The sequence below is a fragment of the Mercenaria mercenaria genome, chromosome 14 (assembly GCF_021730395.1).
Source record: "Mercenaria mercenaria strain notata chromosome 14, MADL_Memer_1, whole genome shotgun sequence".
Taxonomy (NCBI): Eukaryota; Metazoa; Mollusca; class Bivalvia; order Venerida; family Veneridae; genus Mercenaria; species Mercenaria mercenaria.
The window spans coordinates 3,468,764-3,612,942 of NC_069374.1; the positions used below are offsets into that span (position 1 = coordinate 3,468,764).

Consider the following 144,179-nt stretch of genomic DNA (forward strand, 5'->3'; position numbering starts at 1 on the left):
CCATCTATCACATATTTTACTTGTATTTTACACTCCCTATATGATATCAGTTTATATGGGTATCTTTGAAACGTGTCAAATCACAAAAAAGAAAATATCGATTTGATAATCAATCATGACAGAACAATAGCATAGGCTAACGAAAGAACATCAAACTGAATATTCTTAGGCAATTAATATCATAGGAGTCCATGATACACAACATTCAAATTTGTTTTCATGTATAAATTTAGGAAATTCAAAATAATGGTTAGTGTTTTGATGCTTGAACGCCTTCAATGAATATGACAATACCTGGATAAAATGTAGTAAATGATAAAAGATTTGATTTGTATGTTTACTGTTACAAGTGAATCTGTATTTTTCATGATAGGTTGTATTTTTATTTTCTATTGTAGCTAATGTGAGTAACTGTTGTTTTATGCTGTTACTGATAAATGATGTTTAACTTGTTTATTGCATTTCTGATTATTTTATCAATGGACCGTGTATAACAGGGAATGAAAGCAGCCATAAGCCAGACGCAAAATCATCAGCCATTATTTAGAAAAAAAAAACCCACAACACTCATGTTATGAAATGATTGATAATATCATCATTTCATAACATGAGTTAATGCCGACCATATATGTCTGCCATACCCACTACAACTAATTTATTAGAATATTTGAAAATTACAACACTGTTTAGTGGAAAAAGGCCTCGACTTTATTGAAAGATTTCTCATGGCAACTGGCAGGATGAGATAATTTTTAAATGAAATGCACATAATATACAAACAGCTAAACACGTATATTTAAAATAGCCTAATTTCATTTGCCCCAGCGAAAACTGCAAAGGAACAAACAAAATACATTAAATATATAAGATAAAATTTGAACCCAGCGAAAGAACAATTATCCCCAGCGATGGCTGCAAATGAGAAAAATTGCTAGCAATAAACATTATTATAGAACCAATTCGATTTGAGTAATTATTTTCCGTCTTTTATTATTAATCACCTTGCTTAGTCCCATACCTGAAATGCACTTAGGTGAGTTGATGGGTCGCTAAAATTATTAAATTATATACGTACATATAAATTATAAATAACTGAAACTGTTTTAATAAAATGTGTCCCAAAGTTAAAAGCCAGCGTTACTTTTATCATTTCGAAGTAGAAAGGTGTTTAAAATGTAAATAATATGACATATGAATGATGCGACATTCGAACACAATATTCAAATTCCACCTGTTGAATAAATGTAAACGTATATTTTAAAGTGTCATGCTGTCTTGTCCTCTAGGCTTTTTTTCAACATAAGAATGTACTTTCAATATTAAGTGATCTAAAAGAAAGTTACATTAAACTGGTTCAAAACGTTCAGTGAAGCATCTGTAGAACATTTGATAAGCGTTTAATTGGGGAAGAAAATCCCCGAGACGGTAACGTCCATATATAATTATTCGTCTTTGTTGTTTGCATATACTAAGGCAATTTTTTCGATGTTTTCCGGTTCCGGTTTATGTACACACCGCAGACTGGTTGTCTGCATGAACATCCGAGCACCCCGAATCAGTCACAGAAATTCGTAAACCGTGCCAACATATTCTTTTACTTCTTTTTCGTAACGAAAACTGTACATGCAACTGAAAAACACTTTTAAAACAGTAAAGAAGTGTAAAGGCCGTCAAATTTCTGCGTGGAGTGCAAACAAATAAAACAAAAAATCTTAGAGCCAGTGCGAGAACGCGGTGAATGATGTCATCGTCACGGCTTCCCGTAAATTTTGCAAAGTATGATATTCGCTGTAAGAGGTATAATGACACTAAAATTATGTAAACTTCACTGTTTAGAGCGAAGTTTCACTTTCTTTTGAGTGTTGAATATTTCTTTGTAAGTGGATATACAAAAGATAAATCCCCATTTTAGGCGGTGCCTTAATTCATATTACATACAGAGAAACACATCGAAACGTTAGTCGTGCAATATAAATGTGATGTAAAACAGGAGGAATTTCATTTCATTTCTTTAATATACTCTTAGCATTTCAAAAGGGATATCAAACATACGTTTATGTTTCTGATAAATGTATTTTCCAATGTGCAAAATTAACGTTTTTGTGTCCACATGGAAGCAAGCCCCTTTAAATGTGATCGAAAATGTACAAAAGTCTAAACACAAAAAGAAAAAAGACAATATTATCAATGTCTCCAGAAAAATTAAAACTTTTAGAGTAAAGCAGTGTTACTTTATCGCCAGCGGTCATGGATGTCAAATTCGGTTTTGTCAAAGCGGCCAGGTCCACGATGTGAACGTAATAGCTGCACGCGTTAACCAAGCAGGAAATGTTAACCACATAGGCCCTTTGCCTGATGAAGCCCATGATTCATACTTCTCTCTTGACCAAAACTATGTCGTAATGTTTCAAATGTCAAACTGATGCTAAAATATTAAGAATGTAGGTCAGAAGGCTATTTTGCCTATTACATTGAAAAATTTAGATAAGACTTGGTTATAACTTTACCTCTTACAATACTATGAAAAATATAATTTGTTGCGTTTTAGTTTTAGAAATTAAGAGTCACATTGATATGATTTAGGTCATATATTGACTTTTCAAGATTTTGATAGATAAGGATGACACCAGGTGCCCCACCGGGTATTGTTTCAGGTATGGGCGGCACCTGGGTAGAACCATCGACCTTCCGTAAGCCAGCCCGCTTCTTTACGTGAATAATTTTACACCTTAAGGTTTCGATACTACATCGCTAAGGGACAAGTGGTTCGAAGTCAGCGACCTTATCACTGAGCAACGGAGGCCGCGTTAAAAAAATATACAGACCAATAGAAACTAAATGTTCTTTAAAAACCAAATGGAGTAATAAAGATAATACTGTAATTATGTATAGCTTGTAATGTGAAAGTCAGTTGTTTTCATTTATATTTGTAACATAATTTTCTAAAACCTATATAAAAGGAAAGTGTCATTTGTTTCGAATCTCTTTTATGCTTTTAATAGTTAAAGAATACAATTTAGCTTTTCAGCATGAAATAATGCGTTAATGCATAAGCATCTTCTCTTTTACAGCCTACTGAAAACATGGGAAGGCCAAGATTGCCGAAACTAAAGTTTGACAACTGCATGAAACTTGGACTTGCACTTCAAACAACTAAAGATGGACTGATAGGCTTTGTCAATGAAGGAATAGCTCAGTTCCGCGTGAACATTGTACAAAAATTACAAACGAAATCATGTAACGAATGTCAAACTGAAAATGTATTAAATTGTCCAACGTTTGGTATCTGTAAACGAAAACATTGCCAGTTCCATAACTCTGTTGGGAAACAACCGCGTAAATGTCCGAGAAGTACATGCAACAAATTCAGAGATCGTATACAGGAATCACATCGGTTCGGGGATCCCTCGTGGCAGAATACCGATGCAACACAATGGGTATCTGATTCATTTCAAATTGCAAAGTGTTTCGTATCATCCGATGAGTGTTGTTCAGGCATTAATTCGATAAAGGAACTGGATTTTGAAGGTATCCTAAGTATCATAATAAACAACCTTCACTTCCAGAACAAAGTTGCTGCAAACCTTTCGGAAGAGGGTAGTGTTTTTTTCAAGGTATACGTCATTTTATTCTTATCGTTTAAAGTGCTATGTGCACATGATAAAAACATTGATTATGCAAACCTTGATCGCTGTAAAATCCGTTCATTATTTACATGTAAATTTATTTTAAGTAACATGCATTGACTCACTGTATTATGAAATCACAAATCATTCACTGCGTAACGCAAATGTTAATTAAAAGTAAGTAGTAAGTTAATTATCTACATATTTCGCATAACGGTAATAGTTTTTAAATAAACTGTTCAAAACAACGACAAACAATCGATTTGTCAGTTTTTCATATGTTCGAGGACACGAATACACAACAAGTAAAGGACGTTCACACAACGTTTTATACACGCCGTCACGAAAAGGTATCAGTGCAATAATTGATGTGTTCACCTAGCATCTAGTGAATTCGCCTCTAACTTTTAATCTTTGTTGGAAAAGGCTCATACGTAACCTAAAGAATTCTCCATTTAAGGCCAGGGACATTGGAAGGATGTATCACCAACATAGTGGTCTTTTTGTATCGGATAGAGATCTTGCTGGTTATTTCCATGTGTTAGAAGATGTGCTGAAAGATTCAAAATGTTTGTTATTTGACAGAAAAGCTCAAAATGCGGTACATGAGCTTGAACAGGTATTTATGTTGTCATAATTTGGTATTTTAGAGTAGATAATAGCTTTATAAAAGATATCTTTCTTGTTGGAGGTTTAACGTCACACCGACACAACGTAGGTTATATGACAATGTTCCCGCTTTTCAAGGTTGAGGAAGACCACAGGCTCCTCTTCAGGTATTATTTCATCACACGACTTTGCAGGTTGCAATTATAGTAAAAATGCTCTCCGTCCGTCCGTTTTGTAAGGCTTAGGAGAAAAGCGTCATGAAGTTTCACACTTGAGTAGTCATCGCACTGTACTTTACGTATTTTGCAGTGTATTCTCTCTTACTCAATTTATTAACATTAAGGATTTTGCGATATTGCAAGTTCTTTTCTTTTCAAGAGTACTCAAGACACTACTAAAATACATGTCGATGTATTATTTTATAACATAAATGATGTGAAATGTACAAGAATTACTTCAGGAGTCAGGATGACATACCGGATTTTGAGTTCTTAAGATTTATAAAATACATTACGCATGTGCTAACTTTGACAGTTTTCAATTAAGATTTATGAAATATATCATACATAATGTTTCATATGATGTACTACAAAGATTTTCACAGAGATGGTTGTCTACCAACAGATCATATATTTTGTTTACCAACTATCTTTTTTCAGTTGGAAGCAGGCTCCTTGACGATAAGTACTGGTAGGCTAATTGCAGTCATAAATGATGCTCTTGCAGTCAATGAAAGAAAAGCTCCAAAACGCCAGTGCGGCCAAGGTATGGAAACACTAGAACAAAATGTACAAAAAGCAAAGTTAGAATTACTAATGGAGCTTACTGATTTCTTTACGTTTCCAGCAAAGAAGTTTAAATGTTCCCAGATTGAAACAGTGTTGTCGGAAAGACGACTCTTTATAGATGACCTTAAAGATGCAGTTAAACAGTTTCAGACAGCTTTAGATAAAGAAAGGTGTACAACGTCAACACATTTGCCGGGAAAGTCACTGTCTCTTGGAAAGCGGGATCAAAACACTCGTGAAGAAGCGCCAGGAAGTGAATCTTCGAAAAGGCCGAGACGGTTTGAGGAAGATAAAACAGGTTTGCGAAGCTATTAACAGTTTTTATTTAGCTCACCTGAGCAATGTTCTTATTTGCACCCAAACGTCTGTGGGACAGATTTTTGTGATCGCTCGATGTCCGGCGTCCGTCGTCTGTCTGTCTGTCGTCTGTCAACATTTAGCTTGTGTATGCGATAGAGGTTGTATTTTTCAACTGATCTTCATGAAATTTAGTCGGAATGATTACCTTGAAGAAATCAAGGCCGAGTTTGAAAAGAGGTCATCTGGGGTCAAAAACTAGGTCACTAGGTCAAATAAAAAAAACCCCTTGTGTATGCGATAGAGGCTGTATTTTTCAATTAGTCTTCATGAATTTTGGTCAGAATGATTATCTTGATGAAATCTAGGCCGAATTTGAAAATGGGTTATCTGGGGTCAAAAATTAGGTCACTAGGACAAATCAAAGAAAAACCTTGTGTAGGTGATAGAGGGTGTATTTTTCAACTAATCTTCATGAATTTTAGTCAGAATGAATACCTTGATGAAATTTAGGTAAGGTTTTAATATGAGACATCTGGGATTAAAAAGTAGGTCACTAGGTCAAATCAAAGGAAAACCTTGTGTATGCGATAGAGGATGTATTTTTCAATTGATCTTGCTGAAATGAAGTCAGAATGATTGCCTTGATGACATCTAGTTAGAATTGAAATATGGGTCATCTAGGTTCAAAAAGTAGGTTACTAGGTTAAATCAAAGAAAACCTCGTGTTTGCGATAGAGGCTGTATTTTTCAACTGATCTTCATGAAATTTTGTCAAAATGGTACCCTTGATGAAATCTAGGTCAAGTTCGAATATGGGTCATTTGGGTTTAAAAACTAGGTCACTTGGTCAAATCAAGTAAAAAACTAGGTCACTTGGTCAAATCAAGTAAAAAACTTGTGTATGCGATAGGGGCTGCATTTTACACTGGATTCTCATAAATTTGTGTCAGATTGGTTGCCTTGATCAAATCTAGGTCAAGTTCGAATATGGGTAGTCTGGGGTCAAAAACTAGGTCACTAGGTCAACTCAAAGAAAAACCTTGTGTATGCAATAGAGGCTGGATTTTTAATAGATCTTCATGAAGTTTGGTCAGAATAATAGCCTTGATAAATTCTAGGTCAAGTTCGTAAAGTTGCTCCAATTTTAATGATAATTGGTCAGAATATTTTTTTTGCATGAAATCACAAGGTCAAACATGTTTAAACTGTTATGGTGTGTTATGGCGTGTTTCTCAGGTGAGCGACTTAGGGCCATCTTGGCCCTCTTGTTTTAAAATCAGTTGTCTTGTGTTGCAGATGCATTAAAATCGGTGATGAATATCCACTTGCAACAAACTTAACTTCGTTCCTTGTGATATTCGTTTGTTAACATGTGAATTACCGCAAGTCTACTTTAATTTAAGCAGATTTATTGAACGACGAAACAGTGTAGCTTGTCCTGTATTTGCACCAGATCTTTCAGATAATGCTATAGTAATTTACACTTAAATGTTTCGTTTATAAATAAGAAATTATCGCCATATTTCGAAGGTATTGGCAGTTTTGGCATTGACACAGCGTTCAAATGTGTGCATAAATGATTACTATAGGGGTCAACGATATATGAACGTCTTGGCTAAACATCATGTTGCTTAAAAAGTCTTATTACACAGCAAAGTCGCCACAATCTCTGAGTGGTAAGACTCTCTGTCTTTCTTTTGGTTAGTTATTTCTTTTTAATGTTAAATGAATCATTTAATTCATTATCTTGATTTTCCAGTAAATGCTTCATATATTTTCGGTATAATAAGTAGTGCATTCCTGACAGGGTGATATTAAAAATGTTTACCCTTTTTAAATATTAATATAGACCTCGGCTGGCGCCTCGGTCGAAATTCATATATATCGCTGTCAACATTATTTTCATATCACCCTATCAGAAATGCATTTTTTTGTATTTTGTTATATTTATTTTCAGATGATAAAGCATGGATTCGATGTGCCAGCCAAACACCACAAGAGGCACTGAAACTTGCAGACATCTTGTTGAAGAACAATTCAGTACCGAAGGAAGAGACACTGAATAGGCTATGTGTACACTTTGGAAAGAAAAGTAAATTCTTCTTGCATCTTTGCAATCGTATTTGTGCGTATATTAGAAGTATGAGTAGAAAAATAGTGCACGTTTACCCTTCATACCAGATGTTACATAAGAACGAAATAGTCTTTGTCGTGTTTGTTGAGGAGAGTTTGTCAATTAAAAATGAAACCAAACTTAGACAAAATTGTAAGGTCGAAATAAGAATGATAGATAAATACAGTTCGGAAGGCAAATTAGTTATGAATAGTAAAGAAAACTATGACACGGAATTGTCTGCCCCAGAAATAGACACAGTAAAACGCTGTCTTGACAAATTTGCAGCAGATTTAATGGAGAAACATAAATATCTTTCACTGATTAGAGCAAGTCCTGTCCGTTCGAAAGATTTTGAAACAGGCGAAGGTAAGATTGTAAAAGAAACTTGTATTGTTCTGTACGTCCAAACAAAGAACTACATACCAATTGACGAAGAACCATTTCAGTCAAGTTATGATGGTATACCAGTCGACGTAAGGGAAGGTGGTTTCGTTTTATATACGTCTCCTAGAGCTTATGAGCGACATGAACATATCAAAATGGGATGCAAGATATCACGGGACAAACTAATAGGCGCTGAGTTTTGTTTTATGTCTGGCACATTGGGTGGATTTGTTCAACATCCGAAATATGGCTTATGTGGGTTTACTTGTGCCCATGCTTTGCTGCATTACTCAGAATTAGAAGAACTGAAAGACAACGGGGGAATTCTGCATTGGCCGCACTTTGGAGAGTTTGAAGCCATAAGTCAGCCGGAAAATGCACTTAACATATTTGGGCGACTTGTGCAAGCTGTGTATAAAGAAGGTGCCAACGGTAGTACTGGAGTAGAAGTTGCTCTCTTTCAAATAGAAAAAAGATACCCAACTGACGGAGATTTTCCCTCTTCGCAAACACAAGGTATAAGATTATCATATAAACATACAGTGATTATTCTTTTTAAGCAGTGTAGAAAAAAAAACACATTTAGATTACAGTTTTGTTGTTTAAACGTGCACGAACGGTTACGCCTGATAATGTTGTTTTTTCTTATTTATGGTGCATTTCTTACACTAATTATGTGCCAAGTCCTTACGTTTTGAAAAATGCAACAAATTTCCGACAACTGTATTCATGCTCATTTCATTAAAAACAATTCACACACTTCACCTCTTGGATTACAGGAAAAATCACACTGAGTCTTTTGAAAGTGTCCGTGTGCTAGTGATGTTCCGATTGTCGCCGACAATCGATTGTCGATCATTTAATGGGCCAAAGTCGCCGACATTTTAACATTTAGGCTTTAAAGTTTAAAGCATATTCGGGAGTTACGCATCTTTTTGGTGGTATTTCCTCTTTAGGTTCATTTCTTTTCCACTCTTCAAAACGGAGGCAAAGCATACTGCGTTCGATAAAAATAATAATGCAATCAATGGTATCCAGGGAATACTATGCCACCAGTGTGGAAGTAGTTTGGATTCTACAAGATATGTAAAGGTGCAGCAGCAAAAGAATATTAAACAAGGCAGTCTGAAAGACAGCTAAATCCCCCGCCACTGCTATGGATAGTGAAAGGGTAAACCTTTGATTTTAGCTGTGACCTTGACCTTGAACTGACATGGCTGACTCATAAATTCTGCACAACGTCTTGATGAGGTGATCATTTGACCAAAGTTTCATGAAAATCCTTCAAGGGGTTTAGGAGATACAGAGCTGAAACCTTTGACCTTCAGTTGTGACCTTGACCTTGAGTTGACATGGCTGACTCATGAGTTCTTGATGAGGTGATCATTTGACCCAAGTTTGATGAAAATCCTTCAAGGGGTTAAGGAGATACAGAGTGGACACCAAATGGAAGGATCAAACCATCGACCCTTCGACCCTTAGTTGTGACCTTGCCCTTGAGCTGGCATGGTTGACTCATAATTTCTGCACATCGTTCTGATGAGGTAATCATTTGACCCAAGTTTTATAAAATTCCTTCGAGGGGTTTAGGAGATAGAGCGGACACGAAATGGAACGCTCAAACCTTTGACCTTCAGTTGTGACCTTGACCTTGAGCCGACATGGCTGACTCATAAGTTCTGCACTTCGCCTTGATGAGATGATCGTTTGACCCAAGTTTGATGAAAATCCTTCAAGGGGTTTAGGAGATATAGAGCGGACACAAAATGGAAGGCTCAAACCTTTGACCCTAAGTTGTGACCTTGACCTTGAGCCGGCATGACTGACTCAGGGTTCTGCATATCGTCTTGATGAGGTGATCATTTGACCCAAGTTTTATAAAATTCCTTCCAGGGGTTTAAGAGATATAGAGCGGACACAAAATGGAAGTCTCAAACCTTTGACCTTGAGTTGTGACCTTGACCTTGAGCCGGCATGGCTGACTTATGGGTTCTGCACATCGTCTTAATGAGATGATTATTTGACCCAAGTTTTATAAAATTCCTTCAAACGGTTTAGGAGATATAGAGCGGACACAAAATGGCAGTCTCAAGCCTTTGACCTTGAGTTGTGATCTTCATCTTGAACCGACAAGGCTGACTCATGGGTTCTGCACATCGTCTTGATGAGGTGATCATTTGACCCAAGTTTCATGAAAATCCTTCAAGGGGTTTAGGAGATATGGACCGGACACGATTTTGTTACGGACGGAAGGACGGACGGACGGACGGAAGGAAGGACGGACGCAGACCATTCCTATAATCCCTCCGCCACGGCGGGGGATTAAAAATGGGGAGTGTTGTTTGCCGATTATGCAGTAAAGACCGCAAGTAATGGTACCCCGCCCACTTTCGTAATGTAAATTGATATACTTTATAATTTCAATCAGCATTGTGCTTCTACATATTTTTTAATATACAGCTGTAGATGTGTAATTTAATAAACATGAAATAGTTATTAATAGAAAATTAGAAATAAAAAATTGGAGGGCATGAAGTTTGACCCAATAATAAAATGTACAAATAGGTGTTTTAGGTCTGACAGCATGGTCAGTTTTTCATGGACTCCTGATAGTCCCACAGACGTTTGGGTGCAAATAGTACAAATATGCTACATAATGCACATTATACCTCAATAAATTAAAGATACTTTTTAATTAGCCACATTGTTATCTGCATACAAGGGCTAAAACTTCACGCACAAGTTACATTACTCCTGCTAATTATATGCTAATACAGTTAGTCAAGTGAGCTAATGGTTAATAAGGTTCAGTGTGAAAGTCCGATTATTTTCCGATTAATCGCTCGGAAGGCCTTCCGATTATATCAGATTAATCGATTATCATTATGCTGTCCGATTATCATCACTAGCATGTGCTTTAATTATGTCTCCCCCAACTTGGGGAAACATATCGTTTTTGCTCTGTCCGTCCATCAAAGCCCACATTTACAGACTTAGATGGCTATAAGAACAATAGGTAAATGTACTTTTTCTTTTTCTTTGATGTCATTCATTCCGTAAGGTTTTTTTTTTGAGGCAATATTTTACGTGGCTAAAAGAACAAGAGAGAGGACAAAAGAGTAGCTACATAAATACCCAAATGTAGGAACGTCTGCCCATCCGTCCGTGTGTCACACTTCATTTCCGATCAATAACTGGAGAAACGTTTAATCTAGAACCTTTAAACTTTATAGGGTGGTAGGGCCTATGAAGTTGGGGTCACTGCATCAAAGGTCAAGGTCACAGGGACCTGAACATGAAAAACCATTTCCTTTCAATAACTTAAGAACCGCTTAACCCAGAATGTTGAAACTTCAAATGATGATTGGATATGTAAAGTAGATGACCCCTATTGATTGTGGATCACTCTATTAAAGGTCGAGGTCAAAGGGGCCTGTAAATGGAAAACAATTTCCGATCAATAACTTGAGAATCACTTGACCCAGAATGTTGAAACTTCAAATGATGATTGGACATGCTAAGTAGATGAAACTTGTGATTTTTGGGTCACGCACACAATGGTAGAGTGGACGATCCCTATTGTTTTGGGGTCACTCCGTCAAAGGTCAAGGTAACAGGGGCCTGAACATGGAAAACCATTTCCGATAAATATCTCGAATACCACTTGACCAAGAATGTTGAAACTTCATAGGAAGATTGGAAATGTAGATTAGATGACTCCTATTGATTTTGGAGTCAGTCTTTTAAAAGTCAATGTCACAGGGACAAGAACATGGAAAACTCTTTCCAATCAATTATTCCAGAACCACTTGACCAAGTATGTTGAAACTTTAGTTTGGATGATTGGACATGCAGAGTAGACGATCTCTATTTATTCAATCAAATGTTAAGGTCACAGGGGCCAGAAGATGGAAACTGTTTACAATCCACAATTTAAGAATCACTAGACACAGAATATTGAAACTTCATGGAATGACTGGACATGCTGAGTAGTTGTGGTGTAACAGTAACTAAAGTTCACTCTACTAGCTATCAGCAACAACAACAACAACTGTGTTCTGTATGATAACTGCTATTTAATATTGTACTAAGTTCTAAGGTAATATATACATCAATGCCTTTCTTCATAATTGTCTAACATAGTTCACTAACATTTCCACAGTTATTAAAAGAACTTCTATTCTTCGACATAATTACTTCAACGTTAATTGCCTCGGTCTTTATCTAACTAATTCATTTTGCTTGTATCGAACATACGCATCTAACCTAACTGAGTACCAGAATGATTCTAAAGCTCTGCCTCAAAGTATGCTGTATTTAAGGAAAACTGTCTATCGGATGACTAAAATGTTTTTCTCGGAGCACACACGCAAAATGACCATTAGAAAATAAACATGTCATAATTCCTATTTAGTCAGCTTGTCAAAACAATTAGTAACTGAACAAAAACAACAATCATGACGTGGACAGAGGGTAGTTAACCTGGGCGAGATATCATGACCTGTCACTTTCTCATATGACCAAGTGCTGAAATTATTTTAAGTAGCATTCCGAAATTCTTTTGTGTGTGACTTATAACTGACCATAATGCTTATCTAATAAGTATAATGAATTCTTAAAGTCATTATACAACATAGTTAATCTCGTTTGCAGCCAACCATCAGTGTCTATTTGGGTTTCGCTTTTGTCTACTTTTGACTTCTTGCATATTTCTACTATGCTGTGGGGGAGACATGCACGTTTCACAAAAGCATCTTTTAGTTATCCCCTTTGCGAAGTTATGGTGCTTCAAATGCTCATTCGTCAAGAGCATAAATACGAAACTTTAAAACGGTGAAAAGAATTTTGCTCAACTTTATACAGTTACAAATTGTTCTGTAAAAGCTTTACTCAATCACAATCACATAGGGCATTCAGAAAAGGTACTTTAAAAGTACTTTAACTTGATTACTTTTTTTGATATCCTCTTTAGTTTATTTACTCATAAACATTTTGTCTCCATCATAACACTAAAACTATAAAAATAATCTTTTGTTAAAGTTTCACACAATAGAGAAAGTGCAATATGGAGACACTACACATTGCTTTTTTTTTAATTCTGTCCTATTATTTGATTTACTCACATATCCGTAGCATACTGTCCACACTTTTAGATGCATTTTGTTAAAACTTCAAACAAAGTCCAGAAAAAAACAATAAAATGCTGTGTCTTCCTATGTTTTCTAATCATCTTTTGCTAGATTAATTTTCCGGGATATTTCACTTTATGTTCTGAAGAGATTTTATGCAAACTGCATACAAACATGGAAGACATTCAGATAATGTTTAATGTACACACACTATAACTCTATCTTGCTTACTTTTTGAATTATCTACTTTTATCTAATTAACTCCTTACACGTTGACCGCAGCATATTCCAAAACTATGAAAAGAATTTTGTGTAAACTTTATATAGCCATTGCATATTTAGAGGAACTGCATTGTACTGGAACCATTACTCTACATTCCTCTAACCGAATGTGATTTATCTAAACATTAAAGGCGTGGTGAAAAGGACTTGTTTAGAAACTGCCGTGTGTATTAATCATAAGGCATGCACTTATATTGAAATAGTAGTTCTTGATAACACTCGTTCATCTATAACTAATATGCTTACTGTTAACTGTTACAAAATAATCCTCTTTTCAGGCGGCTTTTACACGGTACGTTTTTTCGGCGTGGGTATGGGGGTTGATGAGGGTGCGGCATGCCCAACATGGCTCTTGACTTAATTAGTACCCGTAATTAATTAATTACATAATCATTAAATTTGTTAGCCACTATTAAAACACTATAGTTAATAAAGCGGTCCAGTCTGATGAATATTACATTTTATAGTTTATACAAGACTACTGTCATTCCTTAAATGAAGACTACGCCACTTCTCTTGCTCGAGAAAAAAAGACAAAATAGGATCCAAAATTTTAAAATCAAGCGCTTTCTAGTTTAATTATTTAGCAGCACTTTTTTCATATGAAAACATTCAAATAAACTTGACTGTCGTTAACCTGAATCATTTGTAACTATTTACTAAACTATTTACTTAATGACATAATATTATGCGATGGAAGTTCAAATTTTGCCACAAAGACGATACATCTTATTCTCTTTTGCAGGAATTTTACTAATCATGTTCTCAAACGGTAGGATTTTTGTAAGAACTTAAACCGCAGATACATATGAATCTAAAGATTAGTTCCATTGTGTCTTATATATAGATACTGTTGGAACTGTTCAATTTAGTTCAATTGTCTGTTCTAATTGTCTTCTTTTATTTCCCAATTTTAGCAAGCCAAGACTTGCGCTTTGACTCTGGGAAAACGTACGGATGTTCACGTCTAAACTCCGATGATGTTGTCAAATTTGGATGTAGAACAAACAAGACCGTTGGAAAATTTTTAATGAAACAAGGGGCAACATGTGTAAGAACTCAAAAGCATCATATAAATATACAAAATAATTTCAAAGTTACACTATACAATCAGCTAGAAGTAAGGTCAGTATCAGATACCAGTGGCTTTGCGGACTTTGGGGATTCTGGATCGCTAGTTTTTATGAAAGGGGAACACGACGAGTATGTTTGTGTGGGCATGCTAGAAGGTGGAACTTCAGATGGAACTGCAGTTGTCACACCCATTTCTCCTATCTTGGAACAGTTAGATGTATCCAAACTCAAAAGCTTCAAGAAAGAAAACCAAGCCCGTGAGTTGCAAGGCATTCAGCGTGACGTGCGGACGATTTTACAAGATATACATGCTTTAAAGTCGAACATGCCTCAGGCAAGCCAAAACATTCCGAACGAGAACCAAAGAAACAATAGCAGTAGCTAACAAATCTGTATGACCAATTTTTTACGGAAAGCATCACTTGTTTACTCTGAAGCAATCTGTAAAACGCACAGATCAACCGTGTACAATTTGATGTTACAGCCAACAGACGAATCGAAACACACCTGAAAGAAGAAATTGGATATATCGTGGAGTAAAAGAAGTTAAACACATTTCCGAGATTTGATATTGCGCAATCTTAAGCGCATTTGTCAGTCTGATGTTTACTGAGTCTCCTTTGAGATAAATTATTGCTAGGGAAATCTTTAATCGAACAAACTAGGTGTGGAAATGTTAAGAAACGAGAAGGCCAGTTTCCATCTACAGAAAAGGCAAATGCAAAGAAAACACAAATGCCCATTTACAATTAAGCGGTCGGAATGTACAGAAAATTCAAAAACATCGTTCTTTATTTTCATGCTTATAATCATGTATTATACTGTTGTTATATGTGAAGGAAATCATATTTAACACTATAGGCTGCCATAGAAAAGCAAAAGAAAAGTATGTTATATTATTTGATCTATAAATTAGATGTTTATCGTAAAAATGAGTCGAAACCCGAGTTTAACCTAAATATCTTAGAAAGATAACTTAAATGACAGTACTTTTTTATTGTGTCCTTCTCTTGTATGTGATATAAGCCACATATAGAGTAAATGAGAAAAATAGACAAAAGTTGCCCATTGAAAATAAGACACAATTGTGCAATTTTTATTACAGTTTTAGTATATCCGAGAATTTTTCTCAGAAACGAAAGTAAAAAATCATATGAATTATGGAATTTATATAACTATTTGCTATACTTAAGTAATACACTATGTACTGATGGGAAAATTTAACAAAGGTTTTCATGAAAATTAAGTCAAAGGTTAATTCAGTTTCTCTTTCTCATAATTGAATACACGTTTCAAAGCGGACATTCAAGTTTCAAGATATACGACATATGATAGCTTAAATTGAAAAGGTATGTAAGGAAATAGAAAACGATTTCGGTTAGACTGGGGATAAGTGCACACAATAGAATTTATCATAGTTTGAAGATCGTACTTTTCTCCCCCGTATTTTCTATCAATTCTGTCTCATTTTGTATATGATATATGTGACTATGATTTTTGTCTTAATGTCTTTTGACTCGCTCAATTATACGAAACAAGTTTTACAACTGTCCTCTTAAATTTATCATTGTATGTATTTCAATATTTTGCGCTATATACATTACTTTTAATATGCGATATGGTATATATCATTTCATGCTCAGATGATGGATCTCGACACAGTACTCATAATGATATAAATAATGATTATGCAGAGATAATACCTAGCTTTTCAAACTTAGAGAGAAAAAAAAAGAAAAAAAGTAGTTTAATTCTTCCAAGTCAACAAAGAATATTTTACAAAACGTGCATCCTACTGCTGCTTTATCATATCAATAAATGATATTTTTTTAAACAAACCATGTGTCTTCAATAACAACAAAAGTTTCCACTGGGGGTATCAAGCATGTATAAATAATTCATTTATTTTTGGTACCAGTCAAAGGGCGAACAAATATGATATATTCTTAAGATGACGGATTATTTTGCATCATTGACAAAGATCTGTTTGTAAACTTTTCAAAGATAAAGTGAAGTATCACAATACATTTTGCAATGCATATAGTACATATTAGTTTGAACAAAATGTCAAATTTATGAACAGGTGTTACATTGCATCTCATGATGAATTAGTGAAGAAGGTGTAACTATTGTGATCTCTAGTAGGCATCATTTACTATAACTTCCGTGAAACTGATAATCAAATCTTCATCAAGATTCCTTTGGAAATTTATATCGAAACTGAGAAAAAATAGTAAACGCAGTTTAATTGAGACTGTTAAGGAGAAGTAATGAAAATTGCACCATATCCCCCCCCCCCCCCCCCCCACCACCACACACACACTGCCCCCTTTAGCACCGACATAAGCATTTTAAGCAGAACTCATTGAATATGAACATTGGAAGGCAGCACAATAAGACCTCTGTTGTGAAGCTTAATTAAAACTTGATACAGATTTATTGATGACAATCCTGGAGTATATAATCGTACCTCACTACGCCAGGGTGACTAAGACATTGCTTATTGTCTAATGGTGCATTCAAACCCCACCAAATACCATTATGTTATTTTTCTTCTGTTTTACTCTTTTTTCTCGTTTTAAATATCACTTTGACTAGTTTGTTGCATAAAATAGACAAACATTGCCCTTCTATGCAGATCTATAAGGATAATAGACATGTTAAATAAAGACATTGACTTGAATATCTCGTAATTTTAAGTCTATTTGAATTATGATTTTTTGAAGATCTACACAAGAAACTTCTGATTTGTTTACCTCAACGTGTTACATGTAGCCAATACATGTTTTGCAATACATGTTTAAAGATGCTTTTGTGATGGTACTTCTGTTAGAGGTTGATTTATTTTTTATATTCAGTTTAAAACACACCAAAAACAAAAAAATAAATGGCTTATGTGTTTTATTACTACAAAAATGAACATCATTTTTTTTATTGTTTTCAATCAGTGTACGAAGCAGACATTTATAAATTTCATCTGGTGATTAATATCATATTTCTGTACTATGTGGTCTAGATAACAGATGGATTATATGGTGAACATTATTTTTATTTATCATTCATTTATACATATGCACTTTATACACATATATTTTAAGTATTTTTATACCATAAATATTAAGTGAACTTGTATTTACTGAAACTTTTAATGTTTTTGTGGTAATGAATTAATGCTTATTAGCTTTAACTGTATGCTACGTGATTGCATAAGTCTTTCATAAATATATCATATGTATTCAAACGCATATTATATATTCATAGCTCAAAATGTTTGTCTGTATACAATTTTATTATATTTGCCAACTTAAGTTTTATTTTATTTATCAACTTACAGTTTAATTATATTTTTGTTTGTGATTTCTACTTTTATAATGACTTTACATGTTATATACTCGGTAAAAAAGTCCTGCACACACGGATGTTTTGGGTGACTATATTTTTATTATATAACACACAACAAACATGAATATACCAGATTAAACTTTAATCAAAGCTTAACACAGAACTGAAAACGAAAATAAAATCCAAGTATCCGTTCTTGAGTAATCCATAAAAGAAGTCGCCTAGGGTCCTCTGTCAAAAATGGTTAAATCACTGTTTTACTACCAAACACTAATAATGCGTATATCCTCCTCGCTGAATGTGACACACTGCTTGATACTGCTGATTAAGACGAACAACAGTACTCTGGTGAATTCCCAATATCGCTGCAACATCCTGGGGTCTCATACCAGCTTGTAAATGTCCCAGGGCACGAGCCCGGTCTTCATTAGTTAGTCGTCTTAACGGACGCCTTGGCAGTACATTAGCCATTACTGTGACACTGGCCAAACTTTGAATAAGGATCGCAAGTTTATTTTCTTTTATAAAATTCATTTTACAAACAAAGTAATTAAGTAATTAAGTGCATAAAAAATGTTATAACTTGATCATTTATGTATCAATTTTTATTCTGTTTCGACCAGTGTCCTTGTAACAGATATCTGTTGACTATGGTAAATCCAAAAATGCATGTACTTTTTTTAATTTGCGCTATAATGAAGAAAACATTACCGAGTATATTTTCTATGGTTGAACATTAGTGCCAGCTGTATGCTATTTATTAATTCAAAATTTCTAGGTTATTACTAGAAATTTCGAGCTATTAAGTCAATATTTTGAGTAACATATTCGACATTTTGAGATATTAACTCGACATTTCAAGTTCTTAAGTCGAAATTTCGAGTCATTAACACAAACGTTTCTGAAATGCTACACTTCTTAGTTACAAGAAACTTCGAGTAGTATACTTTTAGGTTATTAGCTTTGTATCGGACATTATGCGCGAGTTCTGCAGCGGAAATATTGAGCGGCTTTAGAAGCACAATATTTTTCCGCTAAAGAACGAGTGCTCATTTCAGTTTTAACCATGTTTAATGTGGAAGGTTTGCGACCTAGTTTGAGTCTGTTTGTCTAGGGAATATAGGCATATTCTACATAAACGTATAGTTATGTGTCTGATCAAGATCCGATACCAGTGCAGCTCAAGAAGTTGAGCACAGATCAAAGAAGTTAACTGGGCAGTGTTCGAACTTATAATATTTCACTTCTTTGACCATATCTGGATATATGTAATTTCTGGAAGGTTTTTGCCGTAGTTCGAGGCCCTACCACTAGAACATACTGTTTATGTAAATATATGTATATATCCTAGATAGAGTTTGAAATCTGGAGTAGCTCTAGAGACCAGGAGTCGTGCATTGATGTATGGTAGTATCTGTTCAATTCGCCACATGCTGGGTAAAATAAAAGGATGTGTAGTTATCCCATTAATATCTCTGGCTTTTGACAGACGGACAGGTATATAAATGTAGCCAATGAAAATGCAAGAAAATAAGTAAAAATTTGAAGTTTTAAGTTAATAAATGAATGGCACCTGACACCAATGCTATTCTGTAAGGTTTTAAATTACGAAATGTACAGAATAGTTTTATTTGAAATGCAATAATTGCAAATAAATAAAAGATTCTAAAAACGTTTATATTCATCATTGTTATCCTTTTATGATCAGAGCAAACAAATACATACTGGTTGTTTATTCGAAAATAACTGTTTTAAAAAAGATACCGGTATGTTTATTATAGAAAACTAATAGGAATATATAATTTGATCATAAAGGAATACAGCAAAACACTAACTCCTCAACTAGTATCTATTGCCTTGAAGATAATCGGATTATTTGTATGAAAAGACTGCCACAACTACTAGTGTCGAAGACACTACAACCTTTAAGTAGTTAACACCTTCAATATTTCGGCAATATCTTTTACATTTCTGATGGCACATTTCTTACACATGCAGAAAACCATGTCCTCAACATTATACTTAACCTTTAACATCGAGTTATGCGCACTAATTGAAATTGAAAGACCTCAACGCAAATTTTGATTTAAAAAATACACCAGGAGATCACGAGCTGTTAACACACTGTAGATTGAGTACTTTTCACACAAGGAAAGTATTTTAGATACATTCTGTGAAAAGGGAACATATAAAGCAATTAAGCAACATGATGTCAAACTCAGTTTGTCTCACATAATTGTTGTGATTGTGAGTCCAGCACTCTGCAAGATGATGATATATAACTCGTACATTTTAATCTGAGGTAATGGAAGTCAAAGAGTGGGACTACTAAAAAATGTTGCTACTCTGCTACCGTGAGGCCATGTTGTTAAGAATAAAGGATATCACTTTTACGTATAAATTTAGTACGTTTGAATAACAAAAGCGGATGTCATATGAGCACAATTTTTATTATTTAAAGTGGCATTATGCATACCTTACTGCATGTGGTGTGTTTTTAATGAAAAATCGATGGGTCTATTTTTCCCATATCATATGTATTTAACCAGGTGACCTAGTTTTTATTCCAGTTAACCCATATTCAAATTTATCCTAGATTTTATCCAGACAAACATTCTCAGACAGAGAAACAGACAGACGACTAACGACGGACATCGGGCGATCACAATAACTCACCTAAGCAAAAAGGTTAACAGAATGTGCAACTATTAAAAATTTACAATTATAACCTCATGAAAAAACCTTTATAAAACAATACGCTGAAAATTCATACACATGCGAGTATATCAAATGGAACAGTAACTTTATATTATTTTAAATGAAGACAACCCAAAGTAAATATTAAAACGTTTAAGTTAAGAAGCCAGAGCTCTATTCATACATCACAGAGCTATCTCCTTAGCGACATGACTATCTCCTTCACGACAGAGCTATCTCTCACAATAAAAAGTGAATAAGTTTACTCCCGAACCTTTTTCAGTACATATTTTATTTCCAAATGAATTGTATATTTTACAACTATCTCATGCCTACTCGGTTTGTTTCTTAATATTAGTTAAAATATAATTATTTTATCATTCGAAAGTAAATAAAACAAAATACTTCACGATTTATCATTATTATTCAATAAGAATCATGTAAAACATTACATCATATGAAATTTATCACAAGGGGTAACAAGTAACGTATAATAACATTATTATGGTAAGTTTGGAGGTTTAAGGCCACTTAATATTTGGACAGGGAGTGCCGGAGCAACTGTCCAAACACAGTTGGTCGAGAAGAACCAGCGAGCCTGAATGAGTAAAAACGAAGTGCGGATCGAAGCAAATTTTTGTCCATAAAAACGAGTAACGAGACTGCAATATTATGACAGTGAGTGCCGAAGCAACTGTCTAAGACAGCAATATTATGACAGGGAGTGCCGAAGCAACTGTCCGACATGAATAGCAAAATAAGCAAATGGCAAAACCTGTTGCGAATAAGGCAAGCTATCATTGGAATCCACGGGCAAAGACGCAAATTTACTTGAAACCAATCAAGTAAAAAAACTTGGCAAGTGCAACAATAAACTACGCAAACTAGGCAAATATGGCAAGCGCAACAGTAAACTAAGCAAGCTAGGATTGCCAGATCACTTGGGCAAAACCTAGAAACGCAAACAGAATTGCAGGCTTACAATCAAAATTTATCTTACCTCGATTCAAATTACGCTGTGTATTATTACTATAAATACGTCAGTCGAATAGGCCCCCAAACCGACGGGAATGAGGCCAAGGACCCAACATCGATTTAGGAGAAAATTCGACAGACAGATACCATACAATATCAAATAATAAAATAATTTTGTGTATAAGCAGTGAATTTTGCTGGCTCGCGTGTTCAACCCTCGACCGACAGAATTTTTACGATAAGTGACAGTGTTATATGACAACAGAGTAATTTACTGAAAAGAACTGACAATCATCTTTTATATTCAGTTTCTCAAAGACTATTATGAACAGTTATTACACATCAGTTATAAAATCCTTATGCAAACGTTCACCACAAAGAATACAATAACAAAAAGTGTTCACATCCATAGATATACATATCTACAGACTGTATAAGTTATAGCAAACAACTTCCCACAAATACTGTCCTGAATGTCCTTTCTAATAACAATTATAATAACGATTCAACAAACACAATATAAAGTTCACTAATGTGCAAAGCACTATAAACGTTTATTATGTAGTATTATACATTTATCACTTAGTTTCTGACAGTGATGAGAATGTCTGAATGTCTACAATTTCACGAGTGACAGATCGTTCACTTGATACCCCTTGTCTGGTAAACGATGTTGCAATTGCCGCATATTAGCAAGAAGACTCTGAAAAATACATTAAAACACAGCAGAGCAGAGCAAAGAAAGAATCATTATACAATTTATGTATTAATATGATGTCTAAATGAAAAATCGTAGCCAAACAACGATTTGTAAACAATTTTGGGTGGGTGGGAAGGGAAATTGAGCTTTTAGCAGCGTAGTTTATCTTCGGTGTTGAATCGAGAAAGAGAAATTTACACGGACTTTTGGTGCTTATATATCGTTGGTAGAACTGATACCCGGCTTAATGATAGCATGCTGGCTAGAAACCATGCGTAACGGACGATAATATCCGAAGATCACCAATTGCCTAGTGATCGTGACGTAACTGCATAGCAACGGTGTTGACAGCTTTTTCTTGCAAAATAAAGTAAATTATTTGCAGAAGAAACTAATTTCTAATATTTGACAATGAAAGTGCTTTCATGACGAAATGGCCAAATTTACTGCTAAATCAGCTTGTTGGTAAACAGCACCACGACCACAAATTAAGAATGAATTAGCAAACTTAAAGTTAAAGTTAAATCATATCTACATCGCCTACCATTCCCCGATTTTTGATATTCGATACACTGCTTGTAAAAATGCAAAAAGTATGATGACACTCCCCTTTGTTGATGTTCTTTTATCGCGACGTGCACTACCTCGGAAGTTGCGACAGAGCAGTTTACCGTATACCTCTTAAAGAGGTAGCTTTGTAGTTTACCAGGCGTGTCAGTGCAAGAACTATTCTGATAAGACTTAAATGCTTTCGTTGCTATCCATTGCTGCACGCGCATTCCTCAATATAGTGAGAGACAAAATGAACAATTGACGCATTGTGTATACATATCTTTAGTCGTCACGGGTTTTCTGTATCGACGACTTCTACAGAAGAGTTATCTGTTGTAAAATATTCTCTTGAAATTCAAACTCTGAACACTAATAAAACGTCATTTCAAAAGACTTCGAACGAGGAGAGATGATTCAAAACTGCAATCCCTGGTTTGGTTTGTCTGGTGTTATTAATGTATCTATCAATTTCTTGAATTCTAATACCAGTACCCTTTACCAGTTACTTATATGAATTTTATTTATGACTACTTAAATGTTTTACAACAATCTCACCCGCCTGGAAAAACAGTACTCGGCGTTTGTATTCTTACTTGGCAGTGATGGATTACACGTCGAGGTATACGGGCGACTCCCGCTCAATACAACAGACCTGTCAAATGATGTTTATGCTGTTACGATAATTAAGTTTGTTACTGTCAGGTTTTACAATCCCCTATCTCAAAAGGAAACAAATGTAAGAGTTTATCTAAGAATGGCATTTTTCACTAGCCATTGGGACTCCGGAATTCAAAAAAATGCGTAGCAAATGTCAGCAATTGTGCGTTAACCAGACAGGGAAGTTATTAGCTAAAAAAATCGAAAGAACTGCATATTTCATAAAAAAGGCTTGTATTTAGAGGTTTTTGTCGTCTACTTTTTCCGTCGCCTTTAATTGTGATGGACATAGAATCATAAAGGGGCATCTACATTGTAGGCCTACTTGCGGGAACAATTGTTTAAACTTTAGCTTCTTAGCAAAACTACAATTAGCAATATGTCTTATTCTTCATTCGAGACTTTGATAATCTGAAGTAAATTGAGAAAAAAAAACAACAACATATTTTGAATATTAAAACAGTTCTAAGCCATTTTATTGCAAAACTTATTCAGAATAAAAATGCCATTTCCCGCAAAAGGTGTACGTGTATTCGTACTGAAAAGCCCGAAATCATTTTGTTTATAAATATGATGTATTTTAGTTTATGCTTGATTCAACATTCAGTTATTTAAATGGTAGGCAACTAACCTACCTACACTATCCATGGGCAGGCTAAGCCAACGTAAGTGGATAACCATGTTGCAATATTCAAGTAACTAGCAGGCAGAAATTATGGGAGAAAACTGTAGAAAAAAAGTAAGACCTATACCAGTATCTAGTTATATGCCAGGCGGCGTGGGGTTCGAATTTGCACTACCCTTCTAAAACTTACTTTTTTTAGCCGGGGCCTTTAAAATATAGTGTAGCTGTTCAAATTTAACTGCAATAATGGATCAGCCTGGTTAGCCCCCTCCACCCCACCCTGCCCCCAAACCCCAAAAAACCTGTTTCTGGTGGCATGGCCAAAAACAGTAGGGTCGGTAGGTCGGTATTTTTTTTTAAGCATTATTATCAAGTAAATGTAGCCTATTATCACAGTCCGGGGCGACGTGGACACAATAATCATCATCAACTCACCAGTGTTTAAAGCGAAAAAAAAAACATTAACAATTATCGGTAATTATTTTGTTGATAAACTAAGTAATTGACCTTGTTTTCATCATCAATTAAAAAACCCTCAAAGAGCTAAAAGAAGTGTGTCGGTATCATGGCATCTGTAGTGGAGATCAAAGCGGTTTAGTTGCCCGAGATTGTCATGGCATTACGTCATGTTTTTGCGCCATGTGGCACATCACTGTCATTATTAAATTATTAACATGGACACGGAATCAAATGTCTACCAATCGGCGTGATTCCAGTTCAAAGGTTGAACTGCCCCGTCTCGTCCTCAAAAGTGTATGTCAACTTACGATCTAGTACGAAATTTAATTTATTATAACTTAAAAAGTCGTATATACGGAACATTTTCAGACAATGCACGTACCATTTACGATTTGATATTGACCAGCGATACATATAGTAATCTCATAATTAATTAATATAATTAATCATTGATTACATCATGCTATTTTTATGAAATGCATCCATAATAAATTGAACCATTACTAACTTGGTGCTTGCATTTTGTTTCAGTAATTATATACGTTTGACGAATTGACTGTGACTGCATGACCTAAAGAAATGACAGCGAGATTGGCATTGCAAAAAAATTAATACTACAGCGGCAAAAAGCATCGTTTTCACAATCTCTTTTTTATTTTGAAAAAAGAAAATACTGATAATACCTAGCCAAACCATAAAACACATGTGATGGTAATTAATATGCAAGATAAATATATCTGGCTGACCACTAACTGAGTATCCAATTTGCAGATGACTATTAATTATTGACATGCTGAAGTGCTAATATGTTTCCCTGGGAAATGAACATCCCCCTTTAAAGCTATTTCCCGACAAACATATGTAAAAAATAATATAACTATTAAAAAAGGCTGTAAAAGAAAAGTACATGGTTAAAGCATAGCATAAAAAAAAAAGATAAGCATATTATATTGGTACATGCAAGTAAAAATACAAGTCTATGGGCATAAATAAGGAATTAGTAGTTGACAGTCGGGTATGTGACAAGTGTGAGACAGAAAAACCTAATTCCCCAAGTCAAGTACTTATCCCAACCTACCGAAAGAAAGATGTAGAGAGGGAAAAGGGGCTTGAGAGGGTCATACACAAAGCTGGAAAGTCGCCATATGACCTATAATTGTGTCGGTGCGACGTTAAACCAAACAAAATGAATAAAATAATATTTATCTTAATTAGGGCGAATTTATCCAGCATGCACCCCCTATAAATCTCTACGTGATTGTGATTACTATTTATATTGTATCTGGAACAACTGATACTAGACCTTCCTGATTGTATGTAGACAATACGATGATGTACTTATATGTAAGTCCTTAATTAAAAAAAATCCTTAAAATCCTGCGAGCGTACATTTTTATAGCCTAAGGATATCAGTCATTTTACTCACAATTTTCGGCTCTCGGACTCCCGTAAAAATTCCGCCTTAGATCCGCCCTGAGATCTACCGTATCACAGAAATTTTATGTAACCAATTAAATGAAAATAGGAATAACAGATCTATCTATATAGATATATAAAAATAAGCAACTGCTGAATCTGCAGAAATGTGTATATATTATTTCAATCTTCTAGAAATCATTTCTCTGAGAAAATGAATTTTAATTGCGCCAGTGAACTTATATTGAAACCAGTAAGTCTAATTTCATCTATGCCAATCCTGCCTCTTTTATAATTCAATCGATTTAAATAAAATATTTTAAATCAAAACTTTTATCCATTATTCAAACAAAATCAGAAAACGTGCATGTACACGAAAACGCCTACACGCTCTACTTTCGATTTACCTGTAAAAACGCGAATGTATATCTAGGACACTTTCCGTTGCTTAGTTACTCTGCTGGGGGCAATGAAGCCTAAAGTGTGTTATTTGGTTTTTACACATACGCTAAAAAATAATCCCACAATTTTCCTGCCGCTTTCGAATAAATGTTAAAGTATGGTAATTAAATATTATCTAGTCATTAAAGTAGAATATTTCTACTTGAAAAATATTCAATGTTGACAGATCTTTTTTATTTTCATTTTATGCTAATTGGCAATTTTCAGCGCACCTGACGTCACACATCATGCGGAATTTGTAAACGAACAAAATGGCCGACTTGGAGAGTTCGCTTACTGCTATGGATTGGCTCCCCCGTTTAACGGTCGGGGGAGCCATGTCGGGACATATTGGAAAGGAAGGTGGAATAAATGCAAAGACTCAGGGTGGAAATCTCGCTATGAGAAAATCTCCCCACTCTCCGTTAGATACAAACGCCACATTGGACGAAAATGACACTACTAGTCAGAGAGAAGGAAAACCACCATATTCTTACGCCAATCTAATTACTTTTGCCATTAACAGTTCTAATAAAAAGAAAATGACGCTGAGTGAAATTTATCAGTGGATTTGTGACAATTTTCCATATTACAAAGACGCTGGGAACGGCTGGAAGGTAGGTGTGACACTGATACAGGTGTGATAATTGCTTCACACCTTTGGGCAAATCTAGGTCAGCTCATCTGATTTGCTGCATTTGTAAACAAAACTTAAGATATGTCATTTAACCTTTATCATGCTTGACACAACTGATTCTGCCTGTGCGACCAGTGTAGATCATGATCAGCCTGCACATCTGTGCAGTCTGGTCAAGAACTGCACTGTTTGTCATAATTCTGTCGGTATCTTTTTGATAAGCACCCCTTATAACTGTTATAACTTATAACAGCCTGAAAGCCGAAATAAACAGGTTATCATCTATCCATATACCCAGTAGGTTATGCAAGTCACGTGCTGACCTCCCTTGGATATCACAGGACATTGTCAGGAACATTAGGAAAAGGGATAAACTTTATTCCAAACTTAAAAGGTCACCCTCCAAAGACCCCACTAAAGTCCAAAAGTTTAAAGCCCTCAGGTCTAGCATCCAAAAACAAACCAGAAGTGCTTATTGGTCATACCTCGAATCCGTAATTTTTACAGACAACTCTGGTGAAGGTCAAAAGAAAAAAAATCTACTCTTTTATTAAGCATAGCAAAAACTGAAAACTTTGGTATAGCTCCACTTAGTAGCAATGGTCAGATACATCCAGACCCAGTCACCAAGGCCAATATACTCAACAGTCAGTTTGAATCTGTTTTTTCCCGTCCACAACCACTCAGCCTTAAGCAACTATCGAAAAGTGCAGCCTCCACTCCTACCCACCCGCCTATGTCTCCAATAAGTATAAGTGTCGAAGGTGTAGACAAACTACTTCTAGGTTTAAACCCGCATAAGGCATCAGGGCCAGATGAAATCTCACCCAGGTTACTTAAAGAACTACATAATGAAATTGCCCCTCTTCTAACAGTCATCTTCCAGCGGTCACTTGAAACTGGCATTATTCCGAACGACTGGAAACATGCGGTCATAGCACCAGTTTTCAAAAAAGGTCAGAAATCTAAACCCAGTAATTATAGGCCCATCTCCCTGACTTGTATAGCATCCAAATTATTAGAGCATATACTAGTCTCCAACATAATGTCATACTTCGACAAGAACAACGTCCTTAGCCCACAACAACATGGTTTCAGGTCAAAACATAGTTGTGAGACCCAACTCATAGGTTTTACCCAAGAAATAGCAGATAATCTTGAAAAAGGTCAACAAACTGATGTAATTATTATGGATTTTAGTAAAGCCTTCGACAAAGTAGATCATCATAAACTGATTCACAAACTCAAATACCTAGGTATTAATAATAAGGTCACCGCATGGGTTAAGTCATTTCTCAGTAACAGATCTCAGAAAGTCCTTGTTGAGGGTAAAGTCTCTGAAAGGTTACCTGTCCTATCAGGGGTCCCCCAAGGCTCAGTCCTTGGCCCCTGCCTATTTCTCGCCTACATAAATGACTTGCCCAATAGTATCAAAAGTCGAGCCCGTCTCTTTGCTGATGACACCATTGTCTACCTTACCATCAAATCTAAATCCTCTGCAGAAAGCTTACAGCAAGACCTCTACTGTTTAGAAAAATGGGAAAAAGAATGGTCAATGGAATTTAATCCCGATAAATGTGAAGTTCTTAGAATATATCGTAAAAGAAATCCTGTTATATATCCTTACACCCTACATAATGTCCAACTTCAGTCCACTGACCATGCAAAATATCTTGGTGTTACCCTAAATAATAACTTGACCTGGTCAAATCACATAAATAACATAACATCCAAGGCCAGTAATACCCTTCGCTTCATCAAAAGGAATGTAAAGACTACCAACAGACAGGTTAAAGAAATGGCCTACAAAACCTATGTCCGCCCCCAGGTCGAGTACTGTTCCACGGTCTGGCACCCCTGGCAAAAATATCTAACTCATAAAGTAGAAAGGGTACAAAGATCTGCAGCCCGCTATGTTTTTAATGACTACCAGTATACCAGTAGCGTCTCAGATATGTTATCTGAACTAAATTGGAAGACCCTAGAACAAAGAAGAAATCATTCCTCCCTGGTTATTTTCTATAAGATAAGAAATGAATTAGTGGCTGTGGACCATCATCATCTCACACAGACACGAAATTTAAATTACTTAATTCCCCAGTCCAAAACGTCGTACCATGCAAATTCCTTTTTCCCCAGGACTATCAGACTATGGAACAGTTTACCAACATATATCCAGTCCAGTCCCAATTTGCAGACATTTGTCAGCGGGCTGGACTCGCAGTCTCTCTAAATACTATAATCCGCTGATTTTAAACTGTATACCTTGGGTCTTTTATCTTTTTAATTTTGCACATAACATTTTTACTAAAACACTGTTTCCTGACAGCGCCTGCCAGTCATAATCGCTAGACGATTGTTCGGCAGTAGATAGTTGAAGTTGAAGTTGAAGTTGAAGTTAATTGTTTTTGTGCAAATTAAAAGATTTACAAGTTCATTATAAAAATTTAACAGGGCAAACTTGAGGCTATTAACAGCATCCAGCATTCGTATGTTGAACTACTAGCTAGGTCAGATTTTACTTCAAAAGCAACCCTGAAATTCAGTATCTCAATCTGTCAACTTCTCACATGCTCAATTATTGCTGGATTAGAAAATAAAAGTAAACTTTAATCATCTGGTTTATACGGATCCATGGCTTATTTTGTACCTGTGCATGTTTGACAGTCTTTAAGTTAGAGCTGATTAATGTTAATTGTAAATATAATGCCTTAATTGCCAACACAAAATATATCTTGAAGTGACTGTATGTCCTTTCTGGCGTTGGATTTGAACCAACAACCACCTTTTTAAAAGACACTAACTCTCTACCCTTACCGACTCAGGAGTAGTTGACGAATTACTTGCTTAAAACAGTATATTATTTTGATTCTATATTTTTCCTTTTCAGAATTCGATACGACATAATTTATCACTAAATAAATGCTTTTTAAAAGTTCCACGTTCAAAAGAGGACCCTGGAAAGGTAAATTAAATAAGCTTATTAATAGACTGAATAATATTCACAGTTGTGTTTTTCTTTTGCTGTGGTTTTTCTTTTTTTAATTATGTATCATGCCTTACTGTTGAATTGATTACTTATTACCTTAAAAATAAAACATGGGAGGGGAGAACAACACGTCAAACACCAGGGTGGTTGTAGACTATTTTTTATATGATCTTACTTATTACTTTGAATACTTTCTCAATATTTTTTTTCAAAGTTGGCTCATTATTTTCTAAAACTATTCATATTGAAAGAATATAGCAATACATTAAATAGATAGTAAATAGTTATAATTTATTTTCTCATTATCTCAGAAAAAAATACTACAAAATCTTGACTCTTTATCTTTTTCATTTTGGGTACGGTAAATTTTTGGTTTGGGTATATAATTATATTTTGACAATAATCCTAGCCAATACAGTCATGTTATTTGAGTGAATTTTCTTTTAAACAAAAGTTAAATAATTATGATGTATTATTTATGCTGTTCATTTTAGAACTTCATCTGTATGCCTCTTCGGTATCTTGCCTACATGTATAGGGAATACAAGTGGCTTTTATGGCTACAATCTTCCATTATTGATGGAACAGTTCACATGTCAGAGACCCATGCTGTTGAGGATATTTTTTTTCAACACTTAATCCAAATAGAGCAAGTAACACTGTAAGGGAGGCAGAACATGATAATATTGGGCCAAACGTTTTTCCATTAAGCATCGAATGTTGGGTTAATATTATCATTCAAGTGATCAGTCATTTGACCCATGTTGGCATTCAACAGAAGCTGGGACTGAATTCATGTGTTAAACCAACATTGGCCCAATAACACTAGTAAAATGAAAGCATTTAGCCAGTATTGCCCTAATGGTTGGGTCAGTGTGGCACAGATTAACACCCCAATTTCCCAAATGTGGTGCCGATCTTAGAATCTGCTGTCTTGGATATATTGCTTTTTATAAGGAAAAATAGCAATTAATTTAGGGAATAAACTGTGTTATGTAATATGACATTGTGTGTGTTATGTTAATTGCTAATTTAGTCTTGAATTCTAGACATTTGATTTGGTTTTTCGCTTACAGTTTACCTATACAAACATTTGAATAAGGTCCATATAGGACCCCTGTGTTTCCATTACGTATCAGGAATACTTGAAACCTGGAGGTACCAGATTCTTATCCAGATGAAACATTGTCTTTCACACTTCAAAATGGTGCTTAGTAGTGGTTTGAAATGCATCCATGAAATCAAAAGATCTTGTAAGAACTTTCTCTACAATTGAAGTGATATCAAGTTAATATATCTTAGCAAGCATATACATAATATTTCCAATGGTTGATTTCAGGGATCATATTGGGCAATTAAACAAAAGTAACGAAACTGAAAGATGCACGTTTCGAGCTTTAATGCGCTTTGCAGTAGGTCAGAGACCACAATTTAAAAAAAAAGTACAGGAAACGTACTGGAAATAAGGAAATGTTTGTCCGTGCTGATTGGTCGTGTATACCCATTCATGAAGTGATTTTTTTTTTCAAAATTGAATATTTTAACTGCATTTTCAGTATTTTATTTTACATTTTGACAAAATCTGCTACATATGTATTGACAAAAACGTTTTATCAATTGAATTTCTCCCGCAGTATCAATAATGTAAACAGGGAGTCAAGTCATTCACGCAAAAATTAGTTAAATGAAATATCATTATTCATATGGTTTTTTCCTCCGATATTTTGGTGGAACTAAAATAGTTTTGAAAAACAAAGTGATATAATATAAATGTTTCGATTTATGGAAGGTTGTACCCGCCATATTGTTGTCGTTGTGGAATCTTCACCACCTTAATTAGTAGACGAACCTCCTCTTGGAGTTTAGTTTAAACATATTTTATTGCTCATTCAATATTTACTAGAATATATAACAATTTTACAAACAAATAAGCAAATGGGCCGGGCCACAAGTTCTTGAAACATCAGATGAAGGCGGTCTTGGAGTTGAACTTATGTACAATGTACGACACAGAGTAAGTCTATTAAAATTGGCTATAGTAGTAGAATCACTGAAATCAGTATTTTATGTTCAACATTTTACTGTCTATAAGTCTCTGTAGCTCAATGATAGGGTTTGTTAGCACCAGTAGCTGAATATTAGACTCGCTAATGCCCTTTTCTTGATTTTAGGCACTTGATCATTTTGTATCTAGCACTATGAAGGGCATAGAAAAGCCTTCTATTATGGATTTCAATTTTGTCGTCCATGTTTCTAGCGCTGGTGTTGGAAATATTTGAGCAGTCAATTAGCACAATTGTTTTTCTAGGGTGTAAGGTGATCAAATCGAATACCAGTTTCTTCATACAGCGCAGCACTAATATCTCCCAATATACTGTTTCTTACATTTTGCAATATGTCACACTCTCAGACATAGTATTCAAGTTTTTCAGGACATGCATTGCTCATTTGACAGGTAGGGTCATGATCATTCTGGTTGAAAGCTGCTCTTGTAGACAGGAGAATGTACGTCCCTGTCATTATTTTCATTTCCATAGGAATTCTTCTTCTACTTCTACTCATTTACTGATTGTAACTGGGAGATCGGGGACAATCTGTCAAAATAACTTATGTTACATTACGAAGACGTAAAAATGTAAGACTACTACATGCAATGTTAAAAATAAGAAAAACGACATGATTAGTGCATGAAAGTATTTAGACTGACATTGAAGTTTGCTAGGCTTTCACTGGCCTTAATGTTGTAAGGCAAGTTGTTCCGGTAACGAATAGTCCTGGGAAAGAAAGAGTTCAAGTGGTATTGTATTCGTGAAAAGGAAAAAGGTAGTTGAGATTTCTTTACTGAATAAAATGATTATATATAGTCTACAAATGTTGGGTTATTACTGATTTTATACAACATGATTAATGAAGCTTGTTTTCTTCTTTGTTCTAGTGTTTGCCATTTGAGAGCTTCTTGCATAGATGTGACACTACTAAATTGGGAATAATCGTTTAAAACATATCTAGCTGCAGCCCTTTGCACCCGTCCAAGACCAGATTACGTGTTGAACACATCATCTATGCCTGATGGTCAAAGGTCAACGTCACAATTCAAGATCAAAGGTTAGATATTTGGTTTTTGCTCCATAACTTCTATGTGACTGGAAGGGTTTTATAACTAAATGGATTTGATTCAAACTCAAAATAGTTGATTAACATCATCACCCATATCATATGACACAAGGGCCATAACTCTTGCACCAATATTTCATAGATTTTGCCCCCTTTTTACTTTGAATTTCAGGTTAAAGTTTTGAAACACTTTCACTCTATCTCAGTTATTACTAAAAGAATTTGATTCAAACTTAAAATAGATGTCCCACCTTATCACCCACATCATCTGACACAAGGTGCATAACTCTGACACCAATTCATGAATTTTGTCCCTTTTTACTTAGAATTTAAGGTTAATTTTGATGCATTTTCACTATATCTCAGTTATTACGAAATGCATTTGATTCAAACTTGAAGTAGTTGTTCCACATCATCACCCACAAGGTGCATAAATCTTGCATCAATATTTCCTGAAGTATGCCCCCTTTTTGCTTAGACTTATACTTATATAGTGTTTTGATACACTTTATAGATCTGTACTTTTCTTATTATTTGATATTTTTAACATAGACTCAAGCTATTGTGCAATGTTCATTCACCATTGGAGTCATTAAACACTTCAGTGACAGTTCTTGACAGATATAAATGTTTCTTTTTTGTTTTTTTTCCAGTTAAAGTCTTCACTGATGGTAACCCCAAGATATTTAGCATTTTTTGTTTCTTTAAGTTCTGTATAATGAAGTTTATTAGGACATTTGACGATGTTTTTCTTTTTTGATATTCTAATCTCACATTTGTCAGGATTGAATTCCACAGACCATTGGTTTTCCCAGTCTTCTAATTTGTTAAGATCTGTTTGCAGTTTTTGTGAGTCAGATGAGGAATCATTAGTTAAACAAGTGAATGAAGTATTGACATGCAATACAAAGTTCCCTACTGGAAGGCACCTAATTTTCTCTAATGCAGTATTACATAATGAACTGATATCTGTCAATGATGTATAAACAATATTGTACTATATATACAATATGTTATAACAACACACTTGGATTAAAATATGCATATATAAAAACCCACAGTTGTTTTCATATTGAATTGTTTTGGCCGATTATAAAAAAGTTATCATATAAGTTATTTATAGTAACAACAAAGGGAAATTAATCCTAAAAAATCTATATAATAAAAATCCGCAAGAAAGTGTAACCTTGACATTAGACCTTGGGCCTGGGTTTTGCGCATGACATGCTGTCTCATCCAGGGGAATATTTGTGCCAACTGATATCTAAATCCTGTTTTGCATAACAAAGTTATAGACCGGACAGGAAAAAAATCCTATTGACCTTTGATCTCAAAGTGTGACCTTGACCTTTAAGCTAGGGTACTGGGTGTTGCGCATGACACGTCGTCTCATCATGGTGAACATTTATGCCAAGTAATATTGTAATCCCTTGATGGAAGACAGAGTTCTGGATCGGACTGGGAAAAAAAACTTATTGACTTTTGACCTCCAACTGTGACCTTGACCTTTGAGCTAAGGGTCCGAGTTTTGCGCATGACATGTTTTCTCATCATGGGGAACATTTGTGCCAAGTAATATTAAAATCCCTTCATGGATGGCATAGTTATGGACGGAATAGGAAAAAAACTCTGTTGACTTTTGACCCCTAATTGTGACCTTGACCTTTGAGCTAGGGGTCCGGGATTTGCACGTCATCTCATCATGGGAAACACCTGTGCCAAGTAATATTAAAATCCCTTAATGAATGTCAGAGTTATGGACCGGACACGAAACAGACCCTGTTCATGCTAAATTAACGTTTGACTGCTAAGTGTGACCTTGACATTTGAGCTAGGGGTCTGAAAGTTGTGCAAGACACATCCTCTTATTATGAGGTACATTTGTGCCAAGTAATATTAAAATCCCTTCATGGATGGGACAGTTATGGGCCGGACAGGAAAAGAGCCCTGTTGACTTTTGACCTCCAATTGTGACCTTGACCTTTGAGCTAGGAATCCAGGTTTTGCGCATGACACGTTGTCTTATCATGGGGAACATTTTTGCCAAGTAATATTAAAATCCTTTTATGGATGGGAGAGTTATGTTGACCTTTGACCTCCAATTGTGACTTCAACTTTTGAGCTAGGGGTTCGGGTTTTGTGCACGACACGTCGTCTCAACATGGGGAACATTTGTGCCAAGTAATATTAAAATCCCTTTATGGATGGGAGAGTTATGGACCGGACAGGAAAAAAGCCCTGTTGACCTTTGACTTCCAATTGTAACCTTGTCCTTTGAGTCAGGGGTCCGGGTTTTGCGCATGACACGTCATCTCATCATGGGGAACGTTTGTGCCAAGTAATATTAAAATCCCTTCATGGATGACAGAGTTATGGATCGGGCACGAAATTGCGGACGAACGGACGGACGGACGGACGGAATGACGGAAAAGCGCATTCCTATAGTCCCCGAAACTGGTTTTCATTCAGTAGGGACTAATAAACAACTATTTAGTGGCATCTGCGAAAAGTCTGACTCTACTCTTAACTGAGTTGGGCAGGTCACATATATAGCACAGGAAAAGAGAAGGGCCCAGCACAGAACCTTGGGGGACTCCTGACATCAATGGCACTGAATCTGAATTGCTCCCCTCTACTGCTACTGTTTGGGTTCTATTTTTAAGAAATGATCTTATCCATAAAATTGCTTTTTGTTTATTCCAAGTTTCATAAGTTTGTATAAAAGAAGTCCATGATCAACTTTATCGAATGCCTTTGAAAAATCCATTACAATTAAATCAGTTTTTTTTCCAAATTGTCAAACATTTCCTGGAAGAATGAAAGAAGTTGAGTCTCACAGCTGTGCTTTGAACGGAATCCATGTTGGAATGGAAAAAGTAGACTTTAAGAGTCATGCTGAGTCAAGATATTTAAAAACCAGGATGTGCTCCATTAATTTTGAGGCTATGCATGTTAAAGAGATAGGTTGTTAATTACTAGCTTTGGGTTAAGGACCTTTTTTTTGTATGCTGGTACAACAACTGCTGTTCTCCAGTCATCAGAAACAACGCCAGTCTGTTAAGAAGCCTGAAAACTTTAGTGAGGGATGGACTTTAATAGGGGTGCTACACCATTATTATCTGTCTTTTTGTTTTTAATGAAAGAATAGAATTTCTTGTTTTTACTACCTTGAGAATCACCAGAGAAGATAACTGAATTTAGGTATTCCCAATGTATGTATTACAGGTAATTCCCGCCTCTTGGATATGCGCACCCTCCGGAGAGGTATTTTTTTTTATATGAACTGTGTTCAGTAAGTGTTTTATTTATAGGTGCACTCTACATGTATATATACATGTGTCTGACAGGTGCAGACTAATTGAAGAGACAGATATTCAGATACAAGGGAATCTGGGTACCAGACCCTAGCTCTTTTTTAATAGCCACCCCGATACGCAAGGATTGCCTGGGTTTCTGACAGTATACTTCAGTTGGGTTGTAAACACTGAAAAGCGTTTCTGAAAATTCCTGAGACATCTGTCGGGGATCAAATCACAGACCTCTGGATTGGAAAGCCAGTGTGCAAACCACTAAGCTAATCCAACTTCCTGATTTTCTTTTGTATGTTTGCTCTTAGAATGGTGAATTTCTGTCTCAAATTTGCTATAACTGTTACTTCCCTTTGATAGTTTACATTTGTGATGTAATTTGTCCCTTTTCTTGGGCATTTTGTTGATGACACAGCCCCCGATTGAATTAGAGGATGTAGTTTACTAGGGTTATACTGAATGTCGTGACGTCTAATATGGGAAAACAATTGGTGGTCTCTAACCAGTACTCCTTTCCTTTACTCTTCAAAAGAAGTCAAAATATGTAACCCGGAAGTTGGTAGCAAACGTGTTAGCCGGCTTCCAGAATTTTGCAATATTTTTATTCATTTATGTAGAGAGTTTACAACATTTCAGTTTTATAATAATGCCAACAGTGTCTGTGAACAAGGAGGAGCTTTTCCAGGTGTTAGGCAGGAGCTATAGTACGTTAGTTTTACATAGATTTATATTTCAAATTTTGACAGCTCTTTCACAGAAATTTATTGTTTAGGTGTTGCATCAGCATTTAAAAAAATTCATCTTCATCTACTGTATTGTAGTTTGATTCTCTTGCACAATAAATATAGACTGTAGATGCAACGTTATTGACTCGATATTTAAGTAATCCAAACATTGACATATTTTCAATAATAACGTTTAATTTTTCATAGACTGGTAATTGTTTTATAGTTTCGAAGTCCATGGCTGGCTGAAAAGGTTGAAATGACAATCCAGTTCAACTGATGCCCTACACGTTGAATGACATGCACGTTTTTTATATCAAGGGGCTCCCAATCATCTTAGTCCAAATAATTGTACTCGAGAGTTGAATATCGTTATATTTTTTTGACTTGTCGATATCCGCCTCCGAGTACAAACCAGAAAAGGTAAAGAATGTGATAGCACTGTCCTTTTCTTTGCGTAAATAACACCCAATGGAATCCGTTGGGCGGGAATTATGTTACAATAATGCAACGGATAAAAAAAAAGAAATACATACATAGAAAGCCTGTAATTTTTCCTTTTCAATGATGTATATATTACCGAGATTTCTTGAGAAAAATTCAAACTATGACAGTTAAAAAAATGCCAAGGTTTAACACGAGTGTACTACATATTGGAAAATGGCCGATCACTGGTAAGCACGTTACTACACGAAGCGTTTTCATTGGTCACACCTCCGACTGCCATTACATGAAGACGATTGAAACGTTAGAGGTTTAAATTTTTTACAACAGAAATTCTTGATAAATATGTCCTGTTCTTATGTTTTTTATTTACTATATATGATTTAAAACAACAGGTAAGCTGTTAGGGCTAAAGAAAAATCGTGACTACTGATAAATCGTAATTTCAATCGACCACAGTTTCCACCACAGTTTTGATTGTTTCTGGTTGAGACCTCTAGGTAGACAACGTAAAATATCAAAATATAAAATCGGTCTACCCGAGGTCTCATTATTTAGACTACCAATCATCTCTCAGTGGTTCAGACCTGTTTAACCAGCTTCCCACTACACCCAGTCTTGATGCCTTCAAGCAGGGACTCGCAAGCGTGTAATACCACCACTGCGCAAGATGTACATAGTCTTAACAGATTTTAATCTTTTCCATGTTTTAAAATGGCGCCACGCCATGGCTTTTACCTACTTTCCTTGTGCGAAAATGCTCCAGAGAGGATATGCACAGTATTGGCAAAAGAAGAAGAACACTATATCAGTATATTGTCCAAACACATTGGCACGAAACTGTTCACTATTGCTATCCATTTTTGAGATAGTTTATTTCACACTATCAAAACCACAAGTTTCAAAAACACGTACGCCATTTTAGAATACCCACAATACCTCCCCCAATATATTTGTGTCAAGATACTACAAAAAAATACACAATTAACTTTTATTTCTTTAACAGCATTTCGATGTATTTAATTTACCATCAACAGTAGATTAATATTGTACATAGCTACAAGATAGATAGATGTTTATTTAGGTTAAAACACACATATACAGGCTAACCTTTTTTAATTATCAGTTAGAAGTGTGACAAACACTTTCTACTTGATCAAATCAACTATAACTTGAATAATCAATAATTATTATAAATTGCCTACACATACACAATAGATATGTACAGTAAATAAATAAGGGAGGTGTAAAGTCCTAGGGTGTAAAGACCTGGAGGAGTGAAGTCCAAGGGTGTATTGTCCCAGAGATGAGTCCAAGGGTGTATTGTCCCAGAGATGTAATGTCATGATACCATTCTTACCAAAACATAGATATAGATTAGAAGGTTACAGTTGTCAGCCTCTCAATGAATAGAATCAAACTGGGGCTGGGCTTATGTGTAGGGGAAGTTCATTCCATGAACATACTGTTCCTGGAAAAAGGGATTTTTTTGCAAATTTTTAACATAAACTGCCATAGCGTAAACGAGAATAAAAATGAATTTAAATTTATTATTTTAAGTGAAGTGAACTACATCATACCAGACATTATCTGTGGGACTGGATCGTGGCTTTGTGGAAAGAAACCTGGTAAACCGTATAGAAAAAAGGCAGTTTCGAACTCTGAAATATACCCAGATTCTTACAATGTTTTCCGAATTGACCATAGTACTTGCAGCCTGGGCGGGGTATTTGTAGCTGTACAAAGTAACATTACCGCTGTTGAATGTGTTGATCTTATTACAGATTTGCAAACTTAAACTAGTGAAAATTTCTTTGCTTGGTAGAAAAGACTTATAATCCCAAATGGAATTTAAACGATCTAAACAAATTATAAGAATCAATTAAACGTTTAAATGCAGAAAAACTAAAGAACTTGGTACTGTGTGGGGATTTTAACTGTCCAGATATTGATTGGGACCTCCTTACACTATAAAACTGTAAAAACGCCCAGTACTCAAATGTGCAACAACACCTTATAGACTTATCCAATGATCTTGGTCCAGTTCAAATTCATAACGAACCAACTCATGATGAAAATTTACTCAACCTAGTGTTCACTTCAAACCCAACACTCATGAAATGATTCAAATCTAGTGTAAATGCCCCTGGCATTTCAGACCACGCCATGGTGATAACGACATGGATATTAAACCCTACTATACTTTCTGCAAACCTAAGACAATCTATAAAATCCAAAAAGCAAACTGGGAAAGTATTAAAAGTGACTGTTGTGAGATATCATGTGAAATAACTGGACAGTTGAAGTCTGAGCCGTATTGAAAACATTTGGAATATCTTTAAGTCAAGAATACTTGCATCAGTAGATAAGAATGACACGTTAAAAAAAGTCAGTACCTTGGATAGATAGAAACATTAAGAAACAACTTAAAAGGAAATGTAGACTCTATGCTAAAGCCAAAAACTCAGGCAAATGGGATAGATTCAGACAATTCTTAAAACATTTGAAAAAGAAAAAGGTCATTCAGTGTGGAACTATATAAACAATGTTATTAAAGATGGGTTTGATAAAAACAACTCTAAACCTTTCTGGAGTTGCATCAAGTCGAAGAAACAAGACAATGCAGGAGTCGTGCCACTAAAAGGACAAGGGAACTTGTTTACCATTGTTTACAGACTCAAAATCAAAAGCAGACATATTGATAGATCAGTTCAAACCAATTTTTGCTGTGGAATAAGAAAAGAATACACTCACCCAAGGAAAAGATAAGAAAATCCCTGACATCTCTCAGTTGAAAATAGAACAAACAGGGGTTCAAAAATTATTAAAGTAAAATTTACCCAAAGAAAGCCATTGGACCAGATGGTGACCAAACATTGTACTAAAAAACTGTGCAAAAGAACTAGCACCAGCTTTTAGCGGATTTTTTCAGTTATCAGTGGATACAGGAACACTACCACAGGATTGGCGAAATGCAAATATATCGGCAGTGACCGTCATCAGGCAGAAAACAACTGCCACAGTGCCTGATTAGCTTAACATCAGTGTCATGTAAATTACTCAAACATATGATTTGTATATTCATCCATAGTCATCCAGAAAGGAATAACATCTTGACAAATCTAAATCATGGGTTTCGTTCTGGATATTCCACAGAAACACAACTCTAAATCACCATGCAGGACCTAATGAAAAGTTTTGAGCCTTTCATACAAATGGACATAGCCAATAAGCCATATTAGATTTCTCGAAGGCAAGGTTTGCAAAGTTTTTCCCAGGGTAGTATTTCCCGCTGGTTTTTCTCGTCCCGGGTGTACCTCCAAAACACCCAAAGTGGGAAATACTTGGAAATACTGGCTAAAATATAGAATAACACTTAGTCTACATTTTGTATAATAAAATGATATTTATAGACAAATTGTTAATGAAAACGATAGGACATGACGCTTGATACCTATCCATAGCAAAGGGGTGCACAATAGTAATACTTCAAAAACATGATATGAAATGCACCTCATTATTACAGTAACTACCCATATCGGACAGATCTCAGAACCATACTCGGTCAAAATATCTACTGATTCATGACTAGTAAATTTAAGAGTTTTGATAAAAAAAGGCTGTAATAATTATTGTACAATTGCAGACTTCAGGAAAGCTGGAAAAAACAACCGGACATTTGGTCCAGCAATGCCTAAAAATCTGCCGGACTGAAAAAAAATATGCCGGACCGAAGAAAATGTCAATGTACTGCTTATGTTGATTTTCTCCACCATAATTCATGTTCAAGCCAGGTGTGATCATTTTTAGTCCATTTCTCGTTAAATGTTCAGTCAACCTTTTTATTTTCATACATTTGTTTCCTTTCACTACGATTGTTGGGCGTTAATTTACGTTTCTTTCCCGGTTCTGCCCTGGCATAATATGTAAGTGACGCTATTTTGATATGTTGTCCGAGATGTTGCAGTTCTCGGGGTACAATAAATGCCGGTCAGTCGGACCGCATCCGGATTAAGAAACCGTGGACCGGATCAAAATTTTCAGGTCATGTCCGTTGGACTGACGACTTTCCGGAAGTCTGCAATTGTACAGCATGGTCAAATCCCTAAACAAGGCTAAATTAGTTTTAACAGCTACGTGTAGCTAGAAAACAGCTGAGATATTAATTTGATAACAATTGATTTTTGGTTGCAAACTTAAACACATTGAATCTGTCTGATCATTGTGACATCCTTTGATATATTTTAGTGCCTTGTTATTTATCATTGTTACAACAACAGTACATTGTATAATCATTGTAAACCACTACTAGTATGTGGCTAGGCTTAATTATACACTTAACACTTATACACTTAACATGTTAAAGTACAGAAATGCAGTGGGCTGAGTGCTGCAATTTAGTATTTTCTCGTAATTTCATCTTCAAAATACTCAATGAAAAATTTTTTTTTACTTTATAACTTCTGTCAGTGTATCAATTACTGTTTAAAATGTAACAGGTTCAATGAACAAAGATAAAAAATGATTTAATTATGTTTATAAAACCTTTTTCTTGCAGGGTACTAAATATCACTGAGTATTTCTCAGTAAAAGGCAGTATTTGCCAGCTTTTCCCAGTAAAAGGCAGTATTTCTTGGGAATTCCCAGTATTTCCCACTGTCCTATCTTTTATGAGTATTTCCGCTTTTTTGCCAACCTTGCTCGAAAGCGTTCAACACAGTCACACATAACAAAAATTTACACAAAATTAAATCATGGAATCACTGGAAACATCCACAGATGGTTGGGATCATCCTTGAAGGAAAGAAAAATGATGGTACTTGTTGAGGGAGAACATTCCAAAGCAGTAGATGTCTTATCAGGTGTTCCTCAAGGCACTGTGCTGGGACCATCAATGTTCTTAGTCACATAAATGACCTACGAGATGTAGTAAAATCACAAGTTTGTTTATTCACAGACGATTGCTTACTGTATAGACCAGTAAGAAACCAAAGTGATCATCAAATCCTACAGAACGATCTATCCAACCTTGAGAACTGGGCAAAAGATTCGGGAATGCGTTTTAATGCTAAAAATTGCTATATACCAAGTGTAAAGTAACGCTTTTCATTCTTCCATCAACTTGACAATACAATCCTGAAAGAGGTTGAAACAAACCCATGTAATGGAAGCTCCTATCGCTGTAATGGAAGCTTTTTATCAAGTTCATGTTTTTCTAGTTTCTAAAGGATTAAATGATAAACTTACACATTTCTATAATATTTTAACCTTTGATTGTATATAATGAATAACAGAATTATGTCTCCCCAGGAGACATATTGTTTTTGCCCTGTCCGTCCGTCCGTACGTCATACTTCATTTCCGAGCAATAACTGGAGAACCGTTTGACCTAGAACCTTCAAACTTCATAGGGTTGTAGGGCTGCTGGAGTAGACGACCCCTATTGTTTTTGGGGTCACTCCGTCAAAGGTCAAGGTCACAGGGGCCTGAACATTGAAAACCATTTCCGATCAATAACTAGAGAACCACTTGACCCAGAATGTTGAAACTTCATAGGATGATTGGTCATGAAGAGTAGATGACCCCTTTTGATTTTGGGGTCACTCCGTCAAAGGTCAAGGTCACAGGGGCCTGAACATTGCAAACCATTTCCGATCAATAACTAGAGAACCACTTGACCCAGAATGTTGAAACTTCATAGGATTATTGGTCATGAAGAGTAGATGACCCCTATTGATTTTGGGGTCACTCCATCAAAGGTCAAGGTCACAGGGGCCTGAACATGGAAAACCATTTCCGATCAATAACTAGAGAACCACTTGACCCAGAATGTTGAAACTTCATAGGATGATTGGTCATAAAGAGTAGATAACCCCTATTGATTTTGGGGTCACTCCATCAAAGGTCAAGGTCACAGGGGCCTGAACATGGAAAACCATTTCCGATCAATAACTAGAGAACCACTTGACCCAGAATGTTGAAACTTCATAGGATGATTGTACATGCAAAGTAAATGACCCCTATCGATTTTGGGGTCACTCCATTAAAGGTCAAGGTCACAGGGGCCTGAACATTGAAAACCATTTCCGGTCAGTAACTTGAGAACCACTTGACCCAGAATGTTGAAACTTCATAGGATGATTGGTCATGCAGAGTAAACGACCCCTATCGATTTTGGGGTCACTCCATTAAAGGTCAAGGTCACAGGGGCCTGAACATTGAAAACCATTTCCAGTCAGTAACTTGAGAACCACTTGACCCAGAATGTTGAAACTTCATAGGATGATTGAACATGCAGAGTAGATGACCCCTATTGATTTTGGAGTCAGTCTATTAAAGGTCAAGGTCACAGTGGCCTGTTCATGTAAAATCATTTTTTGGAAATAACTTGAGAACCACTTGACCTACAATGTTGAAACTTAACAGGATGATTGGACATGCAGAGTAGATGACCCCTATTTATTTCGAGGTCACTTGATCAAAGGTCAAGGTCACAGGAGCCTGAACAGTGACTTGAGAACCACTAGGCCAAGAGTGTTGAAATTTAGCGGGATGACTGGACATGCCAAGTAGATGATCCCTATTGCAGCCAACCATCAGTGTCTCTTTGACTTTCGCTCCTGACCCCTATTGACTTCTTGCCTATAGGACTTTGCATTGGGGGAGACATGCGCTTTTTTACAAAAGCATTTTCTAGTTGTTATTGTTTTACTTCAGAATCTTCAGTAAATAATGACGACTAATGAAAATCCTTGTTAAAGTTTCATATTCAGTATGTGTCTAACCTAAGTGGGAGCTGTGTGTAAGATATGCAAACAAAATAATGTAGTAATGACAATTTTATAATAGCTAATCCATGCATGTTTCACCTGGTCAATTTGTAATACCATATTAAAAGACAGTGGTAAAGTTAACATAAAACTATTAATGTTTTGTGTATTTCAGCATTTGAAGAATTTGACGAGTTGTGTTTTGAGTTTGGACTGGAAGCTGAAACAGCTGTAAGTGAATTTACATGTATATGTTACCAGGATGTTCAGTTTAACCAGTCAGCTAGTGGGGGAGGGGAGGATGCTGTTTCAAGATGTGTGTGAGGAAAACTGCTCATGCTGTATACTTGCACCAGAATTTACTGTCTATGAAAACAAAATGTACAGTAAATGTAATTCTCTTGACAGTTTGAACAAAGTCATGTATCTTTTGTTCTGAGGGAAAGATGAGAGTAAATTTTGGAATGGAAGCAAGTTCTTTCCAATTTGTAAAACAGAATTCCAGTGTTTTTATTTTTTTAACCCATTTTGGGGAATGACTTGCAACTGGTCAGATTTAAAACGTTCCAGCCACAAATATGTAAATACATGTAGGTAAAAATGAGTTGCAAAAATGTTGCAGTTGTGGAAAGTTGTCACTATGATATATGAATTTGGAATTTTGGTTGTTTTCTATATTTGCTTGGGAAGAGTTTATTGTACTTGATTTGTCCAGAGATTGTAAAAAATGTTGTTTTTGATTCAAAAAAGAAACTGCCTTTTTTGAATTATGAGAATATTGAAATCTATGGTGTCATTAAAGTATAGAACATCTACTCCTATGTTCTGAGCAAGCCGTTGCAACAGATAATGAAGTTAAATAAAATTTTCACACTTTATATTGAATTTCATTTATATATCACATTTTGTGCAATACATTCAGTGTATTCAGAAAAGTATAATGAGCCTTAACAGCATATATGTGTATATTTTAGGAGGATGAAGAAGGGCAGGGGGACAGCAATGAGGAAATCTACAAAATAGAGGTACCAGCCAATAGGTAAGACAGGGTGATTCATATTGTCATTTGACAAGTAGTGTACGTAACCCATGTTTTCCAGAGAATTACTGGTAGTGGACTTGAACAAGGTTAGAAATGTTTGCTTGAGTAAAAAAAGGGCAAATTTCCTCAAAACTTCTGTGTGCGGTTTGTCTTTCTGTTCTAAATCCAAAGGACCAGATACCTCCCTCCCTCCTCCCGGCAACTGTTGTTGGAATATCAAAAGTCTAACATCCTGTTTCATTTACTACATCTGGATGCATGGCTTGGTATATTTTTTTCTTTCATTGTGTATATACCGCATCCTATTTTTCTTTTTATAAAGCATATCTTAAAGAAGTTAAAAAAGCCGACATTTCGTGATCAGTTGTCTGATTACTTTCTTTTTAGAATGTCACTCTGATTGATGAGTGATTAAGGAAATAAAATGCCTTGCCAATGCAAATTGCCATATTTATGATAATAATGTAAAATAAGAAGTTGCCAGTTACTTTCAGAGAACAAGATTGTATTGGTGAGGAATTCAGGATAAACTGATGTCCAACATGCTGGAAAGTTTTTATTAAACCGTTTCACGTGGAACAGTATATCATTAAACAGTCTTAGAATGGTAAGAAATTTTCAAGTGGAACAGCTATGTTCTTTAACAGTTTTACATTGCACATATTTCAGATATGACTTGCTCTGTATTGAAGGTATTGGAAGAGCCCTACTTGTTTTCCTGGAAAGGTAACTTGTTTTATATTTGTATTTTCATTGCTGGTTTCTCTGTTTTGTTTTTCTCTGCTTGTTTCTCTGACAGATTTTACTCTTTATAGTTGTATTACTTTCACCTCACCACTGTGGGTTTAAAACCACACTCAGGATGTAGAATTGTTACATTTATGGACTTTTGTCTTGATAGCTTACGGAAGCTTGATGATTTTACCGAGGAGCAAGCCTGTTCTTGATATGATACTCACAGTGGTATTTAGGGTGTTCTCTACTATTAAAGCTGAAAAGTTCCTATTTGCCCTTTAAAGAACTACACACAAATTGAAATAAATAAATACTATACCATTATGAAGTAGATTATTCAGGTATTTATTATATACACAAAGTCTCACCAGGATGGTGCAAATTTATGTTAGATGAAACTGTAGTAGTCAACCTGTGATGTTTGCTTAGTATATGAAATATCTATCATTGACAGGTTGAAGGCACCAAGGTACAAGTCAGTGGCCCCAGCATCTGGTCAGAGACAGCAGCTCAAGATATTGCCTGCTGTAAGTTCTTCATCATTTATCCATAGGTAGTCCGGTAATGATCTTCATAAGTTTGTCAAGTCAAAGGTTTTTAGCAAATATTCACCATAATTTTCACTTTGTAAAAAAACAACAGTAAAATGCTGCCAAAAAGGATATTATATTTTCTTGCATACCAGACGGGGATTTCTGGTGATTTCACCGGTGCTGGAAAACTCCATCTTACACCCCGGGGTGTAAGATGACTCTCGTGCTGTAAATGACGTATAACGAACTACATATGTACAGAAGATGTGTGTAGTAATAATAATGTTTTTCGTAAAACAGAATAAAAATTAAATACCTTGATAGTTCCTCTTTGTTCCTTATAACATATTTCTCGATTCAGAAAATGTTATTTTAAGGAAATATCATAACGTTTCATTGCTGATGATAAAACAAAACCGGAACTCTTACGTTGTTTTCGTCTGTGTAACGTCATGACGTACTTCCTGTTTACGGACGTAAAGTTCCAGCGCTTTGTTAATACGCTACTATAAGAAGAAGTGCTATAAGAAAATCATTTGTTTCAATTTATATTTTACTCTTCTTTGTTGAATATGGTATGCAAGAAAAAGATTCTATCACTGGCTGTAGGTGCAGATGGGAATATCCGGCTCTCGGGTAACTGTTTACGCGGTCACTCGGCTAGAGCCTCGTAACTGCCTAAACAGTTACCCTCGATACCGGAAATTCCCATCTGCACCTACAGCCAGTGAAAGAATCTTATAATCTAATTGCTTAGTGATAAGTAGTTTTATAGTGTTAGAGTATCAGACAACTTCGGCTGAACATTTAATTCTGTAACTGTTAAAATAATTTTTTTGCTTCTTGATTACAGACAGGACAGGTACGTCCTCATGCTGTGGCTGCTGTACTAAGAAATATAAAATTTACAGAGGTAGGTTATGTTGAAACATTAAGTTAACAAACTTTGAATCAGAACACACCGAACCTACATGTACATACACGTACGCATTTAGCAGTGATAAATACCAAAGATGTTGCTTTTAGAGGTTTTAGATTCAGATTTATTTCAGTTTGACAGTAACTTTTTATAATGCTTTATATTCTAAATGCCTGAGCCAAACTTGGCTTTAAAAAAGAAAAAAGATCTCTGCTAGGAATGAACTGCTGTAACGGTAGCAAATCTGTATTTCAGGACAGATATAAAAGTTTCATAGATCTTCAAGATAAACTCCATCAGAACATCTGCAGGTAAATGATTTATACAATTCTGAGTCTAATGCTAAATTTTAAAAGGTTCGACTATAGAAGAACATTATTTTTTATGCCCCCGGCATCTACTGATGCGGGAGGCATAAAGTGATTGTCCTGTCCGTTTGTCCGTTCGTGCGAGAATAACCAAATGGGACCGTTTCGTCTAGCATCAATACCCCTTACTAGAATGACTTTATACTAATGCAGATGTAACCTGTGACCATTCCTCATCTTCAGACATCACCTGACCTCAGTTTGACCTTGAACTTACCCTCTTTTTGGATTTAGGTTGTTTTGTATCGACAAGGATGCCACCGGGGGCATCAAGCGTTTATTGAACGCAGCTCCTTGTTATTTCTCATAGTGACATGTACAAAATATATGTAAATAGTACAGATTATTTACAATGTGAACATATCAATACCCAGCCTAATAATAAGGCTTGTCAGTGTGCATTTCCATATAAGGAAGTCGTTCATTATATTACTGATAGTAAATGTCAAATATATCTTGATCAAAAAAGCTTTACTGAATTAAATGTTAAAGTTTTGCACTGATGAAAAGGTCAGTTTTCAATAGATAAAAGGCTGCATTAATCAAACATACATAACTCAGACTTGTACTATGTTGTTTTTTCATGTAGGAGGAGAACACTGGTTGCCATAGGAACCCATGACCTTGACACTATGCAAGGACCATTCATATACGATGCTAAACCACCAGCTGATATTAAATTCAAGGCACTAAGTCAAACACAAGAATACACAGCTGTAGAACTGATGAAACTGTATTCTGTAAGTTGAGTTTGAACATCTGCAGGAACTTTGTTTTAGTCAATAAGACAGCTTGAAAATTTCCTCACATATAAAACTTGTATACAAATGATTTGAAGTTAGTGGCCACAAAGGCCCCATGTTGGCTATAATTAGGTTGTTACGGTTGCTTACGCATAGCCCGCAAGTTTAAAGCAAATCTCTGACAACTGCACCAGGGAGTGGATTCTTTGGCTCAATGGTTAGAGCATTGGATTAGCACCAGAGCGACCCCGGTTCGACAGGCAGTTGAGAATTTTGGTCATTAAATGCTGTGCTCTTTGATTTGTTACGGCTAAAAGTTGTAAGAAAGTTTTCAATTATTCAACACAAAGTAACAAATATTCTCTGTTTTATCTTGTGCAGGGAGATAGTCATTTGAAGACATACCTACCTATCATCCAAGATAAACCAGTGTATCCCATAATCTATGATAAAAATGGAGTTGTTCTGTCTATGCCCCCTATTATAAATGGTAAGTTTTTCCATTGTTTAATCTCACCCAATGAAAACACAAGTTGAGAACAAGATGTACTTAAATGGTGTTCAGTTTGTTTAAAATGCTGTTTTACCAAAATTTTTCTACTTCAGATAGCAAGTGTAGTTTTCAGTGGAACTCAGTATTTTTACCTAATCACCTGTTCAAAATGTATGAATACTTAAGGTAGTTCGATACATTTTGTGCGCATGCGCGAATAATCTCGCTTTACGTAAAGTCGAAAAATTTAGGTGTGTTGAATTTTACTTATTTCTTGCTTGCTTTCCAAGAGAATCTTCAGTAATAGGCGTCTTAATGGAAAAGGTAGAAGGAAACTATTCGTTGAGGCTTTAAATCCAAGTTTATCGCGGGATTTTTAACGACATTCACCGGTTTCGTAAAGCGGTCGTTTGTTTTGGCGCAATGCGGAAGTGTCGTCTTGATGCAGTATTTTGGCTGAAAAGTTGACGAATTCTTCGTCTCACTACGTCTGTCGTTTGTTTTACGTTTGCCATCAGTTTTAGGCAGTAACTGTTAGCTTTCGAGAGTACCGGAACAGACTGTGAAGTATTTCTATAGATCTAAATATGGTTCGTAAAAAAGCCTTAAAAGGACAGTTTGTCTGGCATTCGGAATTCCTACACTAGTGATCCATGAGGACTTTATCCAGTTTCCAGAATGGCAGGAAGGAAGGACTTATTGAATTGGACCACTTGTCAAGGCAGCTTACAAAAGTCAGAAATTTAAAAGCAGCCACATTTTCCATAAAATTTCCAAAATAAATACTGTACTGGAAAAAAAACATGGAAATACATACGACATTGATCAACACAAAATAGCACAGCACCAGAATGAATGCGGAAGTTGTCATGAGTGGTGTGGCATTGTTCCTGTTCATTTATGGTTTACAGATTCCAAAAGTCTGGTGAGTCATGTAAAATATACTGTATTGTCATTTGATAGTAGATTGTACTGTACTGTAATTGTTTATTAATTATTTTAGTTCATTCTAAAGCCCTCAACAGACGGTAGGTTTTTGTTGTACAACACCAGTTAAATTTAAGATGTACAGCCAAATGTTATCGTGCGTACGATGCTATTCCTTGATTTCGTAAATCTTTCTTGACCTACAGTTTAGGACATGTTCTATTTTGTAAGATTTGAGCCGCTTCATGAGAAAACCAACATATTGCCTTTCCGACCAGCATCTGCGCAGTCTTGTCCATGCTGTTCGCTATGAAACGGTTTCTCTAATTGCAACAGACTTTGCAAGCAAACACCATTGCTCCTGATCAGACTGCGTGGATGCACAGGCTGGTCTTGATCCATGCTGGTCGCAAAGCCACTATGTTGGTTTTCTCATGGCGTGGCTCATTTGTGTCATGCATAATCAGATTCATGGGATATTATTTTTTATTAAGAATGGTTACATTCTTTTCAGTACCTAATGCACTATGTTTACTAGGTAAAGCTCTGTTATCTAAATGGGAGTGGAATACTGTCTGAATGTGAAAGATGTACAATTTTAAAATTGAGATAATTAGTGTTGTACAACTAGAACTTAATATCTGTTGAGGCCTTAAGGTTCTTTTATCTTTTCTGGAGTAATGGACCATTGTGCTTAAATATGTTTTATCATGATGATTTATGAATGAATTAATAAAACCTAGTATACATAATTTTTAAAATATTAGTTATAAGTAATCAAGTAAGTATTCTGTAACAGTGCGAATTGTATTGATTGTCAATTTTCAGAACCAGATATGATTATGTCTATTTTCAGAACCAGATATGAGTAGAGTACAGTTTGAGAAATGTCTTTGTAGAACAGATACTAAGGAAATAATAAAGAGCAGAACAGACCACATTTCTCCTTCTTATAACTGGTAAAGTTCCAAGTAAGGGCGATTACAATAATGCAGCCCCAGTGAGAGTTCGTGATGAGGTGTCAACTGTAAATGTGTGGTCGTTAAATGATGTCCAGTCAGATTGACAAGTATTTGAAGTAACATTAATTTATAAATTATCAATTCTGAGAGAAATATTTGCTGAGCTTTGTGCAGGATACTCTTAAAAAATACGTGATTACGGTGAACCAAAATTTTATAAGTAAAATGTGAGATGTACTTCAGACTTCACACATATATGTTGATGTTTATACATATGTGGTGATTAATTTGTCAAGTGAAGCAATTTTATGAATAATGTTAGTGGGTGACAGAACAGAAGTACAAAGTCAATTACAGAGGTCGACAACACTGAGTTTAGGATACAGAAAAAATCCGGTGATTCTGACGAAACAACATACATAGAAAGATTATACTAGTAAAATGAAAACATTTAGTGTATGGAAAAGTTTAGAAACAGGTTTACCATTGACAGAAGAGACAGTATTTACAGACTGGTCTACACTTATTTTGATTTGACTTTTACACGGTGATTCCTCCAGTAAACAGCTAGTGATCTGAGAGAATTGTTTTCATTATATCATACAGGTTTAGAGTGAATGTAAAATTAATGTGTATTTAAATCAATCAAAATTTTTCAAAATTTTTCAAAATTGGATGTTGAAACTTTACAACTGTTTAGTATTTCAGTAATCAGTTAGGATTTTTGAGTGATTTCAATAAAGTACAAATGAAAAAAAAAAAAGAATCACTATCAGCCAAGATGATGTGCTATTGTAAAAGATAGAAAGAAAATTCACAAGTCACATTAATTTGGTAAAAGGGATTTTAACATAATTAAACTATAATTGGTGAAGGATTCTGCATGTTGTATCAAATAGCTATAATGTATTTTGTAGTTCTTTGGATGTATCTTCTATCTATCTCTTTTCAAACTAAATTATATCTCTTAAATCTATTGAAATTGCCATCAAAATAAAAATCTCTATTAAAAACAATATATTTAACAATTAAAAGGTATATTCAACAAGCCAGTACTTTGTTACTAATCTTAGTCAGTGGAATTTATTTTTAGACTTGTCCTATTTTTTTTTTTGATTAAGTTTCTGGATCCCCATTTATTAGTTACTGTACACATTTTGGGATTCCAGCAATTTTCCACATCCTCATTACAAGGTAGTATTGATTTTTCATTGGTCCAGTGGTTAACTAATTTTAGCATAAAGTAAAACTGTTCTATTAATAGATTTTCAGAAAATCTGTTTGAGTTATTTATACCCAGTATACAAATTCATGTACTTTTACTTGATTTGAACCACAGGAGTCTGAAATTCTATCAATAAGACCATAGAAGTCTATATTTATAAAAAAAAATACCCCTCTATATATAAAAAAAACCCTGGTGTTTTTTTATATATAGGGGGGTATTTTTTTTTTTATAAATATAGACTTCTATGGTCTTATTGATAGAATTTCAGACTCCTGTGTTTGAACATTACTGAACAAATTACAGGTTTTCTTTGCTTTATATTAGAGAATTTTGGTAAATTTCATTGATGAAAGGACCAAGGTACTTTTCTCAAATAGTCAATTAATAGAAATTTTCAAATATAATATATTGTGCAGTGAATTAAAAAGAAATTTATTTATTTCAGTACTAGTCAGTTCTGAACTTTAAAGATACTTTGATAGGTTTTTGGTCCACTACACACTTTATATATTTCTATGGCCTGATTAGAAGTAGCCTGTTGGTTTAATTCAGTAACTTACTATAGGAAGAATTATTTAAGGTAGCTCAACACAACTTCTGGACATAATTTAAGGTGATTTATTATCGTATATGATATAAGATAATTTTCATTGAGAGTCCTACATACCAGAACATTTTTGAGTGACAATTAGAAATATTTTAGATTACTTGGGTGGTTCACTACCTGTTAGAAATATTTAAGGCGGTTAACCATCTGTTAGAAAATGATAATACGGTACGGTACTGGGACTTGTTTTTGTAGCAATTATCACACACATGAAATTTTATAGGTGCTGAATTGAAGGTCATTTCCTCCATGGTTATTGTCGTGGTGTTTATAACTCCCCCGCCACAAGTGGTGGGGGTTATAGGAATGGTCTCTGTCCATCCTTCCCTAATTCCATCTTCCGTCCTTCCGTAAAATTTTGTGTCCACTCTGTATATCCTAAACCCCTTGAACATGTTGAAGGATTTTCATAAATCTTGGTTCAAATGATCACCTCATCAAGACAATGTGCAGAACCCATGAGTCACCCATGTCGGTTCAAGGTCAAGGTCACAACTCAAAGCCTTCTATTTTGTGTCTGCTCTGTATCTCCTAAACCCCTTCAAGTGTGCTGTTAACAGACAGCTTTTGTGATATATCAGGAGCACATAATTCTGGACAAGCTGGTCTGATCACACCCAAAATCGAGTTATTCCAAGAGCTTGTGCTCGTATACATTGCCATTAAATCTGATAAAAATTGTTTTGAAAATGTTCAAACTAGAGCATTAAAATTGTCAAATATTGCAACTTTTTATATAACAGGGACAGATAACTCTGGACTTGCTAGTCTGAAAATGCCTGAAATCTAGGTCTTGCAAGACCCTATGGCCGTACACATTGTCTATTTTAGACAAGTTTCTAAGTTTATTCGTGATTTCTTTAAATAAAAATGATACGGTTGTAAAAAATTTGTAAATATTGCTATTTTTTACTATATCAGGAGCACATTACTCTTGATATACTAGTCGGATCATCCCCATAATGCAACACATCCAGATTATGTAGCCATGCATATTGTTTTTATACTTGGTGAAGATTGTTATAGTAAATTCATGCTGGAATGTTAACAATGCTATATAATTCATACTTAACTTTAAAAAAGTGGGTGGGGTAATATTACATCTGTTTTTATGATGAAATGTCGATGTAAATGGTTTGGAACTATTTTGTTATTAAAATTATGTTTTGCACACATGTTCATATGTTTAGGCGTTTTTTTTCATGAAAATATTTGTGTTATAGCTTATTTGCCAGCAAACCCCAATATTCTAAAATTTTGGTACTTTCATGATAAAATACAGAATATCTCTCTTATATGTTCGTGACCCCCAATTTTTTTAACCCTTATTTTGAAGCAATTTTGAGACACAATATATACAAAAAGTATTTCAAAAATCTTAATTGATAGAAATAATGTTATGCTATCTTTAGACTGATACAAGTACTGGTCCATTGGAAAAAAGTGGGTGGGTAATTATATTGCCTTGTGAAAACGAGTAACAGTATTATGTGAAAATCATTAAAATTTCATACTGACTTCATAGCATATTCAAACTGAATTGTTAGAAATACAATTATTTTACAACTGATAAAGATAGTTTGTGTTTTGAAATGTACCCCCAATTTTTCCAGGTATTTCAAATTTCACTTTTGTCTTGACAGTGTGTGTAGAAAATGGCCGATATAATGAAAAGGAGTTCGGTGACCTACCTTTTTTTTGCTTTTATACGAAATAGATACTAAAGATCTTCAAACATGCAAAGTATGAAAAAATTCTTAATTGTAGAACAAATTGGCCTGAAACATATCCAACATCCTTAAGATACTGTGTTTGAAATAATAAATCACAGAAATGCTAGACTTGTTCTTAATGGCAGCTGTTTAAACAGGGAAGGTACGGATATCCTGCCACAAGGTATATTTTCTTATGTAAAGTAATATCTGGTACTGAAGACACATTTGTCGCACCACAACAAGGTTTTAGCTGATCATGGTCTGCACTGTTCGCAATTCAGTCAGTAAATTTTCAGTGAACACTCCTTCTAATAATAAACGGTATTGCCCAGATTGAATGATGGACCAGTTCATTTTAGAATTTTAGGAGGGTAAAGGGTTATAATGATCTATAACTTTGTAGAAATTAATTTTTGATCACTGTAAAAACAAACAGTTGCAAAATACAAATAACCATTTTTGGGATTACAAAAAAATAGAATAAACTATCTATTACTGATTTGCTTGATCTGTTATGATTGAAGTAAAGTAAAAACAACTATGGTAATGCTTAGATGAAAGGTAGATGAACATTACTGACTCGCTTGTCAGTATTTCACACAAAACTCAGGTAGAACTTTTAACTGTCTGCAAGTCAGCTAGGTGACTTCATCACATGACAAAATTTTAACCTGGGACAAAGTTGGAGCCAATAGTATTAAAGATACAAAGACAAAATTCAAAACAGTAATAAAGACGGATTCTATAGACTTATTCATACTGATTTGAATTCTTTGATACAAATTAATCAAAAGGCCCACCAACTTGCTACAGCCACTGTATACTCTTTTAGAACTGTAGATAATGATTGGCTGAAAATATTTTTCCACTAGACTAAGTATATGATAGTTCAGTGTTCTGTTTTGTCAGGTGAACATACAAAGATCACCTTGGAGACAAAGAATGTTTTCATAGAATGTACGGCGACAGATCTGACCAAGGCTAAAATAGTGCTGGACACAGTTGTCACAATGTTTGGTCAGTATTGTGAGGAACCGTTTATGTAAGTATATTGTCCATATATAAAAGTCATCATATAGCTTGACCATCTTGCAGGCACAATACTTCTGCTTGAGAAATTTCTTTGAAAAAAGCATTATTTAAAATAAAGTAACGATACAGTGGTTGGAATTCTTACTCTTGTGCTACAATATAATGCAAAATACAAGTGCAGTAAATATAAAAAGAATTTACAGGTCAGATAATGCTTCCTTCTGGTAGAGAGGAGCAGTTCTGTGTGGTCACTTTGGTGATGAAACTTTGAATTTAGACATGTATAGTTGCCGCTGGTAATGCTATGGACAAAGCCTTCAGAAGACAAAAAAGTGTTAGCTTGAGATAATGCGAGAAACCAGAAAATGCTCCAATGCCAAAATCCTCTCTGGTTCTTTTGAGTGCCATACATTGGACATTTCTCTGAATTTTACTTTTTAGCTTGACTATTTGAAGAATAGTTGAGCTACTCTCCCTGTTGTTGGCATAGGCATCACATCCTGTAAGTTTTGATTGCAAGTTACTATCTTCAAAACTAATCGAGAGACTGGATTGAAACTCTATAGATATTTTAAGATCTAGGGTTATATTCCTGCTTCTGGGACAACGATTCGAATAGTAGTACATTGGCTGTCTGTCTTACTGACAGCTCTTGTTTCTGGTTGGGAGGAGCAGGACAACTAGACAACTGTTTTTTTTTTTTTATGAAACTACTTTGATAAATTTATTTTCAGTGTAGAGCAGGCAGAAGTGATACAACCAGATGGTACTACAGTTATATATCCTGTATGTATTCTACTGCTTTATTTTATTTATTAGCTCATCTGATTTTTTGAAAAAAAATGATGAGTTATTGTCATCACTTGAGCGGTTGTCGGCGTCGGCGTCGGCGTCGGCGTCTGCGTCGGCGTTGCCTGGTTAAGTTTTATGTTTAGGTCAGCTTTTCTCCTAAACTATCAAAGCTATTGCTTTGAAACTTGGAATACTTGTTCACCATCATAAGCTGACCCTGTATAGCAAGAAACATAACTCCATCTTGCTTTTTGCAAGATTTATGGCCCCTTATGTACTTAGAAAATATCAGATTTCTTGGTTAAGTTTTATGTTAGGTCAACTTTTCTCCTAAACTATCAAAGCTATTGCTTTGAAACTTGGAATACTTGTTCACCATCATAAGCAGACCCTGTACATCAAGAAACATAACTCCATCTTGCTTTTTGCAAGATTTATGGCCCCTTTTGGACTTAGAAAATCAGTTTTCTTGGTTAAGTTTATGTTTAAGTCACTTTTATCCTAAACTACAAAGCTATTGCTTTAAAACTGCAACACTTGTTCACCATCATAAGTTGACCCTGTATAGCAAGAAACATAACTCTGTCCTGCTTTTTGCAAGATTTATGGCCCCTTTTGGACTTAGAAAATCAGTTTTCTTGGTTAAGTTTTATGTTTAGGTCAGCTTTTATCCTAAACTATCAAAGCTATTGCTTTAAAACTTGCAACACTTGTTCACCATCATAAGTTGACCCGTATAGCAAGAAACATAACTCTGTCCTGCTTTTTGCAAGATTTATGGCCCCTTTTGGACTTAGAAAATAACAGATTCTTGGTTAAGTTATGTTAGGTCAAGTTTTTCTCTTAAACTATCAAAGCTATTGCTTTGAAACTTGCAACACTTGTTCACCATCATAAGCTGACCCTGTACAGCAAGCAACATAACTCCATCCTGCTTTTTGCAATAATTATTGCCCCTTTTGGACTTAGAAAATCATTTTCTTGGTTGAGTATTATGTTTAAGTCAACTTTTCTCATAAACTATCAAAGCTATTGCTTTAAAACTTGCAACAGTTTTTCACCATCATAAGTGGACACTGTACATCAAGAAACATAACTCTATCCTGCTTTTTGCAAGAATGATGGCCCTTTTTAGACTGAGAAAATCATGGGTAGGACAATATTTCTATTACACAAAAAAATCAGATGAGCGTCAGCACCCGCAAGGCGGTGCTCTTGTTTATATAGTTTATTATTACATTTGAGTATTCCAGAAAAAGAAAAACAACAACAAGTCACACAATTTGTTGCTTGTTAAGGTAATTGAGAAAATGTATAGGGGAAGACATAATTGAGTCGTGCTGTGGGAAAACCAACATAGTGGGTTTGCGACCAGTATGGATCCAGACCAGGCTGTGCATCCACGCAGTCTGGTCAGGGTCCATGCTATTCGCTAACAGTTTCTCTAATTGCTATAGGCTTTGAAAGTGAACGGCATGGATCCTGACCAGACTGCGCAGCTGCACAGGCTGGTCTAGATCCATGCTAGTCGCAAACCCACTATGTTGATTTTCTCATGATGCGGCTCAATTATATTTGGATATGATAAGGTTACTGGTCAGTTATTACGGGTCTTTGCTCATATAGTTTAAAGTTTAAATGAGAAAAACACATTTTGAATTGGTAATGGTTATTTTACAAGACCACTATATGAGATGAAAATGCAGCATTCTTTAGCTTTGTTTTGCTCACACAATCCAATAGTGCCATTACACATGTATTTTATGCTGTTGTAGGAGTTGGCATACAGACATGAAGTTGTAAATGTGGAAGAAATCAACAAAAAAGTTGGCATAGAGTAAGAACATATATCTATACATGTATATATTTAACTCTTTATAGTCAGCTACAGTCCCATGACTTTTTACTTCTTTGTTGGAATATAATATCATGGATTTACTCAACTGTGAAATCCACAAGAATTAATCCCCATGAATATTACTGATTTCATGGTATGTAAAATAAAGATATAAATGTAAAATAATTTAAACTGTACTAGTAACAAAAGAAACTGAAAATATTATATTTTCTGTTCAGATAATTTTCAAGGTGTTTCCTATGTGAGATTTTTTGAGGGCACTGTACATGTCTGAATGTTTGTATTTCAGTATAAGTGGAGAGGAAATGGCAAGATTATTGACAAAAATGTACCTAGAGTCAGAGGTGATTGATGGTGGCAAAAACCTCAAAGTAGAAGTCCCACCCACCAGAGCTGATATCCTTTACCTACTGTATATAACAGAGCTCGGCCCAGTTGTTCACTGTTAAACTAATCACCTGTTAAATTTTGATTCAAAATACTAGTCCTGGTGGGAAACACTAGTACGAAATGCTTAAATATTACTTTAAAAGTTAATCGACTGTTAGCTTAAACAACTGTTAAAGTTTTGAACAACTGTTTTCATAGAGGTTTTGGTTTTCTGTAAACAAGGCAATATTTCTATTTGATCAACCTAAAAGGGGCTTAGAACAGCTGTTGATGTATCCATAATTTGAGATTTTTTAACAAGAATGAAATAAATTTTAATACTGTTTTTCGCAATAAACTCCACTCCCCATAATTTCAAACAAAAAATATTCATATATATATTTATTTGAAAAATGGGAAAGAGATATTGTTAGGCCATTAGTAAACACACCAATTTTGCGAAATGTGACAACACCGGGGATGAAAATAAGGGAATATTTGGTATATATCTTGACATACAGGAATTCATAAATCTTTTATGATTTTCATGCATTTTGTTACAGGGAAAGTAGAATCTAACTGTAGCTTCGAACTCAAGTGGTCGCAATCACTGTATATTTTGTATGAAAAGAAAAAAATGGTTTATTTTCATATAAACAACATTGGTGTTACAATATCAAGGATGTCCATTTCCGTGAGATAGCTTGTTCAATCTGATGTCGTTCATAAAAAAAAATGTTGTTTGATTTTTAGCTCGACTATTCGAAGAATAGTCTAGCTATTCTACTCACCCTGGCGTCGGCGTCGGCGTCACACCTTGGTTAAGTTTTTGCATGCAAGTACATACAGCCATCAATTAAAGGCATATAGCTTTGAAACTTATTTTTTCTTCTTTTAGGTCAATAACCAACCTCTCTGGGACAAGTCCCATAACTCTGACATGTATTTTGAGCAAATTATGCCCCCTTTTGGACTAAGAAAATTTTGGTTAAAGTTTTGCATGCAAGTTACTATCTCCAAAACTAATGCAGATATTGATTTGAAACTTCACATGTGTCTTTGGGGTTATAAAACTAGTTGATAGGAGCAAGTCCCATAACTCTGACTTTCATTTTGGCCAAATTATGCCCCCTTTTGGACTTAGAAAATTCTGGTTAAAGTTTTGCATGCAAGTCCATACAGCTATTTCTAAAAGGCATATAGCTTTGAAACTTATTTTTTCTTTTTCTAGATCAATTACCAACCTCACTGGGTCAAGACCCATAACTCTGACATGTATTTTTAGCAAATTATGCCCCCTTTTAGACTTAGAAAATTTTTGTTAAAGTTTTACATGCAAGTTATTATCTCCAGAACTAATGCAGATATTGATTTGAAACTTCACATGTGTCTTCAAGGTTATAAAACTAGTTGATAGCAGCAAGTCCCATAACTCTGACCTTCATTTTGGCCAAATTATGCCCCCTTTTGGACTTAGAAAATTCTGGTTAAAGTTTTGCGTGCAAGTACATACAGCTATTTCTAAAAGGCATATAGATTTGAAACTTATTTTTTCTTTTTCTAGATCAATTACCAACCTCACTGGGTCAAGTTCCATAACTCTGACATGTTTTTTTAGCAAATTATGCCCCCTTTTAGACTTAGAAAATTTTGGTTAAAGTTTTACATGCAAGTTACTATTTCCAAAACTAATGCAGATATTGATTTGAAACTTCACATGTGTCTTCGGGGTTATAAAACTAGTTGATAGCAGCAAGTCCCATAACTCTGACCTTCATTTTGGCCAAATTATGCCCCATTTTGGACTTAGCAAATTCTGGTTTAAGTTTTGCGTGCAAGTACATACAGCTGTTACTAAAAGGCATATAGATTTGAAACTTATTTTTTCTTTTTCTAGATCAATTACTAACCTCACTGGATCAAGTTCCATAACTCTGGCATGTATTTTGGGCAAATTATGCCCCCTTTTGGACTTTGAAAATTCTTGTTAAAGTTTTACATGCGAGTTTCTATCTCCAAAACTAATGCAGATATTGAATTGAAACTTCACATGTGCCTTAGGGGTTATAAAACTAGTTGATAGCAGCAAGTCCCATAACTGATATGCATTTTGGTCAAATTATTCCCCCTTTTGAACTTAAAACTCTTTTGATATTTAACCTTTTTAGGTAATATTTTCCTGCTTCTGGGACAATATTTCGAATAGTCGAGCTTGGCTGTCTTACGGACAGCTCTTGTTCTTTATCAGAATTATGATGTTTCACTGAATGCTATTTTTTTGTGTGTTTATAAGAGTATAAACCTCAGTGGAACTTCTTGCAAATTATCCAAGAATCTGTAGCCCTATTCGTGGATTTACAGGAAGTCCCAGTGTGGTTTATACCTGTACAAACATACAAAAAAATAGCATATAATTCTAAATCAAACTAGTCTGTATTGTTGAAAACCTTAACTGAGGTTACATGTACTTCATGCATGTGATATATTTGAGGATGTGGCAATAGCATATGGCTTCAACAATCTGAAATGGACCATACCCGACACAAACACTATCTCCAATCAGGTACTGTTTTTCTCTAGATATATGATATTTTACTGTAGATAATGTGTCAAACTACGTTAAAAACTGGCTGTAGGCAATATTGTGTCATTTTTAGCTCGACTACTGTGAAATCATTAATATTCGTGGGGGATTAATTTTCGTGGATTTTGTGGTTGAGTCAATGCACGAATTAATCCCAACGAACAAGTAAAATTCCCATTCATTTTATGTTCAAAAGTTGAATATCCCCACGAAATTGCGGTTTTGACCAAAACCACGAAATTTCATTCCCACGAAATTAAATGATTTTACAGTATTCGAAGAATAGGGGAGCTATTCTATTCGCCCCGGTGACAGCCTGAGCTTGAGCGTTACCGTGAGCGTGAGCGTCACACAAATGTTAAAGTTTGCGTACCACCTCAAATATTTTCAAAGTCCATTGAGATATTGCTTTCATATTTTGCATACTTGTTTACCATCATGACCCCAGTCTGTAAACAGGAGCAGACAACTCTTATCAAGCATTTTGACTGAATTATGGCCCCTTTTCGATTTAGAATATGCTTATTGTAATGTTAAAGTTTGCATACCACCCCAAATATTTTCAAAGTCCATTGAGATACTGCTTTCATATTTTGCATACTTGTTTACCATCATGACCCCAGTCTGTAAAAAGAAGGAGGCAACTCTATCAAGCTTTTTGACTGAATTATGGCCCCTTTTCGACTTCGAATATGCTTTTTGTAATGTTAAACTTACTCAATGCTTATATTATACTATCAAGCACTGAGAATAGTCAAGTGCGCTGTCCACTGACAGCTCTTGTTGGTTGATTTCAGCATAGTTACCATTTTTCCGACTTACTCAACTCTAAATATGGTGCAGTAATTTCTGGGTTTGGTCTGGATTTAGAATTTCTACTTTACCCTGGAGGACCTTCACACAATTCAAATTGTAAACAGGGAAATAATACACATATCCAAAGTTATAAAGGAAGTCACTTTTAAAGTCATTGAAATTGTTGATCTTGATGCTCTTATGGGACTCGAACTAGTAACAGAATGCACAAACAACAAAGGTTATGAGACCGGACATTCAAATGTTAAAAGGTGCAGAAAACTGGGAAATGTCATTGTACAGTTTAAGATGACAATTTATACTCAGAATATAATAGCTAACAAAGCTCTTCAAAGGTAGTGGATGTTTGTTTTCTATTTTATCAAGATTTGTAAACTTTTGTTTCCAGTTTTATCATAAACCTACATTATTTTCATAATTTCTTGAAATTGCGGGTTATTTCTTCCCAGTTTTGACAAAAAACACTCAATTTTTGCCAAAATGGACAGGCACAGGCACCTTCCAGATATCTTTAAAAAAGTGCTGTCAGCTATATTGAGAATAATTTTATTAGCAGTGTGTGATAGGTTAAAAGACCCATCAGAGGACTGCTGTACAGGGCTACGTCTAGAAAATGACCTCCAGGCCTTTACAGATACATTTTTTCGAGAAAACAGATAAAAAAGTTGACTTAAAGAATTATATGGAGGGTTGGCAGTTTGAAACTATAGTATCTTGTTATTTGTTTATACACATAGTAATCGCTATGTGTGCAGCCCATGAATTATAGCATTAAAATATTCTGTCAAAAATACTATATATATTTAAGTTCACTGTATAATTGTTTGATGTTTTATATAAAAATTATATAATTCTGCACAATAATGTATTTATTACTGACTTGCAATTTCAGTTCCCGTTGAACAAGTTGACAGATCTGATGCGACAGGAAGTAGCTGCGTCCGGATTCACCGAAGTTCTCACATTTGCTCTGGTAATAATCATATTTTTTTAATATATACTTTATTCTAGCACAATTTGTTAATCCTACACAGCACAGAGAACACAGCAAATGAAAAATTGGTGTGCTTGTCCATTTGTTCTGAATTACCGGTATAGTAACAGCTGGTGAATTTTAATTGACATTACTTTGAAGATTTTTTGACAAAGTTATGTTTTTATGTGGTGTACTTCAGTTTGGTCTTGGTTCTCTTTACCTTGTCTTAAGAGCAATAGTACCAAGGTGAATCACTTTCTACCATCCCGGTCCTCTTGTTTTTATGCCCCCGAAGATGGGCATATTAAAATTGCACTGTCCATCTGTGCATGCATCTAGTAAATTTTTGTCCAGGCTGTAACTCTTCCATCCAAAAAGGGATTTTGAAATAACTTGGCATGAATGTTCACCATTCTGAGACTACATATGATGCGCAAGACCTAGACCCCTAGCTCTTAGTCCATAGTCACACTTAGAGGTCAAAGGTTAACTTGGTCTCGAGTCCGGTCTATAACTCTGCCATCCATTCCATGAAGTGATTTTGAAAAATCTAAGCATGAATGTTTTACCATAATGAGACGACATGTCATGCTCGAGAACCAGACCCCTAGCTCCAAGGTCAAGGTCACACTTAGAAGTTAAAGGTAAACAGGGTCTGTTTCCTGTCCGGTCCATAACTCTGCCATTCATCAATGGATTACTGGACATAAATGTTCCTCATAATAAGACGACAGGTCATGCCCAAGATCCAGACCCCTTGCTCTAAGGTCAAGATGACACTTAGAGGTTAAATGTTAACATGGTCTGTGTCTGGTCCAGTCTATTACTCTGCCATTGATGAAGAGACTTTGAAATGTTCCCTTGATGAGACGACATATCATGCACAAGACCCAGACCCTAGCTCCAATGTCAAGGTCATACTTAGAAGTCAAAGGTGTTTCTTGCCTGGTCTATAACTCTGCCATTTATTAAGGGATTTGAAAATAATTTGACCATTAAGGGATTTGAAAATAATTTGACACAAATGTTTACCATATTGAGATGTGTCAGGCTTATGGTCAAGAAATGATGTGTAATTTTTTTTTTGTGCATACAACTGTAGCATTCTTAGACAGGCTTCAGGGTTTATTTGACACCAATAGTGACAGCTTTTGTTGAATATTAATTTCTGCGGGGCAAATAATGAGAAAGTTGGAAGAAATATATCAAGATAGAGAACACACCTTGTCTGAGATTTGAACCTATGTCCTTCAGATTGGAAGTCTAGGCTCTGTGTTACAAATTATTTTGGTTCGTGTATGTGGAATAAACAAGATGTTTATTTCCTCATAACATCATGATGGTCAGTTTTCTTGTAACAACACACATTTATAATTTGATTTTGATTTCAGTGTTCGAGAGATGATATATCAGATAAACTGAGACAGGACATTAAAACAAGGAACGCTGTTCATATTGGCAACCCGAAAACACTTGAATTTCAGGTATTACATATTAAATAATTTTCTGTTACCCACATTACAGAAATATGTACACATGATATTTATAATTATTTATGTACTGGCTTTACCTTTGTCTATTGATTATTACACAAGTCAGGTAATATGGAGTGATGTTTGTGAATGCTGTTATGTTAATTGTTTATGGAGGCCACTTCAGCATGTTCAATTAACTATGCTACGGTGAACAGAGAATAAAATAGTTTTATAGAAATTGCTGGGGTGACCACAGTTAGTTTTATTGAAATAAATAATAACATCTATTGGAAAATAGGATGAGACCAAGCAAAATAACAGCAGACTCAGTTTTATTGTGTCACATCAAATACCCAAAGGGAAATTTGCACTATATTGCTTTCAGTCCAAGGTTTTAGTCGAAACTTTAAAAGTCTTCTTGTTTGAAACTGCTTGCCTGATTTTAAAATAATTTTACACAAATGGTTCTTGTGTGACCCTCTACCAAGATTGTTCAAATTATACCGATTCGTCAAAAAACATGGCCACCAGAGGGCGTGGTGACTTTTCCCTGTATGTGCATAGTAGAAACTTGCATGACCCTCTACCAAGATTGTTCAAATTATACCGATTCCTCAATAACATGGCAGCCAGAGGGCATGGTCACTTTTCCCTATATGTATATAGTGAAAACTTTAAAAATCTTCTTGTGTGAAACTGCTTGTCAGATTTTAGAATAATTTTACACAAATGGTTCTTGTGTGACTCTCTACCAAGATTGTTCAAATTATTTTGATTTGTCAAAAAACATGGCCGCCAGAGGGCATGGTCACTTTCCTTCTCTGAATCAATAATAGCTAGAGCCTTTATATTTGTGTTATCAGATTGGTAATGTCTACCATAATTGTTCAAATTATTGCCCAAGGTTCAAAAGTGTGACATGTACATGTATATAATATAGTCTAACATAGAAGAAACCTAACTCTATACTTATACAAACACATTTGGAGCCTTGTACACAGGTGTGCGCTTTAGGGTCAATGACCCTCTTGTTTTTAGTCAGATTTGAAGATGTTGGTCCTCTGTTCAATTTTCATAATTGTCTTTTGTGGGAAAAGCTCTCTTTTGATGATATTTGCGTGCATAGAAAAAGTTCCTAGTTTTAGATTTTAATGGAACCCTTCATAGTTGTAAAAGTACCTATTTCTAATCATATTGCTAAATAAAATGAATATGTCCATATGCTGGATATTTTACAATTTGCCAAAATCAGTTGGAGTCCTTACATTATTGCTTATTTTACGTTATTATACAAGGGAGATGATAGCTTCCAGTCAACTTTTAAGCAACCCACATAAGGGTTACCAGGCATTATCCAAGGTTTTCTGGATAAATGCTAATAAGGCCGTCACTTCTGTAAAATCAGATGTATAGAACTACCTTGAATAGACACTTCTGTTGGTTGTGTCTGATGCCAAATACAGTATGTCAAGTGTGCGTGCCAAGTTACTAGTATGATACTTACATAGACTCATTGAAGTCAGTTTGGGCAGCTGAAAATATAGTCTGACGTACCCTTCAGACAGCTTGGTCTGAAACATAAGCTTTAAAAAGTTGCTGACCTTATTGCACCATATATATTTCAGGTTGCCAGGACAACATTGTTACCAGGGATACTTAAAACCATCTATCACAACAAGAATATGCCACTGCCACTGAAACTGTTCGAAATATCTGATGTCATCTTCAAAGATGATAATAAAGGTGATAAATTATATTTTTCTAGTGGTGTTAGCAATAGGTAAAAAAATCTTAATATACTATGATGCTGGGAGACATATACAATGTATTGTTTGAACTGTATGACCATCACGTTTTCTTTTGTTCTCAACTCCTCCAGCAGTTTCCATCCAGTTTAAATGAAAATTGGTATACATCATCAACATGAAGTGGACATACATACATCATCAACATGAAGTGGACATACTTTTGGGACTTTCAGGTCTTATTATTATTTTTAGCTCATCTGATTTTTTGAAAAAAAATGATGAGTTATTGTCATCACTTGAGCGGTTGTCGGCGTCGGCGTCGGCGTCTGCGTCGGCGTTGCCTGGTTAAGTTTTATGTTTAGGTCAGCTTTTCTCCTAAACTATTAAAGCTATTGCTTTGAAACTTGGAATACTTGTTCACCATCATAAGCTGACCCTGTATAGCAAGAAACATAACTCCATCTTGCTTTTTGCAAGATTTATGGCCCCTTTTGTACTTAGAAAATATCAGATTTCTTGGTTAAGTTTTATGTTTAGGTCAACTTTTCTCCTAAACTATCAAAGCTTTTGCTTTGAAACTTGGAATACTTGTTCACCATCATAAGCAGACCCTGTACATCAAGAAACATAACTCCATCTTGCTTTTTGCAAGAATTATTGCCCCTTTTGGACTTAAAAAATCAGTTTTCTTGGTTAAGTTTTATGTTTAGGTCAGCTTTTATCCTAAACTATCAAAGCTATTCCTTTAAAACTTGCAACACTTGTTCACCATCATAAGCTGACCCTGTACAGCAAGAAACATAACTCCATCCTGCTTTTTGCAAGATTTATGGCCCCTTTTGGACTTAGAAAATATCAGATTTCTTGGTTAAGTTTTATGTTTAGGTCAACTTTTTCTCTTAAACTATCAAAGCTATTGCTTTAAAACTTGCAACTCTTGTTCACCATCATAAGCTGACCCTGTACAGCAAGCAACATAACTCCATCCTGCTTCTTGCAATAATTATTGACCCTTTTGGACTTAGAAAAATCATTTTCTTGGTTGAATATTATGTTTAAGTCAACTTTTCTCATAAACTATCAAAGCTATTGCTTTAAAACTTGCAACAGTTTTTCACCATCATAAGTGGACACTGTACATCAAGAAACATAACTCTATCCTGCTTTTTGCAAGAGTGATGGCCCTTTTTAGACTGAGAAAATCATGGGTAGGACAATATTTCTATTATACAAAAAAAAATCAGATGAGCGTCAGCACCCGCATGGCGGTGCTCTTGTTAGAGTTAGAGGCCCTGCTTTTTTACTTGAAACATTACAACATACAGCAGAACAGTTCAGCATTGTACAGTTTCCATCCAAGTGAAATGAAAGTTGGTTTACATTATGAACATGAAGTGGATATGCACATATTGCTGGGACTTTTAAAACATCTGACATTAACTTTATTTTATTCTGCTGAGAACCAGCTTTTGTAATTTTCTTTTTATTATCAGTCAGATACTTTTCCCCTCAAACAAATTGAATGCTTACCTGTGACATTTAGGTTTTCGCCCAGAAATGTATTGGTACAATCCTAGTGCAATATGTATTGCTCAAAGAGCACATTAGGCAACATGTGACTTCATTTTACAAAAAGAGAATAAAGAATTAAACCTTACCATACTAAATTTACGTAATGAACTTGCCCATCTTTCAATTTCGACAGGAGGGCCTCCGTGGCCGAGTGGTTACGGTCGCTGACTTTAAATAACTTGCTCCTCATCGATGTGGGTTTGAGTCTCACTCAGGGCATTGAATTCTTCATGTTAGGAAGGCATCCAGCTGGCTTATGGAAGGTCGGTGGTACTACCTAGATGCCCGCTCGTGATGAAATAATGCACGGAGGGGCACCTGGGGTCTTCCTCCACCATTAAAGCTGGAAAGTTGCAATATGACTTATCATGTGTCGGTGCGACGTTAAATCCAACAAAAAAAATTTTGGACAGTGCTATTAACTGTTAAAAGAGATGCTTACCAAAAAGACACTGACTGAATGGCAAACAGTGAAGATCATGATCAGACTGCATCATGGATGTGCATGCTGATCTTAATCTACACTGGTTGCAAAGGCAGAATTAAACTTGTCCAGTATAGTAAGAGTTAAACAATCCGCTTTTCAGTGATTGGTTGTCCTTCAAGGACTTGTCTCAGTTCATTGCTTAAAACCATTTACATAATTTTATACGAAATACATGGGTATATGATCTTGCACAAAATATTTTTGCATGTTTTAGATGTTGGAGCAAGAAATGAGCGCCATTTGTGTGCAGTGAACTACAACAAGACGTCAGGATTTGAGATAATACATGGTTTATTAGATAGAATAATGCAGTTGTTAGAGATACCAGCAACAGTAGATGGGACTGGATACTTCATTAAAGCTTCTCAAGGTATACATTGCCTCTGTATAGAATGATAATCTCTCTATGGTAGAGTAGTTGCTAACTTTTAATTTCAGGAGTGAAGTATTTCATATAAATTGATGAAATCTTGCATGAGTCTTTATCATGATGTGACCTTGCACACTTTCTTGCAAATTACAGAGTTACGGCCCCTGAAATAGCCAAACTAGTAGATTTTTTGTTTGTGATTTTCATAGCTCAAAAAGTATAAGGCCTAGAATAATGAATCCTTTTTATAAAATTTTTGTTGAGGCTATACCCCCTTAAGACTGCAAACATTTGTATTATTGGCCCTTGTTTGTGACAGATGTACCAGTGGAGGCACACCCTGTGTCCTACAGACACATTCTATTTATTATGCCCCCCTTTGAAAAAGGAGGGGTATATTGTTTTGCAGATGTCGGTCGGTAGGTCGGTCGGTCGGTCTGTCGGTCGGTCGGTCGGAATGTAGACCTATCCGTTTCCGGATGATAACACAAGAACTCTTGGGCCTAGGATCATGAAAGTTGATAGGGAGGTTGGTCACCACCAGTAGATGACCCCTATTGATTTTGAGGTCAGTATATTAAAGGTCAAGGTCACAGTGACCCTGAACAGTTAAACGGTTTCGGGATGATAACTCAAGACCTCTTGGGCCTAGGATGATGAAAGTTGATAGGCAGGTTGGTAATGACCAGCAGATGACCCCTATTGATTTTGAGGTCTTTATGTCAAAGGTCAAGGTCACAGTGACCCTGAATAGTTAAACGGAATCCGGATGATAACTCAAGAACACTTGGGCCTAGGATCATGAAAGTTGATAGGCAGGTTGGTAATGACCAGCAGATGACCCCTATTGATTTTGAGGTCAGTATGTTAAAGGGCAAGGTCACAGTGACCCTGAACAGTAAAACAGTTTCCGGATGATAACTCAAGAACGCTTAGGCCTAGGGTCACGGAAGTTGATAGGGAGGTTTGTCATGACCAGCAGGTGACCCCTATTGATTTTGAGATCAGTATGTCAAAGGTCAAGGTCACAGTGACCAGGAACAGTAAAATGGTTTCCAGGCAATAACTCAAGAACGCTTTGGCCTAGTGTCAGGAAAATTGATAGTTAGGTTGGCCATGACCAGCAGATGACCCCTATTGCTTTTGAGGTCATTAGGTCAAAGGTCAAGGTCACATTGGCCAGGAACAGTTAAATGGTTTCTGATCTTCTTGTCCAAAACCATAGGGCTTAGGGTTTTGATATTTGGTATGTAGCAAAATCTAGTGGTCCTCTACCAAGATTGTTCTGATTATTTCCCTGGGGTCAAATATGGCCACACCCCTAGGGTCACATTGTTTATATAGATTATATAGGAAAAAACTTTGAAAAACCTCTTGTCCAAAACCACAGGGCCTAGGGCTTTGATATTTTGTATATGACATCATCTAGTGATCCTCTACTAAGATTATTCAAATTATTCCCCTAAGGTCAAATATGGCTCCGCCCTGGGGGTCACATGGTTTACATATACTTATATAGGGAAAAACTTTGAAAATCTGCTTGTCCAAACCTCAAAGTCTATGGCTTTGGTATTTTGTAATGTAGCATCATTTAGTGGTTCTCTACCAAGTTTGTTCAAGTTATCCCTCTCGGGTCAAATATGGCCCTGCCTCAGAGGTCAAATGGTTCATATAGACTTATATAGGGAAAAACTTAGAATCTTCATGCCCATAACTTACATCATTCAAATTTGGACCACATGTATAGTTTTGAATGGCAAGATGAACCTTGACATGAGTTGACCTTGATCTTGACCTAGTGACCTACTGTCACATTTCTGTACCTACAGCCTTCAAATTTGGACCACATGCATAGGTTTGTGTACTGAAAAAAACTTTGACCTTTTTATTGACCCAAAGACCTACTTTCACATTTTTGAAGGTACAGGTTTCAAATTTGGAGCACATGCATAGTTTTTTGTTCCAAAATGAAATTTGACCTTGATTTTGACCTAGTGACCTAGTTTCACATTTCTCAAGCTACAGCCTTCAAATTTGAATGACAAGCGTAGTTTTGTGTACTGAAATGAACTTTGATCTTGAGATTGACCTAGTGACCTACTTTCACATTTCTGAAGGTACAGGCTTCAAATTTGGACCACTTGCATAGTTTTGTGTTCCGAAATAAAATTTGACCTTGATTTTGACCTAGTGACCTACTTTCACATTTCTCAAGCTACAGCCTTCAAATTTGAACCACATGCATAGTTTTGTGTACCAAAATAAACTTTGATCTTAAGATTGACCTAGTGACCTACTCTCACATTTTTGAAGGTACAGGCTTCAAATTTGGACTGCATGCATATTTTTGTGTTCTGAATTGAAATTTTACATTGATTTTTATCTATTACCTACTTTCACATTTCTCAATCTGTAATCTCTTGTTAGGTTAATAGGTTAAATGTCAAGGTCAGATTAAACCAGAATGGTAGAACTTTTGTTTACAGTGAGCATATAATTTCTGTTCCTTGTGCAATTATGCATCAAGGGGGCATTTCGTGTTCGACGAGCTCTTGTTTAAATAAAATGATTTTATTAGCTCATCTGATTTTTTTGAAAAAAAAAATGATGAGTTATTGTCATCACTTGAGCGGTTGTCGGGGACGTCGTTGCCCGGTTAAGTTTTATGTTTAGGTCAGCTTTTCTCCTAAACTATCAAAGCTATTGCTTTGAAACTTGGAATACTTGTTCATCATCATAAGCTGACCCTGTATAGCAAGAAACATAACTCAATCTTGCTTTTTGCAAGATTTATGGCCCCTTTTGTACTTAGAAAATCAGTTTTCTTGGTTTAGTTTTATGTTTAGGTCAGCTTTTATCCTAAACTATCAAAGCTATTGCTTTAAAACTTGCAACTCTTGTTCACAATTATAAGCTGACCCTGTACATCAAGAAACCTAACTCCATCCTGCCTTTTGCAAGATTTATGGTCCCTTTTGGACTTAGAAAATATCAGATTTCTTGGTTAAGTTTTATGTTTAGGTCAACTTTTCTCTTAAACTATCAAAGCTATTGCTTTGAAACTTGGAATACTTGTTCACCATCATAAGCTGACCCTGTACAGCAAGAAACATAACCCAATCTTGCTTTTTGCAAGAATTATTGCCCCTTTTGGACTTAGAAAATCAGTTTTCTTGGTTTAGTTTTATGTTTAGGTCAGCTTTTATCCTAAACTATCAAAGCTATTGCTTTAAAACTTGCAACTCTTGTTCACAATTATAAGCTGACCCTGTACATCAAGAAACCTAACTCCATCCTGCCTTTTGCAAGATTTATGGTCCCTTTTGGACTTAGAAAATATCAGATTTCTTGGTTAAGTTTTATGTTTAGGTCAACTTTTTCTCTTAAACTATCAAAGCTATTGCTTTGAAACTTGCAACACTTGTTCACCATCATAAGCTGACCCTGTACAGCAAGCAACGTAACTCCATCTTGCATTTTGCAATAATTATTGCCCCTTTTGGACTTAGAAAATCATTTTCTTGATTAAGTATTATGTTTAAGTCAACTTTTCTCATAAACTATCAAAGCTATTGCTTTAAAACTTGCAACAGTTTTTCACCATCATAAGTGGACACTGTACATCAAGAAACATAACTCTATCCTGCTTTTTGCAAGAATGATGGCCCTTTTTAGACTTAGAAGATCATGGATAGGACAATATTTCTATTATACAAAAAAAAAATCAGATGAGCGTCAGCACCTGCAAGGCGGTGCTCTTGTTTTATTATGTCTCCAGAACGTTGGAACTTCATAGGTTGATTGGTCATGCAGAGTAGGTAACCCCTATAGATTTTGGGGTCACTGTGCTGAAGGTCAAGGTCACAAGAGTATGAACATGAAAAACCATTTCTGATCAATAACTTGAGAACCACTTGACTTAGAATGTTGAAACATCATAGGATGATAAGTCATACAGAGTAAATGACCCCTATTGCTTTTGGGGTCACTCCATTAATGGTCAGTGTCGCAGGGGTCTGAACATGGAAATCCATTCCCGATCAATATCTTGAGAGCCACTTGACCCAGAATGTTGAAACTTCATAGGATGATTTGTCATGCAGAGTAGATGCCCCCTATTGATTTTAGGGTCACTGTGTTAAAAGTGAATGTCACAGGGGCCATTTGACCAAGAATGTTGAAACTTCATAGGATGATTGGACATGCAGAGTGGATAAACCCTACTGATTTTTGTGTCACTTGATCAAAGGTCAAGGTCACGGGGACTAGAACATGGAAAACCGTTTCCAGTTCATAACTTGAGAACCACTAGTCCCATAATATTGAAACTTAATGGGATAATTGATCATGCCAAGTAGATGATCTCTATTGCAGCCAACCATTAGTGTCTCTTTGACTTTCTCTGCTTTCCCCTATAGACTTCTTGCCTATACAGGTATTTGTTTGGGGAGACATGCGCTTTTCTTAAAAGCAACTTCTACTTTTAATTTTATTTTTTGCAGATGGAACTTTCTTCCCCGGGCGATGTGCAGATATCATGGTAAAAGGAAAATGTATAGGAAAGCTGGGAGTTCTACATCCGGAAGTGATCACCACCTTTGACCTAAACATGCCTTGTTCTGCCCTAGAAATAAACCTAGAGGCACTCAGTTAGTGTAACTAACAACATAGACATTATGAAATGTTAATCGAACATTATTAAGGACTGGCTTGTGGAAGGTTTTAAAATTATTAGTTTTCCAGTTTTAGGAATGCGGTCTTCTTTCTTAGGAAAACGTTTATTCTGGTGCACACTAAAATTGTTTGCATGAATTTAAGGGTTTCTTTCTATGGGTTTGGAGTTAGAGTATTTTAAGACTTAATTAAAAAGGATTTTTATAGGAGTTTATTTCAATGGTTGATTCAGCTTTGAAATAAATTTACAGTTATAAATGTAAAGTACCAATTATGCTATAAATGGAAGGGCAGATCTCCAAAAATGCACAATGCCAATGATGTGTAGATTTTAATATTCTTTCTAAATTGAAAAGTAACCTAGCAGGGCAGTCCTTTGAATGTTACTACACACAAACTGAACAGCTTTTTAAAGTGGTATTTATTTACTGTTGTAATTTAAAATTGATTTGACCTTGCAATATATATATGTTTGCTGTCTACAGTATAACTCTGCATGCATCATGACATTGTTATATAACTTAAGTAATTAGGTCATACAGTAAGGAACACTGGAGCACGCAACAAGAGGCTACAATTTATTATTTTATTTATTTAGAATATAAGATGTGTAAATTATAAAAATTTTAATAATGTGAGAAATGTTGACAAATGCATTAAGTGAACATGTTCTTTATAGAATGACAGTAAATGATGTACACTACATGTGTTGCAGAAATTGTTTGGGATATGAATATAAAGATATTTTCTTTCTATACAATGCCTATCAGTAGAAAATTTTAGTGCCAATATTTCCTTTCTGAAGAATTGGAACTCTTTATTGTCTTTTTGTTACACAGTTGCAATATTTTCCGATTGATTGTATGTATTTTACATTTTCATTTAGATGTAATAAAAATATATAAAATACCCCAATTTTGATGATTAGATGGTTTCAAATATACATATTGTAGATGTCATACAGGACACAAGTCAGATGAAGGTGAAACATTTTAGCACACATTCTAAAGATATACATGAAATGATGATCAAAATTTAATGATAACATCCTTTATTTATTCAACAGTTTTGTTACATTTTTCATGTCAGATACAATAAACCACTTTAATACCTGACTCTTTGTCTTTTTATTATCCCATGACGAAGTAGGAGGGATAGTTTTGGTGTTGTCTGTCCATCTTTCCATCTGTGCGTCTGTCCAAAGTTCATGTTGCGCCTAGCTCAAAAAGTTTTTGATATAAAATGATGAAACCTTGCATGAGTCTTTATCATGTGCACCTCCTATTTTTGGTCTGGCTCCGCCCCTTATTTCCAGAGTTATGGCCCCTGAAATAAGTCAAAAATGCATATTTTCACCTTGTGACATGCCTAGCTCAAAAAGTATTACATATAAATTGATTAAACCTTGCATGAGTCTTTATCATGATAATTTTACGAACTTGCGCTCCTATTTTTTGTCTGCCTTCTGCCCACGCTCCCCCCCCCCCCGTATTTTCAGAGTTACTGCCCCTGAAATAGTCAAAAATGCACATTTTCACCTTGTGATGTACTAGCTCAAAAAGTATATGATATAAATGGATGAAAACTTGCATGAGTCTTTATCATGATATAATGTAGCACAACTCTTATTTTTTGGCTTGCTCCTTTTCCTGTTTTTAAAGTTATGGCCCCTAAAAAAGTAAAAAAAATGCACATTTTCACCTAATTGTGTGTATAGCTACAATAGTATTTGATTTAAATTCATGAAACCTTGCTAGAGCTTTATCATAATGTTATCTTGCACACTTGGCATTCCTCTTGAGAATCTTGGTGCTCATTACAGAGTTATGGCCCTTGAAATAGCCAAAGTAGTTGATTTTTTGTTTGTGATGCTCATAGCTCAAAAAGTATATGGCCTAAAGTAATGAATCCTTTTCATATGAGCCGTGCCATGAGAAAACCAACATAGTGGGTTTGTGACCAGCATGGATCCAGACCAGCCTGTGCATCCGTGCAGTCTGGTCAGGATCCATGCTGTTCGCTAACAGTTTCTCCAATTCCAATAGTCTTCAAAAGTGAACAGCATGGATCCTGACCAGACTGCGCAGCCTAGTGGTTCTGTAACAAGAATGTTCAAATTATGCCCCAGGGGCGAAAAGAGGCCCTGCCCAGGGGGTCACTTTTGCGCTCCAGGTGCACACATCGTTTTCATTCGGCATTCGATATATAACGGGAAGAAATTCCTTTAAATCATAATTAGAAGACCAGAAATTTATACAGTCGGCCATATTTCGCCATCTGTTCTGTGTAAAATTCACCGCTCAAACAACGTTGGGACAAAGAAGTATAAAATATTTAATAATAATTTATTTTTATAGCTCTTTGGTTGGGACCACTTGATTTGAAAAAGCTATGGATGATACCAGATTCTGACATTCCTCTGTAGGTTTTGATTGATACTTGCAGATAGAATCACTTGCATTAATATCAATTTCAGCGTTAGTTTCACACTGACATCCTTCTCAGCTTATTCAAACTTCTTTTTTTGTGTGTGGAAAATTTGCACAATACCTACTTTTTCCTCCTCGTAAAAATGTACTTTGATTTAATGTAAGGGAAAGTATGTAATTGGCAGGAGCTTTTTGCGTATTATTGAGGAAGGAAGTAAAAAAGACAATGCACAAAGGTAGCGAGTTTCCTTTGAGCATGGTACCAAAACTTAGCATTAGTTGGGCACCTGAACTGTTATTTAGAGGCTGTTACAGTCCAATATTCTTAAGAGACAACATCTATTAAGAAACAACCTTCTCGGTTCCTTTTTGTGTTGCGAACGAATTATGTCGTATTGAGAGACCATTTGTGTAATTAGAGACCAATTTCTGACATTCCCTTATGTGATCTCTTAATGCAAGTTGTATAGTAGTCGCAACTTGACCGCGATGGTTGACCTTATGCTGATTATTCATATCGATTATTTCATTATAGAAATCAAGGGTGCTTAGGGTAGCCGTGTATATTTAAATGGAATTAGTTTGTATACAGTGCAGTACCAAAGTATATATACTTACATTTGATCAGTTAAAACCTTCAAATACCTTAATTTATATTTACACAAATTTATATTTCCTTTTTCTCGTGCAGCTCGTGTTTTACTTACACTCCTTTTCAATTATAGGTTGTGTCTCATTATGTATTATAATGCAAAGGACAACCGTCGGGGGTCAAGTTGCGTCCACTATACTCTATTATGCTATTTACAAACTTGACACCAACACAGAAGTGACACAAAGGGAACTACAGCAAAGCGGTCACTTACAGGCCGGTGTAATTGACTTTGAAACAATCCATGGGACATATAGTCAACAATCATCTTACGAAACATCCTAACTACATGTATTCTCTATAACTAAGAAAACTGTTTTAGAAATTAAAGCTCCTATGAGATCCAGTTGATCACCGCCATCCACTCAATTGGTTTGAACAACATACAAGGGTAAGGTCATATATTGTTAGATAGGCAAGGCCTTGGACAAGTGTCCATCAGTGCCTTACAGTCAATCTTTAAACATTAATTTTCAGTTTCAAAGTGCATACTCTTGCCCGGATAAGAACTTCCTTAACGACTCTTCATGACATGAATACTTACATTTTCAGTGCACTTTTACAGACACTGCATTCATAGATCTCATTTCTCTGTACCTGTTTAAACTTGCATTTCTTAGAATCCCGCATACCAAGCATCAGCTTCTTCCCCTCCACCTCACAAGTTACATCCCCACCCGTTCTCAAAAACCTAAAGAAAAAATTCAAATACTCTTCTCCCAACAGCATATATACATACATCTTGTAAATCATATCGTTTTTTGAATCACTCACCCCGTCTTGCCCCCACCCCATTCTTCCACACCCATCAGCCCATTTCACCCTCCTGCTCTACCAAAGAAATCTTTTCAAAACATTTTTCACATTTGCTTTTGTCATATCACTTATTGTTTTTAGTATCCCTCTAACCCGATAGCTCCCTACACCTATAACAGTTACCTAAGGTACACCACACCACCTCCTCCATCGCTCCCTAGCTAATTTTTAATTTTATATATTAGACCACTCCGTCCCTATGCCCTGGCAAAATAAATCTAGTTTTGATTATAAACGTGTATGAATGACAAACCAATTGTGTTTTTTTTTATATAAAAATTATCAAGGAAGTTTTATGGGGTGTTAAAATCGTGACACGTAACAACCATAGCTAACAATCTGACTGAAGTACATTACGCTACGCATAGGATCTGAGAACGACCTATTCATAGCCTCGTTCTGACGACCCTTTCGCTAGCCAATCAGAGCTTAACTTACAACATTTTGCAAATCTACCTTATCCTTGACTTTTGATATTTACAATTCTTATGTCGTAATGTGTCAGATAGCCGGTTATCTCAGTCGGTAGGCCACTTGCTTTGTAAGCGAGGGCTCCCGGGTTCGAGCCCCGGAATGACTGCACATTTTTCTTACTCGTTGACATTGGAACAAGTCGTCTGATTGGTTAACATGAAAATAGCAATACTGGAAATCCAAAATATACAGAAGGCGTATGTGAATGGGTCGTTCTCAGATATTCGTTTAGAAGATCAAGTGCTTGTAAACGTCAGATTGCCTTAGCTAACTGCATGCATTTTTTTCTGCTACCTGTATTTGATTTATTTCAATATGACTTTTGTAGGCCGAAGATTTCCCTAATTTCTTTAAAGAAAAGCGGAACCATTCAATCCAAAAAATGATATTTTAACTTCGGGGTGTGTTCGATTCAGGTAGAGTCGAGCGGTTTTTCACACCACCGCCAATCGAACGCAAGTAGAGCAATGCTAGTGTCGAGGTCACAGGTCAAGAACATGTTCCTTCCGCAATGGCGGGTGAAGTGGAGCAAATGAGCGTATTGACTTGATACAAAATGGCGGCATAGCAACGGAAAACGAAAGGTTAGCACTGAGCACAAGTTGTGTCTGTAATGATTTCTATTTTGTGATGTTCATACCACTATTGGTCCTGTATATACCACAAATGTGGATATAGAATAAAAGCAAACACAAGTGTGTTGACTGTACTAGTTTATTCTAAGGACTGAGCTTTGGCGGGAATCATTGATATATATATATAACAACAGAGAGTGGAGATGCATGCTGTGGAAATTTACTGAGGTCATAGGTCATATGAATAGAGTTCATTCATTTAATAAAGGTGATACCATTACAGTGTCGATTGTAAATTAAGTTTAACATTTGCATCGAAGCTGATGTTGAGAACTAATGCCAATTTTTCGAAACTTATCGCATATTGCGGCAGTTTTCCTTTGATCTTTGCAGTATGTTAAACATGGTAACACACATTAATACTACAAAATCTGTGCTGATATTTTACAAAACTGTTACGATATATATCAACACAGAAATCTCTATAGAGTTTCATTAGAAAAAAACTGTTGCAATATATATCAGCACAGTAAAACTGTTCCGATATATATCGCAACACTTTTTCTCTATTGAGGTCCTATCAAGGGACTATAATTTTTTCCTTTCAAAGAAAAGATGATTTTAGCTCCTATTTACAGTTCACAGAGAAAGAATTACCACAAACACATACATTTATAAAGTAAAAGAATAAATAAACTAGAATATTTAAAAAAAAACTCGACAGTTATCGCCAAATTCAGAAATACATGAAATATATGAAGTTCTGAGATTTCTGAATTTGATTTTTTTTACAAACAAAACAACAAGCTTTACAATATATTTGGCCAATGAAATGCAAAGATTTAAAACCAATGCAGAAATCTGTTGGATACTTTTATCTGGGGAACACATTTTCTAAAACAGAAGTTTTATTGTTTCAGTCAGCGAGGCGCAGAAAGGGAATCAAAAGAGTAAAAATAATACTAAACAAATTTAAATGAAAATAATATATAAATTTTAATGATAAAACTATGCGATAAAACAGTTATAATATGTAATGCTCGTGTGTTACAAGGATATATCAGAGCTAGGGGTACATCTCGGTATTTTTCTCTGCACATATCTGTCTCGGCCTACCGGCCTCGACGATATGTGCAGAGAAAAATACCCTCGATGTACCCCTAGCTCTGATATATCCTGGTAACACACTCCCACACATACTATAACTATTAGATATAGATGCGTCCTTTTGATTAAAATCCTTTTGATTGCATGATCATATTTACGCTCAACTCGACCTGACTCGAGCACAGGTGCTAGACACATAACCGAATATTTTACTCGTAGGCATATATATGTATATATGAGATCATATATATACATATATAGGCCTAAAAGTAAAATATTTGATTATGTGTCTAGCACCTGTGGACTCCGAAAATAACCTGCGCATGCGCAAGAGTAACACTAATGTACTCTCGCTTTACCGAATCGAACGCACTCCGAGGAAAAAGTGTTTAATTACTTTTATGTCTTAAAATCACACAGTTTTTAGAATACCTATGCAACACAAAAAGCTGATTTTAAAAGTTCAATTTTGTGGGGTTAGCAGGGTTTATTGCTACGATGATATATGAATTTACAATTAACTTAAAATGCAGCGATGTGTAACTTCAGGTATTCCAACGTATCAAATTTGTTTATTTTTGTTCGGTATTTCCAGTTTTAAACACTATTTATGGAAACTACTTGGTTTTACCCGATCTAATTTTAAACATTACTCCTTATGGTAAAACAGTAATCATTCTTCGAAAGGTAAGATTAATTTATATTACTTTATCAACTGCATTGAACACTGTTGAAGTCAACAGAAAACTCTTCAGATCATACAGCACATTTATGCTGTTTAATTTTTCAGCTTGAATATTTCGACTAGGTCTAGGGTGGTTCCAATACTCTCGCTGTATTGTTTAAGGACAAGTCACAGCTGAAATAGTTTAGCATTATTACAATACACAATCGGTATTGAAATTGTGTTTCAAATACATGTGCTCATTAGATAAATTCTCAATATCTATGTGAAAATAGGGTTGTACTTTGTATGACTGCAACACTGTGAGTTGCTCTAATTAGTGACAAATGACCGAAACAATAGGAATTCGTACGTGACTTGGATAGACAAAACGACAGTGAGGTAACAATATATTCTTTTAATTGTTTTAATTTATGAGTTGTAAGCTACAATGTAGAATACCCATTTTATGGAAATCAAACTGGAAGTTAGAAAAAAAATTAATTAGGTCATGAGTCATCATATACCTGTCAAAATTTGTCGTTAGTTTTCACGAGCTGCCAAAATTATTTTTATCTCTCTATTCTGCAAATGCATTGTTTTTGTATGTATCTTGGTCGGATATTGTAGTTTGTAACTTACTTTACATTCCACATTAATATTTGTGCTTGAAATTGCTTTTTTTGAGCTCACCGAAGTCACCTATGAATTTCTATTGTTTTAGTTTATTCTCTGTTATGACGGTACCAAATTTCAATATAAAGGTATAAGTATTGTTTTATATATTTATACACGAGCATTTTTGTGTTTTACATGCCATGCCTTTTTGTTTCCATTACGTGTGTAAGAGATTCACCTGGAGGGGATTACTTTTATTTACACTGTCCCGTGTCTTTGGAACATGGTGGGGGTAAGAGTGAGGTTGGGTGCGCACCATAAACCGGTTTAAGCTCCCCAGTGGTGTTTTTGCCACTGACCGTTCCAAGGCGGTGCCCCACTGTGTTCCTTTGTTTGTTCGTTTTGTCCTGATGTGTTGGCTTTGTGCGTGTGTGTGTGTTCCTTTGTTTGTTCGTTTTGTCCTAATGTGTTGGCTGTGTGTGTGTGTGTGTGTGTGTGTGTGTGTGTGTGGTGCACGCGTGTGCGTGCTGTGGGTTTCGTTTTGAGGAGGCTGCGTTTTTGGTGCGTGGCATTCCCTGTTTGATATTTGTCTTTGTTTTTTGTTCCCTTCTGGTAGACAAAGGAAACTATTTGGCTGAATCATAACATAATGGTTTTTGGAAAGAACTGAATATTCTTTGTTGTTTTTTTTGTTATTCACCGGAAATTCAAAACGTGACATCAGCTGAATCACCTCTTGGATTAGTCAAAATAATTCGACGTTCAGATTGTTTTATATTTGTTTATGGCAATCTAAACTGCGAGTGGGGATATTCCCCATATGAAAAAAAAAATACTCAATTTTTCATAGGATCACGTCAAATTAGTTGGATATGGTGCTTGCTTGAACATTCCGGCTTTGGTGGTTCCGATACTGCGGCCGAGTTGATATGTTGCCTGATTTTTGTGGGCAGCGAAGCGTGACCACAGATTTACCATACCACAAATTTACGGTCAAAATTCTTATCCGAAACCGAAGAACAAGTAGTTCCATGTCCTCCATATATTTTACGTAATTCAAGTCTGTTAAACTTTCAGAAAGCTTCTGAGATTCAACTTTATCAAAAAATGCACTGCTTAAGTACAAATTTGTCGTAATCTATATTTTATAACAAAAACAACGCGCATGAAAATGAGCATGCTTGCTTTGATCACATGACCAAAACAATTCTTTATCGCGTGACCAAAATAAACTATAAATAATCTACAAAAATAGTATAGTATAGTACTTCTATTCAGCAGTATCCGCGTTGATCTATAATTGGTATTAAAACCAAGTTGCGTCTTTTGTAAACGTTTTAAATTAAAACTTAGTTTCTGCTAGAAATGTTAATCGAAATTTTATTATTATAACAACACCAAAGAGCTTGTTTTGGTCACATGATCAGAAAACATCTAACTAGCACGGCGTGCGTTTTATTTTCGGATAAAATTTCGCCCGTGTATCCGCTGAACTGCGTAGAATAGAAATAGGTTTATGGAAAGATATATTACATGAAATCAACAGATGAGGTATTATCCTATTTATTTTTTTAAAGAGAAAGATACGATCATTTCATAATATTTACGTAAATAATTTTTTATTTGCACGACTTAAAAAGGAAAATAATTGCAGCCGTAACGGAGGGGGCGAAAAATTCGTACCTGTTTCCCGAAAATACGAACGTTTACACTTCAATTTGATTTAATAAATTAAAAAAATTACGTTCCAGCTGGTGTTTGTAATTGACATATCATTAAAGGATATAATTAATTCGAAAGAAACATTATTTTTAACAAATTCGCCTTTCAATCGCCGCTATATTTGCGGTGTTTTCGTCCCCAAATATTTCACGTTCTGGCGTACGATTTCTTCTCGGATAATTATACAATAGCGGGCCGGCTTAAGCAGAACTCTATTACACATATGTTGAATGGACTCCATGATCCCAAAGGACCAGAAATGTAACAACACTAAAAGATGCATATTGTCATGATTATGAAGCGTATTATATTAATCTACAGCTGAAAAAATGATTGAATGCGACCCAAAGATCATGATGTGTGCTGATATTGGAGAGAGTAGTAGTTGTTTTGGTTGTTTTAAAATTGAATAAAACATTTAATTTCATTGTAAATATTCTTTTATGGTTGCTTTTAGTTTCAGAACTATTCTGAAGTGTCTTTTATCTATGTATTTTATGTATAATATATTCATAGCCTGCTATTACCAAGATGAGATCTCATTTGAAAAAAAAAGAATAAATAATCACCTGTCAATGTCACAGGGGCCTGAACATGGAAACCCGTTTCTGATCAATAACATGAGGACCACTTGACACAGAATGTTGAAATTTCATAGGATGATTGGACATGTTGAGTAGATGACCCCTATTGATTTTTGAATCACTTGATCAAAAGTTAAGGTCACAGGAACCAGAACTTTAAAAACAGTTTCCAACCAGTAACTTTAGAATCATTTGACCCAGAACCTTCAATCACGATGATAGGAGTTACAAAGCCGATGACCCTTAATGTTCTGGGGTCACTTGGCTTAAGGGAAAGGTCACAGAGGCATGAAGATGGAAAAACTCTTTCTGGATCAATAACTTGAGAATCACTTGACCCAGAATGTTGAAACTTCATTGGATGAGTGGACATGCAGAGTAGATGACCCCTATTGATTTTGGACTCACTCGATCAAAGATCAAGGTCACAGAGACCTAAACATGGAACACGGTTTACTTGAGAACCATTTGACCCAGAATTTTGTAACTTCATAGGGTGACTGGACATGCCAAGTAGATGATCTCTATTTCATATATTAGTGTCTCTTTGTCTTTCGCTCCTATCCTCTATTGACTTCTTGCCTATTACGACTATGCATTGGGTACTAGGGAGACATGGGCATCTTCTTATTTGAAATTTAATTACCCTCATTCGAAGGAGGGGGCCCGGGTATATTTTAAATATTAATGTTTGATGATGGATGTTGGTCGGTCTGTAGACAAATCAGTGTCCGGATGATAACTGGAGAACGCTTGGGCCTAGGATCATGAGATCGGGAGAATTGTCATGACCAGCAAATGACCCTTATTGGTTTTGAGTTCAGTACGTCAAAGGTCAATGTCACATTGACAATAGAATATTTTTTGCCAGAAAACTAGATTATGCTTTGGTCTAAGATCACATTTGATACGGAGGTCATTTAAGACTGGTAAATGACCCACCCATTATTATAATACGTTAAATGTCCAGTAGGCAGTGACCAAATAATTTCTGTTCCTTGTCAGTTAATTCATGCAAGTGTTCTACAAGATCTTGTTATAACTAGAATCTCCAAACAACACATAATTATCAATTAGTCCTTGACCTTTGCTCACATTTACTGTTATTCCCCTTGTTCCAGTAAAAGCAGGGTGTTTCCCATTGATTTGTTGAAAAAATGCTTATAATTCAAAAAAGGTTTTGAGCAAAAATAACCAATACTCACAAAATTTTCAATAAGCACAGGAGCTTTGCTCATATATTATTTTATCCCCTTTTACAGAGTAAAAGCAGAGTTTTATCCCTTGATTTGGTAAAAGAAAGGTTGAAAATGCTTATTAATCAAAAGTAGTTTAACTAGAATCACCAAACTTAAGCTAACTGTTCATGCCCATTACCAGAAGCTGTCAATCGCTGCCCACATCAGTCATCTCAGTGCTTTGATTAAATTTCTCGTCTGGCAGTTTGGTTTCTGTAATATGCAGGCTCCATAACCAGAGAACCCCTAGCTAAGTTGTAGTTTGTTTAGTTCTTCCCTTTGTATTTTCGTCTCGGGCAAGGCTATTAATTTAGCTAGTGACCATATGCCGCTTTACACGGAACTGCACTCTGTACATCACTGAATGTTTCAATGTGCACCGCCGTATGAATGCATCTGTTGATGCCTCTAAATTATTTTCTGGTACTTATAACATGTGTAAATGTTGAGGTCTGCTCAACCCGGTGCTAGAGGGCATGGACGATAGCTTGCATTCCCACTACCTCTATGAACATGCTCACTCAAACCGATTTTCGTTCATGTCGTGTTGAGCGACTGGAGGATTTCCATCACTTTTTCATTTTATGCAGTTTAGGGCTTTTACAAAATATGAAACAAAAAGTCTATCTAAATTTGTAAAATGATAATTTTTGGGCTATTTATGTTATATTAATTCATATGTATGCATACTATTTTGTTAGACGTATTTGTGTCTTTGCCACTTTTAAATATAATGAATAAAACTGAGTTGAAAACTTTCGAGAATGAACTAATACAGTAGGCCTAGTTGTAGGTATGATTATAGTTAGCCTTACTCACTTGGCTTACCGGGATGACAGCATAAATCAAAAATTATCGAGCAGTCCCGAAACGTCCTATCTATTTTGACAAGATTGCAATGATTGCAGATTTGTTTTTTTTTTCTCACCGTATAATCTAACTAAAGTACAGTAATTATTGAGTCGGCTAAACGCTGTCAAGCGTTTGACGAGTCCTTGCTATCGCACGATTTCTCATTCTTAAATGGCCTCACAACACAGCGAAGTGATGTAGTTCCATTAGATTGTCTCTAATTTCAAAGAGTTCATTGATCGAATGAAGTTCATTTATGTCAATCCTATTTGCTATGACCAATATACGATGTAATCTGTCATATTTATGACTTGTAATTGTGCAATACTCGAATAAAGCCACGTATTTTCTTCCGCGGTAACTCATTAAGCATAAACACGCATAACGATTCTGCGGGATTTGGTAATACATTTGCGCATATGATTATGGTGACGAATTTTATGCCCTTTTGTCACAAAATAGCAAATATGATGTTCACAAATTCAAATAAAAACTGCATATTAACTCATTAGCCAAATTACCCATTTGTTACCCTGTCCGTTTCAAAAAATAATCTTTAAAATCATTGCGTAAATAACAAATTTATTGCACTGTGCATTTTATGAATTGCGCAGACTTACAAAGCTTGCGTAACATCCAGCGAAAGACAAAATATAGTTCCAGAACATACTGCTAGTATTTTATGGAGTGGATACCTCTGAAAGCATTTGAATGTCTCTTATCAAAGAGTTTACCACATCGATGAAATTAAATTATGACAGCTTCATTTTAAATGACCGGAATAAGATATGTGCAGTACGTTAATTCTTCCGCGAGACTTTGCGGATGAATCCTAACTACATTCTGGACACTTGTCGGCGAACACGCGTGACCTGTTTATAACAACGCTTCTACGACTTTGCGTGGGTTGAATTTTGCAGTCAGTAAACGGATAAATTATCGGAAGAAGAAGCTCTTACTGGTTTGTTTAGTTACTACTGATACTAAAAATGATTTTATTTCTTATTTTTCGAGAAATAAAAAATCGGCGAACATTAAATTGTATTTTCTTGTAGTTTTTGAAATCGAAAGTAGATCGTCTATGTTTAGCTGCTTTGACGAAACGAAAACAACGTTTTATGAAAAGATTTAAATAAGAGGTAATTTAACCGTAAACTTCAATGTCAGATACTGCCAATTGCTGCTAAATGTCTTCGTATCATCACAATTTGTAAAATATATTGTTGAAACTGGAGAAAAGTGTAATCGTATCCGGATATAATATTTTGGGTAAATATCGAGCTGTGTTATGAAATTTTAACATTTAAGTAACATACATGATAGATATTATTGTAACAGAAATGATTCTAGAATTTATTTTTATTACACCTACATATAATCTATATCAGACTCATATTCTAGTCCTGAGGCATGATCTGAAAGTAAAAAGATGAAGTGACAGTCATACTTTGGATATTGTAATACTAGAAAGAATCTAGGTAATATTTAGAAATTGAAACAGAAGATTTTCAGTTAAAATCGCACCAAAGGCTGTATCAAGGGTCTACATATTCAAAAATTTCTTGTGGTAATACCCCAAACCCTACTTGCAGGAGGGGATATCCTCCCACACCCTTCCCCCATATTGCCACTTTACAGTTTGATACATTTGCCCTTTTACCACCTGCCGCAATGCCCATTTCAAGATCTGACTGCAATTTAAAGCGGAAAGAAACTCCCCTCCCCACACCCACCCTGCTACCGACCGCGTAAAAATGGCTCAGACATTTTTTCTGCCCAGTCTGGGCCTGGCCTTGTCTGTCTACATGAATCAAAATGGATAATTGAAAGTGGATGGACTTCGGGATAACAGACATGATTTTTAAGGGGTTAACAAGTCTGAAATAGAATAAATGATAGTTTTAACTAAAAAAGAACTGCATTTATTAATATCGGTTACACTATATATTGACACTCAGCAACATTTACATACATGTATCTCTAAACGCAAAAGTAAGTATACTTTAAATTGACATCACTTATAATATGATTGAACAATACCTAACATATGACAAGGCTATCGCCAGGCCCATTATAATATCTGTAAAATATCAGTTCTTCCGTCCATCCGTTACAAATTGTATGTGGCAATCCGCGCTGTAAAATTTTAATATTATAAATTGTCATATTCAAATTTTATCATGTGCGAATATATACCAGCTGATAATTGCCTCTTTTGGCAATGCCGGAGGCAAATGTTTACTGGAAAATATATAAAGTCATGGGCAGTATCTTAGTGTCAGCTGTCAAATTGTAGTTTGTACTTCCAACATTTTTATTTCTGCGAACCACTCTTCAATTTTAGAGAAATATATTGGGTTTAAATTATGAAATACTTGTATAATGTCAATCAAAGTTTTACTAGGCATCGACCGAATGTTCATTTCATTTATTGTAACAAAATCGCTCTTTAGTTGAGGAAAAAAACTAAAATCAAACTGAAACTGGTAGACTATACTGTCAGTACATCAATCATTAGCCGACTCAGGCCCTTCAGGCCTTTGATTGTTCACGCTGTGACGGTGACATGCTTTGGTAATAAAGAGTATGGAATTCATTAGGCATATCGGGACGTCTTTCTTTATGGTATGATATTTTAAAGTGTCCTATTAATTTTATTCTTTTTTTTTTTGTATAGATTTATTTTGTTTTGCTATTAAGCTGTAGGCTCTAAAGGAATAAAAATAAAACTTTGACCTTTCCGTCTTTGAGTGGTAAAGATCGTTGAGTTTTTATCACATTTGCCTAACATTGTTTTGCGTTCGAAATCTCGCTTTGAGGAGTGGGTTGAAGACTAAATTTAATGCGAGGAAGCAGTCCAGCTTAGAAGGTCGGTGGTTCTATCCATAGGCATGCAATAATGGCATGCGCGTAGAGGCACTCCCTCCTGAAACTCTCCATGTGACCTTTAATTCTGTCGTTAATATCTTACAATACATCAAAAATCCAGCACAGTCTTTGTTTATATTTTCGGACGGGTACTTCCAACGATTCTATAGAAAAAAAACTTGTCCCGATTGCTCCAAAGTATACACCAAAAGCTATATGAATACAGTTGCACAACGAAAATTAATCATACTTTCAGTGAGACAAAAGAACCGCATGTGCATAACTCGAAATTTTACATTTATGCTTTTTTTTATGAAACAGTTCCCAGTAGCATGAAGTACATAGTGTTACTGATTATAAATATTGTTTCTGGCGACGATGATAACGATTTTTTTTTGTCGCAAAGGCATCGCTCTACGGTAACATGCGATATACCGAAGGAGAAATATTCTATGGAATTAAAAATGTGTCCTTCGAGCACGTGCACAGAGCGTCAGCCTTTGATTTTTGGAAGAATACGCTTTTTTGTGCTTAATATAACAAGCGTCGACATAACTTGTCCGAACCGCAACGTCTTGCACATCAGTTCAAATGGGGGCAGTGTTGTTTTTAGGGTAACATGCAAAAAAGAAATAGTGTAGGTAGGTCGAATCTTTTTTTTTATTCCTTCTTTTTTATTTTTAGACGTTTTGGAAATTATTTTTGCGTTAAAAATGGTTACAAATAAGGAGGTTATGCCTTTAGAGCATCAGTAAGTTGATTTTTAACATCACTGACCATATTTAAAGCATACAAACTGCAGTTTTGCAACTTTTTGTTAAAAGGTTGAAACAAATATTCTCCAGGGCCAAAAAAAAACATTGTAGGTCGGGCCAAAACTTTAGGATAGGTCGGGAAACCAGAAATAAACAATTTTTACGCCTTATCCCAAAATTTACCTTTAAAATGATACAGAATCGATGCTGTCATTAGACAGTGTTCTTTTCAAATCTTATGTGATGAGTTAATATAAATTTGGATCGATTCCCGATTGAGGCAGTGCCTTATTTCGTATTACTCCTGTAGCTAAGTTTTTATTTACGGTTACTTGGAAAGTGAAGCACTTTCTAGTGACATGATAATTAAATACATGAAATATTGCTGAAAATAGTTTTTCTTAAAGAACAAATACATTATGATAAATGATATTAGTTGAAGAAGTAAAATATCTCTCGTTTTATTAAACCATAAATTGATAAACAGCCATGTTTAACGACACATCCAAATACTTCCAGCCCTGTCATCTCTTGCATTATTTCCATCGACCTGGGGGATTCTTGAGGGAAATGGTCCCTTTTTAGCCCACCATCATCAGATGGTGGGCTATTCAAATCACTCTGCGTCCGTGGTCCGTCCGTCATTCCGTCCGTCCGTCTGTTAACAATTTTTCGTTATCGCATCTCCTCAGAAACCACTGGGGGGATTTTGACCAAACTTTGTCAGAATGATGTATTGGTACCCTAGTTGTGTCCCCCTGAAAATCAGACTGGTTCAACAATTATTTAGTAAGTTATGGCCCTTTGTTTATTTCTATAATTTACATAGATTTATATAGGGAAAAACTTCGAAAATCTCCTTGTCCAAAACCACAGAGCCTAGGGCTTTGATATTTGGTATGAAGCATCATCTAGTGGTCCTCTACCAAGATGATTCAGATTATTTCCCTGGGGTCTGATATGGCCCCGCCTTGGGGGTCAAATGGTTTATATAGACTTATATAGGGAAAAACTTTGAAAAACCTCTTGTCCAAAACCACAGGGCCTAGGGCTTTGATATTGTGTATGTGACATCATCTAGTGGTCTTCTACTAAGATTGTTCAAATTATCCCCCTAGGGTCAAATATGGCCCCGCCCCGGTGGTCACATGGTTTTCATAAACTCATATAGGGATAAACTTTGAAAATCTTCTTGTCAAAACCACAAAGCCTAGGGCTTTGATATTTGTAATGTAGCATCATCTAGTGGTTCTCTACCAAGTTTGTTAAAATTATCACCCTAGGGTCAAATATGGCCGCTCAATCCAGGGGTCATGGGTTCGAGCCCCACTGGGGTCACGACAATGACTTCTCATATGACACCAGTACTGGTTTTTCCAGGAAGCGGACTCGAGAGTGGTTCCAATAAGCTTGAAGCTTTCATCACAATCGAGCTAAAACAAATTAGTTTAAACTAAATATGGCCCCGCACTGGGGGTCACATGGTTCATATAGACTTATATAGGGAAAAACTTTTAAAAATTTCTTGTCAATAACCTACAACATTCAAATTTGGACCACATGTATGGTTTTGAGTGGCAAGATGAACCTTGACATGAGTTGACCTTGATTTTGACCTAGTGACCTACTTTCACATTTCTGTAGCTACAACCTTCAAATTTGGACCACATGCATAGTTTTGTGCACTGAAAAAAACTTTGACCTTGGCATTGACCTAGTGACCTACTTTCACATTTTTGAAGGTACAGGCTTCAAATTTGGACCACATGCATAGTTTTGTGTTATTAAATGAAATTTGACCTTGATTTTGACCCAGTGACCTACTTTCACATTTCTCAAGCTACAGCCTTCAAATATGGACCACATGCATGGTTTTATGTATCGAAACAAACTTTGACCTTTACATTGACCTAGTGACCTACTTTCACGTTTTTGAAGGTATAGGCTTCAAATTTGGACCACATGCATAGTTTTGTTTTCCGAAATAAAATTTGACCTTGATTTTGACCTAGTGACCTACTTTCACATTTCTCAAGCTACAGCCTTCAAATTTGGACCACATGCATAGTTTTGTATACCGAAACAAAATTTGACCTTTACATTCACCTAGTGACCTACTTTCACATTTCTCAAGCTACAGCCTTCAAATTTGGACCACTTGCATAGTTTTGTGTACCAAAGAACTTTGACCTTAAGATTGACCTAGTGACCTACTTTTACATTTTTGAAGGTACAGGCTTCAAATTTGGACCACATACATAGATTTGTGTTCTAAAGTGAAATTTGACCTTGATTTTGACCTAGTGACCTACTTTTACATTTCTCAAGCTACAGCCTTCAAATTTGGACCACTTGCATAGTTTTGTGTATGGAAATAAACTTTGACCTTAAGATTGACCTAATGACCTACTTTCAAATTTCTCAAACTACATGCATTGTTTTGTGTACAAAGAACTTTGTCCTTGAAATTGGTGTAGTGACCTACTTTCACATTTCTCAAGCTACAGCTTTCGGATTTGGACCACACGCACAGTGTTGTGTACGGAAATGATATTTGACCTTGAGCTAGTCAATAAGTCTTGAAATTTGGAACTCTCAAAAATGGCACATTGGTGGGCGCCAAGATCACTCTGTGATCTCTTGTTAAACGGATACCCCCTTAACTGAATACACAAAAATATTCCTTTGAAGTTAACAAAAAATGTAATATTTTCTGAGCATTCCTGAGGAGAGAAAGCAAATGAACATAGAGTTAAAAAACATGTCGTTTGAACAAACTAAGTACTGTCACTATATCCTTCATGCTACTACTGTGTTTCCCACCCAACTAGAGGTGTACTGGTCAGGAACCCAGGCAATCCTTGCGTGTATCAGTGCTATACACTGGGCACGTTAAAGAACCAGGCTGTCTATTCGAAATGAGCTAGGCTAAGTTAGCCGGACAAGCCTGTATCTGACTTCTGATCTCTCTGTCGTGGGGGCTTTGTCTCACTCTGTCCCTCTGGTCAGATCGCTCTGTGTCTGTACTAGTAGAGGATGAATTATGCGCCCTGTGTGGCTGCATTGGAACTATGTAAAGCGCCTTTGAACGTGAAATTGATCATGAAAAGGGCGCTATATAAATCTGGTATAATAAATAATAAATAAATAAATAAATATTGGATACTATTTATAGATTTTTAAAGTTCGAACTTTACTACTTGACTGATTCCTTTTTTTTCCCTAATTTTATTGTTTTTTTTTCTTCAGTTATTAGATTGAAAGATGTTTGAAGCGAAACGATTTGTTTCTCTAAAACTGGATTGCTATTCACAAAATGAACAATCTTGATATTAATGAATGATAATGAATGCACTAAATTTTACCAGTAAATATTACATGTTGTGTGCTCCAAGCAGTCATTCATGTGATAATGGACAACTTTACCTGGCTAATATTAACAATTTTTAAGTTTTATTAGACTAATGGATGAATTGATTACATAAAAAAGAGATTAATTATTTTATCTTATACTTATATATACGAAATATTCATTTATACGAGACTAGAAATAAAGAAATGAGAGCACTTTTCCGGGTATTTATTGAACACCCCTCGTTAGTGTAGGCTATAAGGCTGAAAATATGGCCGAATTGTGCACTTTTTAGAAGAGTTTTGATCTTTATCTAATACAATACTACTATCTATAACGGAACACTTTAGATGTAGAACCCACCTCTACCAAGCCTTTTATGGTAAATAAAAAGGGTCAGAGTTATGCCCCTTGAAATCATTTATAAAAGGTATTAGTATACAACACCCACCATATACTTTTTTTTATGAAATACAAATTCCCAACATTTTATGCGAAATGTATGTCGGAGGAAATTATTAATCAGTCTTGGGGCTAAAAATTGAAATAGATATGCATATATGAGAGTTACGGCCCTTGAATTTGTAAAATTATAGAAAAATTGGACAACACGTATAATGGTATATTTAAAGTTTGATTTTTGAATAGTTTTGTTTAGCTATCTTTCAGAAAACGATGTTGTAAGTAGTAAATGACATGTTAATTAGTTGTGAAGCCCTATTTTTATGCCCCTTGTTCTAAGAAGGAGGAGTTTATTGTTTTCAGAAGTCAGTCGGTCTGTCTGTCGGTCTTTTATTATGTTGAACAATCGGTTTCCGGATGATAACTCAAGAACGCTTAAACCTAGGATCATGAAATTTGATAGGGAAGTTGGTCATAACCAGCATATTTATTTTTATTGATTTTGAGGTCAGTAGGTCAAAGGTCAAGGCACAGTGACCGGGAATAATTAAACAGTTTCTTGACGATAATTTGGAAACGCTTGGTCCTAGAATCATGAAACTTAAAAGAAAGGTCGATCATGACTAGCAGATAACTTTTATTGATTTTGATGTCAGTAGGTCAAAGGGCAAGGTCACATTGACGAAGAACTGGTCTACAGTTTCCAGATGATAACTCAAGAATGCTTGTGCATAGGATTATGAAAGTCGATAAGAAGGTTGGTCATGACCAGCAAATGATCTCTATCGACTTTTAGGTCACTTTGTCAATGGTTAAAGTCACAGTGACCCGAAACATTTAAACAGCTTCTGGACAAAACTTGGAAACGCTTAGACCTAGAATCACGAAACTTAAGAGAAAGGTTGATCATGACCAGTGGATGACCACTACTGATACTGAGGTCAGTAGGTCAAAGGTCAAGGTCAAATTGGCGAAGAACAGGTATACCATTTCCAGATGATATCTCAAGGATGTTTTGGCACAGGATTTTGAAAGTTGATAAGGAGATTTGGCACGATCAGCATATGATCTCTGTCGATGTTGAGATCAGTAGGTCAAGATCACAGGGATCCAGACGGTCAAACAGTTTCTGGACGATAACTTGAGAACCCTTAGGCCTAGAATCACGAAACTTTATCGGGTGATCATGACCAATAGATGACTCCTATTCATTTGAGACCAGTAGGTCAAAGGTCAAGTTCACAGCGATCCGGAACAGTTGAAGCGTGAGAACGCTTAGGATTAGAATCACGAAATTAACGAAACTTTTAGGGTGGCTGATCATGACCAGCAGATGACCCCTGTTGATTTGAGATCAGTAGATCAAAGGTAAAACATTGACCCAGAACAGTTAAAATATTTTGTCAAATAACAAGAGAATGCTTTGGTCTAAACTCAGATTTGATCTAGAGGTCATTTATGACTGGTAAATGCCCTTTATTTTGATTTGATGTCAGAACGTCAAACGTTCAGTGCACAATGACCCAATAGGTTCTGTTCTTTGTGCAGTTACTGAATGCATCAAGGGGTGGAGGGGGGCATTTCGTGTTCTACGAGCTTTTTTCAATATTTCAATCTGTCTGTCTGTCCGTTTCTGTACACTGTCTTTGGCTGTCAATGTCCGACACATATCAGATTCTTGCCTTCAGCACCGTTATTTCAGTTTTCTTTCCTTCAGAAATATCTAACAATTTGTTCTCAGGGTCAAGAACAAGATTAAACCTTCAGATCAAGGTCAGATGTCATAAACAAAAATAACCTCTTAGTATCCGCAACGCAAAGTATAAAATGTTATGTTATAAATGAACATGTCAAAACCTTGTCTTCATACATGCATATATTGAGCTTAATATGAAAACGATTGTCATTGGGAATCTACAAAACGAGTCGTCAGGTGATAAGAGGGGATGGGGTTGGGGGGGAGGGGATTGGCCCTTGTATTTATTCACATTTTCATGTTCTTTATATCGACACTTACCGGTGACCGTGGCACAGTGGTTAAGGCGTCCTCCTCGGGATCAGGAGGTCGAAGGGGGATGTTTGTCATGGGACTCGTTCCGAAAAGGCCGGTTCGTGAGCCACGAGCAAGTTAGATGAACGGTTACCGACTTCTGTCCGCCCGGCCCTTCGCAAAGTGCTAGGAGTTTGGAGGCAAATGATACGCACAATAAATGTATCTCATAAACCAAATTGGCTAGCCCTTTTAAGGGGTGATACGATAATAAGCAAGACCTTTACCCTTATCTTTTATAAAATAGACATGATTAAAACATCAGTGCCGTGACCAGCCCTGAAAAAACACGGAGGCAGAATTCTTTCGGAAAAAGAGTTGTAATATAGTTACATATTTGTATTATAATGTGTGTATGAATTATTGTTTTGTAATTGATTTTATTTACTTTTAATGTCCATTCAATGTACATGTATTATATATATATTGCATTTCAATTTTGTCTTCAAGTTAAACGTGTAACCGGCAATTTGCCGGGTCACGTATTATTTTTGCAATGTTGTAAACAACAGCTGTTATATGTGTGCTACAGCACGTTCCTTATTAACAATATCCTTGTATTGTTCATGCTTTATCACGTGCGTTTAAATTCATAATTCGTAACTTTAGTAATATGTTAATTCAGACGTGGTATATATGATGTCTATCTAATCAATATTCTAGCTAGTGCGTGATGTGTAATATCTGCCATGCCACCAAAGTACATAAAAATTATAACTTAAATGCCAATCAAAGATGTTTTACTGTAAGTCCTTTGGACGAGATCTAATTGTGAGATACAGTCTATGTGCTATAAAAATTTGTGTTCTAAGATTCGTTATCCTTTTTCTGTTTTGATTTTATATGAGTAAACATTAAGTAAGAATATAAGTTTTAGTAAACCTTGTAACTGAACTTGTTGTTAGCAACTATACAATTACGGGTGTGACTACGCTATAGTGTTTCATATATGGCTTAGGTACAAACTACGATTTTACAGGTCATCAGTTAATTTAAACATATTTTTCTTCAACCATAGAAATCACGTTGAGTTGTAGCATATGTTAATGCAGGGTTACAGGGGCCCATCCTGAGATTTTGTTTGAAATTCTGCAAGACAAAATGGTGTATTTTTAGTTATTTCAGATAAAAAAATCTCGACAAAACGTTTTAGAAATGTACACACAACTCGTCTGCTAAGTTGCGGTCTTGAAAAGTTTTGACACTATACAATACAACTGTGTTAGTTTCAAGCGATTTCAGACAAATATCTGAGCAAAATGTCACACTACTTGCTTACATAATTGGAGTTCACATAGAGGGTTGTGTTCGGGGTCAAAGCTGTGCATTTTAAACATCCTTCGAATAAAAATGAGGAAATAAGGTTAAAAGGTTTGCACTAGTCGCCTGCATAATTGGGATACAAGTAAAGATAGGATTTCAAGGGTCCTCCCCAAGCGTATTTTGATATTATAAAAGACAAAATGGTGCATTTTAAGACATCTCTGATAAAGAATTTGAGAGAATCAGGTTGAAATGTACACATTTCCCGGCTGCATAAGAGTAGAAAATAGAGATAGGGTCCAAGGTCCTCCCCGCGAAATTTTAACTAGACGGGAAAATAGCACTATATACTAACACGGACTACTTCAAGAGTCAGTGTTCAGTATGACCACAGAGGCAGAAACGGCGAATTACTACCTTCGTTCCTTATTTGAACACTTTCCCAAGAATCTGCGCATTTCGAGTAGTAACAAAGTCGTAAAGCTCGCTTTGACACTTTGCCTTATTTCATATGAACGTCATATTGGCTATCATCTGCATGATTTGTTAATAGTATTTGTCAATATTTACAAATGAATACGTGCATGCTTGCAATAAATACTATTTGTCACGGTCCAGTTGTTTTTGTCATAAGCTTCTGAACATTGTATGAAAAAAATTGCAATGAAATTGTCAACTAAAAAGTTTCAGATCAATCTACTTATGCGTACATTGACATTTTATCCATTTTTGTATTAAATCTAGTTGGCACGGCTCCAATCTTAATCTTTACATGATTTTTTTACAAATTAAGTCAATGATTACATGTTTTACATGAATAATTGCTTAAATCAATAAAGTTCGATACGCTCCAATAATTTTGCAACAAACACCAAACAAATATACGTGCCGCGTCGGCATTTAAAAGACAAATATTTGTACAAGATATTTTTTAATTGAGCAAAAAATAAAAAAGTTATGAAAAGTACAATTAAAATCTCCACTGGTAAAGTTTCCTAAAAATCGGTCTAAATTTTGTAAAATAGTTCATGCAGCAATGGGTTCTACATCAAAATTGTAATGTTATGATACAATACGCAAGAATCATACAAATTTAAAACTCTTCTAAAAAGTGCACAATCATCTGGCTTATAGCCTACACTACGTATAAACAAATAGTACATGACATTGGATGCGCAATCAAGTAATTGTTTTAAAATCCACAGCAAACCATTAAACTGACGAGCCGAGAAAACGACATTTTTCTTGGTTCATTTCAGTTTTGTTGGAAGAAATTTTTCACTAGCCTTTAATTTAGATACTAGTACTACAAACACTAAGTCCGATGTTTTCTTTTCCAGGTTTTTAAAGATGATGATCAGTCATGGCGAGTAAAGACAAAGACTACAGGTTGATCACACTTATAACAGACATTTGTCCTTTGCCTTTGAGAAAGTTTTTCTTAAACTTGGCACAGTCAGACGCTAGTCCAGGCGTACCTTTTACTACACTTGATACTTACATGAAATTTCGCAAATTAGATGTCGAGAAACTTGTGAAGCTTCCACCAAAGTCCATACGGAAAGATCAATTTAACTTGATATATCCGAATGCTGACGAAACAAAATGGGACGTAAGCTTACTATCGAGTCTATTACTTGGACTGTTTGGGAGACAGATGCTAAATGGTGAGGATCAGTTGATAAAAATTATCCGTGAAATTCGCAACAAGCGCCAACACAAGCCGGGAAACATAGTTACAGAAGATAGTGAATTTGACACAGTTTGGAACGATATTGAGACAGCGACTCTAACGCTAGCCCAGATTGTTGGAGGAAGAACGTATGGAGATGAGATAAGGAACCATATAGAAGATGTTAAGATTAACAATCTTCCGAGTCTTGGTGACACACTTAAAACTTGGTACGAGGATATCATTGTTCAACTTAGAAGTGAAATTGAAGAACTCAAAGACACATCCAATAGGTCGCTAGCGATACTTGAGGCAACCACAGTAAAGCGAAAATCTTTCTCAGGTAAAATTGTATTATAATTAACAAATAATCAAGGCCTTCTAGTTGTTTATCGTCTGATTTAACACGGTTCAGAGTTCAGATGCGTAGGAATTGAACCACGAGGGCGTTAGCCCGAGTGGTTAAATACTGAAGCATCTGAACGATGAACCGTGGTAAATTAGACGATAAATAACAAGAAGGCCTTGATTGTTTTCATTCTGACATGCTCATTGATATATTTTAATAGATATTATACTGGACTTCGTTTACGGGAGGAGTAATGTATCGAACGTAATGCGGCAATATGACGTCATAATTGACGTCATAATGTCTCTTACCGGTCCGCGCGTCAACCGTTGTTTATCGCAGAATATATAGAGCTTGATTTTCTTTTTTGCTTAACTGGAAATCAAATCGAGCTATGTTAGAATTATATTTAAGAATGGTGTGTATCATTTATTTTTAATATTACGAATAGCTATAGCTCAATATATGAATAACAGGTTTTATATTCATATTTTTAGTATATCACATAAAATTAGATATGCGAAAATAGCAAAGTATTATGCCAGTATTTCATGATATGTTTTAGCAACAGTGTGTAAAAGTTTCATTCATTTTAAAGATCTTCGAATCGCATCAGTTTGACCTAAAGAGTAAACATTAAAATTGTAGATAGTTTTAGTCGTTTATAGATCTATATAAATTTTAAACTTGGTCTTCCAGTCTGAATCAGTTAACAGGTATGAACAATTAAATGAATCGATGACTCATAAATCAGACTCTTCCGAGACGTTTCATTGAGGCGTGGCCTTGCTACAATGTGCTGAAACCTTTCACGAATGTTGCTTACTATTCATACTATGATTATGTCAATCCTTTTTAGCTCACCTGAGCACGAAGTGCTCAAAGGTGAGCTTTAGTGATCACCCTATGTCCGGCGTCCGTCGTCGTCCGTCGTCCGTCCGTCCGTCCGTCCGTCCGTCCGTCGTCAACAATTTGACTGTTAACACTCTAGAGGTCACATTTTTGACCCAATCTTAATGAAACTTGGTCAGAATGTTACCCTCAATAAAATCTTGGACGAGTTCGATATTGGGTCATCTGGCTGTTGAATGCCAACATGGGTCAAATGACTGATCACTTGAATGACAGTATTAACCCAACATTCGATGCTTAATGGAAAAACGTTTGGCCCAATATTATCATGTTCTGCCTCCCTTACAGTGTGACTTGCTCTATTTGGATTAAGTGTTGAAAAAAAATATCCTCAACAGCATGGGTCTCTGACATGTGAACTGTTCCATCAATAATGGAAGATTGTAGCCATAAAAGCCACTTGTATTCCCTATACATGTAGGCAAGATACCGAAGAGGCATACAGATGAAGTTCTAAAATGAACAGCATAAATGATACATCATAATTATTTAACTTTTGTTTAAAAGAAAATTCACTCAAATAACATGACTGTATTGGCTAGGATTATTGTCAAAATATAATTATATACCCAAACCAAAAATTTACCGTACCCAAAATGAAAAAGATAAAGAGTCAAGATTTTTTAGAAAATAATGAGCCAACTTTGAAAAAAATATTGAGAAAGTATTCAAAGTAATAAGTAAGATCATATAAAAATAGTCTACAACCACCCTGGTGTTTGACGTGTTGTTCTCCCCTCCCATGTTTTATTTTTAAAGTAATAAGTGATCAGTTCAACAGTAAGGCATGATACATAATTAAAACAAGAGGACCATGATGGTCCTGAATCGCTCACCTCTTCCCACATGACCCAGTTTTGAGTATGACATCGTTTTTTCTATTTTTTGACATAGTGACCTAGTTTTTGAGCTCATGTGACCCATTTTTGAACTTGACCTAGATATTATCAAGATAAAAATTCTGACCAATTTTCATGAAGATCCATTGAAAAATATGGTCTCTAGAGAGGTCACAAGGTTTTTCTATTATTTGACCTGTTGACCTAGTTTTCGAAGGTACGTGACCCTGTTTTGAATTTTACCTAGATATAATCAAGGTGAACATTCTCACTAATTTTCATGAAAATCTCATGAAAAATATGGCCTCTAGAGAGGTCACAAGGTTTTTCTATTTTTATACCTACTGGCCTAGTTTTTGACCGCATGTGACCCAGTTTCGAAACTGACCTAGATATCATCAAGGTGAACATTCAGATCAATTTTCATGAAGATCCATTGAAAAATATGGCCTCTAGAGAGGTCAAAAGATTTTAATAATTTTAGACCTACTGACCTAGTTTTTGACCTCAGTTGACCCAGTTTCAAATCTGACCTAGATATCATCAAGATGAACATTCAGACCAACTTTCATACAGGTCCCATGAAAAGTATGGCCTCTAGAGAGGTCACAATGTTTTTTTATTATTTGACCAACTGACCTAGTTTTTTATGGCACGTGACCCAGTTTCAAACTTGAACTAGATATCATCAAGGTGAACATTCTGACCAATTTCTATGGAGATCCATTCACAAGTATGGCCTCTAGAGAGGTCACAAGGTTTTTCTATTTTTAGACCTACTGACCTAGTTTTTGACCGCACATGACCCTGTTTCGAACTTGACCTAGATATCATCAAGATGAACATTCAGACCAATTTCCATACAGATCCCATGAAAAATATGGCCTTTAGAGAGGTCACAAGGTTTTTCTATTATTTGACCTACTGACCTAGTTTTTGAAGGCACGTGACCCACTTTCGAACTCGACCTAGATATCATCAAGGTGAACATTTAGACCAACTTTCATACAGATCCCATGAAAAATATGGCCTCTAGAGAGGTCACAAGGTTTTTCTATTATTTGACCTACTGACCTAGTTTTTGATGGCATGTGACCCACTTTTGAACCTGACCTAGATATCATCAAGGTGAACATTCTGACCAATTTTCATGAAGATCTCATGAAATATATGGCCTCTAGAGAGGTAACAAGGTTTTTCTATTTTTAGACCTACTGACCTAGTTTTTGACCACACGTGACCCAGTTTCGAACTTGGCCTAGATATCAACAAGATGAACATTCAGACCAACTTTCATACAGATCCCATGAAAAATATGGCCCTTAGAGAGGTCACAAGGTTTTTCTATTATCTGACCTACTGACCTAGATTTTGAAGACACGTGACCCAGTTTTGAACTTGACCTAGATATCACCAAGGTGAACGTTCTGACCAATTTTCATGAAGATCTTGTGAAATATATGGCCTCTAGAGAGGTCACAAGGTTTTTCTATTTTTAGACCTACTGACCTAGTTTTTGATAGCACGTGACCCAGTTTCGAACTTGACCTAGATAACATCAAGGTGAACATTCTGACCAAGTTTTATGAAGATCTTGTGAAATATATGGCCTCTAGAGAGGTCACAAGGTTTTTCTATTTTTAGACCTACTGACCTAGTTTTTGAAGGCAAGTGACCCAGTTTCGAACTTGACCTAGATATCATCAAGATGAACATTCTGACCAACTTTCATAAAGATCCCATGAAAAATGTGACCTCTAGAGTGGTCACAAGCAAAAGTTTACGGACGGACGCACGGACGGACGACGGACACCGCGCGATCACAAAAGCTCACCTTGTCACTTTGTGACAGGTGAGCTAAAAAGAAAAAACACAGCAAAAGAAAAACACAACTGTGAATATTATTCAGTCTATTAATAAGCTTATTTAATTTACCTTTCCAGGGTCCTCTTTTGAACGTGGAACTTTTAAAAAGCATTTATTTAGTGATAAATTATGTCGTATCGAATTCTGAAAAGGAAAAATATAGAATCAAAATAATATAATGTTTTAAGCAAGTAATTCGTCAACTACGCCTGAGTTGGTAAGGGTAGAGAGTTAGTGTCTTTTAAAAAGGTGGTTGTTGGTTCAAATCCAACGCCAGAAAGGACATACAGTCACTTCAAGATATATTTTGTGTTGGCAATTAAGGCATTATATTTACAATTAACATTAATCAGCTCTAACTTAAAAGACTGTCAAACATGCACAGGTACAAAATAAGCCATGGATCCATATAAACCAGATGATTAAAGTTTACTTTTATTTCCTAATCCAGCAATAATTGAGCATGTGAGAAGTTGACAGATTGAGATACTGAATTTCTGGGTTGCTTTTGGAGTAAAATCTGACCTAGCTAGTAGTGCAACATATGAATGCTAGATGCTGTTAATAGCCTCAAGTTTGCCCTGTTAAATTTTTATAATGAACTTGTAAATCTTTTAATTTGCACAGAAACAATTAACAGTTATAAGGGGTGCTTATTAAAAAGATACCGACAGAATTATGACAAACAGTGCAGTTCTTGACCAGACTGCACAGATGTGCAGGCTGATCATGATCTACACTGGTCGTACAGGCAGAATCAGTTGTGTCCAGCATGATAAAGGTTAAATGACATATCTTAAGTTTTGTTTACAAATGCAGCAAATCAGATGAGCTGACCTAGATTTGCCCAAAGGTGTGAAGCAATTATCACACCTGTATCAGTCTCACACCTACCTTCCAGCCGTTCCCAGCGTCTTTGTAATATGGAAAATTGTCACAAATCCACTGATAAATTTCACTCAGCGTCATTTTCTTTTTAATAGAACTGTTAATGGCAAAAGTAATTAGATTGGCGTAAGAATATGGTGGTTTTCCTTCTCTCTGACTAGTAGTGTCATTTTCGTCCAATGTGGCGTTTGTATCTAACGGAGAGTGGGGAGATTTTCTCATAGCGAGATTTCCACCCTGAGTCTTTGCATTTATTCCACCTTCCTTTCCAATATGTCCCGACATGGCTCCCCCGACCGTTAAACGGGGGAGCCAATCCATAGCAGTAAGCGAACTCTCCAAGTCGGCCATTTTGTTCGTTTACAAATTCCGCATGATGTGTGACGTCAGGTGCGCTGAAAATTGCCAATTAGCATAAAATGAAAATAAAAAAGATCTGTCAACATCGAATATTTTTCAAGTAGAAATATTCTACTTTAATGACTAGATAATATTTAATTATCATACTTTAACATTTATTCGAAAGCGGCAGGAAAATTGTGGGATTATTTTTTAGCGTATGTGTAAAAACCAAATAACACACTTTAGGCTTCATTGCCCCCAGCAGAGTAACTAAGCAACGGAAAGTGTCCTAGATATACATTCGCGTTTTTACAGGTAAATCGAAAGTAGAGCGTGTAGGCGTTTTCGTGTACATGCACGTTTTCTGATTTTGTTTGAATAATGGATAAAAGTTTTGATTTAAAATATTTTATTTAAATCGATTGAATTATAAAAGAGGCAGGATTGGCATAGATGAAATTAGACTTACTGGTTTCAATATAAGTTCACTGGCGCAATTAAAATTCATTTTCCCAGAGAAATGATTTCTAGAAGTATGAAATAATATATACACATTTCTGCAGATTCAGCAGTTGCTTATTTTTATATATCTATATAGATAGATCTGTTATTCCTATTTTCATTTAATTGGTTACATAAAATTTCTGTGATACGGTAGATCTCGGGGCGGATCTAAGGCGGAATTTTTACGGGAGTCCGAGAGCCGAAAATTGTGAGTAAAATGACTGATATCCTTAGGCTATAAAAATGTACGCTCGCAGGATTTTAAGGATTTTTTTAAATTAAGGACTTACATATAAGTACATCATCGTATTGTCTACATACAATATAAATAGTAATCACAATCACGTAGAGATTTATAGAGGGTGCATGCTGGTTAAATTCGCCCTAAGATAAATATTATTTTATTCATTTTGTTTGGTTTAACGTCGCACCGACACAATTATAGGTCATATGGCGACTTTCCAGCTTTAGATGGTTGAGGAAGACCCCAGGTGCCCCTCCGTGCATTTATTTCATCACGAGGGGGCACCTGGGTAGAACCACCGACCTTCCGTAAAGCCAGCTGGATGTAGGCTACTACATCCGCGTTACCGAAACATGGATATATGTGTTGCAAAATATGGTAATCAAAAGAACACGACAGATGTTCTACGTTTATATGCAGGCACAGTATGATTTCCATTATCTAAGTGTTGCCGAAAATGCTACATAAGGTTGTGTCAAGTTCTGGCAACGCCCGCCTTTATAACACAAGTATTGATCCAGGTATTTTCTTGAAAGCATAAAGGTATATACATTTGTTTTTAGACTCGTTTTTTTTCCTAATCAATGGGTATTTCATATTCTATCTATCTATCTATCTATCTAGATCGATCTTCCGATGAAATGAGTCATAAATAGGGGAAATAGTCAGCAAGACTGTTAAAAGAGGTAAAAGATTGGTTGTTTAGTACAGGTTTGTTAAACATGTTAAAAACAACAATATAGGCTGGGGATAAGATGTGTTGCTGAGGTGAATTGTGGTTGATCTATAACCACTATGTCTAGTGGTTGGGCGATCGAATTGGCCTGGGATAGAATGAAATTTTATCTGAATTTGATGGCAAATGTCGAAGGAATGAGATATTCTGCTTAGTTTTGAATTGGTCTAATATATTCCGGCAAAGGAATAGCGCCAAGCTATTTGCCGGACAAGTATTTGGACGTCAAGCTCCCTCCAACGAAATGATCACATCAGCTATACTTGATATACGTCTGTCCTTATAATCTAGTTCACCAGGCCACCCTTCGTTAGACAACCTGAATCTGATCAATCATTGTTGTGTATGGGGACCAAATCGGCGAGCAGTACTCCAGCTGGGGACAAACAAGTGTCTTGTTAGTTGTGTACCTAACTTTTTTGTATTACTTTGATGTTTCTTCTTAAAAACCCTAACAGTTATTGGGCATTAATAATAGCCTTTCCTGCCTTTTCACATGGATGACCTGCCGCTTAGAAGCGTTGAACCTCATATACCGCGCATTGATCGTCAGATTTCTAGTTGGTTTAGATCAAGCTGTACATAATAAGGATAGCATAGAAGCAACATATAGCGAAATTTACATTGCACTGCCATCAGTCAACGATCTTACCTTAGAGTGTAACACATGTTTTGGCTAGGCGTTAATGAAGAGAAGAGGACCCAACACAGAACCCTGACTGATTCTGATCTGGCACCATTTATTACCTCATTTCAGGACTAATTGTCAAGAAACTTGTATCAGCATCATGTAAGCGTCCATCCGCTAATTCCATTATAAAGAAACTTTAATATATTTATACTAGAGAGTATTAGGGATCAATTAACGTGCTGCGAACGCCGAGCATGTACATGATTATTTATATATTAATCTACTAGTAGACACGTAGGTAGAAACAGCTGCACGCTTTCACGAGACATAAGGGACAGGCAGGAAGGTATAAGTTGTTTCAGGCACAGGATAGAATCCAGCTGTGTGTCTTTCTGAAAGGTGTTTTATTCCAAGGGCAAAGGGTAAGGTAAATTTGTGATATTTATATTTGTTTTCAGATGTTCTCAAACATTAAGTGACTCACAGTCAGGCTCCGGCTATTGTTAAATAATCAAAGATTATTTTATTTGTTTTAAATTGTTATATAAGGTTAGACAGTACAACAGCTACACATCTGTCAAATTGATGATGATCCATTTATGTAATAGTTTATTATATCAAACCCACACGTTTTATACGTCAAATTGTCAGACAGTGCATATAACTGATGTTAGAGAATTGCTATATATTGCTGTTTTAGAAGAAAAGAGAAAGGATATAGGACAGACCGGCTGTGGGCCGGTTGCCCGCAGAGACTAGGAACTGAGTTTTATAGATATTAAGTTAGGTGTAAGATATGTCACTCGTTAAGATCAGGCATAAGAAATTATATTCAAAGTGAATTACTAAAGTTATGTACAAAATATTCTACTGTGTAAATAAACATCAAAAACGTTCAGACTCGTGTTGTGTTACGTTACACTGTAATATAGACCATATGTTAATATGTCTCCACAGGAACCTGAAATTCTATCAAGCCAACACAAGTCTATATAAAAAGGACTCCCTCCCTCCTATATGGGAGTTTTTTTTATATAATGACTTGTGTTGCCTATATAGGGGGCGGGGGGGGGGGGGGCTCTTTTTATATAGACTTGTTTTGGCTTGATTATGATAGAATTTCAGGTTCCTGTAATGTCTCGAAGCGGCGGTGTTTTATAATATGGTAATTTCTATGATGAAAGAGCATGGGTTAAGTTCACAGCGGTTAGAGCTCGAAGTATGTGTGCGTTTGTGAGTCACACGAACACACGTGTGGGGAAGTGATGCAATGAGCGGAAGTTCCCATGTGCGCAGGAAGGATACGGTCTGGTACGGTACAGCACGAGACAATATTGTATATCGGTTACGTCCCTTAGAATTTAAGACGTCATTTTCGGAAGTAAACAAATAAGACTTCCTTTGATTAAAACGATCGGTTTGTTTTCAGAACTCCGTTTTTCAGTGTGTTTGAATAAGAAAGGTAAATGCTTGGTTGAACACACAGAAATTCACCTAGAAGCTGTTGAAATATGCTGCATAAGTATGTGTCTCTTGTTTCGTTTTCTTTTATTAGCATTATACATGCGCGGCACCAAGTGGGGGGTGGGGGAGTTCGGGGTTCCAGACCCCCCACCCACCCCTTGAAAATCCTCAGTAAAAAACGGAAAGAGCAGCCCTGCCTCAGTACTCGGTGTAGACATCTCACATGTGCACCATAGTTTTAATTGTATATAGTAAGGAAGTGTCTAGCCGTCCGGTAACCGGACGCCTAGCCTGCGTTCTAGTCGTCCGGTTACCGGACGGCTAGCAAATCCTCAGGGGATTTTCTAGTGGTCCGGTAACTGATTTCCTAATGAATAAGACGTGGTTTTATATAGTTTTAATGTTATTTACTTAAGATATCTATATTTATCTGCAAACAAAATTTTGTGTAAATACATACTATAAACATTTACAATAAATCACTGTATTATTCAGCCGATAAAATGGAAGTTTGCCAAACTTAATAATGGCGAGATCGACGTGGCGTCTCTTAATCTGTTCATCTGGAGGCTTTTATGGGATCGGAATTTTTAAATTTTAACAACTTTTCCACTTGATTTTTCAAAATTAAAACAGTTTTGAAGTACTTTCAATTTTCATATTTAAGTATTCAAGTATTTTTTAATGAATAACTGGTTTAAATGACATCTAATTTCAAAAGCGGCAGCGTGATGTTCAAAACTTTAAGAAAAAACGGAAAACGGGATTTATCCTTAATGTCGATATGGTCAATAGTTAAGCGTTCATAATTAATCCATTTTATTTTGAAATAATTATATTCAAAATTAATGAATGAATTGCTTTTTTTAAGCTTTCCATTCTTCAAAAAGTTTGTGTTTTAATAATTAAAGTTTAGGCCGTTAGAAAAAAACATCACTTTTTACAAAATAGCATATGGACGTTCGGCGATCAATGTTTTATCATTTCTAAAAATAGAATATCAACGGATTTGTAAACAAACACGATCTCTTGCGTTTAATCGACTGAAAAATCAGATAAGTATTGATATTTTAAGTAAATAACATTTAAAACTATATAAAATCATTACTTATTCATTAAGAAATCAATTACCGGACGACTAGAAAATCCCCTGATGATTTGCTAGCCGTCCGGTAACCGGACGACTAGAACGCAGGCTAGGCGTCCGGTTACCGGACGGCTAGACACTTCCATATAGTAAACTTTTAACTGTCACTTCATATTTTCAAAGATTTAAGTCTCTTATTTCAAATTATGAGTTTTATTTTATGTTTTTCGGTGGTTTATCGAAATATAACGGTGAATTATATCCTGATAAACTCACTGGCCACTCAGTGAAAATTATCAAATCTGATACCCGGATTAACGTCAAAAAGTTTACCGAGCGTACTGAAAGCCGGAAACAATATGACGATGACGTTGTTAAAATGACGTCATCTTTGCGATGCTTCCTGATAAAATTTCCCGCAAATTTCGACATTTTATTGAAATAAACACAACAAAAGTAGAGTTTTAGACATAAAATAAACAGAAAAATTGTTGGTATCGATGTAATATCACGGTAATTTCACTCGTGAACACCAAAAGTTGTTATTTTCACTCGTGGCTGCGCCACTCGTGAAAATATCACTTTTGGTGCCCACTCGGTGAAATTATAACGTGATATTACACCGAAACCAACAATTATCCTCTATATATTCAACATATCTGAGGTTTCAACATGAATATTAATGTCTAATCTATAAGAGCAAGTAAGTCTGACCAGGATATTATGATTTTTTTATTGTCTTCGTTTTCTTAACAGTATTTTAAATGCAGATATGGGTAAGGCTTAGAGGGATGACAACTAAAAAATATCAGATCATAAAATAAGTCATCCCGATAAGCCAAATGAGTAAGGCTAGACATTAACATAATTTATATTTATGTTAATTATCTCAAAGAATCAAAGAATTTTACCTTTGAGAAAACTTTTAATTTTATTATTTTTCCCAAATTTAGCAGGTGAGCCCATAAAAATGTGAAAATAATGGGTATGTTGTATTAAAATGTGAAAATAAGGGGTACATTTTATAAAAAATTGCAGTGGAAAAGGTGTTCTTAAATGCCCTAGAAATGAAGCGCTGAATTTCAAAATTTTCAGTGGGGGTGGAGGGGGGGCATGCCCCTGGACCCCTAGCTGGTCGGCTACTTTTCTATTTCAGCCTATTCAATAAAAACTTATTGACAAATCTGTACATGTAAAAGGTTAACATCCACAAAAATCACATCAAATTATTTAAAGACACATGTTTGTCATAGTAAAGGGTTTGGTCGGGGAATGTGCAGGCATATAATGATTTAACTGTCTGTTTTTCCATTCTTCCTTCATTCTATTCAAGATTCCATTTGTTCCCACATACTCTCTTATCAATATGCACTCAATTCCTCCTACATTTACCATCCTGTTCAGCTGAAGTTTTGCATATAATCAACATGAAGTAGACCTGCACATGTTTTCAAGATATTTATGGCAGATTTTTTTTATTTTGACTGTATGGAGAGCTATCCTACTTGACCCAGTGTCAACCTAGCCGACTGCTTCCACACTTTGGTTAAAGTTTTGATGCACTTCCTCTTTATCCCTGTTATTTTTAATGAGTTTGTTTCAAACTTTAAATAATTGTTCCTCATCATCACCCACATCACATGACACAAGGGCCATAACACTGGCTCCAATTTTTCATGAATTATGTCCCTTATTTACTTGGAATTTCTGGTTAATTTTGATGCACTTTCACTCTATCTCCATTATTTCTGTGTGGATTTTACTTAAACTTTCCCAGCTGATATATTTCACGAATCATGTCCTTTTTTACTTAGATTATGATGCGTCTTCACCATGTATCTGTTATTTGTTTGTTGTGGGATTAAAGCTGTTTTTCAACAGTATTTGAGTTATGTAACAGTAACTGTTGGCAGTTAAGCTAACTAGTGTTTCTGGATTCTGTACCAGTACAAACCTGTCCTCTGCAAGTAATTGCCAACTTCCCCATATGAATCAGAGGTGGAGGACAAATGATTTTAGACACAATGTCTTATCAAATCATCATGGAGAACATACGCTGCATCTTGTAACTGACCTCATGACCCCATTATCCAAAGATCTCACTTTCCCTATTGAGCTAAGCAGGCAGGGTCTATCCCTGTTAAAAGTGAATGGTTTATCTCTGTTATTACTGAATGTGTTTGATTCAGACTTGAAATAGTTGACCCACATCATCACCATCATCACATGACACAAGGTACAATACTCGTGTGGATATATTTCATGAGTTATGTTTATTTCTCCCTGTTATTACTCAGATTAATGAGACTTGACTCAAACTGTTATTCAACTGCCCTTACAGAAGAAAAAGGCCTGCTGCGTACTCTTGCTGTGTACATACAGCGTATATGATGCGTACATGATGTGTACTGAAATCAAGAGCTTTAAATAGTACGCAGGATATACACCGCACATACACCGATAGTACGTTTGTAGTACACTTTTGACATGCAAATGAGCTCTGCCGCGTTACTACTTGCTGCGTACATGCTGTAAATTAATAATTTTCTGATATTAAAGACGAATATCTGAACTGGATTCGTTATTTGATAAGAAATTATGATCATCGACATTTTTTTAATATCATACACATGCTGACACCTAAGTTGTCACCCGTTGTTTATTAGTTACCGTTCGTCCAGCGCAGTAATACTTCTTGCAGTGAATCGCCGAGAAGTCGTAGGAAAATTAAAAACCATGTAAATAAACTAAAATTAACCACCTTTTCATGATCAATTTCAAGTGATCGACGTTATACATTTAACCCACCGGACCTGTGTAGCATCTTAGATATCTGTTCTAAGGTATTCATTGTGTAGAATGTCATGTTATGCCCTTGCAATGCTAATCCCACTCTGATTTTTTGTTTACATTTTTTATCAATGAGAAAGATGGCGTCCATCCCGAGTTGAAATGGCGTGGCGTTAAATGTTTACATGTTTCAGCAAACCTGGTGCGTTAGAAAGAAAATCTCATCCCTTCAACATTATTTGTAACACTGGTATTGTAAAAAACCTGTTTTTTCCTTATACAAAAGCTTAATATTTTGTGTTGAATGTACTTTCACAAAGACCTCTGTTTTCCTATTACATTCATAATACCACATCCTTATCCACAAAGGACTGAATATTACAGGTGTCCATCAATATTATATCAATTTAAGAATATGTTTTTTTATCTTCCCACTATCAATTTCATGAATATGCACCCATTCCTCATTTCTGTATTTCTTAGGCAATATCGATTTCTTTTTCTGCAGGATTTGTCAACTTGACCTAAGGGCAGTGTCACTCGCTGCTATTTTCAGTACATGTATATCGTTTTTATCTATTTGATAGGCACGGGAGGTAGGTTGTTTAATACGGCATTCGCCGGATTTAAACCTCTCTGACTCAGAGCTGAGGCAATACATTGACATCTTTATAGACTTTTTGACCGATTCAAAATACCTGGCAGCTGATCGAAAAGCACAGGAGGCAGTGGATAAACTTAATCAGTTAAAACAACAAAAATTACTAAAATTTGTTTTTGTGTCCATCTTTTTGTGGGGATTGGGGTGGGGGGCACTTAGATTTGCTATTGTCCGTACGTTCGAGCGTCCGTCTGTCCGTCTGACTCGGTGTCGTGCACATCCCAACAAGTATTTTCCTATCATAGGATTGTTGATCAGCATGTGAAGTTGTTCTTCTGGTGATTTGTTTTGGATTTAACTGGGAAGACTAGACTTATGTCCCTCAATTTGGTAAAAAATATACATAGCATAAAAGTTTGTGTCGGACGTATCTTTAAAAGTATTTGACATGGGGTCATAAAGCATTATTGGAATATTGTTGAACATGTGATGTTGTACGTTTGGAATTTCAGTGAGGCAGACCTGAGTTATGGCTCTTGCCTTAGTCAGAATATGCTAAAAGGGCATACAGGTTCAGTCGCACGTTTCTCAAAAGTATTTGACACAGAGTCACTAAATCTTATAGGAATATTATTGAGCGTGTGAAGTTGTGTAAATGAGTTTTGTTTGGGATTGCTCGTTGTCAACTTAGAGTTATGACCCTTGATTTGGTAAAAAGTTGTATGAAAAGTTTCTGTCTCAAAAATGTATTTGACCAAGATTCATAAAACATTAGAGGATTGTTATATGTAGCAAATAAAGCTGAGCATCTGGTATTCTGTTTGGGATGGGATTCGGTCATGGTCATTTAGTGAAAAATACAAATAAAGTGCTTATACTCGTAAGTTCGTGTTGCATATATCTTAAAATATTTGACCTACATTCATGAAACAATGTAGGGAATTTATTTAGCATGTGAATTTGTGCACCAGTTCATTTGTTTTGTTTTTAATTTGGATTTCACTCTGCAAGACCAGAGTTATGGCCATTGACGTACTAAGTCGAAAGCACGCATTTAGGACATTAATGTTCGTGCCCGCATATTTTAAAATGTATTTGATCTGGAGTCATGAAACTTTATACGATTTTTTTCCTAGATCTTAACATATGATAAAGCAATAAATATATTGATATTAGCATATTTACAAAAAATATATGAATTATAAACACGGCAGAGAATTTGACTGTACATTTCACTGTGTCAAAATACTTGTAACATCTTTGGTTCAGATTATATACTCATCATGTAAGTATAAAATATAATAAAATGTCATTCTTGCTTCTAAATATTAAAGTGTGTAGCAAGAAAAAATACAAATTCCTGTATCAGCATACCCAGTGGGAAGATTTTTTTCTAGAAATGTAAAGGGATAATAGGTAGTGCCAGAGGAAACTATTTATCATGTTTCTTTATTGCTTTATACCAAATAAAGCATATCTTTCTGTCAAGGGAAACTTAAAAATGACACAATACATTGTCCATGAAAATAACTCAAATGTCATTAACACAACGTCACATTGACATTTTGTTTGTAATTAATGTACTGCTGTGAAGGAAACGTTAATATAAATCCTCGTCTTGTCCTCAGTTTTGTGATTTGTCACATGTGTAATCTGTGCTCTGTCAGAGAAGCAAAACTTGAAACGGCCACGATACACCTAAATTGGCATGCGCGTAAAAGTTGCGCAAAAGCAACCACTTGAAACGTCTCTTAAGTTGACCTTGCCTGAAAAGGCCTTTTTGTATAATGATATATCGATGGCATAGTGCTATAAGGAAATAAGTGGTAGTTAACACCTTTTTGAAAATTTACATTTTTGAATACTAGAGATCAGTGCGCATGTACTGGTCTTGGTCCCATGTCCATATCATAATTACAAACCTCGCTATGAGGTTTTGTGTAAAAGGTGATAAGTAAAAAATGTTTAATTTGAAGTGGTAAAAAGGTGTTAACTACCATTTACCACCTTCTTGTTTTATGGGCATACAGAAATATATTTCATGCTAAAACTTAAAAGGTAATAGGTGGCAGATATTACCTAGAAAATTTCGTGAAAAATGATTATGAAATGGTGTATCTACCACTTACGCCCTTTTAGCATTAGATTCTCATTTTACAAAATTAACATTATAAATACTTATAAATTCGAATACTATAAACCTAAATATTATAACATGGTGAATTGTTTGGATTAGGTATCATTCATTTTAGGAAAATCAACTTGAGATTTATTTATCTGATGATAAACAGAAAGAAGTGCGAGTGCATGGAAATCCTTGTATCACTGAGTTAAGAATAATGTCATTGTTTGACGTTATGAGGAAAGTGATTCAACAAGCATCTCTATATAAACATAAAGCCCTTTCCCTCACCTTTGTAGAGCCATAAAGCACTTTCAAAATTTTCGGTTACTCGCTTTTTTATTACAAAAACACCGTTGTGACAGTACATTAATCTGGAGTATTAATTTTAATCTGAAAGTGATTGAAATCTGAGCTGTGGAAGAAGTTTAGTGAAAATTAAAGACTGATAATAAATTAAAAAAGAATTCCCTGATTCAAGTTATATAACTAATTTAAGAACAATAACATGATAAAGTTATAATAAATTTGGGGTTACCTGATACAAGATTGTAAAATAAGGCAGAATTTTAGCTCGAGTAGTCAAAAAATAAGTAGAGCTACCCCATTCACCACACCTCGGTTAAGTTTTTCATACCAGTCCTCATTTTAACAAAGTCTTTTGACATAAAGCTTTGTAACTTTCAACACTTGTGTACCATCACCATGCGCAATTTTAGGCAAGAGTGCATAACTCCATCAACAAGGATTTTGGCTAAATTATGGTCCCTTTTAATTTTCAAATCTTGGTTAGTTTTCGTACCAGTTCATATTTTGTGTAAACTGTTTGACATATGGCTTTGAAACTTTTATCACTTGTTTGTTATAACAGTCTCTATCTGCAGGCACGAGTACATAACTCTGTCAACTATTTTGGCTGAATTAGGCCCTTTTTGGACTTGGAAATTCGTGCAATTTTCGTACAAATCCATGTTTTGTCAAAACTTTTTGACGTGTTGCTTTGGAACTTTGAACACTTGTTTATCATCCTGATTTTTTTCATCTGAAGGCAAGAGTACCTAGCTCTGGCAACTATTTTGGCTGAATTATGACCCTTTTTGGACTTAGAAATTGGTTCAGTTTACGTACATGTCAAATTTTTGTCAAAACTAATTGACATGTGGCTTTAAATCTTTGAATATTTGTTTATCATCATGGTCCCAATCAATAGGCAAGAGCACATAACTCTATCAACTATTTTGGTTGAATCATTACCCTTTTTGGACTGAGAAATCAGTAAATATTTTCGTACCAGTTCATAATTATCCTTGACCTGTTTGTCATAAGGCTTTGATTTTTTTTACCTCCATAGTCTACATATGTAGGCAAGACTACATAACTAGGAGAAGAACTTTAGCAATGTTATGGCCCTTTTTGACATAGATAGTAGTTAGGTTTCGCATGCCATTCCATAATTTGTCTAAACTATTTGATATATGACTTTGAAACTTTGAACATTTGCTTACCATCATGGTCACACATTGCCATATAGTGCAATACTTAACAAATCAACAAATACATGCAGGAACATTGTTCATCTTATCCTTTTGTATGAAAATCTCTGGTAATATTTTGACTCTATACTTCCATCATTTCTACGAATAGTCAAGCGCGTCGGCAATAGACAGCTCTTGTTTCATTTTCCTGGTAAATATCAAACATTTTGTGATGCATGGAGCCAGTTTTTAGCTCAAATGTCACAAAGTGACAAGGTGAGCTTTTGTGATGGCGCAGTGTCCGTCGTCCGTGCGTGCGTACTTTTGCTTGTGACCACTCTAGAGGTCACATTTTTAGCTCACCTGAGCACTTTGTGCTCAAGGTGAGCTTTTGTGATCGCCCTGTGTCCGTCATCCGTCGTCCGTCGTCGTCAACAATTTGACTGTTAACGCTCTAGAGGTCACAATTTTGGCCCAATCTTAATGAAACTTGGTCAGAATGTTACCCTCAATAAAATCTTGGATGAGTTCGTCATTGGGTCATCTGGGGTGAAAAACTAGGTCACCAGGTCAAATCAAAGGAAAAGCTTGTTAACACTCTAGAGGTCACAATTTTAGCACAATCTTCATGAAACTTGGTCAGACTTTTACCCTCAATAAAATCTTGGACGAGTTCGATACTGGGTTAACCGATTTCAAAAACTAGGTCACCAGGTCAGATCAAAGGAAAAGCTGGTTAACACTCTAGAGGTCACAATTCTGGCCTAATCTTAATGAAACTTGGTCAGAATGTTACCCTTAATAAAATCTTGGACGAGTTCGATATTGGGTCATCTGGGGTCAAAAACTAGGTCACCAGGTCAAATCAAAGGAAAAGCTTGTTAACACTGTAGAGGCCGCATTTATGACTGTATCTTCATGAAATTTGGTCAGAATGTTAATCTTGATTATCTCAACGTCCACTTCGAATCTGGGTCATGTAGGGTTAAAGACTAGGTCACCAGGTTAAATCAAAGGAAAAGCTAGTTAACACTCTAGAGGCCACATATATGACCATATCTTAATGAAACATGGTCAGAAGGTTAATCTTGAGGATATATAGATCAAGTTCAAATCTAGGTAAGATGGGTTCAAAAACTAGGTCACTAGGTCAAATCAAAGGAAAAGCTTGTTAACACTCTAGAGGCCACATTTATGACTGTATCTTCATGAAACTTTGTCAGAATGTTAACCTTGATAATCTTTAGGTCAAGTTCGAATCTGGGTCTTATGGAGTCAGAAACTAGGTCACCGGGTCAAATCAAAGGAAAAGCTAGTTAACACTCTAGAGGTCACAATTTTGGCCCAATCTTAATGAAACTTGGTCAGAATGTTAACCTCTTTAAAATCTTGGAAGAATTTGATATTAGGTCATCTGGGTCAAAAACTAGGTCACCAGGTCAAATCAAAGGAAAAGCTTGTTAACACTGTAGAGGCCACATTTATGACTATATCTTCATGAAACTTGGTCAGAATTTTAATCTTGGTGATTTCAATGTCCAGTTCGAATCTGGGTCATGTAGGGTCAAAAACTAGGTCACCAGGTCAAATTAAAGAAAAGGCTAGTTAACACTGTAGAGGCCGCATTTATGACTGTATCTTCATGAAATTTGGTCAGAATGTTAATCTTGATTATCTCAACGTCCACTTTGAATCTGGGTCATGTAGGGTCAAAAACTAGGTCACCAGGTTAAATCAAACGGAAAGCTAGTTAACACTCTAGAGGCCATATATATGACCATATCTTAATGAAACATGGTAAGAAGGTTAATCTTGAGGATATATAGGTCAAGTTCAAATCTGGGTCAGATGGGGACAAAAACTAGGTCACTAGGTCAAATCAAAGGAAAAGCTTGTTAACACTCTAGAGGCCACATTTATGACTGTATCTTCATGAAACTTAGTCAGAATGTTAATCTTGATGATCTTTAGGTCAAGTTCGAATTGATGATCTTTAGGCCAAGTTGGGTCTTATGGGGTCAAAAACTAGGTCACCGGGTCAAATCAAAGGAAAAGCTAGTTAACACTCTAGAGGTCACAATTTTGGCATAATCTTAATGAAACTTGGTCAGAATGTTAACCTCAATAAAATCTTGGAAGAATTTGATATGTGGTCATCTGGGGTCAAAAACTAGGTCACCAGGTCAAATCAAAGGAAAAGCTTGTTAACACTGTAGAGGCCACATTTATGACTGTATCTTCATGCAACTTAGTCAGAATTTTAATGTTGATGATCTCAATGTCCAGTTCGAATCTGGGTCATGTAGGGTCAAAAACTAGGTCACCAGGTCAAATTAAAGAAAAAGCTAGTTAACACTGTAGAGGCCATATTTATGACCATATCTTAATGCAATTTGGTCAGAATCTTGATGATTCCTAGGTCAGGTGAGCGATACAGGGCCTTCATGGCCCTCTTGTTTATGGGATCTTTATGAAAGTTGGTCAGAATGTTCATCTTGATGATATCTAGGTCAAGTTCGAAACTGGGTCATGTGCGGTCAAAAACTAGGTCTGTAGGTCTAAAAATAGAAAAACTTTGTGACCGCTCTAGAGGCCATACTTTTAAATGGGTCTTCATGAAAGTTAGTCAGAATGTTTACCTTGATAATTCTTTTTTGATCCTCATTTGTTCGTACGTACGAACAAATCCAGGCTGTTCATATACGTATGAACAAATGATAGTGAGAAATGAAAAAGAAATTTTAAAAGCTATTTTGGAATTTTGTTCGACGTCCGAACAAATCTGGGCTGTTTGAACAGAATATCAGAATTGAAAAAATATGGACAGGATTTGTTCGTACGTCCGAACAAAATTCCAATTGCATTTTTTTAAGAATAAATTCTTTTTTGGTTCTCTCATTTGTTCGTACGTACGAACAAATCCAGGCTGTTCATACGTATGAACAAATGATAGTGAGAAATGAAAAAGAAATTTTAAAGCTATTTTGGAATTTTGTTCGGACGTACGAACAAATCTGAGCTGTTTGAACAGCATGTCAGAACTGAAAAATAATACGGAATATGGATTATTGTTCGTACGTACGAACAGCCAGGATTGTTCGTACGTACGAACAAAATTCCAAATTGCATTTAAGAATGTGAGAAATGAACAAGAATTTGTAAATTTTATTTGGAATTTTGTTCGTACGTACGAACAAATTTTGATTTTGTGTTGCTGTGGTCTGCGCTTTCTTCAATTTTTGCTGTGATTTTCACCAGTAAAAACTCCGTATAGCGGCAAAAAAGAGGGACAGACCGGAAGATCCTCTTTTATTCCGGAAGCAGATCAGTCTATTTTAGATATTTTCACAGAGGAATGATGTTGAAATTATCATATGATATTGGACATAAAATATATAGACTGGCTCAGTTCACTACATTTAATTATAAAAATAAAAAAAAAAGATATATCATAGTCTAGGAGCTAGTCTACATGAAAATAAAAGCATGTATGTGTGACCCTACCTGTTGAAATAAAACGCTTTTTCGTTAATAATGAAAAGTCGTAACCGTTATTTAGGACTCATTTTACTATCAGAAATGTCGACTTGACCACTTACGATCATACAAGATTACATTTTATTTGCTATTAAATGATTTATTATTGTTTTATGGTCCTTCAAATTGTTCACCTAAAGTGTATGTAGAGATAATTATTGGGAGTTACAAAATCTTTTCCATTATTGCTGGTCGAATTTCAATAAAGTAGGTTAATTCATTTGTTGATGCTGTGATATTTATATGCAGTCAACACGTCTGTAAATACCTTCCATGAGAAATGAAAATCGTGCCTTTGTCACAAGACAGGTAAAGTAACCATCTCCGGCAAAACGGGAAGAGGAAGTAGAGGCCTTTGTTAGTTTGACTGTACATGTTTAAGAGAGGGAGTTACATGGTTCCATTGACATTCAATGTCTAAACCGTAGTTTAGGAGTGGGAGATACTATTACTTCTTAAGACGTAATTAGATTACTAAACAACATAACAAATGACCAAACATAAGCCATGACTTTATCATACAATTAAAATGAAAATTATGGCATTATTGTAAATATATAATATTGTATAATAAAACAAAACAATGGGAAAACATGAAAGACAGTGCTCCAGCGAATAAGCACGGAAGCAACGTAGCAACGCGAAAACGCATAAAACTATGATGATAAACGGAGAATACGCAAGACCTATAAGGAAATAGAAAGTTCTAGTTATTCACACTATAGAGAACACTGGCAAAGATACTCTTGTGTATATGTATTAAAACAGAGGCACGCAAAGTAATTATAACACAAAATTGAAAATATCCACGCAACAACTTACTGAGCTTCCCGTCAAATGTTAAAGTGACTAACCACACATCGTGGTGTAAGATTTATAAAATCAAACGTTTTATCTATAATCACCTTTATGACGCCTTAAATGTTCTAGGAATGCTTTTCTTCGTCGAAGTTTGTCCAAAATCGTTGTTTTCCTAATGAATCAAAACTTAAAACATTTGTCTACTATTTCTGATAAGGATTTTACGTTCTACATTCTGGTGTTGTTGATCATTTTCTTGAACAAGACCAGCGCAATCATTGTCCTGTCTATGGAATACTAAAATTAAAAAAAAAACCTAAGAAAAAATGCTTTGATCGACATATCTGGCAAACATGATTAGGGTAATTATAACCAATTACGCTCTGACATCGCCAACTACCCCTGGACTACTTGTGTTGACATAGATATTGACTAATATGCTTCAAATTTTTCCTCCAAAATTCTGTCACTAGTAAAACAAAACTTACCTACTAGCAAAATTACAATGAGACCAAATGACCAGCTATGGACCATCAAGCTCAAAGATGGATCATTTACCTCAAAGGTCTGGTGGAAGACTCTAAAATCCTTTATTTCTATACATTCAAAAAGTACAAGACCTCCCTTCCAACATCCTATTACCCAACAGCCTACTTTCTCTGACACTGATAAAGAAAATCTTCTGAACGACTATTTTCAAAAGTAGACCTTTACTGAAGATGACAACCGCGAAGTACCCGATCTCGGTCCTCTTATGTCTCAGTATCTTCTCTCTGAAATATCTCTCAACCCAGATGAAATAAAGAAAGTGCTGAAGACTCTAGATGTCGACAAGGCTGAAGGCCCAGGTGGCATAAATAATCGAATTCTTCGTTATCATATCTTCTGAGCTTTCACGTCCTCTTTTTGATCTTTTCAATGCATCTTTACAAAGTAGCAAAGTCAAAAATATATGGAAAGAAGCTCATGTCTGTGATGTTTTCAAATAGGATGATGCTTCAGTACCGAGCAACTACCGTCAAATTTCCCTTTTGAAAGCAATCGGAAAAGTTTTTGAACATCTTATTTTCAAATATATTTTCAAGAATTTGAGAGATATTCAGTACCTCACACGTGCCCAGTCTAGTTTTATACCGGGTGACTCGACTCTACTGTGAATCCAGTTAACCTACATATATGCCATGAATCCAGTTAACCTACATATATGCCACATGTTCTAAAACACTATATGATGGACTTGGAAGCACGAACTTTGTTTTTGACACTAGTAAAGCCTTTGCCAAAGTGTGGCACAAGGGCCTTCTATCAAAACTTGGTATATGTGGCTCTCTTCTGTCTTGGATATCGAATTATCTTTCATACCGACTTCAACGCGTTGTTCTTTCTGGCACTTTATCATCATGGGTGACTGTGAGAGCATCTGTTCCTCAGGGTTCCATCTTAGATCATCTTCTGTTTCTCGTATTCATAAATGATATTGTTGTTGAAATTGATCTGTAAACTTATTTGCCGACCGACGATACTAGTCTGTATACTGTCGTTGATAAACTAAATGTGGCTGCAAAACTTCTTCAAAGTGACGTTCACAAAATTTCATCCTAGTCGGAAAAAATGGTTAGTTACATTCAACCCTTCTAAATCGGCGTCTGTTCTTATATCTCGTACATCCAGCCAGCAACAACACCCTGCTCTGTTTTTGTACGGTCAGCAGATTCTCGAAGTACCTGAACATGAACATCTTGGTATCTTTCTTTCAAATGATTGCAGTTGGCATTCTCATATCGATTATATCACGAGTAAGGCTTGGAGGAGAGTCAATATTATGCGTAAACCAAAGTTTTGATCGAAGATCACTGAAGGTCATATATACCTCTTTTATACGGCCAATCCTTGAATAAGCATTACCCGATCATAATTGCAGTAACGTGTGAGTTAAATATACTACCGATTTTATACGAAAATAAGAATTCGAAACCAGGGGAAAACAAACTTACACAAGGAATGTGTATAGTTTTACTGTCCTATACGTACATATAAAATATCGCAACTTTCGACTGACCAATAATAATCGAATTGTCGATTAGTTGAAAACAACCCCTCCTTGGACGACCACACGGTAAAGGCCCGCTCTACCGGTTAAATGCGCACTTTATTACTCCATTTTCAAGGATGACCAACCAATCCTGACATGTTTCAAATGCATATCAAATTACTTGTGGATTGTTATAAAATGTAGTGCAAATTTCACGGACAGTGTATAAACAAAACCAACAAGTAAAAATAAGGCTTTCGATACTAAGACTAGAACAGGTCGTGCAAGTTAACTATCCTGAACTAATAGTCCCGGCTACAAAATTAACCACAAGATTATTAATAAACATGTTCTATCATCACAAAGTTGATTTCATACGTATATCGAATAGTTTTTCCAGCATATGTTGTGCATCGGCAGTTAAAATTCTGAATTAGATTTTTTTTCTTTCCTGTGCATTTATAATACATCATCAGTTTTGAATAACGTTGAAGCGACGTGACATGAAGATGAAACAGTAAATTTGCTAGTAGCACGTGCTAACTCAAGAGTCCAGTTGTATATGAAACTGAACGGCAGGGAAATGTTAAAACATGGGATTACAACTTGTCAAAGTAATAGTATTACAATTGATAATATGAATGGATATACATAGCGGCTTAGTAGCGATGCGTAGCATTAGGGGACAAACATCCACCAAAACTAAAAGAATTTATTCCTCAATAGAAAAAATAAATTCTTTACTTGTTTAAAGTATTACGAATAAAAGTAAATGGGCAATGCCTTAAGGAACAGCGAAAGGACTCGGAAATGTGGGTAGTTAATATACATATAAGTTATAAATATGCAAATTGATTGCACGTTTCGTCCGGATTTTCATTTTGAAGTTATTTTCCCTTTAAGGTTCTGTATTTGAATGAAATTTCATTAAATATATCAGTACCATTTATTGCTGCACATATTTTACGGCTTTTGTAGGTAAATGACTTTTTTTATTTTTCCACGTAGAGACTCTTTTCACGATTTTATCTCAATAGCCCAAATATCTCAAATGGATTTCAATGACTCTTGACTTCACAAACTTCATAGGTCGCTCAACATGACAAATACGAAATTGTTGCGGGCTCGAGTGAAAAAAACATAAAACATGCTATCGTCCACGCCCTCTAGCCCCGGGTTGAACCTACTTAGGTATATCATAGTTGTAATATTGGTTTGGACCCGCTGGGTGTTTTTTTATGTAGTTATTGCCCTTTTGGGTGTTTTCTTCATGGAGTTTTTGTCCTTTTGCGTTATTGCTTTTTATTCTTTTTTTCTTTTCAAGAAAACAGCTTCTTTTGAAGCTAGAGATATTGCTGTAGAAATCTGAAATTGCGAAGAAAGACTAAAGATGATATTTGCATCTAACAGTTTAAAGAATCTGTCAACATACGTTAAAAGCCTGTATAACAAGAACATATTACTTAGAAAAACAAAGAAAAATGTCAACACTCATATCTTTTAAGGCAACGTAAGACCTACACGATATAAAAGTTACTTTGAAAATTAAGATGATGAATCAACTACTAACTCAGAGAAACTGGCATTTTATTTTATTTTCGAAATTATTCTTAAAGGTAGAAGTGATGATCTTGTAGCCTACAGTTCTGCACATTATATTACGGAACATCTCGTATACATGCAGACCATGCAGCGTTGAAAGGTAGTCTTTCACATTCTGTTTTCTGTAATTTACATAGAAGCAGAGAAGCAAGAACTAACTAACTTACAAACCAATTTTAAAATTGTCATCGTTCATGGGTATAATCTAACAATATTCCTTTTTTTTCCTACAGTGAAGTGTCATAATTTCTGTTTTAAAACTTGTTACATTTAACATAAAAATTAACACAAAACTATTTCAGTCTAATTAAGTGAAACTCTAATTTTGCTACAAATTGAGACACTTTAATACGAACGGGCAAAATAATTGCTTCTTTTAAAGTAACGGAAATATATTATTTGCACTTTGTTCTATGTATTTACTTTCGTTCTCCAAAAATGTATTTCCCATGGATTAGTTTTGTTCTCACCCTTTATAAAACAGTTGCTGTCTTTCAACAATTAACCACAGTAAAACACTTTTTTACAGTTACAAAAAATATAATAAAAAATACTAACAAAAGAACAACTCAATACAGTTGTATGGATACATTACCTTTACCATTAAAAATTTACTATAGCAATTAATATCTACCTTTGTTTTGATTAATGTTTGGCAGAAATTGATCACAGCTTTACATAAATGTCAATATACAAATACATATGATATAAAGTATATGAATAAAATACAGATATCGAGGTCCTGGGAACAGAGGCCTGATACAGTATACTTAAAAACAAACAAACTTCTTATTACACAACGTTAAGATATGTGGAGGATTACCAGTTTAATAATTCATATCACCTTCGAATATCGACCTGCTCTTTTGCCTTCCATCTAAGTGTATACCTTCCAGTAACACACAAATAAGCACCTCAAAACTCCAGAATTAAATTGTAGCTGGTCACAAAACAAATAGTCATTATGATAACTGCAAAGTATAACAGAAAAGCTATTAATCAAATTTTATGTTTAAGTTCTTTGGTAATAACACAAATATATCAGTACAATAAATACAAACTATATTAAAAATAAGCAAATAATATCAGCCTGCCTCCCTGCTATATAAACTGGGTTACTGATAAATCTTTTAATAAAATCTTAAAATACTATATAAGTGTTCCCTTACAATACCTAAATGCGCATAGAATAAGTATAAACAATCGATGATTCTTTAGATTAGAAGCAAAACCTACCCTGGCATTTATTTGCAAACGACCTTATTCTTCCATGTGTAGAACTGAAAGGACCCAAAAGGAGATTAAATCGCAAAAAGTATATCAATATACCAACAACACATTAGCTAAAACGGGTCATTACAACATGATTGGAGCCACTTCAGTAACCGGTTTTGAATGGTTAACATTAAAAACAAATTGTTTATGGATTGCAAGTTCGAAACTGTTTTAACGACTGCTCTTAATAGAAAAACGATGCATCCAAAATATAATGATCATCCAAAATATAATGATTTTATTCAATACTGTATTGTTTTTCAAGATGAAGCTGCACAATGGAAAAATTGCATACAAAGCAAAGATGCGAAGAAAATTCGAAATTTACTTATAGAAGGCAGCCTCCCAGACCCAGAGATGTTACAAGATGCTTATAATGAATTTATGAAAGAAAATACAGACTTAATGAAAGAAATATGTCTAGCGATTGAAACACATATAACAAGCAAAAATAACAATATTGTCAGCACACATGCTTGTTACAAGGCCGAAAGGAAACATCAGATCGTTTTTGTCGTTCTCACTTCTAATGCAAAGGACAATCTGTTAAATATAGCATATCCGTTTCATTCAGTAGCGCTTGACGATTTTGATAGAGATGCAGTTATTGATAAGGAAAGACAAGACAAACTTTCATTTGATGGTAACGATTTTGCAGATTTAACTGAATGCCTGAGAATGAATTCTCCAGATTTAATGGAAAAACATAGCAATCTAACGAATACGTCTATCAGTCATTTTAAATCAAGCGAAAAACATGGGTTCAAGAAAGCACCATGTGTGGTATTTTACGTTTTTGCCAAAGGATTTATCCCTATTGGTGAAGAGCCATTGCCTTTATATTTAAAATCGCAGACAAAGAAATATGAAACAGATGTTAGAGAGAATCGCTTTCCAGTGGCAAGTCTCGGACCTGACGAAGAACACAAAGACTTAAAGACCGGATGTCGAATCGAGTCGTCTGAAGTACCTGATGGAGGAACAATAGGTCCATTTGTCATGCATCCAGAACATGGACTGTGTGCCGTTACATGCTCGCATGTTCTATTAAACATCAACCAGTTTGAAAACCTATATAAGGAGAAAATAAAAGTGGAGTCGTTGACTGAAATGCAGTGCTTCCAGCCACAACAACCACACACATGCGGGAAAATTGTTGATGTACGATTATTTGGTAAGAACAAGAGGAATTGTGGTATGGACATTGCATTTATTAAAGTTGATGACAGTCGTAAGCCGAAGACAAATAATTTTCCAGATTTTCTTGCAAATGACTCGGAAGGAAGGCGTAATCCTTACATAGGTAAGCAATTTTACAAATTTTGCAAATATGTTTCCAACCTATGTTGGAGGTGATTGTAAGAAACTCACTTAAAGTTAAACAACAAAATAAACTGTTCAACTCTATGCGTATAATACATTTGCTGTCTTGCTTGCAAATATTGACTTGTTTCCTGTACAGAAGTTTAATTTTATTTAGGTTCTTCCATCAAAGAAAAATACAATTATCTGACCTAGTGGGGTGCATATATGCACATATAAATCGCGATGTGAACGCTGCTTTTATATTATTTATGTTATGGTGCTCATAATGAAATTACATATGTTTGATAAACCAGAAGTTGCAGACATAATGGTGTATTGCTATGTCTTCGGTGAATATTGATTCTAACACGCATTAACTGTTATATTACGATAGAGCAAACAGCCTATAGGGTATATCAATCTTCGATAAAATATGGTTGGCTGATACATTTTACGCCCTGTGGTTGTAACATAACAGATTCTACTTCTGTTGCATTACATACGAATTGCTCAATGGCCAAACAACATTTCAAAAACTTGATTATGATAAAAAAAGTCAAACTGGCTTATGTGCAAGGCCACAAACTAGGTGTTTTGATCTCTACAAGCGAATTAGCCTTGAAATGTTTCAAATGTGACGTCATAAAAGTATGACTTAAGGACGTAAGAGCGTTTTTTTTTCAGGATATCTGCCATTTTGAAAAAATGTTTCTTCGAATATTGCTTTCTAACAAAACAAAATTGCCAAAAATTAATGCTAAAAAGTTAAAATATGGCTAATAAAATACCGTTTAACTAAATAAATTCTTTTTTTTTTTTTCCGAAAAAAAAAATTCACCCTTATTTTTGGCTGATATCTGCCTAAAAGTGACGTAAAGTTTACAATGGGGTTCGGGTAGGTAATTTCAAATATCTATTAAAGTAGATCAGGTTTGGTTTTGATATTTTTTGACTGATACTTATAATGATAAGCTATAATTGGCAATTTAAAATAAAAATTTTCAAGATAGCATTTTATATTATCTAGAAAATATAAATTTAAATTAAAAGCACAAAAAATACTAATATTCACCAGTTTTTAACAGTTTTATTTCTTCTTAATATATCCCTAAGATGCACGGTGACCCCAACTTTCTTTCATTCAATTTTGAAGAATTTAAGTGTGTCATTGATGCTGCAAAATATTTTGAAAATCTTAACGTCAAAATCTTTTTCAAATCTAAAAATATTTCTTTCCGTTAAAGTGGGTGGGATAATTATGGCAACATGTAAAAAATGTTTTATTTATTTATTTTGTTGGGTTTAACCTCGCACCGCCATAGGTCATATGGCGACTGTACAGCTTTTATGGTGGAGGAAGACCCCAGATGCCCCTCCGTGCATTATTTCATCACGAGCGGGCACCTGGGTAAAACAACCGACCTTCGGTAAGCCAACTGGGTGGCTTCCCCACATGAAGAATTCAACGCCCCGAATGAAGCTCGAAAAAAACATCGACGAGGGGCAAGTGATTTGAAGTCAGCGACCTTAACCATTCGGCCACGGAGGCCCCCATAAAAGATATAAAAATGAAAGAGATTTGTTAGTGACAATTATGCTTATATGATACTAACATCACCTTGCATTCATTGCAAAGACCTGAAATCCCTATAACATTAAGCATGATTATATATGTTTTATAAAGTACCGGCATTTTGAAAATTTCACAAAATTTCAGCTATGCTTAAACAGTGGGCGAAGAAAATGCCCTTTACAATTAAAATGAGTTCGATGACCTATGTTTTTCTTCTCTTGTTTGCCATGTAAACTAATGTTCTTCAAGCTCACGGAGTATGAAAAAATTTCTTGACGTTAGAAAAAATTCGCTCCTACATCCTTAAAGTACGACGTCACAATGATGTTACACCAAAGTTAGGCATACAACTTTAAGTCAAAGAATCTGTTAATAAATAGTTAGCGAGCTTTTAGATTACTGGTTTATAAATACTTCTCAAAATTCTGTTTAAAAAGTTTGGCTATGCAACGCTTTTTAACCATGGGGGTAAATTGTAACAGCATTTTACCCGAATAACGTATAACCCTGAAAATGTAGTACTGTAAAATGCGAATTATTTGCGTTGTTAGAATGGAAATAGCAAACATGTTTCTTAAGCACTCGTGATTTATTTATTACACATCCTAACTCCTGCCCATATTATATTTTTTAATATTATTTTACTAACTGATAAAATATAGGAACAGATTTACTATTTCCTAAATATAGCATTGATCATCTAAAATCATTCTACGAATTATTGGCAGTTCCTGTGTGAATTTATAAAGATACAATATAGTAACAAAGTTGTAAATAGAGCTATGTAAAATAATTCCAAAAATGTTTTTAAAATGCCTTACAGTTTTAGAACCTATTTGAAAAGGTAAAATTAGATCTATCTCATATATTATAAGCATATGGAACTATATACTTAAATTGAAAATATAATAGGCAATTTATCAGTTTATAACTGTGGTCAGTTTTATTAAAATCTACAATTTTGTTAGTGAAAATAATATCAAAATTGCGATGTTTCTATAAACTCCCAAATTTTTAATATCAGTCTAGCAAAAGTCAACAGCACGGTCCCTTTTTGATTTATTAAATACCCTAGTGTATCCTGACGTTATAGACAAATGTTTTTTCGGAGATGCAGGGCTACATTTTTATTGAAGTTTTATCTTCTACGGAAGTACACTCTATAAAGCCAAAACAGCTGTTTCTGTAGCAACTTTGGGTAATAAACCTACCCTAAAGTAAACACTGCACGTAGTCATCTAACCTGATTTAAACGATTTGAAATTACCTAATATTTCACTTTATATTTCCAGAGGCTGTATTATCGAAAACGTTGCAGTACAGATCCACTGCTGTTATTCAAGGTCACGACAAGCTCAACAACGCCGTACAGGTAGTTAAATACGGTTTTAAGACTAAACTTACTTCAGGGAAATTTGTCAAGTCTGGAGGCTCTGCTAGATTGCAGTTCTACGGTCACAGCTTTAGCGATGAAAGAATTCCTAGACCGGATTCGAGGATAGTTAGATATTACTTAGCGGATCAGATAGAAATACATGACGATGAAATGGAATTCTCTAAACCTGGTGATTCTGGGGCAATGGTATACATCGCAGACGGAAACGAGCTGACTGCTCTAGGTATCCTTACCGCTCGGAGAAATGGAGACGGAACAACGTTCGTAACGCCTATCTGGAATATTTTAGAAGAGATTAAAATGCCAATTCCATACTCGCTTGCTGAAAACAATCCCGTGAGCCGGGTTCTTGAACGTCTTGGACAATCAGTAAGTGCCCTGAATAAGGATTTGAACATTTTAGGCAAAATTGTTCACCAATAAGACGGTATTCAAATACTGTTCACAGTAGTTATATCTTAAGTACTAACATTTAGTTGATATACATTTTGTTCATTTTGACCAGAGAGGTACTCATACCAATTAAAATGTTTCCCTCTTTTTATGCGCCACGAAAAAAACTAAATGATTCGGTATGTATATGACTTCACACGCTCGCTTAGATTTTCTAAAATTCTAATAAAATAGTCACCGTCCGTCCCGATATCCCTATACGTATGGCTCAAACATTTGGGAATGTACCATTATGATCTGTACTTGAGTGTATTATCAGGGCATGCATGAAACTTATCCCGTATAATTATACATTAAAATGTATTAGAATTTTGAGAACTTATTTTTATAGTAACCAAGAGACACGGATAACACTTCTTGATGTTGCGCAGAGTGTTGCTGGTCCTTCAGTATTTGTAGCCACTAACGTTACATTTAGGTGGCATTTTGTCTATTTTGTTTCAGAAGGTTTTAGATACTGCTGAATTTAATACATCTCGTCTGAAAGCTATTATATTACACTAACATTATTGTCAAAGTAAACTACAAGGAAGGAACTTATTATTTAAATGTTATGGCTTGTTTTTGACGTTGTAATAGTTTATACGAAATTATATGGCTGCACATTTTTAACAACCCATCAGTACTGCAGATGTTTCTTATCGTGTTATTGATTTGTAATTTCATCGTGAGTAGCGTTTAACTAAAACAATAAAAGTAGTTCCAATAGAGGCGTTTTATTGCTATTGCTCTGACAAAAACGTTGGTGACTGTATATATTATTATAGCATCTTGTAATTGTTCCTAGGTCTTTGGATAAATTAGAATGTCGCTTTCTAGTTTGAATCTTAAATTTACATCTTCATATTATTGTTTTTCCTTTTAAATTTTCAAGTTGTTGAGTACATTGGTGTAATTATATTTAAGATTTACCTTTATTAATCTGTTATTTTGCGCTTATGTTAGAGCCCTTCTCAGCGGGTTTTTTATTTACATTGTGTTGTCTTACTTGTTGAAAATAGGGTAAGTGCGAGGTTGGCATGCCCAAAATGCGTTTAAACCCAAAGTTTCCTTTGTATGGGTTACTGACCGTTTTCTGTTGCGTATGTTTTCTTGTTTGTTGTAAGCGTTTTTTCCTCCTCCTCACTACCTCTATGCCCCCACCACTCCATTCTCCTTGCATTAGCGCTCCTTCTTTACATCCCCTTCCCCTTTACTTTGAATTAGTTTTCGTGGCTCCCCTTTATTTTGATTGCCGGAATCCTAAGGCGGTACACGATTGCTTTTTCCTTTTCCTGCTTATAGGGGTGCGTATGTGTGCTTGTGAGTGTAAAGTTGTGCCCTACTTTGTTCTTGTTTCTTACTTGTTTGTTTTTCATATGTTATTTTGTTGGGTGTGGTTGCGTTTATCTTTGGTACATGAGTGTCTACGCTATTGTAGTTCACGTTGTAATGTGAATGTGATTAAGGAACGTAGCATTCCCTTTGTATATTCATGCTTGTACTGCTTCCCTTTCAACCGACACACCCCCGCATTTTACCTCTAGCAACTTCCTCCCCATCTATCTAGTTTTGGCATAAATTAACATGTACTTCTTAAATCGTTGAAGCAACCCGTCTGTAATATTTTTTCATTATAGGAGTTAGGAATATATAGGAGTTAGGCCGAGGCCCTACCGACATTAACACTTTAAATTGCCTAAGCTGGAATATTGAAGGGCTGAAAAACAAACTTTGTGATTTAGACTTAATACGATATTGTAAGAAGTTAACAATTATTTCATTATTAGAAACATGGCTAACTGATGATATAGATATCTGTTCGTTTTTACCTGAGTATGATTATTATTTTGTTTCAGCATTAAAATATGCTGTAGCCGATAGAGCAATGGCTGGCGTAGTTGGTTTTGTAAAGCGTAATATTAGCAATTTTGTTTCACGTGTGTTACCAGAATGTGATTTTAGGGTGTTTTTAAAGATAGACCAGTCTTTTTTGAATACTGGTAAATATCTTTTTTTGCGGATTTGTTGATTTACCGCCGTTTTCTTTACCTTTCTATGATACCGAATACCTAAAGGGTGTAAAAATGTTAGAAGAATCATTCATAAATTTAAACATAGGCAATCGGGCTGATTGTATTATTACTTATTATTAAATGCCCGTACTGCTGACAAGAATGACTGTATTTCTATGAATCACGTTTCGAATGAACTTGAAGCGTATGGTGATATCTTTGATGATAATTTAACACAGCCGTGCGATAAAAAAGTAAATAGTTTTGGTAATGATTTATTAGAATTTTGTAAGTCATATATTATTCGGATAGCAAATGGACGATTATGTGGTGACAAAGGCAAGGGAGGTTTTACTTATAAAAGTTACCTCGGCTGCAGTGTTATTGATTATGTGCTGTATTCTGAGAGTATAAGAGGTTTTATAAAAGATTTCAACGTAGAAAGTAGAACCGAATCATCTCATTTACCATTGACATTTAACCTTGATGTGAGAATTGTTAACAATGAAAATAACACAAAAAACGACCGAGTCAGTAGAGACAGATACATATTTAAGGTAGTTCTGCACGTTTGAAAAACCGGAAGTGATGGCGTAACGTTATTTATCCGGAAAACGTAGAATAAAGCCTGGATTCGAAATACGGAAAGGAAATTCAGTTTATGAATTAAATGAAACCTGTGAGTAAATTTATTATAATAGCACTTTTGCTATATTTCTAAAGTCAAAAATTGATAGTAAAATATACGACACGTTAAAAACATTCAAAATAATGTGTTAAAATTAGCGTGAAATATCCGGTTCACTTTAATCATGGTCAAATATCTCAAAACTAAGCACACGGACATATACATTTTATTTCATCAAATTATAGTCCATATGTTTATTAACAACCATGGGAAGTTTCATCAAAATCTACTTTATAGCAAACATTCTATTCGCGAAAATGTTATGAAAGTTATGATTGTCCCATAAACTCCCATTATGAAATATTGCATGAGATCCAAATTTTTCAAAGCAGTCTAGCAAAAAATCAAGTGTACGACCCTATATTTTTTATTTGCTGAATTTTCTAGGTATATTCTGAAGTTTTGAAAAATCAGAGTTTAATCAAATTCTACAGTGTAGAAAAATTTTGATCCAAACGTGCAGAATACCTTAACGAAGATAATATTAACAAATATCGAGAAAATCTTAATATAACTTTGACTGCATCTCAATAACTTTACCTTTGAAATCGCTGACGTTTCTAAAAGTTTATCTGATATTGTAAATAAATTTAATGATCTTTTGTATTCAAGAGGAAAATGCTGTCTGAAAAAAAACTAAAACAACGTCTCAACCACAATGGTTTGATAACGTATGTAGAGATTAAATATTTTAAGTATATGTATCTTCGCATTTTTAGACGCTCCAGAAGTGAGGAAAACCTAAATGCTTATATATCGGCCAGAAACAAGTTTAAAATATACTGTGATTCAAAACGTACAGAATATTTTAATAAGCAATTAAATGAGCTAATTGACTATGCTAGCAGTCCGAAATCATTCTGAAGGAAACTCAAATACATGTGTTCGAAAACAATGCCGAACTCGAATTCGATATCTCCGGATGAATGGAAGATATATTTTGAAAACCTTTTTGATTTGAACACTAAAGAGGATTTAAATGACCCAATTATTCATGCAGGAAATTCGGAAAATGAAATCGAGGAATATATTTTTAATTCTGAAATTACAGACGAAAAAATACTTAGCAGTTTAGGGTCTTAAAACTGGTACTAGTAGCGGAGAAGATAACATTATTCCAGAATTTTTTATACACGGAATCGATATCTGAATGCCTTTAATTAATAAGCTTTTTAATAGGTATAGGATATAAGACGAAAACGATCCAATATGTAAAATACTGGACTGTCCGAAGCGCGTTAGCAAAAATTTTGTAGTTTGTAGCATCATCTGTGGCATGCCAACTAAAATTTTTTTAAATAATGTGATATTTATTTCTAAAGTTACTATATGTTCATAAACAAAATACTTCGTTTAAACCAAAGTGAAAACTAGCAGATAATTGAAAATTCAGCTCTCTGTGAAAACCATTTTACAATAACGGGCGGGCGGGTGGGATAAATTGTTGTAAGTAAGAAATAACTTTCTGGTGTCAAATTCTTGCCTCGAGTAACTAGAACACTTGTAATGCAAGTTTTAAATACTATACACTGACGCTTAATCACGAAAATATCATGCAAAGCATGATCAAAATTGCATAAACAAAATTATGGTAAAGACTTTGAAGCATGAAATAAAGCATGAACTGGAATATAGTAACGATGGGAATCGTGAATAATTTTATTTACTCACTTTTATTCGTGAGTAAATCAATTATTCACTTATCCCTTGTTACTAAAACTACAAATACAACAAAAAAACGAATAGGATACAGGCAATTTTATTTGACACCATTTCGATGGAGCAAAACAAAGAAGGTTTTAGACTTAAGACGCAAAAATTCAAAGAGAATGCGAATACATAGAAAATGATATTGCTTAACCTGTGTAAACAAGTAATATCAGAGTCATATCTTAAACTTAACTGAGTTGAAGCAAAAAAGAATAATAGGACATTACGTCAAAAACTGTACTGCATATATACTCCATGGACTTCTGACTGGCAATCTCGTTGTCGCTCTCCGGTTGCTGAAGTTTTAAAACGAAGACGTCTCTGTGAAGAAGAACACTGAAATTGCGTTTATAAAACCAATGATTAAACAAATGAAATAATGACATATGAAAAGAACAAATGTAAAATAAACATAGAGAAAGTTAAAAAAGATGTACCTTCAAAGATTAACATTAAAACGTCACAAGTAAGCTTTCACAGCGACATATCAAAAATATCAAATGAGCTTTCACAGCACAGATCAAAACTATCAGATAAGCTTTCACTTTCTAAGTGAGCTTTCGCAGCATCACATCAAATTAACTAATGAGCTTTCACAGCGTCAAATAAAAACAAACAAAGTGAGCTTTCACAGCTTCACACAAAACATAACAAGTGAGCTTTCACAGCGTCACACAAAAAATAACCAGTGAGCTTTCACAGCGTCACACAAAAGATAACAAGTGAGCTTTCACAGCGTCACATCAAATAACGAGTGAGCTTTCACAGCGTCACATCAACATAACAAGTCAGCTTTCACAGCGTCACACAAAAATAACAAGTCAGCTTTCACAGCGTCATGTCAACATAACAAGTGAGCTTTCACAGCATCACATCAAATAACGAGTGAGCTTTCACAGCGTCACATCAACATAACAAGTGAGCTTTCACAGCGTCACACAAAAATAAAAAGTGAGCTTTCACAGCGTCACATCAACATAACAAGTGAGCTTTCACAGCGTCACACAAAAATAACAAGTGAGCTTTCACAGCGTCACATCAAATAACGAGTGAGCTTTCACAGCGTCACATCAACATAACAAGTCAGCTTTCACAGCGTCACACAAAAATAACAAGTCAGCTTTCACAGCGTCATATCAACATAACAAGTGAGCTTTCACAGCATCACATCAAATAACGAGTGAGCTTTCACAGCGTCACATCAACATAACAAGTGAGCTTTCACAGCGTCACACAAAAATAAAAAGTGAACTTTCACAGCGTCACATCAACATAACAAGTGAGCTTTCACAGCGTCACACAAAAATAACAAGTGAGCTTTCACAGCGTCACATCAAATAACGAGTGAGCTTTCACAGCGTCACATCAACATAACAAGTGAGCTTTCACAGCTTCAAAATAAAGTCCAATTCGCAACATCGTACAAATTGTCATCTCGCATCGAAATAAAATTAACTTCGAAGATAAATGCTTACCTTATTAATGAATAACTAACTTGCACAATAACAGTGTTGATGATGGCAATCTATATGCTATTGGGCGAAGTTTAACCTCTGGTATGTCATTGTCACTAGCCACGCACTGCACTAAATTGCGATGGTCTGAAAATCTAATTCTAGTCATAATGAAATAATTTAAAGGTAACATGAAATATAATTCTCCGCAACGAAACTTATCCTCATGTTGCTGTCTATGACGTTTTTTCAGTAAAAATAAATATTAATTGAATTAAACAAGAGTGGATTATCATACAAGCGTTAACTCAATACGTTTTAGTTAAAGCTCGTTTTCAAACAGAATTACAACTTTGTATATGCGGCACTTTAGCCAAGAAAGAAAAGTCTAGATTCCAATGCAAGTAAATACACCCAGGCTGCGCCCTCGTGAAATCATCGCGCCCGACGGACAACCGCCCACCGCGCAACAACAGTGCCAAAACACTCATTTTCTTGAAGTTATTTCTTACATACTCTTCAATTCTACCACTCAAGGTGGTAAAGTTTAGAAATTAAGAAATTATTTTACGTAATTAATTGTGAAAATGTATACTTAACTGGCATCGAGAAGACTTTTGAAAGCAGCTGTCGTGTGAACAAGCAGGAACCCCATGAACCATTTGTGAATGCATTTTACCATCCAGATTCCGGGTCATTCCCAGATGAGAAAACTAACATTTTCCAGTAAAAACTTCTATAATCCAGGATAGTAATGTAGACAGAAAACCAACCAAAATACAATAAGAAAAAACATACAAGCTAATCAAGTTAAGCATATTTACTATGGTACCCCTTGATATCTATAAAATATTGATACATATATAATCAGTTATTAATCGATGTATGTCATGTAAATAATTAATTAATATCAAAACGCACAAATGTTCGTCAAAACAACTTAAATGTCTAGATTTAAAGAAACCGACAATCGTTCCTTAACACTGTCTTTAACATACCCATCTTTGGCAGACTCGGAACGCCATCTACCGTGTTTTTTCCAAATCCTGTCACTGGTTCCAGAATTAGCACTAATAGTCGCGCCACCTGACGGTAGTGACTTCTTTGTTTTCAAGGATAGCCTGTTTTACTTCTGAAAACATCCGTGTTGGAAGACCAGAATAGCTGCATGTATCAGAAACTTCTTTCCATCTAACTGAATAAAAAAAGCCATAAGCAGAAAGTCTGTCATGAAAGTTACTGTTTTGACACTTCTGTTGTTTCGTCAGCTGGCGGCTTGTATACTGTGGCTGTTTGTTTGCCGGCTCCGTAGGGCTGTTGTCCCATGAATCCACGACGCACTGTACAAACGTTGGCATAGTGGCCTTCTTGGCCACACCTGTAGCAAACGACTTCTCCGACATCAGAGCGTCGTCCTTCCATAACCCTTGAGAATCTACTGTTGTTGCGAAAAGAACTAGAACGAGAACTGAGATCCAACATATTAGAGTTTTTCTCTGCCTTTTTCTTGGCGCGCTCTTCAGCGCGACGAATTCTCTTATCATCCTCAGAGTCTGAGGCAATTTCCAAAAGTTCATATTCATTAATGGTAGCCAAGCCAGAGTCGGAACTATCAGCAATTCTTATAAGTTTATTTCTGTGTTTAATAGCACTCCTGGCCTCTTTCACAAATCCAAGAGCTTTATTAGCCTCTCGATACGAAACTGCTTTCTCTATGTTGTCAACTATGTCTAATACAGAAGAGTTGAACTCAAATTGTTTCTTGTTAGAAATGTTTTTGAACGACAAGAATGAATCACGCTTTACCTTTTTTGCTGCAGAAGAGGCTGTCCACTCCGAATCCCTTTTTAAATCACTCTGAAAACTCTCAAATTTGTTGTCGAAATACTCTTTCAGTTCTTCGCCAACTTGTTGTCGAGACTCTCTCTCAATATGCCCACGTGGAGAATTTTCCCGCGACATAATATGTTAAATAAATTGTTGTAAGTAAGAAATAACTTTCTGGTGTCAAATTCTTGCCTCGAGTAACTAGAACACTTGTAATGCAAGTTTTAAATACTATACACTGACGCTTAATCACGAAAATATCATGCAAAGCATGATCAAAATTGCATAAACAAAATTATGGTAAAGACTTTGAAGCATGAAATAAAGCATGAACTGGAATATAGTAACGATGGGAATCGTGAATAATTTTATTCCATGCTGGTCGCAAACGCACTCTGTTCGTTTTCCCACGGCGCGGCTCATATCATTTTCAGGGGTTTACATGAACATTAACGTGTAAGCATTTGTTTAGTTTTTTCTATGTACAGATGAATGGATAAATACGGGAAATGTGAAATGTGACATAACAAAATATGAGCCATGTATACGATGATGCAATGCTTCACCTAATTTTCGTATATCGCAAATTATTATTACTATTATTTTTATGCTTCCCGAAGGGCGAGCACTTTGCTTGACACTTTGTGCGTCTTTCCGTCCGTCCGCCCGTCCGTCCGTTGTATAACTCAAAAGGTATTAACGGCATTTTATTAAAATTTCACATAATCATAGAGCAATCAAAGAGCAGTGTCAAAGAACCATAGCTCTACCTTACCTAGCTGTTGGATTATCTCCCTTTATTATACAAAATAAGGCTTTTTCCGGAGCATTACTTGAAAAGTATTGATGACATTTCATTTAAACTTAACAAAATCATAAAGGCTATTGACAGTACGGCCTAAAAGAACTATCATGATTGGTCTTATAAAACTGCTTTTTCAATAGAGAGCAATAAATTCTTGCACAATTTTTAAAACTGGAAGAAATTATTGCTCTAGGGAAACGTCGTTTAAGGAGTAAGACTACGTTGACGCATGCAGAATACATATATGTATAATGCTATTTTTAAAATTTTGCATCTAGATCTATACATAAAATTTAATTTTGATATTAATTTTCCCTTTTATTATCAGTACTGTGTTATTTTATTGGACTGCTTTCATTTGATTACAATATTTCTATATGGAATTACGCTACATGTATTGATAAATATTGGACTACACGAAGACATTGATTTTGTATATAAATCGTTTTCCTCGTGCAGTCCAATATTAAATACACAGTCCAATATTAAAATAATATTGGACTCCACGTGGAAAATACTGAACTAAGTCCCATTGAAAGCAGTCCAATATTAAAAATACAGTACAGCGAGAACAAAGGAGTGACGTCATGACAATGTTTTAAACTATGATACTGGGACTTTCCCAGAACAGTGGAGCAAAGCAGTTATAGTTACCTTGTTTAAAAAAGGTGATATAAATCTACCTGAAAATTATAGAGGTATATCCCTTCTAGACATATGTGGTAAAATATATACTAGTATATTGACAAGGAGGCTGACATTCTTTGTTAATATTTCTCACAATTTACACGAAGCGCAAGCGGGATTTCGCGAAGGCTACTCAACTACTGACAATGTTTTTATTTTAGAAGCAATTATTAACAAACAACTATCAAAACCAGGCGGTTAAGTTTATGTAGCTTTTATAGATTTTATGAAATGCTTTGATATGATAAATAGAAACAAATTATGGAATGCGTTAAGACTGAAGGGTATCAAAGGGAAATTTTATACAGCAGTTATTGGTATGTATAAGATTGTACAAGTTTGCGTTAGAACTAGTGAGGGTCTTACTAAAATTTTTAATTGCCCGGTAGGCTTAAAACAGGGTTGTTTGGCTTCAAAGATTTTACTTTTAATATTTATTGATGAATTAGTTTAATGTATAGAAGAAAGCGGTGTAAGAGGCATTCCACTGTTCCCCGATATAACTGAAATATTATCGCTTTTGTTGCACTTACGGCAGATACAGTCATGGACCTACAAAGTTGTTAAATGTATTAGTATTACATAAATTTTGTAACGAAAAGGGTTTTAAAATCAACACACAAAAAATCAAAAATAATGGTATTTAAAAAAGGAGGGATATTATCGAAATATGAAAACCGGGCTTATGATGGTGAAGTTATTGAAACAGTTAACAATTTGTGCTATGTAGGTGTAACGTTTACACGACAACTCTCGCATGCTAGAATGGCGATTGATCAGGCTTTAAAGGCTAAACGAGTCCTTGCATCAGTATTATCGAAATTATACGAGTACGACCAGTTACCATGAAGTGTCTTCTTCAATATTTTCGATACAAAAAATAAGCCCTATATTACTATACGGGTCGGAAATTGGGGGTATACAGAGGCAAAACTCAACGGAACTTATTCAGTGGCTCTGGGGCTGTGATTTTGATGCTCTGTGTTTCTGAGAAAACTACCCTTACCTACATTTTTTGCGAACAGATAATAATACGGCGAGGTATGTGCAAATTGGTCTTCAGAATGTCAGCCTGTATTGATTTTAGATGACGAATTTGAAATGTTTTGAAATTTAAAAAGATTATATATATAAGCTATAATTGCAAGTCCCATGATTGTACAAAAAGGATAGGAATAAAATCTTTGCCTTTTGTAATTTTTACAGACTTGAATGCTCGAAATATGCACTATTATAAAATTTTACTTTTATTGTTTCATAGATACTTTTACAGGTACATTTATTATTGCATAATACTGTGATATATTATAAACTTTTAATTCAGTTGTTTGATATATATTTGAATGTTGGGACTATGTGCTATGCAATATCATAAACTATACTTTTTCATAGAGACTTGAATGGTTCGAATATATACTGTTATGTGATATAAACTTTACATTTATGAAATGATAGATGATTGAATGTTGAAAATATGTACTTTGATGTATTATGAATTTTAATTCAGTTGTTTCATAGATACATAAATGTTGGGAATATAAAAACTGTGCTGCATGTATATTGTAAATATTGACATCTTTTAGATTTAATGGAGATTTTAGTGTGTGATCATAAACCTTTACATTTACGATTACATAGGTGATTGAATGTTAAAAATATGCACTGTAATATATCATATTCTTTTAATTCAGTTATTTCATGTATACTTGACTGCTATATTTTGCTTTTAATGATTTCATAGAGACTTGCATGGTGAGAATTTACATTTATAATAGCATAGGTTATTGAATATTGCTAATATGTATTGTGATATATTTTGAACTTTTAATTCAGTTGTTTCATATAATCATGACTGCCGGAAATATGTACTTTCTTGCATGGCGGGATTTTTCCTTTTTTAATAGCATAGGTTATAGAATATAGGAAATATGTACTGTGATATATCTAAAACGTTTACTTATATAACAGCAAATGTTATTGAAAAAATGTTAGAAATATGTGCTGTGATATATTTTACATTTTTATCTTTATTGTTTCATAGATACTTGAATGTTGGGATTATGTGTAGTGCTTATAATAAATGTTTGCTCTAATCATAATTCTATAGGGAATTGCATGTTGTTAAAATGTACTGTAACAAGCTTTCACACATATGAAAGTATAGGATATTGAATGTTTAAAAACATGTATTGTGATATATTGTAACTTTGATAAATCATAACTTTCACTTGCAATATATCATAGATACTTGAATGTTGGGGATATGAATGAGATATATCATTGTAAGTTTTACCCTTTAAAATTTCATATAGACTTTGATGTCTGTAAACTGTACTGTGATATATCATGCACTTTTACTTTCATTGTACAAACAATCAAGTGGATAGTCGCCTAATTTGTTACGGTTCAAAGTTAAGATGCCCAGGAATTGAACTTCGAGGGCGTTAGCCCGTGTGTTTAAATACTTAGCACTTCAACGATGAACCGTTAGTCTTTTAGCATTAGGAACACATCAGACATGGTCATTAAGATATCTTGATAAAAAATTGTCAGGCTTCATCCAAATAGTAAGAATGTGGACGTCAATTTGACGTTATAGCTGACGTCATGATCATCTCTTACCAGTCCGCGCGCCAACCTATGTTAATCTCAGATTATGCAGAGTTTGATTTTCTTCTTTCTCTAACTGGCGATCAATTACAGCTATGTAAGATTGTTTCATTGATAATTAGGATGTTGGGAATGTGTAATGTGTTATGTCATAACCGTTTACTAATAAAATCTTATAGTCTTTTAAAAGTTGGGAATATATACTGTCTTTTACATTGTAATAATCATATATATACTATTCTTTATCATAAACGCTTAGAGACTTTACTGTTGGGAAAAATAACTGAGATATATATCTTTTTTTTTGGTTAGATTTAACGTCGCACCGACACATGATAGGTCATATGGCGACTTTCCAGCTTTAATGGTGGAGGAAGACCCCAGGTGCCCCTCCGTGCATTATTTCATCACGAGCGAGCACCTGGGTAGAACCACCGACCTTCCGTAAGCCAGCTGGATGGCTTCCTCACATGAAGAATTCAAAGCCTCGAGTGAGGCTCGAACCGACATCGATGAGGGGCAAGTGATTTGAAGTCAGCGACCTTAACCACTCGGCCACGGAGGCATATATATATATATATATATATATATATATATATATATATATATATATATATATATATATATATATATATATATATATATATATATACTGTTTACAGAAGTGGTAACTGTGATTTATTATGAAAGTCTACCAGACTACCAGTATTTTTTCATATAGACTTGAATATTATACATATGTACATTGCTACATTGTATATCATAAATGCTTACTTTTTTAATTATATAAATACTTGAATCTTTTACATTTTAGTTAACATTTGTGATTGAATACTTGTTATAAATTATAGGAGTAAAGATTTATCATTAGTACCGACCATTATTATATTTCTGGTGCAAATCACATCAATTTTCACAGCTTAAAGTTTACTGTTTTATTTTATATGAAGTACAAAGATATAAAAATTATAATTAAAATGAACGTTTGCATAATATCTAAAAGTACTTGAAGTACTATAGTAAGCGGTGAGGCAAACTGAAAAATAATTCCATAGAAACAAAGCTTTATTTGAAATAATCCTCTTTAAACGAGTTATTTCTGTACTAGTACGGTAAAGTAGTTACGGGAAAAACAAAATTCATTTTTATGTAGACTTGAACGTTGGAAATATGCGTTGTGATGCGTTACAGTAGCTTTTGCTTTAGTTGTCAGTTTCGTGTATACCGTGCGTGTAGAATGCGCTTCTTATGCATATCCCGTTCGCTGTGCTGTCATCATGTATCAGATTCTCGCGAAAGTATAATTCTATATGAATACGGTATAAATGTGTACATAATATCAGAGCGGAAGTAAGACATTACATTAACATTTTGATTATATTGTAAATTTACAGAAACGCTTTTAATATACTCCAGTAGTTCAATACAAATGTAAGTTTCATAGCATTCATTTGTCATGCTATTATACATTGTAAAAAGTTAGATTTGAAAATAAATATATTCGGCTATATTAAAATGCCTTTGTGTTACGTGCGTAAAATGTATAACGAGCATAAAACCTTCACAAGCTCGTTCTAAGTCATTCAATATACCTGCATATAACATTTTAAAAAATAAGATAGTACCTTATTTATCAGATTGTATCCTCATATTTAAACCAAAACAAATAAAACCGTTTAGATTTCGCATAAAATCTTCTATGAATGAAACTTTGAAACTTTGAAGACTTTGAATTCGAAGATTTCAAAGAAAATTCAATTCCGGATACGCCACCATGAACCCTTGCTTCCCCTACAGTTATCTTTGATTTGAAAACAGCCTTTAAAAAGTCAGAAACAAATCCTGAAATATTTAAATTCAAATATAATGAGATCAAGTCACTTTACAAGGATTATTTTCCAATTTAAACTGACGGTTCGAAAGATGATTTGGGGGTTGGCTGTGCGGCCATCAGCCACCTTCATCAGTCAAAATTACGTTTACCAAATAACGCAACAATATTTTCAGCCGAGGCAAAAGCTATTGATTTGGCCCTAAATTTTATATCAAAAGATAGTTAAGAAAATTTTATTATTTTTTCCGACTCTTTCCGGCTTTCTGTTTTACAGTCAATTCACAACCGAAACATGGAAAATCCTTTCATTCAAAATATTCTTCTCAGGGTTCATGCATCTTTCAAAAAGTCTATCATATTCTGTTGGATTCCTAGTCATGTTGGTATTGATGGAAACGAGGATGCTGATACTGCAGCAAAGAAATCCCTTTTATTTTCACAATCTAATATGAAATAACCATATACTGATTTTAGGCCAAAAGTCAAGAAATACATTTTATCTAAATGGCAATCGTCATGGAACAATGCTTCGTTTAATAAACTTCAAGATGTTAAACCTACTTTAGGTGAATGGCACCAATGGAACAGATCTGTTCGCAGGGAGGAAGTTGTTCTTTCTCGTTGTCGAATAGGTCATACCCGTTTGACTCATTTTTATCTTCTGAACAAAGAACAACCTGAATGTGTACCATGTCGGACACCGCTTACTATTAAACATATTTTAGTCGACTGTGTGGACTTCTTTCCACAGCGCAGTATATACTATGACGTTCAATCTTTGAAAGAGTTGTTTGAAAACATTTCAGTCAGCAATATCTTGTCCTTTTTAAAGCAGATAGGCATTTATCACAAAATCTGAAATCATATATTTTTCTTTACACATTTTGCAATATTGTTGTTTGTCACTAATATTTTAACCCTTTATATACGTTTTTGCATAAATGTTTTCGACGTGCTTAACAATTTACTTCACATTTTATATGTTTATACATTTTTATATAATTGTTTTTTAGAGATGCTTTACAATTTACGTTTTCAAAGCGCTTGTTTTCGCCGATATATGGCCTTTTTGTGTCGGTTCGCCGTAAAAGCTAACTCACTAACTCACTTTTAAACTCTGATAAGCGTCTTACCATGCATGTAAATTATGTGATGAAACTTTTCATAAACTAAGTACAATAAATAGACTACGATCATTTTTATAAAGCTTACTCGTCTTGAAGTAATTTCTTGTAGAAATTTACTAATTCAATGTGAAATTCACAGCACTTAAGACTTCGGTACAGAATTACATTTAATTAGGAAAAAATACTTTTTGAGATTTTTTTTCTATCTTATTAGATTCAAGATAATTGCGAAATCCTTGCTATTCAATTACAATGGTTTTATTTTCGTATACTTCCTTCTTTTCTACTAGAAGTCTTTTTTGGCATTATTATGTTACTTTATCCATACAAACCGAATAGACCTATAATGTCCTAGTAATGGAAGAAATTAATGATTTTCATTTTCTTGGTACTATTTGTAATCATACTGATTAAATCAACATTATCTAGTTGGAGAAGCTTCAAAAGCAATGAATGTACTTTCGTGAAATGTAAGGAAATTGATCTTAGTCCTAGAACATTAGGTCAGTTTTGTTTATACATATTGGACTATGTATGTGCAATTTGGAGCTACTCTTAATGTAAAGAAATCAAGAGTACATTTATAGTTTTATAAAACAAAACTGGTAAAAGTTAGGTAGAACACATGTAATGCTTCTGTCCATTATGAATTTAGTTGATAACCGTTTTATGTTTATATGAATAATAAGATACTGGTTCAAAAATATTTCCAATCATATTTTATTGCTTATATATACATGTATATTCAGAGACAAAACATTTACGATACATTGAAAAGCAAATTGGTTGGGCCCAAGTTCTTACCTAGTTCCTCCCCTAGTTCAAAGATATTAATACTTACTGTAAAATATTAAAACAGAATAACTAACCATACGAGATGGTTAAACATACTGGTTTTCGGATGTAAGAAAGTTTTTATTATAATAAACAATTATGGACTCTCACATGTATTTGATCATTCTGGTGATATTCATTAGTTTTTGAGAGAATTAAACTGTCGCATTATTGACACTGACAACAATTGTAACTACGCTAATTTGGAAAATAGCTCTGTATCGTAAATATATATATACACTAAATGTGTGCTGAATTCCTCGTGAGAAAGTAAATAAAATGTATTGTAGACGATGTACTATGTTAAATATTGATAAAGAATCTTTTCTGTTCTGTTCTGTTCTGTTCTGTTCTTAAGATCTTGGTTCCTTGTTATTCTTAAAAGCGTTGTTTAAAACACTCTTATATTTTTTAATTATATATGATATTTCATATTTCTTAGTTATTTATTTTGTTATATTCATCAGTTTTCTGATAGTCACCAAGTTCATTAATAAACTTTCTTTCT

The 144,179-nt window shown here is 35.2% G+C and overlaps 5 protein-coding genes across 5 annotated transcripts in view; 4 read left to right on the plus strand and 1 right to left on the minus strand.

The window, feature by feature from the left end:
• The window catches only part of LOC128548621 (uncharacterized), a 21,880-nt gene extending 5,300 nt beyond the window's left edge, over positions 1-16,580 (plus strand). Inside the window, exons 2-6 of the mRNA XM_053523990.1 lie at positions 3,072-3,614; positions 4,087-4,245; positions 4,895-5,321; positions 7,281-8,339; positions 14,152-16,580. Coding sequence (XP_053379965.1) covers positions 3,072-3,614; positions 4,087-4,245; positions 4,895-5,321; positions 7,281-8,339; positions 14,152-14,693 — 2,730 coding nt within the window. The 3' untranslated portion in view covers positions 14,694-16,580. The remainder of the gene's footprint in view (positions 1-3,071; positions 3,615-4,086; positions 4,246-4,894; positions 5,322-7,280; positions 8,340-14,151) is intronic.
• A 9,855-nt stretch (positions 16,581-26,435) lies between these two features.
• On the plus strand, positions 26,436-31,167 carry LOC128548622 (forkhead box protein J3-like). Its single transcript, XM_053523991.1, has 3 exons — positions 26,436-26,789; positions 29,700-29,774; positions 31,138-31,167. Exons 1-3 carry the CDS (start codon positions 26,445-26,447, stop codon positions 31,165-31,167), a joined length of 450 nt encoding a protein of 149 aa, XP_053379966.1. The 5' UTR covers positions 26,436-26,444.
• A 5,586-nt stretch (positions 31,168-36,753) lies between these two features.
• Positions 36,754-74,299, plus strand: LOC123526272 (phenylalanine--tRNA ligase beta subunit-like). The gene is made up of 19 exons (XM_053522845.1): positions 36,754-36,924; positions 44,335-44,390; positions 45,134-45,198; positions 45,871-45,927; positions 46,391-46,463; positions 47,323-47,382; positions 47,644-47,699; positions 48,346-48,496; positions 48,881-48,989; positions 55,341-55,473; positions 56,198-56,249; positions 58,031-58,092; positions 58,403-58,509; positions 60,945-61,045; positions 62,775-62,855; positions 64,250-64,342; positions 65,959-66,076; positions 68,355-68,510; positions 73,013-74,299. The coding sequence occupies exons 1-19, from the start codon at positions 36,867-36,869 to the stop codon at positions 73,162-73,164; spliced, it is 1,740 nt and encodes a 579-aa protein (XP_053378820.1). The 5' UTR covers positions 36,754-36,866; the 3' UTR covers positions 73,165-74,299.
• Positions 74,300-79,946: 5,647 nt separating this feature from the next.
• LOC128548623 (uncharacterized) lies at positions 79,947-97,637 on the plus strand. Its single transcript, XM_053523992.1, has 3 exons — positions 79,947-80,303; positions 80,626-80,665; positions 96,946-97,637. Exon 3 carries the CDS (start codon positions 96,969-96,971, stop codon positions 97,635-97,637), a length of 669 nt encoding a protein of 222 aa, XP_053379967.1. The 5' UTR covers positions 79,947-80,303; positions 80,626-80,665; positions 96,946-96,968.
• Positions 97,638-101,258: 3,621 nt separating this feature from the next.
• Positions 101,259-102,496, minus strand: LOC123526340 (forkhead box protein J3-like). The gene is made up of 2 exons (XM_053522846.1): positions 102,138-102,496; positions 101,259-101,387 (listed from the first exon to the last, which is right to left on the minus strand). Exons 1-2 carry the CDS (start codon positions 102,480-102,482, stop codon positions 101,304-101,306), a joined length of 429 nt encoding a protein of 142 aa, XP_053378821.1. The 5' UTR covers positions 102,483-102,496; the 3' UTR covers positions 101,259-101,303.
• Positions 102,497-144,179: the final 41,683 nt, after the last annotated feature.

Bases quoted from the DNA above. Each gene is read 5' to 3' on its own strand.
- LOC128548622 (XM_053523991.1), top strand. From the start codon at position 26,445: ATGGCCGACTTGGAGAGTTCGCTTACTGCTATGGATTGGCTCCCCCGT. The intron at 26,790-29,699 runs GTAGGTGTGACA...TTTCCTTTTCAG, and splicing joins ACGCTGGGAACGGCTGGAAG to AATTCGATACGACATAATTT. The intron at 29,775-31,137 runs GTAAATTAAATA...GGTTGATTTCAG, and splicing joins CAAAAGAGGACCCTGGAAAG to GGATCATATTGGGCAATTAA.
- LOC123526272 (XM_053522845.1), top strand. From the start codon at position 36,867: ATGCCAACAGTGTCTGTGAACAAGGAGGAGCTTTTCCAGGTGTTAGGC. The intron at 45,199-45,870 runs GTAAGACAGGGT...CACATATTTCAG, and splicing joins ATAGAGGTACCAGCCAATAG to ATATGACTTGCTCTGTATTG. The intron at 61,046-62,774 runs GTACTGTTTTTC...TTGCAATTTCAG, and splicing joins CAAACACTATCTCCAATCAG to TTCCCGTTGAACAAGTTGAC.
- LOC128548623 (XM_053523992.1), top strand. From the start codon at position 96,969: ATGGCGAGTAAAGACAAAGACTACAGGTTGATCACACTTATAACAGAC.
- LOC123526340 (XM_053522846.1), bottom strand. From the start codon at position 102,482: ATGGCCGACTTGGAGAGTTCGCTTACTGCTATGGATTGGCTCCCCCGT. The intron at 101,388-102,137 runs GTAGGTGTGAGA...TTTCCTTTTCAG, and splicing joins ACGCTGGGAACGGCTGGAAG to AATTCGATACGACATAATTT.